Genomic DNA, 142034 nt, shown 5'->3' with positions numbered 1-142034 from the left:
AGATAGACTCAAATTTGAACTCTTGCGTGAGTAGCAATGTAATCCACCGGAATGCATAGAATTGTGGTTTAACCTGTTCAGGAGGTTCGGAGACACATCAATTTAAACAGATTGGAGCTGTACAAGTTGTTGACTGTCGAAGTGAAAAAGTTTAAAGGTTCTCTACCTTTGTTGTAAATTCAAGATGACGCCATAATTGCTCATCATTTACTTTTAGTAAATCGGACAAGCGAGAAAGAGTAGCAAGGATGCCATTTGAACTATTATCAAATTGTTCGCAGAAATGATCCACTGAGTCGCCCAAGATTCGAACAAAACAGGAAAAACTATCTGCTTCTACATTTGCCTAATAGAAAGTATATAAAAGATAAAACAACAGTTCATTTGCTTTGCAGAATATCTTCAAGAACATAAATATGCTCGATGATGCGAGAGGATAACAATTGTCATACAACATGATGAAAATTTAATGGCTATGTCTAATAAATAAGCCATCTATTAAATTATATAATTTATGGTTGTTCAGTGTACTGGATATTTGTCAACATAACGGAGTTGGTTGGTGTTGGTTCACGTCTAAAACAGAAAGAAATTAAACACCAAATTGTCTGGCAGTAAAATTTTCAGGATTCTGCACTGGATGATGAAAACAGAAGAAGCCTTCTGTAGCATGTCAAGCAATTATGAAAGTAAGATATAACACTCAAATTTGAATTTCCAAAACACAAGTAATCCTCCAACCATTAAGTTTGGTTTCCTGTCGAATCTATGTGCACCATGCATATACCCTAGCCAAAGAAAAGCAACGCGAACTGTCACAAATCACATAATAAAGTTATTCCAGGAAAATGCTTACAGCATTTTGCTTGTCAGAGTCAGTACTAAAGACATAGTATATTGGTGCCAAGACCTCGTTCATGCCTTGTACATAACGGATCTCAGGATTTAACTTTGCAAAAAGGAGAAGAATACTCTTCATCGCTTCCTATTGTCAAAGTATCAACAAAAACTTGAGTCAAAGCCCTTATATAATCTATCACTCTACGCTGAAAACTGGAAAAATAATTGAGGATCGTTTGATAAATGTCTAAGCTAAAACTTAAACACCAAATTAACAGTAAATCTGTAGAGTTTTTTTGGGGATGCAGTTAATTACCCTATTTTTGCAACTAAATGAAGACTCCCCTGAGAAGAATGGCAAATCCGGATGTGTACGCTGAAGATCTCGATCTATCTGTTCTACTATCTCTGTATACTAGAAGAAGGACAGATAGTGATAAATATAAACATCATCATCCTGAAGGGATTCTGTCAAAAGTAACTTCATCATCTGAGGAAAAGCTCACTTGAAAATATTGACTCCAAGGGCTAGCTTTACCGAGGCTCAAAGGGTGATCTTCATGAGAAATTTCATGTCGCCTAAGGGGGCCATCAGCATCATTCTCCTCGTTTCGCTTAGTCGAACTTTCCTCATACTCTTTCCACACATGTTCTGACTGTCTTAAATTTAACAACACTATCAGCGAAAACTCAAAAAAGCAAGAGTTGAAGTAGAAATCACATCAGATATAGCCAAGTAATTGTTTCAGATAAATATAACTCCTAACGAGAAAACGTATGAATCAGCAGTATTACCGGATTCTGGAGAAGGTCCTCTTTCAAATTAGCATATTTTTGTCTGTTCTCTTTTAGTTGTTCGTCCCACAGATCACGAGATGAAGGTAAGTAACCCAATAGTAGCTGGTAGTTGAAATCATAACGGACAATCAACTGCTAGTACGCAAAACAATCTAATAATTTTATACCAATGCAAATGGAATATTAATCTAGTATCTTCAATTGGCTCGAAAGTCATAACATAAGATGGATTATATTCCCCCACTATAGTAAGTTTTGTAACCATTAAGCTCTACTTTCTATCATGTCGATTTGGTGTGATATGACTGATAGATCGATAATCAATATCTCGTATATATGTGACAGGAGTTTAACTTTCTAGTCCTTGAAGGGAAGACTCCAATCCCTTGAATGGACAATTATTTCTAGTTTTTGAATTCGCCATAGGATAACCTAGATTCAACAACACAAAACAAGAGGTGTTTTGTAATCTCATACCGACGTGATTGAATAATTACCTGTTATTAAATATTTATGTTTAAAATTTAGAGTAAAAATGTTTTCATTTTTGAAGCAGTTTTTAAAAGATAAATCTATCCATTATCCATTTAACATTCTTAATTCCTTTGATCAGGTCTTTGTTCTTTACATGTTATAAAATTTAGTTTTTCTTTTTGTTGCATGTTGAGGCTTTGAGGAGGCTGTACGATTTGGCTTTTGTTATGTATGCAGCTCTTTGTTAAGAAAAATATATATAGATACACGTACAGAAACAAGGACAAAAAGACTTCAATGTTGTACCTAATTCGTTGCTATTGAAAAATATTTTAGAGCATTTATTTGTTCATTGTTTTGTGAAAGGAGCTCATCATATTTAAAATACCTACGCAATGGGAGTGTTTTTCCTCCTCGAATAAACACTTTGCCCTTTGATCCAAACTTCTCTACACTTTCATCAGTTATATTTTACCTTTCTTTGATAGATTATCATGAACATTATTTGTATTTTAATGCTATATGAAATACCATTACCTGTGTCAGCAGATCTAGATTTCTATTTTTTGTTTAAAATTACCTTCCAAGCTGTAGCACGCAACCCTCCTCCATCAGGAATACCAGCACTGGCAATTCTTTGCAACTTTTCCAAATTAATCTCCCTTTGAGAAAGCTGGATAAAGAAAGGGGGGTAAATGAAGGCACAATAAAGGGCACAAATTAAAGAAAATCCAAACCATTTCCATTTTTCTTCTCCAATCAGGACCAACCTCGTATTCCAGATCCGATCTTTTCTCCTCGTCCGAAATAGATTTCCACACCGAAACCGAATTCGGTCTCTGCCGAATTATTTTGTCCTTGTCATCATCATCCATGGCTTCGTCACCGTCGTCACTTTCTCTGTGAAACCCTAACTCCCCGGGTTGAATCGGCTCGAGCTCCTCCCCGGACTCGAGTTCGAATTCTAATGCTTTGATTTCGTTTCCTTTTTCGTCGAATCCAGCAACCAAGCTTCCAAGCCGGTCGGGAAAGAGCATCCGAACCTTGTCCGGAGCTGGAAGCTTGAGCTTGCCTTTGAGCATGGGGGGTGAGTTAAGACGAAGTTTACAGAGAGTACTCGACCGAGTCGAAACAGTGGTAAAAAGCGCAGTTTGCAAGCGAGAGAGATGAAGAATAGGTTGTTGTTCTCCATGACTCGGATCTCAAACTCAGTTAGTTAGTCCGAAAAAGAATGGTAGTTGTGGGAGCACATAAGTTTGAATATCAGGTAGGCGCGCGCCACACAGTGTTTAGAATTGTGGAATGGGCCTGATGAGAAATGTTTGGGCTTGGAGGCTTTTGGGCTTTGCAGACAGTCCGTTATAAGTGAGTAAATTAAATAGCATTGAGGAGATTGAAAGAAAAGTATGGATAAGCTTTACCTTAAAGGCTCCAACTAATAGATTTATTAAAGTAGTACTTGAATAATACATACATAGCGAGAGACGACATAGTAGTATGTGAGTTATGTATGTTTTTTCTTATTTTGGTGTATAAGCAATTTATTGACTCTTTAAGAAAAGTCGCCTGTGGCCCTTCTACATTTATATAAACTTAATGACATAGCACGCCTTTAAAAACCCGTATCCAACTGCACTAAACTATCAAATTAAATCTTATCATGGCATGCCATTAAACCACTTCATCATCGGAGCAAACTCACAATAATTCACACCATTAAACAACTCCACAAAATATATATTTTTTTTTCTTTTTTTCAACAATGTTTAAAATCTTAAATTATTTATAATATAAGACAAAATATATAAATAAATATAAATGTTTCTTTTTAAAAAAATAAAATAAAATACAACAATTTAGTCCAAACACCGATCCGGTTGAAGGGGAATGTGTCACGGTGGATTGAAATCATTTTCCTATTCTTTACTCAATATCTTGCCAGACCTAGCTATTGTAATATAAATATAAATTTAATTACATTTTGATAACAGTTTTTAATTATTTATTTACATATTTCAATTTTTTTTATTTAGCTTTCATTTCCAAAAATAGTATTGTAATTAGGTTAATGCCTTTTTTATTAAAAGCTAAATTCTAATAAGATAGCCATTAGCAGGTGATAATTTAGGTGCACAAAAGTCGGAATCTTGGAAAGTACCATGTTTGACAAGTCCATCTGTATAAACTTTCCTTTTCAAAATACATGTTGGAAGTAAATAGTCAATTTTGAGCCACCAATAATTGAATTAGGTTTTAAGAGAAGCATTGACATTAATATTTTGTTAAGGAAAATAATATTTGATACTTTAAAGATGACAAATTTTTGACATGGAATATATGTCACGTTTTTATTAATTGACATTTAAGAAAATAAAAAAAATAACCACTTAAAAAATTTGTTTTCTTAAATATCGACCAATGAAAATGTTACACGTGTCAGTGTAAAAAATTTGTCATCTTAAAGATATCAAAATATCATTTTCCTTTTGTTAATTTCTTAAATAAACATATGATAAAAAATCATATTCAAATTTAGTAAAATTCGAGTAATGAAACTAAATACAGGTAAGCAAACATATCAAGGAAACGTATCGACCTTTGTTAGTTATTTCTAGGTATATATTTTTAAAATGTAAGTATCAAAATAGGTGTAATGGCCTTTTTTTTTTAACCAATGAGTTGTTGCTTTGAATGATACTTATATCGGTTTCTTTAAATAAACTCTCTAGTTCAACTATGATAAATAAATAAATAAAAATATTATTAAAAAACATATTTCACTTGAAACATTAAACATGAATGAATTAAGTTAATCCAAAATTAAAGATTATTTTATTGTGACTCAATGTATGCTCGTTATTATATTTATTTGTTTAATTAGCAAGAAGTTGTGAATTTTATAGTTAAGTTTAGGTCTGATCTTATCATTTTATTAATTTTCATAGTGGTTGATATCCTATTCATTTTATGCTAATGTACATTTTATGAGTGAATTATAATATTGTTATTATAATATTTAAATTACTATTAAAAAAGTATCTATGTTAATTAATACAATAAATTTGGACGATAAATGACAAATATTTATGTAAAAATAATTACTAAATATTAGGTTAAATAGGATACACAAGAAAGAAGAAAAGACACATTTAATGTTCACTGGCTTAGAAGTTTTCGTACCTTTTAGTTAAAACAAAATCACCCAAATTCAATTGTTTATACTTTTTAACAACTTGAAAAAATCATTCATTTCATGTGTAATCACTGTAGTGGTTAATTTTATTTGTTCGTAAAACGTTTTTCATTCCAACAATATTTTTAATGTGTTTTTTTTAATAATATGTAATGAAATACGGAATAAAGTGATGAGTGATGTAAATGCTTATAGAGCATGATACAGTGATACTCAATTGGCTGCTCAAAACGGTAAATACGAGAAATGTTTTTTTAATCATTTTTTTTTGACAAATTTTTTAAAATAGTTTATGTGTTACTTTATAATTAAAATGAATAAAATAATGACAAATAATTTATAATTAAAAAATATTAAAAAAAAATTGTTAACGTATTATCGTCTTTCATCCATGAATCTGTATGCACATTGGAACCTTAATCAAAAGCCATAAAACGACATCGATTTTAGAGCCGTCAAAGTATACTTCATGCTATATCTTGTATTAAGTATTTTCAAAGAATGAACCATAAAAATTGGTGGAGGGGCGAAAAATTAACTTGCAATAAGCAAATTTAATAATAATTAATTTCTTTGTGTTGGGACATACTCAACTGCAGAGTCTTTTAAAACACAAGTATTTGAAAAAAGTAATTTAGGAAATCAAGATAAAGTAACACCAAAGGTTGTTTAGTTCTAAAGACAACAAATACAAAATAAATACATTTTTTATTCCTAGGTAGAGTCGATTGGTCTCTCGTGAAATCATTTTTTTATCAAAGGTATTTAAAGTGAGTTAAAGTCTAATTGTATATAATCAATCCTTTACCTTAATTAGTTTAATTATAGTTCAAGCATGCTTAAACCTAATTATTAGTTTGTTTTGTATTAAGTGGTTCTTATTGATTAGTTGTATTGAATGTTTTGTCGTTTGATTTTATTTATTGTGTTTAATCACACCTAATCATAATTTTTTATTTCTTGTTGTTTAGTGATCAATCGATTAATATTGTTACATAAATGTTTGATTGGTCTATATTATACACTTTTAAAAATAATATTTCGCAAAAAAAGTTTTTTATAAATTAGATTGTTGAAATTTAAATGAACGAATAAACTCAAAATTCTATATAATAATAATAAGTTTAAAATCATAATAAATTTATTATAAATTTAAATGATGAAACATGTTAATAAAAATAATCGATAAATGTCAATTATTAGTTTAAGAGGATCCATTAATATTATTTTAATACTTAATCACATGATTTATCTTTATCTATTTATCTCAATGGATAGATCTATAGGAATACTTTTTAAAATTTAAAAACAAATTAAATAATTAATTTTTTATGTTTTATTATTTTAATAAATATTAGAATTTAATCTATTAATACTTATAAATTTAAATTTAAATTTATGATGACATAATTTAATATGTAAAAAAATATTTTTATTTATTTAATTAGATATATAAATTAATTAGTTAGTTAACAAATTTAAAATATATACATAATTAAATGTATATTTCTAACATCTATATCTATATCTATCTATATATATATATATATATATATATATATNATATATATATATATATATATATATATATATATATATATATATGGTTGAATATGATGAAAATATGTATATAGTAAAGTACCGCATCGTTTAAGATAAGTTAAGGAGTGAATATTGGTAACTATATAATGAACTTTATATTTATATTTATAGTATTTGTTGTCATACTTGAATTTATATTTAACTTTTTTCTTATACTTTTATAGTAGAGTGTCGTAAGATTTAGATAAATTCTTGTTTTTGAGAATGTGAGTATATTTGAGATCAAAAGATTATAGAGTGATCTATATGTTATACTAATATATTTATAAACAAGCAAATACTTTCTGCAGAGATACTTATACATTTATAAACATATTATAGACACTTGGAAAAATAATAGTATTAAATACTAGAATGGTATTAAGAATGGAAAAAATATTAAACAAAACAAATTTGACAACATTAAAAGAAATTTTAAAAATAAAATCATTATCAAATGAAATTTATTTTAAACGTGATTTTATTAAATAAAATGAAATTAGTTTGATTTTGTATATTTAATTTCACTTAGCAAATTTAATTTTTTGTTAATCGACAACTCAAAAGAAGTTATTTTGCAAGATGTATTTGGTTTTAAAGATACAAGAGAAGTTTTAAATTTTGCTTCACTGGATTTTGTGATATATTAAGAGTACTAGGGGGCACTAAAAAAAGACAGCAGGTAAAAGAAAAAAAAATGAAAGAACTAGATCAACAAACAGTGATTTGGTAGGCTAAAATACTGGAGGGTTCAATATTTTTTTTAACTAAAATATTTATATCAGGGGCTTCCCCTTGCAAAGATGCCCCTACATAGTCTATGTGCAACATTTATCCACTTCAAACCTCTTTAGGAAAATGTTATAGTTTTCATAATTTCATTTTTATCCAAAGAAACATTATTTACTCACTTCAATTTTATTCTTTACTGAAATACGTAAATTTTGTTATAATGTCATGTGGTAGGCACTGTTTTTATTACATTAACTCCATGAGCTAAAAAGAGATAAAAATATAGCATGACATATGCTTTGGTTACTCTGAAATGGAATGATTTTAATAATAACCATGTTTATGAATTTACTAATCAATCCAAAACAGTTTTATTTGAATGACAATTTTTTAAATTAATTTGTATTTTTTTATTGTAAGATTATCACACATAGCAGCATAATTGGCCTCCACGCATTGATTACTTAACCCCCAAAACTTTTCAATCTCAACCCACACCTTACGTAGACACATTTATGGCAGTAGTTTTTCCTTTAATGCAATTCGCCCATTTCTCCCTTCACTTCTTCAAACAATGTTAATAGATTAGCCTTGTTTTTGTAAAATAGATCAAGTACATCAGTTCCACCATGCTTAAAACGTTCCATAAATTTAAACATTTCATATAAAAACTCACTCAAATACTAATATTATTAAAATAAATATTTTAATTTCATCTATTAAACTTTCCTAACTTTCTCTACATATTAAAGAAATTGAGCATTATATAAAGCATTGTCATGTCGTCGTGTATGTTTCAATTTCATTAAACAATAATGCTTCATTTGAAAGGATCCTTACAATTAGCCTTGATTTATTTGTGTCGTGTACTTTGAAAAGAAATTTATTTTGAGAATAAAATAAGAAATTAGGCTAATAATAATAAATGAACGATACGAAAATACAAAAGATTATTAGAAGGGTCACATGTGTGCATTTAAGTCATAATTACACTAGATCACGTCCATTCCCATAAAGTGATGTGAGCATGATAGATATATCATCATATAGGCCGCACTCTTCTTTTTTCTTTACCGTGTTTAATTATGTAGTATTAGGGATGCAAGTGATGTAGCATTCAAATTAGTGTCACTTTTAATTAACTCAATTAATTTGTATAGAGTTGAGTTAGATTGAATTTGTTACTTCCATTCAACAATTTAATTCAATCTAACTCAATTATAACTAAGTTAAATTAGTTCAAACAATATTACGTGTAATACAAACATAAACTGTGATCTATTGAAATAACAAGAAATTAAAAACAACAATAATAACTTTATATTGTAATTTACCAATAAAAATATTATACTTAGTATGAAAATTTACTAATTAATACCATTTATAAAATACTATTTATATTTATATTGTTAAGGCTCAACTATTTAATCTTTCACAATAATATAAGAATGCTAAAGAATTTTTTTTTATTGAATTTTTTTAATACTATTATAAGAAAATTATTAAATAATGATCAATTTTAGTGATAAAAATATCTTTAGAAACTAATTTCCTAATTAGAGATCAATTTAAAGACTAATTACTTTGACAGTGAGAACCTTAATAGTTAATGTTTCAAAGATTAATTTATATTAGAAATTATTTTAGATACCAATTTAAAAATTAATTATAATTTTTTGAAACTACTTTAATTGTCAATAATTTATAATTTAAAATCTAAATTAATGAGTATAGTGATTAATTATTTTATATCACTAAAATTTGTCTTTATTTAAACATTTTTTTAGTAATAGCTGAAACTATTATACTTAATTATGATATGATGTTAAAAACATTCACATATTTATGTACTTGTCTCGTACTAATACTAATAGGAATATATTTCAACAAAATCAAACGATAAGTTAACATAGTTAAAAAAAAAAATTGTTGTAACACAACTAACCTTATTTTTATCAATAAAATCAATCATTAATGATAATCACGTTATTGCACTTAATTGATTATTTAAAAAAAAAAATCAAAACACAAGTTTCAATGATTTAAACTGATAATATTTAAAAAATTCTTGCACGCACACTCTATTTATGCAATATATGAACATAATATATCTAAAACAATATCGACTATAGTTGTTTGAGTAGAGTATTTTTGGATTGTGCTACATTACGTGGTCTTTGAGAAAGGCAATTAAGTTTGTTAAATTAAAATAAAGTAAGAAGTAAGTAGTGAAATAATATTTAATTTTATATTTATGATTTAATTGAATATGATTGATGGGATTTGAAATGAATAAATAGGAGTATAGGAAAATAAATGAAAGTGATTGTGAATTGAATTGGACAGAGTGGTGATTGGATGCAAGCTTGTTCCAGGAGTGGGTGGTATTAGGAAGATGAGGGTGAAGCATAAGGGGATGAATCGTTGGATCGGTTTTCCATATGTGTTGTGTGGTAGCATAGGCCCGTGACCACCTGCACCCGACCCAAGTTCACCACCACTCATCACTCCCCAATAATAGCAACACCTTCTGTCGTCACTCTTTACGCTCTTACTTCCTCCACGTCTCCTTCTTTTCTAGCTAATTCATGCACAGTACAATACCCCCTATCAACCTTATCATAAACTGTTCAAAAATAAAACCCACATTTATAACCCAATTATACAAAAGCTGATTGAATTTATTTCGAATTACCAAAGGTGCATTTTGATTTACATAACTCCAGTGAATGTCACCTTTAACACTTGGGTAACTTCGTACTGTTTAGGCCGGAAGTACAGTGTGCACACACCATGTGCCATAGAAAGAGAAAACATGAAGAAATTAAGTAGCTAGTCCAGCGACTTCACGAGTCACAACCAAGTCAAGCACAAACATTTATTGAAGGGTGACTGCTTGAGGAAAAGATTTAGGTAAAGATGTTTAATTGTTGTACTAGAGCGGTTTAGTTAGCCGACACCAGTGTGCCTTTCTTTTCCTTCAAAACTTCCTTCCTTCCACTCCTTTTCTCCCTTTATATCTACTGCTATTCTGTTACTTCTGTACTTCGCCATCACTCTTTCTCACTCCCACCCCCAACAACACCATCATGGTACAAACAAAGAAGTTCAGAGGTGTCAGGCAGCGCCATTGGGGTTCTTGGGTATCCGAAATTCGCCACCCACTTCTGTAAGTTCATTCCCTCCACATTTTTTTTTCCCTTAATCATAACCTTCATGCGCTAACAAAACACTCTTATCTTTTATTTTCTTCATCAAACAGTAAGAGAAGGGTGTGGCTGGGGACGTTTGAAACGGCAGAAGAAGCTGCCAGAGCCTATGATCAAGCTGCTATTCTTATGAGTGGGAGAAATGCTAAAACAAATTTCCCAATAACTCAAACCCCTGAAGGTGATCCAAAGAGCATTACCAGTGAGGACACCCCCTCCTCCACCTCCAAGGATCTGGAAGAAATCCTGCATGCAAAGCTTCGAAAATGTGGTAAGGTACCTTCACCTTCTATGACCTGCTTGAGGCTTGACACAGAGAACTCCCACATCGGAGTGTGGCAAAAGCGTGCTGGGAGACGTTCGGATTCAAATTGGGTCATGACGGTTCAGCTGGGAAAGAAGAGTACGGACAATGAGACTCGTCAAGCTGATAGTAGCACTTCTCTTTCTCTACCTTCTTCCGATAACCACCACCACCACCACCGTGAGTCTCCATCGGGTGTGACAGGTCATCAGCATCATGAAGAAGTGGTGAGAGGAGAGATTGATGAAGAAGAGAGAATCGCCCTTCAGATGATAGAGGAACTCCTCAACGACAGAAACTGCCCTAGTCCTTCATTCAGCAACATTCAAGAAAGGGATGGTGGCGATGATGACACCTTTTTTCTTTAAGCATCTTTCCCCCACGGTGTTAAGGTATCACATGCATGTTTGGTCTTCATCTTCAACGAGGTTGTCATTATTTGGGAAAAAAATGAAAACAAAAGTGGTATAGTTATAGGCTATATATAACGCATATCATATCTATCATAATTTATATCATATCTATTTTCATGTGTCATATTTATTATAAGTGTAGATATATATACACACATATTCATATACATGCATGCATAGGGAAATATACACATAAACATAAGAAAATAAAACAAATATATGTATACTGGATTAATATTTTCAGAGTGCATATATAAAGCCCTCCATCGTCTGCTGCTTGTTTGAAATGTTCATTATTTATTTCCCATATAATAATAAATATCTTTTTAGTTCTCCTTATCTTAGCTTTGCTTCATTATCATCTCATAATTTCCAAGCTTAATTTTTGTTCTTGACTCCAACAATAATCATTTAATCTTGAATATGTAATTTTCTTAATAATTTTTAAAATGCAATGCATTCTTTAAGAGTAGATATATAGTGTAAGCAAAACTGACACTTTGCTTTCCATTTTTTAATGTTTAAATTTGTTCCTCTAATTTTTATTTCATTCTCAATTAATCTTTCAAATGTTGAACTAATTACATTTTGAAAGTTATCTAAGTAACTGCTAAGTATACATTTTTTTAGTATTATTAATTTATTAAAATTAAATCTTTTAAATCAATCAATACATTTTAAATTTTATTTTTGTTGAAGGGCTAACCAAGGAATTAGCTTTACTTGGGATGTATTTCACAGAATTTAACTTAAAAGTTAAGCGAATAGTTTAATATTTACAAGTTTGTTGGTTGAATTGAAAAAATATTTGATAAAATTAACTAATAAATTAATTGATATATACACACACGCCACTTTATATATCTAATTTTATCTATGATCACGTCACAACTATATATATATGTGCAAGCAAACAAACCTCAACAGTCAACAGGTGTTCTCACAAATTAAAGTTCTAGCGATGATGTGTGATAACTGCCAAAATTTATGCTTTTTCTTTATAACTGGTTTTTATTAATATTTTATTCAATAGTTTAATTCATATTTTAATTAAATAACTAATTTAATATTTTATTATCATTTGAAACAAGTGCAAAAAGTGAGTTGTGAAGATAATTTTTTCATTTAGAACATATGAAAATGATAATAGAAAGAAACTTAGGCGTACTATACAAATTTATTTCATGATTGATAATTTGTCTAAGTCAGATTAAGAATTAGAATGGTAAAGAAAATTAATTAAAAGTTAAGTAAAGTTGCATTATTATTTTGAATTTTAATTCACTTATAAAATATTCACGTATTTTTGTATATTATGATAAATTTCAACATTTGACATTTATTCTTCTTAATTAGATCTCGTTATATCTACGAACAATATATTTAAATTATCCTATAAGAAAAATTTATGATTTTAGCTTCTTTTTTTTTATATATATTTCCTTATAACTTATAGGAATATATAGCTTCCATCTTGTCACTTCTTATTCATTGTGACAACCAATAAAGGAAACCAAATTTGCATCCGTTTTTATCTTAAAAAAGAAATTGACATTTTATTTCAGTTAAATTAATAACCGAGGTTGAAACCTTTCTATATTAATTATAATTTTGATCGATAAAAAAATATAGTTTTTTTTTTATATTAGTTCAAATTCCTGATATAGAAATATAAATAATATATCGATTTCATGATCGAGTTAGACTTCATAAAATAACTTATGTAAAAAGCTTTTATAGGAGTAGTTTTGTTTTGTACATCTTGCTATTAAAAAATAATTAAATTAAATTGGTTTATAACCCTTTTATATTCTAATAACAGTTTTTATACTTTATTTGCAACCTTTTACATTATCCTTGATTTTTTTATATATACTTATATTTATCTATGCATGTGATTTTTTTATTTTAAAAGCCACAAGTGGGTCAATGGAGACTGCTTAATTTTAATATATATTTTTTGCAATATATTTAGTATTAGTATTAATTATTAATTAGCCTTTACTTTTCTTGTTTTTAATCCAAATTTAATTCATATTCTTTTATTTTGGAATGAGACTATAAGTGCTACAATGTCTAAATATTTTAAACTTTTGAAAATAACTATAAAAAATGTCTCTCATTTGACTCCACCTCACACGCAAGTGTATATATATATATATATTACTTTTTGTTTCGTCCGAGTCCGAGATTTTTACACATAAATTAATGATAATAATAAATATGTATTTTTTAATACACTTTTACTAAAATAACCTTATCTTATGATCAAATACATTATTTTACTCTAATGATTAATTAATTAATTAATTATTGATGTCATGATAACAAATTAAATAATAATAATAATGTATTGTAAACTGAGAATATAAATTATTTATAATGAATAACGAACCTTGACATGTAGAAAATTTGAGACAGAAGTAGTAATGAATGATTTAATTTGTATTTTTTTTTCTCAAAAATACCCTTTAAATAATTTCATTTCACTTCTTAAACTGTATCCAAACACGAAATAATTTTTATATGAATTTTGTTTAAAAAAAATATATATATCAATTTGAAATCAAATTTCAGTGGATTATTAGACAGAAAAACATATTTGAGCATCAAAATATTCATATTTTGTATTTTGTTTCCTTCATTTGCTTTATTTAATTATGTATTTTAGTACTTTGTTATTTAAAAAAGTTTGCTAACAAAACAAAATAAATTCATCTTTCATTTACTAAAAAGACCTAAATTCTTTCGGTTTCTCTCTTTTTCCTCTTTTTGTTTCATTTTCCTTCATAAAACTACTTTGTATTATATTTTTGTATTTCTTATCACATTCTAATATGAAATAAAAGAAAGATAAATTAATGATTTTTTACTTTTGTGAAATAAGAATTACAGAAGAAAGTCGATAATTGAAATAATAACGTAATACATTGGAGATAAAATAAATAACAGAACATTTTCAAAACTGATTGCTGATATTAATGTAATGACTTCATTTTGTTTATCTTTATGCTATTTTGGTTCTTTCAAGCCTAATTGAATTAACTTAAAGTAATATATGTTCCTTTTTGAAACACAGAAATAGTTAAAAAGTTTGTATAAATAGAATTAACAAAAGAGAAATGAAGAAGAATGCTAAAATTTTATTAAAGAAAAAATGTTTCAGACACACTTAAAAATAGCTTTAATAATATTAATTAAATTTTGATACTAGCACGACAAATAGATGTTGAAATGTTGATAAATATATAAAGAATGGGTTATTTAAGGAAAAACAATAGATGCATGAAAGTAAATTTGATTTATAATATGGAAAATGAAAATTGAAAATGTATTAAAGTTTGGTTTTGCATGAGAAGGCAATAATGAGTTAGGAAAAGGATAAGTAGATGAGCTAAAACTGAGACTGTAGTTACTTATAATTGCTGTCTTTCTCTCTTTGGTTTGTTGGCACATGACAATAATTTAACTCATTAAATAAGCTTTGAAATTACTACCATAGCCATCGTACCTTCCGTTACTTTTATGTCGACATATTCACGTGCTAACGTTATAACCTTTGAATTATTGAGATTTAATTAACACGCAAAACCTATATCTATAACAATGCTTATTGTAAGGTCTTGCATTTATATTCTCTTTTAACTAAGATAATAATTTTTCATGTACAATTCCACCACCCTTTCCACTTCTACAATATATGTTTGTAACACCAATATTAGGTTAGTGGAATTTCACTTTCCAATTAAACTAAATAATTAATTTCAGTAGTTGTTCATCATCAGAAAATAAACGAAACGTTAATGTCAATATATATACATTTCCAAATAAGAGAACTGAGACGATATTAAAAATAAACAAGGAGAACAACAATCTTCAAGTTATATACTTTAATTTATAACACAATGACATGTTATTAGGAAAGTCAACAATTTTACTACAAAAAAATTTGTTGATCAATTGAAAATGATTTATTAAATATGTTGTTGAGAAAAATTGTAGTGAAGCAGGGCGTTAAGAGTAATTATGAAGAGTTTTTTTAGATATTTATTATTTTGTTTCAAAAGTTAAAACTAGTAATTTACAATTACTGATAATAATGTTAGTTAGCGTACAAATAGAAAAACTGCACATGATATGTTAATTTAACATAATCTAATATGGATATTTCTTAAAGGATATAAGTTTTAAATATAAGATTATATGTAAGACCTTTATTACATTCTAACTGCTTTAAAAAGTAAAAGATAATAATAATTTGAATAGAAATGAAATAAGTTGTTTTGTTCACTTTAACATAAACTTCATTCTGTTTTTATTTTATTTTACTACGTGTGAAATGTAAATTTTTTAAAAATAATTAAATATATTTTTCAATGCGTTTATTAATAACATTTTGATTATTATATTTCTAAAAAATATATTGATGATTTGTTAAAAAGATATAATATTGATAAAACACAAGCCCAACATCACCTTCTATAAATTGGTTATCAAGATAAACATTATGTTTTACATATACATAACATCAATAAAATATAAATTAAATTTAAATAAAAGATTGACATTATTTCTAACTTAAAATCTTAAGATAATGAAGTAATGGACTGTATGTGCATAACTTTTTTTTTATGTACTTAATGTGAAATTTATACTTAATGTGAAACTTATATTTACTTGTTGAATTACAATAGATATAAACATACTTTTATCTCAACTTTTATATATCGGTTCTTTTTATGAAGGATTTTTATTGTTAAAATTTTGATTTGTATAAAAAAGCATCTCATATAAAAGTATATTTTACTTTGTAATTTCTTAAGAGTGAGTTAAAACATCCTAATCTTTATCTCTTCAATAGTAATTTATTAAAAATATAAAACTTTAAGTTAAGAAAAGTCAACATCATTTATTTAACTTGACTTATTAGGAAATGTGAAAAGAATTAATGATTTAGGAAATGAATATTTTATTGGATTAAACTTTGTGTTAGATATTTGTTAATGAAATTATTTTTTTTTATTTTGCTTTAATTTGATAAATATTGTAGAAAAAAAAACAATATTGAGATATATTTATTTTAATTTGTAATACTAATTGGACCTGTTAAAGATATTATTGTTGAATCCTAAAAAAAAATGTTATAAATGATGATTATTGTCTTTTAAAGATTACTTAGTATCCATACACTTGAACCCAACAAATAAATATATATAGTTTGTATTATAACAAAAACTTATGACAATGATAATATATATATATATATATATATATATTGTACTATAAATATTGTCCTATATGTATGGATCGAAATAATATGATTGATAGTCTAAGTTTGGAAGAAATTAATAGATCATTGTTATAATAAGCTAATTATCTAATTAATCTAAATAGATTAGTAATCAAATTTAAAAAAATTTAGATTGTGATTAAGTCAATCTTAATCAAAAATCCATAAAAAACATTACAAATACATGATTAATTATTGAGACATTTTACTACACATTTTTATAACCTTATTTGTTAAACTTATGACTTTAGTATTGAAACACTTTTATAAATACCCTCAATTGATTGAAATATGACTTACTTAAACGTGAAAAGAAAAACATTGGAACAAACAAGTAAAATTTGTTTTAAATGAACATTTGACCCTATATCCAATATATTTATATTTATTATTTTTATAATTTTTATTTTAATATATTCTAAAATTTGAATCAGTTTTATAATTATTAAGTAAAATAAATGAATTTTATCATTATTCACAAAATAAAGATATTTTTTTTAAATAACATCTACTAATTTAAAATCTGCAAGGTCAATGTCCAATAAAAATGTCATCTTTCTTTATTAAAGATATCATTATTTCAAATTGTTATATTATTTTGATTATACTTGTTTGTCCATCTAAGAAAAATAATAAATAATAAAGTTGATAAATGTATGTATATTAGTTAAATACCATAAAATGATATTGGTTTAAAATAGTTCACCAATTAATGATAATTAAATAAATATGACATAGTTAATGTTACTTTTTTTTTAGAAGATGCAATTATAGAATAACCAAAATTAAATAAATAAGATGATGTAATGAACATCTAACTAACAAAATATAGTTATAAAATTTTTAAAAAATATTACATATTAGGACACTTCCATGGGAAAAAATACTTATAAATTTAATAAATAAAAAATAGGACTAGAAATACATAACAAGAATAAATAAATAAATAAGATAATAATGTTTTCATCTCTTATTATAATTAACACACTAAAATGAGACTAAAAATGTTTTTTCAAAATTTTATTATAATCTTTTTTACTTCTCATTCTTTCACACACTTTATGTAGTTAACTTTGTCCACGTAACTCGTTTCCTGCCATCGTCGCCGCTAGTGTTAGTTAAAAATATAATTGAATAAAATTATATGATAATGTCCGTAATACTTTAGAAATTATAAAATATTTTTAGATTTATATATATAAATATATATAAATCATGTGGGTTAACTCATGGAATTGTAATAATTAATCATATATACATAGTGATAGAGGATAATTGTTTTTATTTTATTTGAATAATAAATTATGGAGTCCTTACATGTAGGATTAAAATAACTTGAAGCAAATGTTCTTTTAAGTATTTTTGTATTAGGTTTTACTATTTACAATTTAATTGCTAGACTTATTTTCCTTTATTATTATTTTTTTACTAAAGATAATTTTGTGATACTTAAGAAAAAGTATAAAGGGCAGAGTCTATTCTTTTAGGCTCAATTCTAATTGTTATTGCAAACTATCTACTATTTTGGGTCTTTTCTCTACTAAAGGAACGAATTTTTTTCGTAATTTCATTTTCTTAATATTCTATTGAGACAAATTAATTGTTTTCATAATTTCGGAACATTTTGTTATTTCGGAAGAATTTTGAAAGTACTTTCCAGGATAGAACCAATACGATAGGTAGTTTAGAGAACAATTATACAGAATATTTTCTAACATTATTTTCCATACTTTTTTTTTCGTCTATTTAATTTTTTATTTTTAAGTAAACATAAAATACCTCGCTATTAAGATGTCCAAGATGATAAATAGTTCAACTAATTCGATAAAAATAAAATTATTGATTATGCTATATTTATTAAGTAAACTGTAAATTAGTTTTGTTATGTTATTTTACGACAATGAAGCCTAATTATTATAATATAGTTGTATTTAAAAGCATTAATTGGTTTTCCTGTTTCTAGGTTCAATAAATATATTAAAAAACATAGTTTAATAAAATTCATTAAGTTTTTTATTTTGAAATGGTTCAAATATATATATATATATATATATATATATATATAAAAGTTTGTTAATTTACATTATAAGTTTTTTAGTTGGTATATTTTAAGAAATACTACAAGAAATGCGTGATTTACCGAAGGATTATTACCGAAGGCTTATAAGTCGTCGGTAAATGACGTTTTCCGAAGGTTTTTCCGAGGGCCTTTGGAGTAGAAAGTTACCGAAGGATTTAAACCCTCGGTAATGGGAATGTTAGTTACCGAAGGGCTGTGCCCGTCGGTAAGTAGTTTGATAATATGAAATAACAATTTGGGGGTTCTCACGAATTTCACTTCTTCGAGCCCTACTTTCATTCTTCAGCAGTACTACCTCCCTTTGTTCCCCAACCCACTTGTCTGTNAAAATCTCCTTTGCTTCCAATCAACATTGCTTTCGTTCTTCAGTTAGTGGTGGTGAGTTGAGGGTTTGAGCTCGTCCGGTGGTTTGAGGAGGACGTTGGTATCAGTACGAGAGGTTTGGTAGTGCGTTTCTCTCATCTTCGCTACGAGGGGCTTTCGTTGAAGGCTATTGGTTGCCGGTCCTTGCTGCCTTTTGTGCCACTGTCGACGGAGGGTGTCGTCAAAGGAGGGTGTCGACAATTCCTATGGTGGAGGTGAGTTTTGGGTTGGGGGAATGACTTGTGCCAATAATGAACTTTGGAATGATACACTAATTGATTGCAGTTGCGAATATGGTGATTTGTTTCTGGTTTTGGTTGCTTTTTGTTTGGTATGTTATTTCTTGCTGTTGATGCGGTGCTCAATTGGTTCAGGCTTTGGGTACTGTTATTCGATGATTGAGTTGATGTTGTTGAATTCTGTAAATTTTGTTGTGTGATTGATATTGGATAAATTAAGGTATGATTGTAATTGTTCTACTCAGAATATGTGTTTTGGTGATGTTTTTGGGTTGTAATAACTCTTGGGGGAAGAGTTCCTGGCTTTGGTGCACCTGGTTCTGTGTAGTATAGTCTCCCTAACAGCTTAGTAACAAGGGAAATGCAGAAGAGGTCATAGGCATCAGTGAAGAAACCCATTCCTGCTATCACAATTGCTATGAAGTGGTACCATTGTGTCTTCGCCACATCAAGTGCATTCAACACTCTCAGTTCTCCTCCTGTGAAGCTTTTTGGGTTGTAATAACCACAGGCTATAATATGAAAATAGGAATAGAACTGTACAAATAGAAAACTTATAAATATGAAGAATTGCTCTATTAACTTCAACTTGTTTAAGATTTACTTTCATTGTGTTTGCTTCAGACCTCAAGGTTCATCTTTATGAATATGCATTTGTTGTAGCATATGACCAAAAATAGTTCTGACAATTAAGTGTACTCATTCTGNTGGAGAATGATANACTTGAAATGGGAGCTAGGTAGGTGTAAGATAATTGAATTCTTGTTTCTAATAGCTTTGATATTGTGAGAGTTTTATGAGGCTAACTTGGTTTATTTGCTTTGGTAAATTGAGAGATAGAATTCAGTTTTTAGTCTAACAATTTTNTTNAATGTTATTTGTGCAGAATTAAGAATTTNCTTAATCNAGGAATTGCAAATTGTGAATGTTTAAGTTGGAGTGAAATCAAGAGAGAAAGTTGCTCCCACATTCATTGTAAGCTTTAAATTGATTACTACAGTCCTGTTTTCAAATCTTGGGTTAAGTCAATTTGCAAATTNTGTTTGTGAATGCATATGTATCATTGAATGCTTGCTTATTCTTGTCTTCTCTCTAGTCTTCTCTGTGTTGCATATTCTTCTTATATATAACCTTCACACCTTGTTCCCCACCCTTTCACCGAAATGCCCTCTTGGAAGAAGACCATGGCAGCACCCTTAAAAATATCAAAGTACACCTTCATTACTAAAATGAGTAATTATAAGGATGAAATAGAGTACAAGGACGAACCAACTTGCATATATGTTGGTTATATACTATCTTCAATCCCCCAAGTTACCAAACTAGAAGGAGAAACCAAAGTTATAGTTGTTTTATAGTTTGGAAAGAAAGTTAAGAGAAGAATGGTAACATGATTTATGGTCATGTCCATCAAGTATTGGATAAGCTACCTGATCATGTCATTACATATATATAAAGTGCAGTTGTCCAATCCATTTACTTCTCAAAAGTACTTAAAAGATTCCCTCTTCTTCCTCTTGGATCACATTACGAAATAAAAAGAAAAAATCATAGAAATTGAATATTTGTAGTAATACATCCTTGTAGTTTAAATCATTAGTGTTGCTGAAACAGCGTGAAGTGAACTAGCAGTGTACTGCTCACCTGCCAACTGATTGTTGATAAAAACATGCAAAGCATGCCCAGCAGATAAAACTGTAAGATAGGGATACTTTCCATTCCTCAAAAATTCTTCATTTGGATTGATCACAACACTGCCAAGAAAAGAAACAACATAAGTAATCTGTATCATAAGAAACATTTATCCCATCTCCAATTTTCACATTCATGAGTCTGGCTTCAATTTGCATGTTCTAACAAGTTTAAAACAACCTTTAGGACTTGTTTAAACTGCCAAATAGCATAGAATCACATTAGCACGAAAATTGAAACCTATATGCAAAATTCCCCTTTAAATCACCAAATTTTGCAGTATTTTTGGTTACAGCTGTTGTGATTTGATGAAACGGATATTTTCAGTGTATTCTTACCATTTGTGCAAGTTTATTTTACCATTTCAAAGTTGTATGCACTGTTCATTTGGTCAAATTTGAAGTCATATGCAAAATCACTTCCTAAACCATCAATTTTGCCTTATTTTGGAAGTGAAGTAGTGATTTTCGAGTGCAATGTGATTCTTTACTGTCTTAGTATCCTAACAAGTCTAACTTAGTCTAATAAAGGTAGGAAAGTGGTCAAAAACAAATAATAAGGTCAAACTCGAAATTTGACCCTTAAGTACCTAAAAAGTGAACTTTTAAGGTCAAAAATGGTCAAAAATGGCCATAAGCCCTCGGTAAAAGTAGCGACGACTTATTTACCGAGGGCTTTTTGACCGTCGCCGGGACCTCGGTAATTGGCCTTTAGCGACGGCTTGTGGCCTTTTCCGAGGGATTTTGGCCTTCGGTAATGTCCTTCGTTACTGTAGTGAAAGTGTACAAAATTTTAGGTTATAAAAAAAGAATTGATTATTGAGTCGTATGAGTCAGAAAATTCTCAAATACGGTTCTAAGGAAAGGAATTGATTCATCTATTTCGACCGAGGAGAACAGGTCATTCGACAGGGAGACAAAGTTCAAGAAATAATTTTAAATACAAGGATATTTTAATAATTTTAAAATTTAATTTAAAATAAAAAAAGCAGTTATTTCTCATTCTGATTGGTCCACATGAGTAGTTATTATCTTTTATTTTATTTTTTATTTTAAAAAACAACTACCTTTTATTTTTTCTTTTAAAAAACAACTACCTTTTTTAAAAATATACAATAAAAGGTAATAACTTAATAACTACATTTTAATTTTTTATTTTAAATTAAATTTTAAAATTATTAAAATATCCTTGGATTTAAAGTTGTTTCTTTTTGGTCCCAGTTTTGGATAGGAAAATTCGAAATGGTCTCCATTTTTATTTTGTTTTCAATTTAGTCCCAAAGAACGTATTTTGTGTTCAATTAAGTCATTTTCACTAACTCCGTCTAAATTGATAACAACGAGCTGTCCAGATATGCAACTGCATTGTGAGGTGTCATTTTTTTGCTGACTTGGAGTCCTTTTCAGTTGGAATTAGGACTCCAAGTCAGCAAAAAATGACACCTCACAATGCAGTTGCACATCTAGACAGCTCGTCGTTATCAATTTAGACGGAGTTAGTAAAAAGGACTTAATTGAACACGAAATACGTTCTTTGGGACTAAATTGAACACAAAATAAAAATGAGGATCATTTCAAATTTTTCTATCCAAAACTGGGACCAAAAAAAGCTTTTAACCTTTCTTTTTTTAATAAATACTTTTTTGTAACCTAAAATTCGGTGTATTTTGTTAAAATGTACCAACTAAAAAAACTTACGTTAATTAGCAAACTCCATATATATATATATATATATATATATATATATATATAATTTGCACGAGAATAGCTATTATTAAGAAAAAGAAAAGATGGTGCGAAGAGGGAAAAAGGTTGTGCGAGCGTGATTAATATCAACCTGATAAAAAGCAGCGGGCCCGTAATGTTCAGGCCCAAATAATACCGCTGTAAGCAAGCAGACTCTCTTGCACTACACACGAAGGGAATATTATGATTATATTATAAGGAAAATGTGTTTTTAAGAATTTTTTCCAATACATAAGATAACTTCTTATTTATCTGTTTCGAACAAGCGAACTAATAAATTAGTAATACATAATGTTAAAAAATTGTTAAATATCAAGGTTTATATTATAATTCACTTAAAAAGGTAATTTTTTAAAATTATTTTATTACAATAATATATTTAATTAATATTTCTGTTAAAATTGATGTTTCGATGTTTTAAAAGAAGAGGAAAAAAAAATGATAAACTAAAAGAAAGAAATGCATCGTTCGATAAAAGAGTTAAATCTACAAGAGTTTATAAAAAGTTTTTACATATATTTTGGAATCCAATTCAAAGAATCATGTTGTTGGAATATCATCAGCTACAACATTTCAATGTGTTTTAGATTCCTATGTGTATAATTTGAAATTGTCAAATAAATAATTAAAAACATTTAAATTGTCTAAAAATAAATATTTTGTAAAGAAATTAGAATTAACTTACACGAGATAAAATATGGATCATAATATGTTAACAAATTTTTTAACAATGATAGATTGTGTATTACTATTTTATTGGTCTGTATATTTAAAACAGATCACAATTATCACGTAAATAATTGTAAAAAAACTGTTAAAAAAAATTATTAAAAAAACATTTTTCATGAAGCATAATGTTTATTTTATGTTCTATCTAATAGATTGAATATTAATCCAACTTAGTACATTGCATATTAACAAGTTTAATAGTTTATTGATCTATTAAATTTGATAGTATTTTTTAATATATATATATATATATATGTGTGTGTGTGATGGGTATTTTTAGCAATAGGTCAAAGAACAATAATATTAAGTTTTGTAAAACAATGGTTTATAAACAATTAGTTGTAAAGATATGTAGATTTTAAATTATAAAATAATTCTCGTAACTAAAAATCATGAGTTTATCTATATTTTTACTAAATTTATTTATAACATGTATGATTTTTCGTATCTTTTTTCTATTTTTTATTTTTTAATTTTAATAAAATATTTATATAATGAGTGTAATGTTTAGATGAGTCTATTTAAAAATATTTTTTAAGTCTTGACTCATTAATACCTCCAATGAAATGAATTGAGAAAATTGTTGGTTGGATTAAAATAATACTGTATATTTACATCTTTCAAACCGTATAAATATTATAATTCTTTATCTTATAATTTTCAAAAAAATTTAATAAATTAAATTTAACATTTTTCACATATAACAAAAAAAAAACATCTAAGTGACTAGACTACTAAAAAGAGAACAGTTCTCCTTACACCTCACCAGCTTCGTCCTGCACCTCCCATCTTTTTCATATTTTCAATTCGAACCTTGATAGAATATTTCGATTTAAAAAAAAAAAAAAACTAATCCATGCATTGAAAAAGCAAATACCAGAGTCCTACTCCACTACCGCATTTCAAATCTTATAAACCCTACACCCCCTTCTTCTTTCTTCTTCTTTGCATAATTTTAAATCTGAAACTCCCATATTTTTCCCCATACTTCTGTTTCTCCTAAGTAGGTGTCCTCTTCCCTCATTTTTCTCTCACCATTTAATTTCCTCTATCCTGAGTTCGTGTTCGGTGTTCGGTGGTGGTTGTTTCATATATCAATTTTTTCTAGATTAGTTATTTTCCCTATATCTTGTTCATGGATGTGTGAATAATGAATTATTTGATCTGTGCTCGTAGCTTGTATAAATTGTGTATGAAAACTGTATATGAACTGTGTGTATAGAAATTAAGTGGGTGTATGAATTGGGATGTATGATCTGTGTGCATGGAAATTTTGCGAGATGCAAGGTTAACTCCTCCTGCACTAAGAAGTGCAGATATGGTAGCGACGCAGCTGGATCAGCGGCTGGTGGTAACCGCAAGTCGACCAGCGATTGGTTTTGGGGGTTATCCGCATTTCGTACTGCGGTTAAAGGGAATGTCGTTCGTGCTGCGGCTAGAGGAGAAGAAGTGCAAAAAATTTGCAAAGGCAAAATCTTTTAATATTTTTATTATTTATTGTGATAAACTGCAGTTATACATATATAAATGAAAATTATATCAATATTTTTATTAATTACTAACGTAAAAGGTTTTTTCTAATTCTATATATGAACTTTAACTAAGAAAAAAAGAACGAAAACTTCATTCATATGCCTGAAATGAAATGTTTTACAGTTAACTCTGCAACACAAATCCTGCCTCTTCTCTACAAAAAACGTGCTTCTCTGCAAAAAAATGTGCTGCGGCTAGCCATTCTTCTTCTCCCTGCAAAAAATATTAAAAGATCCTACCTCTGATCATCCATAATAACATATTAAATGATAAATCATACACATAATACATATAATATATAATACAAAACATGTTAACAGACCACAACATAAACGGGGAATCTCAAAACCGCAACTCATAGTGCGGTTGGCAGCAGTCGCAACACGAAGTGCGGCTGTGTCGAAATGCCTTTCTTAAGGTGGCAGCCATAACCGTTCCTCCAAGTGCGGTTATTTGGATTCTGAGACTAACCTCTTTTGTGCTCTGTCTTCTTCCTGTCGCACTCTATCTTCTTCCACTTCAATGTAGCACCACCACCAAAAAGATCACCACCAACACCGATCACCACTAGCACTGATGACCAACACCAATATATCATTGTATAATCTATCGGCTCAAACCAATGAAACATTCACTGAAGAAAATGCTACTCAAGTGATGAGAAAAGAGGTGAGGGGGTGTATGTTAGGATTTATAGTTAGAGACAAAATTAAATAATTAAATACGTTTTGATTTTATTAAATGAAGGAAAAAATGGTAAAATTGGAGGTGTAGAAAGAAGAAAGTGAGGTGCAGAGAGAAACACTCTTAAAAAGATGACTCTTGATTTCACAAAATTAAATGGAAGCTAATAGGTCAACTTGTCATACAACCACTTGACTTTTCTCCCAAGGTGCTATCCCACGGTTTTTCTTATAGTTTTTTTTTTCCAACAAATACTCATCTTATACTAAAAAGAAAAATTATATAAGTGAAAAAGATATTGAGAATATATTTTAAAAAAATTTACCCATCAAGCAAATGCAAGAAAAAATTTTTATTTATCTTTAGTTCAAGCAGTATATATTTATTTTGTATTAAAATATAAGTCGTTCTTCATATGAGAAAAAAAATAAAAATTAATAATAATTTGAATTTATAAAAGTTAGGAATGAAAAAAAGAAGAAGAGAGGTTAGAGTGGGATGAGATTAATTAATATAAAAGAATAAGAGATAAGATAGAGAAAAAGGTGGAGTCACAGCTTTAATTGAAGCCTTCCATTGGAGAATAAAGGTTCTTAGAAAGGAATATGCTAAAGTTTTTTTTACCTCCACTCACGTTATATTTATATACATATAAAGGGATTTTAAAATTGTTTATATTGTATATATTATTCTATTACGAAATGTTTGTAAATAGATTTACATTTTCTTCCACACTTTGTTGTATAATATTAAAAATATTAAAATTTATAAATTTAATAGATTCTTATCTTAAATGTTATCGTTGTTAAAGCTTTTAGAAGTAATAAACTACATTAAAATAATATCTTGGTAGCACCTTTATATATAATTTTTTGGTTTAATTATTCTAAGAGTCTCTATTTTCGGTGACTTTTCAATTAGGTTCCTCATTTTATTTTTTCTCAATTGGGTCTCTATTTTTGAAAAATTGAAGCAATTAGGTCATTGTCGTTAGTTCCGTACTAACACCGTTAAAAAGGGTGACACGTTTCAGCTCGTGATTTTTTTGAATTTTTTAAATATATTTTTAATTATTTTTATTTTTTATTTTTATTTTTTTTTCTTTTAAAAATAAATTTTGCCATGTGTCAAGTTGACATTGTGCCACATAGCAATGATAGTGTAAGGTGGCACTGACAGTGCCACGTGTCACTGTCAAACCATGTGTCATTGCGTTTGTTTCATTTTGGTCCCTGTATTTTTATTTTGTTCCAATTTGGTCCTTGTATTTTTATTTTGTCTCAATTTAGTCTTAATTTTTTTAAAAAATTTAAAAAAATTGTTCCTTCCCAAATAAAATACGGTACATTTTCCAAATTTTTGTCTTTAAATTTGTTTTTGTTAAGCAAATTTTTAGTAATGATGTATTTCAAATCAAAATATTTAACTCTAAAAACTTTTTATGAATTGTTGAGGAAGTATTGAGACTATACTTGTGTAGANTACCTTCACAAAAATATTTATTATTGAGATGTTAACTTTTATAAGTTACTCATTCATAGGTTAAATGATTTCTTTACTACTATATAATAAAAATGTGTCATATGTTAGTTTGTAATTTTTTTATTTTTCTAATAAAAAAATTAATTTGTATAAATTTCTTTGTAAAGATTTATATACAAATAAAATTTTGTTTGAACTTGGAGAGAAACAAAATTGTTTAGTTTTTTTAAAAAAAATAGGACTAAATTAAGACAAAATAAGAGTACAGGGACTAAATTGAGACAAATTAAAAATATAAGGACCAAATTGAGACAAATCTAATGACACGTGGTCTGATAGTGACACGTGGCACTATCAGTGCCACCTCACATTGTCATTGCCATGTGGCTCAACGTCAACTTGACACGTGACAATTTTTTTTTTAAATAAATAACAAGATTAAAAATATATTTAAAAAAATTCAAAAAAATCACGAGCTGACACGTGTCACCCTTTTTAACGGTGTTAGTACGGAACTTACGACAGTGACCTAATTGCTTCAATTTTTCAAAAATAGTGACTCAATTGAGAAAAAGAAAAAATGAAGAACCTAATTGAAATAAATCACCGAAAATAGGGACTATCAGAATGATTAAACCTAATTTTTTTATTAAGTTTATGATTTTTTTAAAATTTATTTTTGTTAATTCGTTATTTTTAAAGTTTACGATAATATTTGCTTCCTCCAAACTTAAATATAATTATAAAAATATAAACTTTAATTAATTCACTTACGCTTTTATAATTCCTAAATTTCAAAGTGTTTTTTAAGCCTTTCGATTTAGAAAAAAAAATTCTTTTAAAAAATATTAATATTGATTTTTTTTACATGACTAACACAAGCTTAATTTGAGAAAAGTAAATTTAATATTATTTGTATATTATTTTTATTTTTCTCTTCTCCTTCTTTGTAATAGTAAATTGAGTAATTATTACTATGATCATAATTATGTAATCCATTTTCCCACTTTCCGTAAAATGGTCACTCGAGTAAAAAATGTGATGCATTTTATTTTTAAAAGCAAGTACAGACTCCAAGAATATCCATTCAACTATGCGGACTTTCTCAGGAAGCCAATAGATAAGGGACACGTGGCCATAAAGTTGGATGCAAGAAAGAAAAGCACGGATACCTTCATTTTATAGCAGAAACTAGTATACTTTTTAAAATACTGACAAAAAATACAAAATATTTCTATTATTATATAAAGAAATGCGTTTTACTAATTATTCAAACGTTTTAAAATATTTTTCGATTTATTTATTTATTTTATAATGGATTTAGATATGAAAGCAAATCCACGCAAGAAAAAACTTGGACAACTAAAAATATAGATAATAATATTTAGATAATATTTTTTTATAATATTTAAATATCATTATTAATTCATGGTGATATTTATAATTATTATTATTAATTATAAAATAATTTTAAATTAAAAATAAAATAATATATAAATAATATTAAAATGTTGTAAAAAAATATTGTTCAAATATTGTTATTCGAAAAATATCCATGCGGTCAGTTCCGAAGGATATTCCAAATGGGTTGGAATTATACCATTCGTCATTAATTATTAAAACAGAAGGTCCACTCTCTCTTCTGTTCTCTCTGCTCTCACCAAATGTCTTCTTTCATTTAGTATTTCAATAAAATAATTTTAATTTACTACTTTTCTTTTTTCTTTTTTCTTTATCTAGGACTATTTCATTTCACATACTAATATACTGTCAGAGCATCTTTTGGCTTCTTGTAGTCATATTTGATGGAACTATTCTTATATTTATTATTGGATTCATCTATTCTTTTAATTGAGATGTCTAAGTTTTTAACGTTATGAAACATGATAAGATTTTGTATTGATAAATATATAATTAAATTGTAGTATATAAATGGATATAAATTTTATTTTATTAAGTTGATTTTGAAATACTAATTTAACTTTAAACTTTATTTTTATAATAGAAGTTAGAGTTTGTCAAATATTTATCTAATGAGATTAATATGTCGTTTTATTCATTATAAAGTTTTTCTTTATTTCATATTTCTATACAAGGAATTCACTGTAAATTCTACTCAATTGAAAAGTATGATCAAAATATAGTATATTATGATATTTTTTTATCAAGATTATACCTCCAACAATTTAAAATGTTCCTTATCAACTTATTACTATTATATATAAACAACAAATCCTTAGTTGAAATCCATAATCCTTATGAAAATAACATGATATTGGATTTTGTTAAGAATGATAACATATTGATTTTTTTTTTAAAATTCATTCAAAATTGAATTTAAATCCAATAAAATAAATTAGATTTGAAATTGAGGTCCATTTTATCTAGATCGTATTCATTTGAATTTTTTTAATATAAATTAAATTTTATTAAATATATATTAAATTCACTTGTTTAATTACATTAAATTTAATATGAGTTGATGTGGTTCTTTATTGATATAGATCTAACGTATTGATTGAAAACATATTCAATTTGACTTGGATCAATTTGATCCAAATTATTAATTTCATATGAGTTTGACACAAACAAGAATAGCTCAATTGAGACTCAAGCTAACAAGATTCGAACAAGGCATAAGCTAACTTGGTTCGCCCTTTGTTTAGGTAGCTCGACTTTACTTGGGCTTGGGTTGATTTAACTCAACTTGTGCATGCTTTGGCCTAGTTATGATCAGATTGGGTTTGACATGGTTGATGGATTGGGCTCAACCCAATCTTAATTGGATTAAGAATCAACTTGACTTAATTTGAGCTTGGATTAACTTGACTCGTTATAGACCAACTTCGCTCAACTTGGGTTAGGACTTGGATGGATCGACCTTAGATCTGGTCAACTAACCTTAACTTCAGCCTAGATTTATTTTTGTCAGACTTGGGCTCAAGCTGATTCAAATTGATTTAGATAGAGGTTAGCTCACCTTGATCTAAGTAGGGGCCTACTCACCTTAACCTAGGCTTAGGATGAATCACATCAACCTAAACTTGGATTGACTCAGCTTGACTTAGGTCTAAGTTTACTTGTTTTGACATGGGCCTAACTCAACTTGGTCTAGCTAATGATGTGTCCAACATGTTCTTAATCACTTAACTTAGTTTTGAAGGTGTGAGACCTAACCTGGTCTTAATGGGTGAAGTTTAAACTAGAGCTGTCATTTTTTTTAGCCCAGGCCAGCCCCGACCCTTTACATAATAAGCCCACTTTTTTCTGACCCACGTATGAGGGGGCTTTTCTAAAGCCCCTACCCCTTGTAACCCCCTGAAATGGGTTAGGGTCGGGTTAGCCTCATAGCCCCATTGTTTTATGCTACATTTTCATTTTTCTTGAAACAAACACCATCTGCGAGCAATTGTTTACAACAAAGGTTGCGACATCAACCTTAGATTTCCAGAACTGCAAAACCCTCTGCCCTTCACTTCATCACCCTTACAAGCTCAGAGTCGACGGCAGTATCAACCTCAGAACTTTGGTCGACCCTTCTCTCAATCATTCTTGCTTGTCGATTTCATACCCATTTTGGAGGTACCCACTTTGTCTTCATGTTTATTTGTCTCTCGATGTTTATTTGTCAGTTATTCATTCTTATGGATGTGTCTTAGTGTCACGGGGCAATCAAGCCTAGGATTCTCATTCCTCTTTTTCGTGCGTGCTTTGTGAGGGAGGATCTAATCTGGCTAGTAGTATTAATAACGTGTTTTGGTATTTAGAGAATAATTCGTTGTGGTGGAGTTGTTGATGACGATATGGCAAACATCATAGTTGCTCAACTTTTGTACCTTGATGTTGTTGATCCTAACAAGGTTTGTTCTTTAACATTGAAAACTCATAGTGTATATTCTTAATCTTTCTCCATATAAAGTGTTATGTTGAATGTTTGAGCTGATGTTAAATGATTATAGTTTGGTATTTCTTTGTTCAGCTGTTATTATTGTCCAACATATTATAAGTCGCATTCCAGGAATTGAGCTAGGATGTGAGACTCCCCTACATGTAAAAAGGTGTGGCATCTTCTTGTATTTTAGACAATTTTGATATGATATTTGATTTCATATACTAATATTCTGATGTTCTCTATTTTACGCAGACAAAGAAGACAATGATTGAACTCGGGGATATTTCACAATAATCAAGGCAATTTTTTCATAATTAATTAGGAGGTGATTGTCTTGTAGTGTGTTTGGTCTTCCACCCTTTTATGTTCTATTGTTCAAAAATAATCATGTGATGATGACCAATACTTGTTGCTAGTTGCAGAAGTATTAATTTAGTTTCTTTCTTGACAGTTGATAGGTACTTGTTTTAACAGTACTGGTTATAACGTAAATTTTGAGATGAAATTGAGATGTTTAAATCATTAGATTAGTTTGAAAGATACAACTTTTGTAAAATTGTAGCGTAAATTTTGTAAAAAAGAAAGCCCATGGACTGACCCTGACCCACAGGGTTTTGGGGCTTTTTAGTCCTGGGGGCTTTTTTAATAAAGGGCTTTTTTGGTCCTGTGGGCTTTTTTGGCCCCAACCCACATGGACTAGGGCCAGGGCCTATTATAGGAGCCTATTTGACAGGTCTAGCTTAAACTAACTCTAGCCTAACGACTAAATATTGGTTGATCTTGAGTCAAATGAACTTGGACCCACCCTAACCCAACTAAATGTAGACTCGTCCCAATTTGGCTTGATTTGGACTAAAGTTAATTTGACTTCACTTAGACCTTGGTTGACTTGGACTTTGGTCGATTCATCTTAATCTAGACTCAGACCAACTTGATTCTACCTTAACCAGAATCAACTTGACTTGTTTTTTACTTAGACTAACTTACTTTAACCTTGTAGTCAACTCGATTCTGCCTTACTCGGGTTTGACCCATCCTAACATTTGAAAAGAACATAAAATAAAATAAAACTATCCTTTTGAATAATGGATAACGACATTACTTATAGAAGAGAGAAAATTGTTATAATTTATTTCTCACTCAAACTATAAATGGTTACTTTAACAATTAGTCAAATAACTTGAACATCATTTAAACACTTAAGTGAAAAAACACTAAATCAAACCCATTCCTTATTATATATTAATTAAATTAACAATATAAGACTAAAATACTTATATTATATATATATATATATATATATATATATATATATATATATATATATATGAAAAACTATAAAAAAAAAACATTTCAAAAAGATCCCGTTCAAGTTTTTCAATTCCAAATATTCTTATATCAATTATGTTCCAACAAGAATTTTGAAATTCTCAAATTTGTTTATAACACGAACATCATTTTCAAAACCAATTTTTATACTTTAAAAATCACAATTCAACAATGATTTCAATACACACTCTTCTATTATCACCACATACAGTCTATATCATAATATAATGTTCAATCTTATCAACCTAACACATTTTCAATTTAGTTTGGTTTGTACCTAACCAATCTACTAATTCATTAGTTAGTTTCATAACTCAATTTAGATTTAAATATTGGTTTTTTAAATTGCTCGTAGAAAATAAATCTTAATGGATGAACACTTCAAAAATTTGAGGGACAAAATACGTCACCTTATCTCATTTTAGTTTATTTTTGCTATTGGTTTATAAAAATAACTAACTTGCTAGGGTTAAGAGTATCAACCTAATCCATATTTTTTAAATAATTTTGTTATTTTTTAATTTTGAAACATAATATATAAGTATTAATGAATTAAGTCATATTATCATTACATATCTTTATCATTTATATAATACAATAAAAATTAATATTTTAAACTATTATTTTTATTTGATTTTAAAATGAGCACCAATTCAGTGTCTTGGTTGTCTAACTAAGTACAATAAATTAAAATAAAGTGGCAAAGTTAAAAATATCAATCTATCTCACTAAATAAGTAGTAGATTGGAGGACTCGTCTGCTAAACTTTTGGCTTACCATATCAATCTCACACACTTATACTAATATTTATATTTTTCTTAACGTATTATGAATTACATCCATACTTGAAAACTAAAGAAAATAAAAAATTAGATCCTTACTTTTGTTTAACCGAGTTAAGTTTGTTTTAGGTGTCTTATGGTTAAGAAAAAATAATTCACAAAAGGTACGTGAAGTAATTATAGAAGTAACATAAGGTAAAATTAGAAAATACATGTTTAAGAAAAGTGATAAACATCAGAAATTAAAAATAAAAAAATATTTTAACTTTTTCCTATAAAAATGACTATTTTAAATTTAGTAGTCCTCTTTTAACGTGTTACAACTCCTTCATAACCACAAGCCAAAGTGAATTTTGTTTTCTATCGTAATTTTTTTTGTCAAGAAACTTATTACTTTTTATTTACTTATAATTAATTTTGGAAACATTTAAATTGAATGTATATTTTAATGATTAGAAACTGCAAACAGGTGGAGGGCAGAAGATTAGAGTTATATGAATATAAGTGGAGTTAATCTAACACTTTGTTTAATTAAAAAGAAAGAAAATCGAAATGCAGAGGTTGGTAGGTAGCAGAGGGCGACAAGACATGACAAAAATCACTCCTCTCTCCTTCCTTCCTTCCTATACAGTACAAGATAGAAGTAGTGTGGTAAGTTTGAAGAGAAAGAAAGAAAGGAATAAAACCCCAAATATACTGTTTTTACGGATATTCCAACAATACCCTCGAATATTCCCTCCCTCCAACCGTTATATCTATCACCGCTTTCATCCTCTATTTCCTCTCCTCGCTTCCTTTCTCCTTACCAAAATTAAATTCTTCTTTCCAACGTTTTCCTAACAGAAAGCCATGAAATTCGGAAAGAGTCTCAGCAGCCAGATCGAGAAAACCTTGCCGGAGTGGCGCGACAAGTTCCTCTCCTACAAGGAGCTCAAGAAGAAGCTTAAACAATTTGACCCTCCTGCTGCCGCCGATGACCGCCCCGGAAAACGCCACAAGTCTGATTCTGCACCCACTGCCGCCGACATGTCCAAGGAGGAGACCGACTTCCGTAACTTGCTCGAGAGTGAACTCGACAAATTCAACACCTTCTTCGTTGAGAAGGAGGAAGAATACATTATCAGACTCAAGGTACTCTCCTTGATTCCTCTCTTTCCGTCTCCTCTCCTCTTTGGCTGTTGCGTCGAAGATCTGTTTCTTTTTTGGATTTCTTTGTTTCTTTTTTTTCTATTCAATGCTAAATAGCTAAATACCAAACTTCCAGGATTTTTTTGTTTTTTGTGTTTTAGTTTTTGCCTGGAGGAGCTTGACATTTTTATTGGCTTTGGAACAAATTTTGATATTTTTCGTTAGCATTTGGTTATGTTATTGTGGAGTTTAATATTAATAGTGAAGAAACTTGTAGATTCACAAGCTGTGAACATGGATGGATGACGTTGAGATTAAAAGAAATTTGGGGTTTTGATTAGGCAATATGGTGAAGATTCTTATTGCAGTTTGGCAATGCTAATTTGTCTTGTTTTTCTTCTGCACAATATTCTGTATGACCTTTTAATTTTTATTTGGGCTGGTGCAGGGTGATTTATATGATAAAACAGTTAGATAACCGGAAGCTCTAATATTTGTTATGTTGAAATATACAGGAGTTACAAGATAGGGTGGTCAAAGTTAAGGATTATAGTGAAGAGATGATGAAAATCCGCAAGGAAATTGTGGATTTCCATGGAGAGATGGTCTTGCTGGAAAACTACAGTGCCCTGAACTATACAGGTACTTTTAACTTTCATATGTATTGTTATATTTGCTTATTTTTCTTTCTTGTTATTGAAATCTGGATTCTTTACATTTTAAAACTTTGCCCTAGTTCTTCGTAGCGTTACGGAACTTCTAAGTACTGTGGGAAAAATCAAGTAATAAGATGGAATAGGATTCGTTTCCAATACAAGTTGTCCATTGCTCCGAAAATAGTATTTTTAGACTTATAGGCACTTATATAAGTACATTGGATGGGATGGAATAGGATTCGTTTCCCATACATATCGTCCATTGCTCCTCAAAATTCCTTGGCCAAGTTGGTAGGACAAAGCATATGCTTTTTCTTGGAATAAATAATCTACTTTGAACATGTTCATGTTTCTGAAATTGGACATCTGGCCCTTTTATTTCATACCCCTATAATCAGGCTTACTATTCTTCTATCTACTTGGTAAGGAAGCCAATTCAAGAATAGTATGTCATGTTTTAATTAAATATGATGCTGATTTAATAAATATTCCCGTTGCAAAATGCGCAACGGTCACATCATCTTAAAGCATAAACGATCAGGGAGTTTCACTTTTTTTTTTCTTGCCACTCGAGAGTGATTCTGATTTGAAAATGCCAAAAAGGCACATGGAATATGAACAATATGTGGTTTTCAGACTGATTTTCCGTGATAATATTATCTTTACTCTGCATTTTTTAGCTGGAAACCATTGTCAGCTTTAGATCTAACTAGCTCTAAAGATATGCGCTTCTATGATCAGCCCGCAGTTCGTTATCTTGAGCATAAATTGAAGAATGTGATACTTATGATATTTGTTTCTTTAAATCATTTGTTCCATTCGAGTTATCTAATAGTTGCCTCAATTTTCATTCCACAGGGCTAGTGAAAATACTGAAGAAGTATGACAAGAGAACTGGTGCTCTCATCCGCTTGCCCTTCATTCAGAAGGTCTTGCAACAACCTTTCTTTACCACTGACTTGCTCTACAAGCTTGTAAAGGAGTGTGAAACAATGTTGGACCGTCTTTTCCCTGAGAATGATCCTCCTCCTGTTTCTGGTGAGACAACTCCCCAAGCTGAAGGTTACGATCCTTCAACTTCAACCACTACCAAGAGTGATGGTGGTTTGCTGATTCCCAAGGAATTAGCTGAGATCGAGTACATGGAGAGCCTATATATGAAGAGTACAGTATCAGCTTTGCATGTTTTGCAGGAAATTAGAAGTGGAAGCTCAACTGTTAGCATGTTTTCATTGCCACCGTTGAAGATAAGTGGTTCAGAAGAAACATGGAAGAAAATTCCGGTTCTTGAACAAGCAGCCAAGTAACCTGCTGGGTTACGTTGACAACAAACTAGTGGGATGACTATTTTCTGATCACTTTTTTTTTTTTTAAAAAAAAAAATTGGATGCCTCTGTTATGCATGCCTTAGATACTAACACAGATGTAAGATGCTAAATGTAAAGATGGAATTAATTTTATAGAATTATAGGTTCCATATAATAAAACCTCTGGAATTTAAAGAAGTTATGTTTTGACATTTTGCTAACATTCGTATTCTGTTGTAATGTAATTATATTATATATTCCGTATCTGGTTTATATAAGGATGCATTTGGAGATCAGATTTACTAGAGCCCTGTATTAACCTCTATTTTTTCTACTTGGCAATAGTAGATGACGCTCTAAGCTTCAATCAGAAATGGGCGTTAAAGAAAAACTTAATGGTGCTAGTGGTAGGATTAATGGTAATTTCATGCAATCGTGAATCATTGAGCGTGTTTTAAATTTACTTAGAAAGTTGAAAAAGACGAAGAAGCAAATTAAGTTACTTCGACGTCTACTGTTCTAAATGCGAATTCACATAGAGGTGAATATCTACGTTGAAAAACGTGTATGTAGAAGCTCCCGTTTACACACACACAGAATAATTCTCCCGTCTCTATTCAGAATCCGTGAATAGAACATCTCTTTGATAACCATAGTCTAGTCTGGTTCTTAAAACACGGATTTTTTTCATTAGCGGTTTGGGGATATGATAGGATATTTGTGTTAATGAGATACACGGTATAACCTTCGTGTTTGTGTTATGGGGTTCAGCTGTAGGAGAAGGGTGTATGGTATAACTTCAACGAGAAGAAACTATAAACATAAAGACTCAAAAGAAAGTTATATAAAAGGTTAAAATCGTGTAATGAAACATCCTTTTTTCTTTAAGCTGTGATTTCAAAATAAAATTACATTAAGATGAAAATTTTCCTTAAAAACTACTGTCTCATGAAAGAAAAATTAAAGATAACCAACTACATAATCAAACATTTCTTTATTGGACAAAAGCATCAAACAAACCTATATTTGCTGCCTGAACAGAAATTAACATGGGAAATTACTAGTTCAGCTTGTCTTGTTACCTTAACAGCACCATAAAATAAGCCTAACAAGTGACAGTAAGACAACCGCACGTAACAGAAGACAAACAAATAAACTGAAAAGCATATGATTCTTAACAGAGAAAATTCAAGTAGAATTGGAAGCGGGACAAGGAGGAATTGCTATGTCGGTGACCCCTTCTAACATCAATACGACACTCTTCATAGTTGGGCGAAGAAAAGTTTCATCTTGGATACACCAAAGTGCCACTTTAACCATATTTTCCACGGCAGTTTTGTCATCCACCACTTCCCAAGGAAAAAGCTTATTGAGTTTTCCTGCAACAAAACAGTTATAAGCCCAGGAGCAGAGACTAACCGCCTCAGGTTCAGGGGCATGAACTTCGATGTTTCTTCTGCAACATAAAATTTCCAACAGCATTATTCCGTAGCTATAAACATCAGTCTTGACAGATATTGGGACATTCTTGTTCCATTCAGGGGCCAAGTACCCTCTTGTTCCTCTGGCCCCTGTCATGGTTCTGGTTTGGTCGGGCATGAGAAGTTTTGCAAGCCCAAAATCGGATATTTTGGCAGTCCAGAACTCATCCACCAAGATGTTTTGAGGCTTTATGTCACAGTGAATGATTGGCGCCTCACACTCTTCATGGAGATACATTATCCCTCTAGCAATCTCCACCGCTATTCTTACTCTCTCATCCCACTCTGGACGTCTCTGACTTTCACCCACGAAGATAAGGTTTCCAAGGGAGCCATTGGACATGTATTCATACACCAGAAGCCTTTTAGAACCCTCCGCACAGAAACCCAACAAACGAACTAGATTCCTGTGACGGGTTTTTCCAATGGCTCTCATTTCTGCTTGGAATTCCTTTTCTCCTTCTTCCACTAATTTCTCCAGTCTCTTCACTGCAATCAACCTCTTACCTTTGTCCAACGCCCCCTTGTAAACTGCTCCAAAAGACCCTTTTCCCAGTTCTATCTTGAAATTATTTGTTGCTCTTTTTAGTTCGCTGTATGAAAACCTTCTCAAAGTCACCTCTTCGTTCAGGCCCAAGTTCCCAGTTTCCATCAATCTTTTATACTTCAAAATCCGAATCTTGAACGTGTAGTGGCTGGATACGACAATGGTTGAACATAAAAGCAGCGAAAATACGGATGTAATGACAATAATATGCACTGTGGCTTTATTACTTGTTGCTTTGATTGGTGGTGGTTCAGGAACAGGCACAGGATTGTCGTTTTCCGTCCGATTGCTGAGGCTGTCTCCCACTTTCCACAGTAACACTGAGGTTATGTACTCGCTTAATTGCCGTCTGAGATATCTCAAAGGCAGCCTTTGTTTCATGCAGCTTACACCGTCGTAAAATGCAGCCTCACAATTGCAATCAGCCAAGCAAGCAGCGGAGCATTCTTCTTGTGACATTTCAGCCTTGAAATAAGGAAAATCCACCCACACAATATTCTCCTCCGACTTCATCTCATACGAGGTTGCGCTGTCTTTCTTCCCCCAACAATCTTCTTTCAGAAAGCTCCTTTTGCAGCCCAGAGTGGAGTCGTTTGGATGTATGGAGATAAAACCCGAAAGACAAGAGCATAATGGTTGAGCGTCATCTAATGTACAGTAGCTGTTGAATCCACAAAAACCTCTTACTAAACACATGCTTTTTAAATCCGGCCATTTTGCCAAATTTTGGCTACTACCATTCTTAAAATGCGCATACAGACGAAATATCCCATCATAATTCAGGGTTGCACGATAGATGATCCGGTTTCCATCGTCAGCTAAAGATGAATTACTGATTACACTTAGAATCACCTTAGTCCTCCCATGACTGCTTTCATTCAGAATCCGCAGAGTACCATTTTCGTCGAGAGGGTACTGATATTGGTCACGGCGATTCAAAGCAAAACTAGTATCAGAGGCCCAGTAAGCATCCGTTCCTGTGTCAGTTGTGTCCACTGGATACAGAACAAGATTTCCGTCATCCTGCATCTTGAGACGAAAGCGTCCACTGGAATGGTTGTTCTGTGATGAATTGCACACCAGTTGATGTCCGTTTGGAAGAGATTGACCACCTAACAAAGTATCTGTTGGGTAATCGAAACTCTGCCATATGATGTCGTTTTTACTGTTGTAGAGCACAAAGTTTCCAGAATCGAGCACGGAGGCAGAGGCAGCTTTTGCACTGAAATTAGCTGCAATAACCTTCTCTTCTCGTTGGTCGTCTGTTAGTACGAGTTTACCGTCCATGTTTAGTTGTAGCTTTGCACCTGAGGTTACCGGAGGATCATTCCGTTGCGCAGTCCATACCACTGTCTTGTTCTCCCCGCTAACCAGCCAAATTGCAACGACAAAGTCACCACCTTGTTCTAGTGGATAAAAACCAAATGCAAATTGAGCAGAAGGAGAAAGCCAGAAAGAAGGAGTAGTAGTACTCTGTGCAGCAAGTATGGTTCCGAGTGGTATCTGATGCGTTTCAACTCTTGTCCCCACAGCCACAGACATGAGCAACAGGCAAGTTATTATCACGGCAACGATGTCCATAACATTAGAATTTGATGATTTCAGTCTGAGAAACCAGAAGCCAGATCGCTATTTTCTATTTCACTGCATTTGCCTGGTTCAAATTTAAGCAAATTGGTCTCCCAAGACTTGCTTTTCTTGCTCATTTTATCAAATCAACGTCGTCCTGTCCCTACCAAAAACAGAGAGCATCTTAAGAGAATTAACACTCCAGGACTTCTTATGGTCAAGTCTTTCGGTTACCAAGTAAACAAAAGAACAAAATATAGAAGAAAAATAAAATTCTCTATTTCCTATTAAGTTATGACGATAATGGTCAAGACTATCTGAGAGACGAGGTGAATTTGTGCCATAGTTTTTCTATCATATATAAAATTGTACGAGTGTTAATTATAATATCTCTCAATTAACATTTAACTGACTACGTAATTTTGATTTCTTGAAAAAAAATATTTAATTTTTATAGAGATATTTTTGTTTTACCAACCAAAGCTTGAAAGATATGATATTTTATGAACACTTTTTACAATATTTTTGATAACAGGATATGAATTACCATTTCATTCATCTATTTAAAACCTATTCAGACCCACTACGAAAAGTAAGGTCTTTTATTTCATGAACTTTGAAGGTGGCAACTGGTGAGTAGAGAAGCTGGGTTTTGATATAATTGAACCACAAGAAGAACTCAAGATGAAAATAAAACTACAGTAATACAGACACAGAACAATGGAAGAAGATGTTCCTAGAAATATTTAATGAAGAGGGTGGGCTGGAGAGGGAGGAATTGGAATATCTTTCAATCCTTCTAACATCAAGATTACATTCTTTATCAAGGGGCGAAGAGAAGGAGTGTCTTGCACACACCACAACCCCACCTTCACCATTCTTTCCATTATCTTCCACTCAACACCTTCATCCTCCTTAACAAGCCTGTTTAGTTGCCCTTCTGCAAAACATTTATATACCCAGCTGGAAAGAACTATCTCCTCTGCTGAGGAAACATTCATTTCTATGCTGCGTCTGCGGCACACGATCTCCAGAAGCACCATCCCAAAACTGTAAATGTCAAATTTTACCGACACTGGTGCTTCCTTCTGCCATTCAGGTGCCAAGTACTTGCTTGTCCCATCATCCTCTTTTCTCATTCTTGAATGCTCAGACTTCAGTAGTCTTGCAAATCCAAAATCAGAGATCTTTGCAGTCCACGCTTCATCCATTAGTATATTTCGAGGATTTATATTGCAATGGATGATGCGGACCTCACACTCGTCGTGTAGGTAAAGGATTCCTCTAGCAACATCCAATGCGATTTTTAGTCTGTCTCTCCAGGATATCTGTTTCTCATCATTGAAGAGAAGACTTCCCAGAGATCCGTTTCTTACGTATTCGTAAACAAGGAGACTCCTAGCTCCATCGATGCAAAAACCAATGAGCTTAACCAAATTCCTGTGATGTGTTCGAGCAATAGAAGTAATCTCATTCCGGAATTCCCTCTCCCAGTCACCGGCAGCAACTCTCTCCAATCTCTTTACAGCGATACTTTGGCTGTCGTCACCTGTTTCGCCTCTGTAAACCGCTCCAAATGATCCTCTTCCTATCTCTTCCGTGAAGTTTCCAGTGGATTTGACAAGTTCATCGAAAGAAAACGAACGCAGAGAACATTCTCCAGTAAATCCCAGGTTCTCACTGGCAGACAACGTTGTATACTTATGTACCTTCCGCTTGTAAGTGAAGAAAATGGACACGGAAAATATCAAAGATAAGAATGAAATGGAACCCAAAGTAAAGGCCAGAATCATTATCAGACTGTTCTTGTTATCCGTAACCACCTTGGATTTAGGTTTCGGAAAGAAGTTGCTTGGAATTAGATTTTGGACGGTTCCTGAAGCATTCTTGAAGAGTGCAACGACGGATAAATTCTGAAGCCATCTGCCATATGTTAGCGGGAGTCCGTATTTCTCGCAGTTGCCATTTGAATATAACACTGCCACGCAATCACAATCATCCAGTAAAGACTTTTCGCACTCTTTCTCCTTCATCGGTACGACAGAATATGGAGTATCGAACCAAGACACATGTTCCAACTGAGTAATATTATACAAAATCATTTGGTTTGGGGCTTCTCTGCTTCGGCAACCATCTAGTGCATAGGCCAGTATGCAGTCCTGAGACACGTTACCACTGTTGTTGGAGGGGACGAAACCAGGAAAACACTCACACACCGCATCTCCTGTTACGTTTGAGCAATAACTGTTAAACCCACAAAACCCCTTGATTTGACATTTCTCAATCGAGGTACTCCACAATACTCGGACATTTGTAGAGCCAACGCTGTCCTCAAATTGGTGTTCATATAGTATCAGGTTCCCGTCTGCAGCAAGTGTGGCACGGTAGATTGAACTTGTGTTGTGTGATTTGTTTCTAGGGCTAAAATTTTCGTTCAAACACAAAATCCCAATGCAAAGAGAGCCTGTGGCATCAAGTCCGAGGAGCTCTGAGTCGTCAAAAGTGTTTGAAGCCCAGTAAGCATCAACGAAATATCCTCCGCTGTTCTTTGGATAAGCAACGAGGTTTCCATCTTGATGCATGAGCATATAGAAAGCTCCACTCGAATAGTCTTTTTCGGACACACTGGAAACCAGTTCGGCGCCACTAGTTAAATTCTGACCTCCTAGTAAGGTGTCAGTTGGATAATCAAAGCTTTGCCAAACAACAGTACTGCCATTGCTATAGAGCACAAAGTTTCCAGAATCAAGCATAGATGCTGAAGTTGTATTAACAGTTGGAATGAGAACAAGGCTTTCTCTCCCACTTAAGAAAAGCCGCAGACCAGTGGTGGTGATGTTCAACGTTGAATTTGAGGGGAGTGGGTGGCTATCACGGTTAGCAGTCCACACAATAGTTTTTTGAGGTGGACTGCCACCAAGCAGCCATATACCCACAGCAAAGCCATTACCTTGTGGGTAAAAGCCAAAAGCAAAGTGGCCAGAAGGTGACACCCATGAACTATTATTCCCAAATTCAGCAGAGAGTCCAGACCCTGGCTTTATGACGCTCTTACCTTTTTTTGCAAATAACATGCATAGCAGTGAAAACACAACGGTTACGAAGGCCATAGGATTCGGAAACTCAAACAAAACTCTTCTAGCTTATCAAACTGAAACTAAACATTATTAAAGGGATTACTTAACAATTCTCCGTTAATTTCAAAAGTTGACAGACTTTCGGGCAGCTGGTACGATAGCAATGGAATTCACCTTTCCAGAGCCAGTTATGCACTATCTTCCAATGTCGAGAAGAAATGAAGTTGATGGAAATTGACGGATTTTAGCCGGTTGTGAGAGTGGAATGTCTGAAGTAGTTCACACGTTCAAATTCATTTCTCCACACAATCATGGAATGGAAGAGTGGCACACACGGCAATAAAATAAAGGATCGGATGTTGATATTGTCACAATTCTTTTTAACAATGATAATAAAATGCATGTATATTTGAATTTACATTTAAAAATAAATATTTAAAACATATCAATCCTAAACTATTATTATATATATATATATATATATTAAAAAATTATAAAAAAATTTGTTAAAAATATTTTTTTCTAATAATAAATTCACAACTCTTTTTTATAATATTTTAATATATTTATCTCTAATATTTATTATTATTATTATTATTTTTATTTACTATATAGAATAATTTTGAATCGATCGTAAAATATGTATGAAGTATCGTTATCCTAAAGTTTTCAAATTGTCATTTCTCCTTTATAAATTTCACATCAAAGAGACACTCTTAATAAATATTCATATGAACTAATATATTATTTAATTTTTTTATTTTTTACGCTTCTTTATAAAATTTATATTTTTTATGATATTTTATTATGCTTGTAACGTATTTTATTCTTATAACGTGTGATGAATGTAAAAATACGTATTTTTATCATTATCCATATAAATAAGAACATATAAATAATAAAAAAGTAATTTTTCACTATAATATTTTTTAACATCCATTTAATTTTATTTTCAGTACATTTCATTTTTTTTATGATTTATAAATTTGATACTTATAAAGAAAAAATACCATATTAAATGATTTTTTTAGGATATGATTTAGAAATTTGTTCAAGTGAAAAAAGGTGCTACAAAAAGTGAATAGTAGTTAGAAAGGTACTTTTAAAATTACCGAAGGGTACTGTAGGTATTAAAAGAAAATTTGGAATATTAAAAAACTTGGAGGTAGAGGAGAATCTCCCATGATTTTAGCGTTGAGTTGGGCCGTAGAAGCCCAATTGAAAACTGGGTTTTATTCTACTTCATGTCCAAAAAATGTAGAATTTACGTTAAAGAAGGATTTTGTTATTATAAATGTCTGTCTTGTGATTTATGTTGCTGGTATCAGGAAATAATTGTTAAAAAGATGACGGAGTACAGAATAAGTAAAATGAAGGCACAACGTTTTGTACTGAAAGTTTGCATAGCTTAAATGTAAATACCATATACTTACACTTACAGTTAATTTCATTATCATCACCACCGCAACACACAGTTACTCCCATTTTTGTATTATTATACTATTTTATTTTAATAAATAACAATTTAACATTTATATTAATTTTAATTGTATATTTACAAACTTTATTCAAGCTTACAAATAATATATAATGACAGCAGACATTTAATATTGAACATGCCAACTGAGAAATCTGAATCGAAAACAACAAAACAACAAAACTAGGTTGAAAAACATAACAACGTCACCAGAGAGATTTGATGTATTTATAATTTTTTCCTTATTCATATAGTAAGGAATTTTAGTCTTTAAGATCGTTGTTAACAAGGCAAATCATTTATACAAACACTAACTATATTTTTAATTACTACTTTTTTTGGATTTGTTTTTAATATTTCTTGTTATATACGTTTATCTCTTCATGCTGAAGTGTTACCTGTAATATATGTTGTGAAATTTTGCTTCTCGAAAGTATTGACTGTCGATTAAGAGTGACTTCATGCTCATGTTTTATGTTTTTTTTTTTTTAACCAAAGCATCTTTCTTTAAAACTCAAGAGCTAGACAGCAAAAAACGAATTTCCATTTTTTTTCATGTGTATAAATATGAAGATAAAATTGTTAATTTTACTATTGCCAGATATATGCAATAGTAATGATATTCCATGTTAAAGTTTATTAAATATGACTTTATTTAAAAATAGTTTGTTTCTACCAAATTACAGATTTGTCTACAAAAGTCATAAATTTGGAAGGAAAAGACAGTTTCCTTATTTGTCTTTTATTTTTGGTTTGGCCGACCATGTTTTCTGTTTTACCAATGTCACATAATTTGTAAAAAACGAACATTATTAGTATAACTATATAATGGACATACAAAACTCAACTCAACCATGGAAAAATTAAGAATTAAGACAAAATCGTATTGGTACAACTGCAGAATACATTATTGAATACACATTACAAAAAGACCAACAAAACAAGCAGATCCCTACAACCTTTTTTCTCTCAGTATAGCCATTAGGAAATCTTTAACTCAATCTAGCCCAGCTTTTAATCATCAAATGTGCTCATGAATCCACCACGAAAGCCAGCCCCATTACAAGATCCACACAAAATATCCTTTTTACCTCTGCAAGGAACAAATATGTTGTATAGAATTAGATTGAAGCTAAACCTATGGCCCTGGCAATTATAATCCCAAGTCCTTCCACACATCTGTGATGGTTATTATACAAAGACTCTATTTTGAGACTTGGACTACATATATTAACAGCCTTATATTAATAAAAATCACGGCTTACTGAAAGTAATTGCATGCAATGTCAAGGAATCAAAAGAGAACAATTGAACAAATATACAAGTTCAAGTGGTATGGTTCAGTTACCTGCATAGCCAACACAATCCACCGGCTTTAAATTGTCCGTTGAAGTGATCTTCAGAATTAACGCCAGTACCTTTGCATTGACTGCACGCTATTGCGCCTGCCAGCCAATTCAGCAAAAACATAACAACCGAGTGAGTTTGATACTGATGTTTCTAATCATGGAAAGAGAGAAAATACTTCAAATATCAGCTAGCTCTCCAAGAAATTGGAAACAGGCCTCAAATATGCATGGAAAAAATCCTGACACTTCATCAAGAATTATTGATGAAGACCGGTCTTAATGTATTCTTCTTCCAACCTTAGCCTTAACCTAGCTATCAAACCCAAATACAAAACCAAGACCACTCAAAGTCTACCTTCACATGTTTATCCAAGGCATATAGAAATACCAAGACTAAATAAGATAGGATTTAGCCAAGTGCTAAATAGACAGATTCATCTGTTTGAATCAGTCACCATTTCCACTATTTGCTTGAAAGATGGTTTCTTTTATTGTGAATGTAAATGCTCAATAGAGAAATCATCACGAATAGCTAACTGAAACATGATAAGCGTCAACATACCTCCAGACTAATTGGGTTTCTTACTATGAGGATATCCTACATCCCCACTGAACCTGTATGTCTTTGACAATTTTTGAGGTGATATCATTATTTGGCTAATATCTTTGACTCAGATGGGAAACAATAGTGTTTGGTTTAATAGATTTTAAAGACATCATTACCTTCACTATTGACACAACAACTTTTTAGGGAAGGTGTAAAATTTCTCAATATAACAAGAACTGAAAGATCTAAATGTTAATGAGGTCTAAGGTTTTCCTGTTCTGAATTTTGTATAAAGCAAACCATTGCTGTATGATATCATACAAAGGCTGTGACTAATTTGAACCGTGGTTGAACAAAGAATAAGAAAGGTGAAAAAACTCTTTATAAAAAGAAATTAAATTCTGAGTTTTCACTTACCATTTCCATCACAATCAGAACAAACAATGGTCTTAGATTTTGTTTTTTTAGTGTCATCTTCTGTAGCCTGCATTAAATAGAAATCAGAGAGGGATTCAAAGGATACGCAATTATGAATTGTTAAACACAACAGTAGAAATGTGCAAGCTACATGTGCCATATCCCATTTCTTAGACTCTTTTTCCAAATGTTACTGGACAAAACTTGTCAGCCTATGAACCACACATGATAGCATGATGACACAAAAAAGGAGAAAGAAAACTGAATACAAAGCACCTTATTTGTAAATGGGATGCTGAAATTAAACTAAAATTCTCACCTTAACCTTCAAAGACCGAAAGCTTGGAGCTTTAGAACTCTGACACGCTTCCTTCACCCTAAAAGTCTTTCCGGTAACTGAATAACCAATAAGTGTCCCTATTAAAGTGAAACAAATTCTCATTCAATTGTATAAGCACCGCAAATCCCAAGAAAGAACAATTAAACAGAGAGAGTTATTAATACCAGGTCTGTTTGGGGATTCCAAGGAACAAATAGGAGCAAAAGAAAGAGAGTGCGCCATTCTCAACCACAGGGTCTTAAAATATCAAACTGTGTAGCCAAGTTTGGTCTGAACTCTGAACTGAAATGAAGGAGTGAGCTCAACTAATACAAGTTTGAGCAGATAAGGCCTTCGAATATGTGGGTAAATTTCGTGCTTTCATTACTTTAACGCCCTTGGTCGTGTTGCAATGAATAGTGGGTATTTTGGTAAAATCCTTCTTCGTGTGCATAAAACAAAGACATGGATTTTTTTTGAAACACAAACAAATGGCGAGCACTCTGCTGTCCGTACACCGCTTTCTTCCCTCCCAAAGTAAGCTTAATTGCGTGCAATTTCGTCAGATTCGTCCTTGTTCTTTGTCAGTCTTGTCAAAATTTCCATTCCCTTTTCAATAAAGTGTGGATATTTTCACGAAAATACTGTGGGAAAAATTTATTCTGGTGTTGGTTTATCGTGTTTTCTTTTCGTTATTTTAGAGAGGGAAAATATCGGTTACATGAGTGCTTTCAGAGCTTCATTTCGTGGCCAAGCTCTGTGCAATTCAAGTTTCTGTGGGAGACAAATAGCTAGAAGCCATGGAAAACGTTTTGTTGTTCACTCACTGGTTGCCACTTCACCCTTTCTGTTTTCTCTGTCAATTCATCTATCAGTGCTTATAATTGTGGTTTGCATATATTTGAAGTCTTGATGTGGTAACTATGAATTATAACTTTGACTTTTCTTTGTTGACAGTTTGGAAGGAAGGTGAGGTCCGTGAAGAAAAGAGAGACAGTGATTCCCGAACCAGATTACAGGATTTCAATTGTGCTACTCGGTGGTTACTGATTCTCTCTTTATTTGTATGTGTCTTACAACATAGTTTTAGAATTTCAAGTAAGCATAATGCTTACTGCATAGATTTTATCTGTAACTGAGGATAATGACTTGGTATAATCGTACATATTTGAGCGCATTGTGCATCTTGTTCTTCCCAAATGAACATCTCATAGGCCAGCATACTTTCATATATAATTTGTAGACTTTGCTGAATAATCTATCTAGAACTACATAATTTGGTTGGTAGCCATTTTACTGGGCTAGTTACAATCTCTTAAAGGATTGAATTTCATTCATTTGAAAATTAAGCACCCTTACTGACCGATAATGTTGCCTTAGTTTTGGGTTCTTTGTAACTTGGTGAATTCAAGTCTTTTCAAATGAGTTTAACTAAGACTTTTAACATCTTTTGAACATTATAATTCAGTCTTACTTTCCTTTTGGTACATACGCACTAACATACTAAAATCTTATGTGGCTTAAAATTGTACAATCAGGTATTGCTGGTGGGTTGATTTACACAGATAATCTAGTACCTGCAGTACCTGTTGGTCTCCTTGGATTGCTTCTGTTGTTCCAGGTGATTATTAGTAAAAGACGGTGTATCTAAGAAAGGTGTAGCTTGGCTCACGTACCTCTTTTCCAGAAAGGATATGACATTTCTTTTCTGATGACATTTCTCTTCTCATTTTTCTCTTATTTCTTCAGACTACCAGAGTGAGATTTGTCTTTGAAGATGATGCCCTGGTTTGTTACCTTCTTAGTTCTCCAAAAACTATGTTCTATGTATAGTGTTATTTACTTTCTTGGCACTTAAACTTCATTATTTACTTTCTGAAAAGCCTTTATATTTTGTCTTATTCCTTCTAAAAAGTGTGTTGAAATTCCTTAGTTCGAATTAATCAGAAAAGTCCACTACTTATGTTCATACTGCTAAGGAACATTTAAAATTTAGAATACATACTGCAGTTTTTAGTTAAATTTTTCTGTTCAGTTTTCAAATGTAAGAGCACAAAATGTCATGCCATTATATAATTGAATCCATCTCAGTTTTTTTTTTCTTTATACCCACAAGCAAGTAGACCTTGTAATTGTAAATCATAACAACCAACCCTCTTGGTTTCTGAGAACAATGTTGTTTCAAACATTTATGTCTTAGTTGCAAGTTCAATGCCTCTTTTATATCAAGCATTGCATGAGTTTATTATTGGATTACTCCAACTTGATGCAAAAGGATAAACTACATGACTAAACAATCTGCAGCTTGATCGATTGTAATTTTATGTGGTTTATATTTATTTGCAATTATCATTCAGTTTCAGGTACCATCTTAGTATATGTAACTTCATCGGCATATTATATCTGTCTGCATGACTTCATGTACTTGTATATTCATCATTCCATGCTGTTTTTTATGCTCTCTTTTTAGTTATTCATATTAGTTGTATATAAAATTTCTGGTTTAGGAGGTAAGGATAGGTGAACAGCTCCAGGAATCAGGTGAGAATGTTTTTGTTGGAGGAGAAAACCGCTGGAAGTAAGTACCTGATTTCTTGTATACGCTTACCAGAATTTCCCAAGAGTAGGACAAAAACTAGTATGATATGCTGCAGGTACTCAACATTTGTTAATTGGGAATTCTGGTGGCCGAACTTCCCTATCTTGGTTTACTTCAAGGAGACGCAAACAAAGCCCGAAGGACAAATCCATTTCTTTCCCATTATCTTTGTAAGCAGTTTGGACGCAAGTGTAGCCAATACACATAGGAGATGGCTAAGAAAATAAATTTCATTTGCAGACATTAAGCTTCGGCGTTTCTTTTACTGTTCTTGGTATTTTATTTTTATATGCAGAATGGTAAGGAGCTTTATGAGGTTATGGTGGAAAGAGCTGGCCCTTCAAAAACTAGTGGACCAAAGGAATCCTAAGGATTGAGCTATGTTCTTAGAGCCCCAGGTATAAAATCCTTAAAAACCATTTAGTATCTTCTTCATATGATAATGAGAATTAGAAGATTACTACAGGAGGATTTAGAATTCTTCATTTTACTAACATATAGCATCAAGAGTGGCTCTAAGCTTTGTTCCCGTGTTTTACAGTGGGGTGTCTCGGACACCATTAAAATCGAGGGAGCCCTGGAAAAGAGACATTTTATGTTGAGATTGCTATTTGTTTGTGGTAGTGTGCTGAGATGAGGAAACACTGTTCTCGCTGTTTCAAGTAGCAGGAAAGCTTTATTTAAACAAGTAATTCAGATGTAGTTTCCTCTGCAACAAAAAAAAATATAATTCAATTATTTTGAAGTCTCGTTTCACATGTATATAGTTCATCTTATTCCTTTCGAGATTGACCGGTGATTTTACTTCATTTCGGAAGATGTATAATTTAACAGTACCCTATATTTAATTTGTGTTGGCTTCCACAGATGTAGTTCTCCGAATTGATTATGACATATCAAACGTAAGAAGTTGATACACAAGTAATTTTTATAAATAGATTTCAATAATATAATTGTGGAATACATTAAACGAATGCCTACAAATAAAGGCCGGTATTGAAAATCACGAAGCCTACCCAAGAATCATAATTTAAGGTAATGCATGTCCAATAACACATGCATTTCAGACTTCGTGGACTGATAGAGATTGCGAAGCAGCTTGCAGTTAGCGATGTAGACACCCGGCATAACTCGTTTCTATCAGCATTGGAATTCACTATCATGAATTAGCTGACGTTAGAACTGGCAATAACTTGGCTTTCGATCTAGGGGCTGCAAAACAGAAAACCAATATTACGATCAATCCTTCTTGACGCAGTGTGCATCTGTGCCATGTCGAGTACAATCATGATAACCCACACTCTGGAGGAAGCCTCGAATATTTTCTACAGTGCTATTACTGGCCTGTAACAAGCGCTCATCTTCTTCGTATATGAGATACGGGGCTTGGCTTCCTTTCCTGGAAAGCAACTTTGATGCTCCTTTTAGAACGTGATATTCCCAGCCCTGAACATCTATCTTTAGCAGAAGAACAGGCTTGGATTCCGGAATCACTTCATCAAGAGGAACAGTCTTTACTTGAAAAGCTACCTCTTCATTGGACTTAAATGCCAACTTTGCACCTGTGGCAGAAATAGCACTGTTGTCTAACCTACCAAGCAACTGAAAAAAAAGAAAAGAAATTGAATAATCAGCATTGAAAGACAAGCAGAAGTTGAGATGTAAAATAAATTAATTTCATTTTCTTGTCCTTCTAGTTTTCATGTCCGAAACAACGAGGACTTGGCCTAATGGTATTAACTCTGACCGTAAGATGTTACATATTTTCTCTCCAAATCCATTCCTTTCCATAAAAAATGAAAGTTCCAAATAAAATCATGGATTCAGAGTTGGCAACCATAATGGAAACCAAAAATGAAAAGAGATTTTTGATGTATCGTTTCAAACTGTTACATTTTTTTCCGAGCACAACGCCCAGTCCGTCTTGTGCATTAATTTTATAAGATGCTACAGAAACCCGCCAATAGCTATCGCTAAATGAACATGACAAATATTTGGAGGCCACTTTTCAAGTTGGTTCCTGAGGAGATTTTAGACTTGCAAGTTATGATCATCTTAGTTCACTAAAGCATACAAGCTGACTCTTTAAATTTTGATGGATAAACAGACCATTGTTCCAAATATGCCATGTGCAGGGACTAACCTGCCCTAGTAAAATTTTAAAATTTTGATCAGCAATCTGAGGATAGTGGGTGCACAATTGGAAGTCATCACCTGAACCTAAGACCTTATTTGAATCTCCATCCAACCCAACTAACTGGCTGAAATAATCAGGTTTGTCAAAATCTTAGGGTCAAATCAAATTATCCAAAACAGCTCATTTAAAGAATGTCCTTAAGCTTCAAAACAACTTCAAACAGGAGACTTAACGACCTTTTTTAGTGGGTAAAAGACAGTATTAGAAAAATATAACAAAAACGATAGGTCCTAATGAAGCTAACAGCAGATTTGTCACATAACAATGAAAGGGAAAAGTCATGAGGATGCTGCAAACAGTAAGTTAAAGATCCCCGGATATCCTATTCATCCAACGTGCCACGTTCTTTTGTTGATAAACTACATACTGAAGAATGGTTAACCTCATGCACCACATGATTTAGAGAATATGAACACACTCAACTTATCTCTTTACAAGAGTGCAAATATAGTTCAACACAAACAGCACCATGGGCCTGCCTTACACACCATGTTAGGTACTTCAAGAAAAGCTTACAAAATATACATAACCTCGTTATGTACACCTAACCTATTGCAACATAAACTAAAGAGACTACAACTGAAGTATCACCACTAATTGTTTCCTGTTCTTAAACTAGAAGAAACTCCGAGAACATCTTTATTTTAAATATGGTAATAATAGAGCTAAGAAAGAGATTTGACACTAAATTTAGTGTTAAATATAAGTAAATATATACTATTGTATTGGATCATTGTTGAACCACTTTGGAATTGTTTTCGAGTTTGTATGATTAACACCTCTTATTGGGCATATTATTTGTTAGTAGACTTCTCGCATAGCTTTTAGGACCAGTGGATCTAATTAGTTAGACAAGTCTAATATTCTTAGGGTTATAATATAAGTAGTCATTTGTTGCATTGTGTAAGAAGTTTTGACTCGTTGGTGAATTATTAAACTTTGTGCTTTTGAGAGAAAATCTATAATCTTCCAGGTCACTTTTGATTCTTGTCTTTAAATTTCCTAATTCACAGTGAGAAATAAAAAAAGCGTGGCATTGTTCTCACATCCCCCACTGAATTCCACTTTTCGTTCGTTTTCCTTTATCTTCTATTGTTAAATTGTGATTGAAGCTAATATATCCAATGTAAGGGTTCCACTGGTTTCAGGTCATATTTCATACCGTGGTCATCGTTGCAACTAAGGATTAAAATTCAACAAAGCATAAATGGAAAAGAAGTGTATTCTCAAAACCATTTTCAGAAATTGATTTATAACTAATAGAAATAGTTCTTTATTAATTTATCTATTTCCATCAACAGCAATTTCCTCTACGTTTCTTCTCTCTAAGCACTTCAAATGATTCTTTCCCAGCTAACTAAACTAGTATCCAACTAAAACAAGCCTGCTTCTACAACATAAATTCAATTCAAGCTCGAAAAATAGCGCATAAAAATTAAATTAAAAAAATAAATAAGGCAAGAAATATAACCTTGTAAACGGTAGTGTTACCAAAGCGATCCGACGCAGCGGCCTCGAACACAGTGACCAAATCCGCAACTCGATTGAAGTAAATCCCTTCACAGATCTTCTGCAAATTCTCGAACACGGGCTCAAACGCCAGAACCTGAAACCCCATGGCAGAGGCGGCGAAGGTGGCCATACCCACGTTGGCACCAACGTCGACGACCAACCCATCCTTGCCCTCGCTCTTGGCCTTCTCGAGCAGGTCCTGAATGGTGACGGAGATGTCGGGCTTGCGAAAGGGCTTCCCTTTGAGCATCCGTACGATGTTCTTGTGAGGCTTGTCGGGGAGGGTTCCGAAATCGGAGAGGGAGAAGAGGAAGGGGTAGCGCAAGCCCTCGACGGTGTTGGCGAAGACGGGATGAGCCTGAGGAGAGGCGGAGCAGTCGAAGGGGGGGATTGCTTTGAAGGAGAGGAAGGTGGTACGGGCAATGAGAGCAGAGGTAGAGGTGTGTGAGAAACGCGGGGTGAGGAATGCGAAGAAGAGAAGGAGGAGAGTAGAAGGGAAGAGTAAAAAGAGGAACTTCTGGGATAGGAATCTAGTGTGCTTATCTCTTTTCCATGCATTTGCCATGGAACAAGAGTGTCTGCGTTATCAGAGCTTATCAGAGCTTGGTCTTCTTTCAATGGAAAGAGAAAGCTTTTCTCTATTTCAGATTAGATCTTGCTTCCAGTGCGAGAGGACTCCTTCGAAGTGTTTTTCATTCAACCTATCATTTTTGTTTTCTTTTTATCACTAAATTTGAAAACTGTTTCCTTTTTATTAATCCTTTTCATGTACACATATTTTGCAAAAACAAAAGAACTCAAATGTCCCCAAATAGTAATATAAAAATGGCTTAATACCTCAATTGGTCTTCTAATTTGTCAACTAATCTCATTTTGGTCCTCTATTTTGCAACAGTCTCAATTTAATCATAAATTTTGAAAATATGAACACATTGTATCTCATCCGTTAAGTGGTAGCAGACGGCGTTAAGTATTGTCCACGTGTTGGACACGTGTTGGAATAAGAATGTGGTGAGGTGTTATTTTTTATTTTTACGTGGCAATTGGGATTTAGGGATTTAGGAGTATTAAAAAATCAGACCTCTGATAATTGGGAATTAGGGATTCGAATTTGAGTTTGGGGATTTCTTCAAGTGGTTGCGAGAGGAAGCCAGAGACATTCACGCATTTCATTGTTGGAGAAGACGAGGTCAATCCAGGCTACTGGTGATGCCAATAGAGTTAAGGTATGTCGTTTTCGTTGTCCTTTACCTTTTTCGAGCATGTGCGATATTTGGGATTTTGTGTGTTTGTAAGTCGTGTTCATGATTTGTGGTCCCATTTTGTATGTTGAGTGGTTATATTGTAGTTTAGAGTGTGTGGTCCCATTTTGCATGTTTGAATTCTTTATTCGGTGTAGTGGTCCCCTTCCTTTTAATGATGGGTAAGTGGGATATAGGTTTGTTCCATGTCCCCCTGTCGGTGTCGGTGTTAGTGTATATGCAGTGAGTGAGTGAGTGCCCCACTTAGCTATCACTGAAATACATATAATATTTGTCTCCCCCAATATACAGGTTATAGAAGAAAGTTTCATAATGGATGAGGAACGAATTAAGATTGTGGTCCACCATAGTGGAAAATTTTTGACTGATGATAATGGTGTGTTTAAATTTGATGGAGAGATAGCAGAATGGAGTGTTGATGCAGACTTGTTGAGCTATTTTGGCATAGTTGCCTCAGTCAAAGAATTAGATCATATGGACATAGGGATGGCAACGGGTCGGGTCGGGCACGGATAGTGCCTACCCGCAACCCGACTCGCCGGATAAAAGTGTACCCGCCACCCGACCCGCTACCCGTCGGGTACCCGCTTAAAAAATACTCGCGGGTATTTTAAAAATCCGCGGGTACCCGCGGATAGCTGCAAAAAATAAAAAAAAAATATATGTTTTATATTTTTTAAAACAAAATTTAAATAAAATAACAAAAATATATATATAATATAATATAAATTAAATTAAATATAAATTAAAATTTAATTTTAATTAATTTTAATCTAATAAAATATTATTTTATTTTATTTTTAATTAATTAAAAAAAATATAAATTATTTATTTTATTTATTTTTTGCGGATAGCGGGTACCCGCGGGTCGGATAGTATACTACCCGTACCTTACCTGTTTAGAAGCGGGTATTTTAATACCCGCTACCCGTTACCCGCGGGTAGTAACTACCCGCTGCGGGTTTTACCCGCGGATACCCATGCCCGCGAATTTTTTTGCCATCCCTATATGGACATCAAAGAATTATGGTATGGTTTAGGAGGTCAGTCTGTGCACCCAGATAGGTTAGAGTTATTAACTGATGACAAGGGTGCCATGCATATGTTGAACATTAGTAGGTTAAATGACGAAGTCCATTTATATGTGGTTCATAATATGGTGGAACCACAAATAATAGAATTCATTGATTGGGTTGGTGGTGAAGAGGGTTACGGTGTGGATGTTGAGGTGCATACTGAAGGTGATGGCCAAGAGGGTGGTGAGGTCCAGGTTGAGGGTGTTGAGGTCCAAGTTGAGGGTGGTGAGGTCGAGGATGAGGTCCAGGTTGAGGATGCTGATGTGGATGAGGTTCAGGATGGTGAGGTCCAGGGTGAGGTCCAGGTTGAGGATGCTGATGTGGATGAGGTTCNTGAGGATGCTGATGTGGATGAGGTTCAGGATGGTGAGGTCCAGGGTGAGGTCCAGGTTGAGGATGCTGATGTGGATGAGGTTCAGGATGGTGAGGAGTTACATGAGGTCCAAGTTGAGGTCCAAGGTAACCTCCATCATGTACAGGAACCAGAGGTGCATGAGGTTGATGATTTTGAGGTAGAAGATTTAGGAGAGGATGATGATGTAGAGGACAGTGAGGGTGAGGAGTTACATGAGAATGAGAGTGAGCAGGAAGATCTACATGATGTCACCGTGCAGTGTGACATTGGGTGCTACAAAGGAAATGTTAGAGAACAACATTCCAGTCGAGTGCTTGATTCTTCTAAATCTTTTGACAATGAGAACAATATGGATGGTGTGCGTGGGTTGTCTGACAATGAGTGGCTGTCAGAGGAGCTGATCAGTGATGTTGAGGACAGTGAGGGTGAAGAGGATGGTGGGTCTAGTAAGAAGACAACCTTTCCAACTTTTACTATGCCAATAAGTATGGATGGTTATAAATGGGAGGTAGGAATCTTTTTCGCTGAGAAAAAGGAATTCATGGATGGTATTCGGACTTGTGCACTTAGTAATGGAAGAAACATGAAATTTATAAAGAATGACAAGAAAAGGATTATTGTGAAGTGCTTGGGTGGAAAAGGAAAATGTAATTGGTATGCCTATTGTGCTTTTAGGATTGATGTCAATGCATGACAACTTAGAAAAGTTGTTGATAGTCACATCTGTAGTAGGGATTTCAATGTGAAGTTGATGACTTCTAAGTGGTTGAGTGAAAGGATGGAGAAATCTGTGAGAGAGAACCCAACTATGAAGGTGATGGATATTAGAGATAAATTGACTAGGAAATGGAATGTAGGGATATCAAGAAATATGGCTTTTAGGGCAAGAGCCATGGCAAAAGATAAAATTGAAGGATCATTCCATGAACAATATAGAAGACTTTATGATTATGGGCATGAGCTCCTGAAAACAAATCCAGGTTCAACAGTTCAAATTAAAGTGGATAACATTAATGGTGAGGTGATTTTTCAAAGATTTTATGCATGCTTGAAGGCATGCAAGGATANCTTTGTGAGTTGTAGACCTATTGTTGGCTTGGATGGATGTTTTCTGAAAACCAAGTATGGAGGGGAGTTATTAACAGCAATTGGAAGAGATGGAAACGAGCAAATGTTGCCCATAGCATATGTTGTGGTTGAGGTTGAAAACAAAGAAAGTTAGACCTGGTTCTTGGAGCTGCTAATTGAGGACCTTGGTGGGAAAGATGTGTGTGCAGGAATTACATTTATGTCAGACCAACAAAAGGTCAATGAACTTGGTTCTTGTACATTTAAATTAATATCTTCATTACACAATATGTAACTCAATATTTTGAACATGGCAGGGTCTTTTGGCATCTTTTCAAGATCTTNTACCANGGGTTGAGCAAANGTTTTGTGTTAGGCATCTCTATTCAAATTTTAGAAAAACATTTCCAGGAAAAGACCTTAAACGTCTCATGTGGAGGGCAGCAGTAGCCACACATCCACAACAATGGGAAGCTGAGATGAGGAATATTAAAGCCATCAATGATGAGGCTTTTAAATACTTGCTTTCAATTCCACCTAGGTATGTTTCTGAATTGTTAATTTTATTTGTTATAGTCATAGTTCAATTTTGTATACTTCAGAACTTTAATAGTTTTTATTTCTTAATTTTATGACAGGTATTGGTCATGATCTAGATTCACCCCTAGATCACAATGTGACACTCTTGTCAACAACATGTATGAAGCCTTTAATAGTATGCTAGTAGATAGTAGGTCTAAGCCTATTATTAGCATGTTAGAAGACATTAGGGTATACATTATGAAGAGATGGGCTGCCAACAAGACAAAGATGACACAGTATCATGCTTCAATCTGCCCTAAGGTTTGGAATAGATTTCAAAAGGAGTCTTCCTTAGGAAGATATTGGTTACCAAGGTTAGTTTTATAAATTGTCTCACTACATAATATTAGCCATTTATCTTGATTTGTTCTAAGTTCTTTGATGTAAATTCTGTGTTACATATAGGTGGTCAAGAGAGAAATTATTTGAAGTCATGCATATTTCAGAATTTGGCCACCAATTTGTTGTCAATGTGGACACCATGGACTGCACATGTAGAAAATGGGCAATTACTAGCATTCCTTGTGCGCATGCCATAACATCAATGAAGTTTTTGAACATCAATGCAGAAGATTACATAACCCACTGGTTTAGAAAGTCCACTTATGAAGAGACTTACAACAACATAATTTACCCTATCAATGGTCAACATATCTGGGAGGTAACACCCTATTCAGATATATTACCTCCAAAGAATAAGACAATGCCAGGAAGGCCCAAAAAGAAACGAAGATTGGAGGACTGGGAGTTGAAGAAGAATGATAGTGAGTTAAGAAAGGGTGGGCAGAGAAAAAAATGTGGTATATGTAAGGAGCTTGGTCACAACAAGAAAGGTTGTCCACAAAGACCTACTGCCCAATCTGCTTCTGAACAAACACAAGGCACCCAAGGTCCACCAACAGATGTTCCACTTACCCAAGAATCCATTCTGATTGCAACTGCAAGTGGTCCTCCTCAACAACCAGACCCCACTGTGAATGATAAGTGATGACTGCTATTAGGATGAAACTATTGTTGAATGATGAATGATGTAACTGATGTTGACCTTATTTAAATTTTGAACTCTAATATTTTGGATGTAATCATGTTATGATTTTGGATGTAATGATATTAGGATATCATTTTGGATGTAATCATATTCAGATATATCATTTTGGATGTAATTTGTCAGATATATTGGATATTAGTTTGGATATGAATTGGATATCAGTTTCGATATTGATTAAAGAACATTTGTGTTCACCATGTCATTTTGGTAGCTATGAAGATTGATAACAATTCTCATAAATTGGCTTACAATTGCTGTTAAACAGCAACTGTACCACTCATATTTTGATTAAATAATATTTAGCCTTTGGTTGAAGCTTGTACAAGTCAGTTTTCATAAATAAAAGTTGCTCCAAAACAAAAATTTTAATTTAAGTTCAGTTTCATTCCTCTGATAAAAATTGCTGGCTAAATTGACTTAAAGTTGGTGTTAAAGACCAATTGTACCACTGATATTTTGATTCCATACAATTTAGCCTTTGTTGGTACCTTGTATAAGTTATATTTCATAAAGAAAACTTGCTCCAAACATCAAATTTTGATTTACAACACTTTTCTGTAAATTGGCTATTCAAATCACCATTTTATTTTTGATATCAGCCATCAAGGATACAACTTAAGCAATCAAAAGCTTCATACCACATTACTCAAATGAAAAACCACTGAAATACAAACATCTCCACTAATACAACTTTCACCCAACTTTCAGCAACAGTGACACTAAAATTACATTGAAAATAAAGTTCACAAACATCATCCCCACTAAGATTTTAAACCACTTTTCCAACCTAAGTAAGGTTTTCTCCATAGAAGCCATTCTCATCTTTTCAAGATAACTTTCTTCCATACTCATCGAACCCACTTCTTTAGCTCGTGCAGTAGCACTCCTTTCTTCTACCACTCCTTGATTTCCTTCTTCCAAGCACTACTCAAAGAAGTTGCACCCAACCAATTCGGCATTTCCACCCTGTTCAAGAACAACACAAAGAGCTTCGTCAAAACCCAAAATTTAGGGCAACCCCAAAGAATAATGGTTATGGAAAACTCACCTTGAAGTTAGGACACCCCCAAAATTTTTTCCCCTTGTTCTTAGGTGTTCTGGCAATTCGAAACACTGCATTCTGACCACAGAAGCATGTTGGTTTTGCACTCAACCTCTTCACACTGCCAGTACTGTGTTGCATGGACGAACCCAAACATTTACAAGAGGTTGATGAACGAGACATATCCTTAGGAGCACCTCAAGAACACAATGCTTCACTACAACTCTTCTTACCCAAGATGAATGAAATACCTCTTCTTCCCCAACTCCACAATTAAGTAAGAATGAGAGGGGATTCCCTTAAAACTTAGGGCTTGCCCTTAAATCTTAGGGCTTCGTCATCCACCAAAGGCATTCCATTTTATTTCACATTGACACGTGGTAAAAACTAAAATTACAACTCATCAACACTTAACGCCGTCTGCTACCATTTAACGGATGTGATACAATGTGTTCATATTTTCAAAATTTGTGACTAAATTGAGACTGTTGCAAAATAGAGGACCAAAATGAGATTAGTTGACAAATTAGAGGACCAATTAAGGTATTAAACCTATAAAAATCAGTCCTAAAATATTCAGGGAGTTCTCTTTTTGTTTCTCATATTTGACATTATTATTTAGTTCCCGTATTTTGCAAAAAAAAAAAAAAATATTTTGAATGTTGTTGAACTGAATAATTTTTAAAAGCAAATAAAACTATATTAGATTAGGTTCTTGACCATAAAAATACAAAATCAAAATGAGTTAGTTATTCTTATTAATTACGATATTTCTAAAGGGTGTTGGCACATGCCGACTAAAACAAAAAATATTTATAAATTTCAGAAGAAAAAACTTACTCTAAGTTTAAAGCATGTAAAAAACTATTCTTAGAGATATTTAACTTCAAATATAATTATCTATTTAGGTACTTTATTACTTTGCTTTAAATTTGTTAACAACGATAGTAAATGATATTTTGATGTTAACTCAAACTTGGAATTTACTATATTCAACCCAATGGAGAATTGAATAGTTTGTATGAAGTCTTAAAACTCAATTTTCATGACTGTCATATATTGGTTTAGAATATTTTTCTTTTCGATTTCACAATAATACCTTTGTCATCTTGTTTATGTATCATGTCATTTTGAGATAAATTTGAAGAATTCAACAATAAAGAAAAAAAGAGAATTGTTCTAAGGCTTATTATGTACTCTTTTTGTGCGTTACTATTTCGATCTATCGTGAAGTCAAGATTATTTTATTTCCTTTCCCAATTGTTACAAAGAAGAGTGTAATTTTAATTAATACAAGTTCATGCACAGAAAATGTTTGTTTCTCAACAAAAAATGTAGTTTCTTAGTATTTTTGAACTGGTTGAGTTCCATGCAGGGGAATTCTTTGCTCAAAAAACGTGTATAAGGAATTCTTTTATCAACAAGGTGAATTTAGAAGAAACTAATGTGTTTAATAGTTCATCAATTCATGAGGTAATAGATAGAAAATGGTATTGAATGTAACTCAAGAAAAGGATGAGATAAGCAAAAAAAACAGAACAAGTGGCAGCTACTTGAGCGTGTTCTTGTAAAAAGATTAGTTGGGAAAGTACTTTTCACGGGTTTGTGCCACTTCCAACCTACCAGTAGCAAGCATTCTGCCCATGCATTACATAACTGAATCTCTTATTTACTATAAAGACATTCTGCAGAGCACGACAATTGCGTAGATGATGATGACTCGTCATTGCTATTCATGAAATTCAATAAATCATGTGAATCAAATCAATGGATACATATTACCTACAAAAGTGTGGTCACGTTAGAATTTGTGTAAAAATAGAAATTGAAGGTAACACGTACTATTGAAGAAATGGTCCCTTCCGTTTTCTGCTATATCTTTTCATATTTCGTGTTTGTCTCGGAACATCCTCGGGTGTCAACTGAACATCATAATGGTTTGCCTGTTGCCGCTGAGTGATGGATAAACAGCAGTGAGCATAAAAGGTGTTTAAAACTGGGAGTCAAGAACACTGCTTAGTGTGAAAATCTTCTGCTGACAATAAACCATTGATAAGACGTTTGAGTCTTTCTGCTCCAGGGCCAGGCTTAAGTTCGGTGATATTTTTTATGGCAGAATATGGTTTGGTGGTGTTTGAATTTGTCCGGTCAAACCACTTGCCAGGGACATAACCATGTTCGTTTCGTCCCAGGAGTTCAGTATCAATCTTATCCAAGAGTTGTTCGTTGCAGCCAAATTTCCGAGCAAATGGAGCGTTGCTCTCCACCATTTCCTCGTAGTTATTGATTGTTAGGAAGTGTGGATGTTGTTTTGGAGGGTTATCCCATGATATGAAATGGAGGTCATGATTTACAGTAGTGTTCCGGAACTCATCAGCATTGCAGATGACTGTGTGAAAATAACCTTCGGGGGAGGATAGAAAGTTGGCATAATACATCAAGACTATTCTAGGCAAGTTATCCCATCCCCATAACAAATACTCGACAAATTGGCGAGAGAGCATCATCCAAGCAGAACCTGAGCAAAATCAAGTACCATGACAAAACCCAGAAAGCATAGTTAAATACTACTACTAGGTCTTTCAACTTAAGGAAAACTATTTAAAAAATTTCAGATGATAAAGTGTGGTATGTCATAGATTCAAGTAAACTAGGTAATATTGTGCGGATGTTTGACTGCAAATGGCTTCATTTTGAAACAAACTTAAAAGGGTCATGCTAGCTAACAAAGGACCTGATGACATTGGTTAAGGTGCATTTAATACACTTTGTTAATTACTTATAAAAGTAATTATTAAATGATTTTTGTATTTTCAATAAAATTAACAGTTACTTGCTTCTGCTGTTCCATTTACCAATGTCCTTACGGTACATGTTAGCAATTGTCAACATAAAATAGAGGGAAAGGACACCAGAATAAGCGTATGCAATTAGACCTCTCGTATGAATGAAATAAATTTACGGGTAAGTGACACACCTCTCATGATAATTGCCACATCTATATTAGGAATACCAATGGCAATCAGTAGTACATCTATATGAGATATTTGAGTTCAAGACGGGTGTGAAAAACTGTGGCCAACAAGAGAAAAGTAAAAGAATGGAGAAAGGTGAAAAGGTGTCGTAGTTCGGGGTAATCATATACTAAAACCAAAGGCTCTACCTCCCCCTCTCTCTATCTCCATCATTACTGTTTGACTTCAATTTTCAATTTTTTTTCCGTAAAATCTTCAATTTATTCTACGGTAGCATGTCTTATAATACTGAAACATTCTACATATGTAAAAAAGCAAACTAATAAACGTGGAATGAGAAAATTAACAAAATAAAGATTTAAGCAAGATAAGTCATCCGATACCATACCTGTAAACAGCTTATATGCTGTGGGAACATTTCTTTTCTCTGTCACCCAAAATAAATCAGATTTATTGACACTATAAAGTGCTGGATCAATTATAACAGGCTTGGCTCTCTGATCTCTATTGAAAAAAGGAAACAGCAAAGTCTTAACGAAATTGCACGTTACTTTTGAAGGAAATAAAGAAAACCATGCAATATAACACAGGATGAAAGGATTAGCAACTTACTCTTTCCAGCCAATATCACTGGTGTGCTCAATAAAGTTAAGGTGTCTCGGAGTTGATGACAGCGTATGCAACAGATCTGTTGAGAAAAATAGATGAACTGAGTGATCGTGAAAACAGGGAAACATATAATTCACAGTTCACATTCTTTACTAAGTTTCAACAAATTAACAGATTTAAGCATTTAACAAACAAACCATCAAAAAATCCATAACGGAAATTTATCTTAACAAACATTGGCAGTGTTTTTTTCAAAAAACATAAAGAAGCATCAAAGCAGAAACGTAGTTACAAACAATTTTACTCTTATCTGAAACCCGGCATTCTTCCTCCCCCACCACCCCAGGCCACAAGAAGAGAGAGAGGAACAAGCCTGTCAGCTGACAAAAACAAACAACTCATGGATGAGCAAATCGACAAATAGAACACTTTGGACTAATATTGGGACCAGATCAGATCAACTTAAAATTCAGCAAGTCTCTATACTTATCTCAAAATCAGCAGCAACAGGTTCTCACATCACATATAAGAAATGCATTCCAAAACAAACCAGCATTTTAATCCATTAACACAAAATCAAAACCTGGGAAACAGCCAAGACATAAATAAATGCCCGGCCCGGTTTGAAAGATCACGAATCAACAAAATCTCCGTAACACAGACACTGAATCCAACCAAAAGCAGTGCCTAGTTTTGCTCGTCGAAGATACAAAAAGAAAAGTTAAGGAGAGGGTGGCGTACCATCTTGGGTTACCAAGGGGTAATCAGAAGCGCTTAGATTGATGAACCAATCCCAGAGTCCACCTTCCTTGAACAAAATGGCCGCAGCGTGAAGGGTATTAGTGACCATAGTAGGTCCCCTGTAGGTGACCAAGTTAGCCTTAACAACCATCTTAACATTGCCCAATTTGGCAAAGAGAGGCTCGTTCTTGACGAAGTTGGCAAGCTCCAATCTTTCCTGCGTAGAAGCCTCGAGGTCCAAGTGCACAGCGTACTGATTCCTGGGATGATAAAGGGCCTTGAGGGTCCTTTTCAGAGTCTCGCCATCACCCACTGACCCCGAGATCAGGTAGGCGATCCTGGGAACGGATTCGCTGGATGACGTGGAAGACACCCTGAGCTTTGACTCGACGAAACGAGGCTCTTCCACTCTGCCACGTGTACGGTATAGGGAGAGCAAAGAGGAAGAATCGGTGGAGACGAAGATGGAAAAGAGTATGAGTAAGGTTAACAAAAGTAGAGATGATACAAGTGGCAGGAACCATTTCTTCCTCTGTTGTTTGTTGGTCTCCATAGATAAACAACGTTTTCAGGTACAGATGGCCCAAGTGCCAACCTTTCCTTGCTGGGGTTTCTTCAGTGTTTCTGTTGCAAGGACATTGAAGAAAGAAAGAGAGAAAGAGATAAATAGGGCGAGTAATACTAAAATACCTTGGTTTATCATTAATAGCAATAGTCTAATAATAATATTAGTCATCCTTATGATTTAGGGTACCTTTGTACTTCCCATGATACAACAGTCAAATAAATTCTGGGTCGCTTTCCTTTCTTCTCCCTTCCCTTTTGTTCTTTCTGTTTATTCACACACACCCAAAACTATTGCTAAAATTCTATTTTCCTTTTTTTTCATTTTAAAAAAATATAAAAAATTATATTTTCCCCTTTTATTTATTTATTTGTCCAAACAAAATAGAAGTGTTAGACCAATTGAATTATACTAGATTATTTTTCAATTTTATTAAGATGAAAAAGCATGTAGCATAAATCATTTAAATATAATTTTTAAAATAGTCATTGCAAGAGTTCATGATTTCTTGCTATATATAAATTCATTAGATAAAGATATAAAAAAAATTGCATCTGTAAATGTGATCTGATTAAATTTACTGATCATATCCTAATTATGCCTATTATAACTATATATAAATATAGATATATCATGTTATATACCATGAACATGAACGTACTTATGAAATTATATTTAAATATTATCTTATATAATTTAGTTAAGGTGAAAGTATTTTAGACTATCTGTGAAGAAGTCTTATTTTTATTAACCCAAATTTATTTACCAAATACAATGACTTAAGTTTCAAATAAAAATAGTAGTTTAGAAGTCTCTGTTTTAAGTTATTAGAATATATTTGGTGATCCATATAGCTAACAACTTACATTATTTTGAGTTTGGTATTATTTTGCAATAATGAGAAAGATTAAAATAAAAAGATAAAGGTATTTTTTAAAAAAGAGAATATACAGGTGTCATGATTGTAGAGGGGTAAATAGGTGAAAGTGTTAAAGATGTGAAAAGGGATATATGGGATGCAAATTTGAACGGAAGAAAATCAGGACAAAACATGACATGACGGCAAAACTAAACAAGTGTCGGCAGAAGACACAGCAATCAATGCATGAGCACCAAACACAGCACAACCCAAAGGTGATTATTGTGTTCTTTACCCAATCATGTTTTGCTTTTTACACCAACTCGCTGTTTGGTAAAAGGGCATACATAGCGTAATACACTCTTTCCTGTTATCTTCAATGCTCTGCTGTTTGCTTAATATACCATAATTTATAATAATTAATAAACAATTTACATCTTTTCTAAAATTATAATTTTTTCTTTTTTTTTCATAAAGGTCTGCTCCTTACAAAATTGTGTCTAATCTAATTATATTAACTGACACTAATGCTTCACTTAAACTTTTATTTAAAAGGGAAATTTTAACATTTCAAGGGATTATCATCACTAAATTACTCTATTATTTAGGTGTATTTATTGATTTCAAGTGTTATTTATGACAAAATAGGTTACTCGGATTAATCACCAACTTATCCAAGATAACTCTAGTTTAACTATTGGCTTATCATTTTTAAACTAAAATTTTTGTTCTAATTCATTGAAGAGTAAGTTAACAATGGAAAATGGAAAACTCTATCATTTTTATAATAAAGTTAATTTAAATGGAAAATTTTAATTAAAGAAGCCAGATATATTAATAATTTAACTTAAATTTTATTTGAATACTAATTTTCTAATATTAGAGAACCAACTTTATAAACTAAGTTAACAACGTTGGCAAATATATATTTTAAGTTTTTTAAATAATAACACTTTTAAAAAATACATGATAAAACTTTTGACCTAAATTTATTTATTTAAAAAAAATGGATGGTTAATAATTACCAAAAAAAAATAAAAATTAATAAAATAGAGTGACATAACGAAAAGATACTAAATCACTCACTAATTTATGCATACATGGATTGGCATATGTAAGTTAGAAAAAATCTTGGTGTACCTCTTCTCTAATAAACAAATTATGAGGACCTCGTCATTCACAAATCCAATTCGCATATTTCGACACATATTAACTTTAGCATGAACTTATGATTTAAAATATGATCGGTGTTGCAGATATTCAAGCTCAACCAAAACAAAAATCATGAGTTGACAAGTTTTATAAAAACAAGAAATCACAACCATGAGTCTATGTGGATTCATTCCAAACAACAACAGAAAAAAGACAAACATTATCTTTACTTTGTTCATATGGTCTTTCTTAAACTAAAAGTATTGTTTATATTTTATTCTGATTTCTTTTTATATTTTTATGTGTATTTTAGAAACACTCAATTCTAAAGTATAAGTTATCACGTATATATATTTTGAAATGGTACAAAAAGTCTACTCATCAAAATAAATTTTAAATCTATATCCATGCATATTTTTTTTTTTATAATTAGGTACATTACCCTTTCTTCCCTTGGTCATATGAACACTTTTTCAAATTTTGACTTGGTAAGTTTAATTTTGAAAAAAAAAACTAAATAAGTTTTACTGAAATAAGAAAATTTATATAATTTAAAATAAGTTTTAGAAATATTATTTGAAAAATTAAAATAATGGCTTGAAAACATGAAATATTTGAATTTGTGAGTATATTTATTTATTAATAAAAACAATTTATTAGAATCACTTCTAAGAATCTATTTTAAAATAATATTTTTTTTATATTGATCAAATTTAATCTTAATCAATTTTTTTTAATTATATTTTATTCACTAGGTAAATCTAATTTTTTTATTCTTTGATGAGTCATTATGAAATAATAGATATTGATGTATATGTATTCTAATCCCATTAATATCATTATATTTATATAATTTATCGGATTTTTTTCATTATTATTACAAAAAGTGATTGATTTTAAGAAAATGTAAAAAAATAAATAAAAGTAATTAATTTAAAAATGTTATGATTTAAAAAAGAGAAACAAAGAATTCAATATAAAAGTTTGTTTGATCTTGTTAATGGTTAAAAGAATAAAGGTTAAATACTTTTTTTTTGTCCTAGTTTTGGTTATGAATGTAGTCCTAAAGAATGTAATTGTGTTCAATTTAGTCCTTTTTCTGTTCAATATAGTCCTAAAGAACTTAATTTGTGTTCAATTTAGTCCTTTTTACAAATTCCGTGAACCACAAACAAAGATTAAATTGAAAATAAATTATGTTCTTTAGGACCACATTGAACCAAAAAATAAAATAGAGACCATTTCGAATATTCGTAACCAAAACTGGGACCAAAAGAGGCATTTAATCAAGAATAAACGATTGTTAAGGAGAAAAAGACAAATGAATGATAATGATAGAATCCATATTGAATAATGGAACAGTGAATTAAAAAACACCTTGAATGTTTCAATGAGCAGCCAAAGAAGGCACCAAACTTCTTACAACAAAACAGGGATTAAAAAAAGGTGTAGGCAGGCTGCTCACTAATTTTTTTTGTTTGGCACAAATAAGGCTTCGTTTGGTTCAAAAGTCATAAACGCGCTTTTATTCCAAATTCAAGGTTCAACCACTCATCCAATTTGAAATCTCATGAAAAAAAAATAAAAAAAATCGATTCACACATTACACGCTTAACCGGATTTTAGAATCTGGTTCATACATTATACACAATCGGATCTCTAAATCCAGTCGTTCTTGCATGATTTCGAAATTCGGTTATTAAAAAAATGACGTGTTTTGAACCTTTTAGTGAAATCATCCCCCAATATCACCTCAGGCAATGAAAAATTGTGCAAAGATGGATGTGAAGAAGACGAAGATGGAAGTGCAACAGTGTGGATGGGAGAAGGGATCGGGGAACAAGATAAAGATGGAGGTGCATAAATGTGATTGGTGCAGGACTAAAATGGGATTAAATATTTTATGATGGTGTAAAAAGAAGAAAGGGAGGTGCAGGACGAAGTAACCCATTATCTGTTGTTAGTCTTTCAAGTGGGCTCTCTTCTCGGTTCAAACGGGGTGTTGTGCCCACCACCTCCCAACTGGGACTTGTATCTCCCCACTATTTTAATTTATTTGAAAAATATTTTATATCTCTTTACTATTTTTTTTTATTCCAAAAATATCCTATACTTTTCCACTATTCTTAACAATTTTTCTCTTTCTCTCTCTCCATTAATGGAGCATTTACATGGCTCATTAATGGAGCATTTACATGACTCAAATTTGAACTTTGTGATATACTTTCTTAAATAAGTTTGATTCAATCTTATTTTTGTTGTTGGAATATATTTTTTTCTTTTCAAATTATTTAATAAATGGTAAAATTTAGAACAAAATTTTACCATTTATTAAGTAATTTGAAAAGAAAAAAATATATTAAACAACAAAAATAAGATTGAATCAAACTTATTTAAGAAAATATATTACAAGTTGAAATTTAAGTCATGTAAATGCTTCATCAATAAGGCATGTAAATGCTCCATTAATGTAGAGAGATAGAGAAAAATGGTTAAGAATAGTGGAGAGGTGTAGGACATTTTTGGAATAAAAGAAAATATTGGAGAGATATAAATATTTTTGAAATAAATTAAAATAATGAGAAGGTACAGGTCCCACTTGAAAAAGTGCGCACATTCAAGTGTGTTTCAAATTTGATGATAGACAGTAGACATTTCTCCCAACATCTTTGTTACTGAAGTCCAGTATGATTAGAATTAACTTTTACGATTGTACCCTTTTAGACATAAAACAAGTTTTTTTATCAAGTTTTTTTTTTCGGGTAAATTTCATATGCTTCCTAGTGAAGAAATGAGTTTGAGATTAAATATGGTTTTTCTGTCTTATTACTTTTTAATGACATGTTTCATTAAAGTCCATTAATTTGATATAATTTTTTTATATTGATCTAGCATAAATCAGCGTAGACTAAAATCGCTTAAGGAAAGTGTTATGACTTGGAGTTTATTAAGATAAAATTGTGAGTATATATAACTGTATTTAAAGTTTGATGTCATAGTTTTATCAATAAAAAAATTGTTTCAAAGTGTTAAAAAATAAAAATATATTTAAAGTATTTTTAGTCTCGATTTTTAAGTTATGTAAACAAATTTATCTAATCGGAATAATATGATTATATTGACAGTGATAGGAATGATGCAGGAGAGATGCGAAAGAAATGGCTGAAAATGAATTTGCGTCCAATAATGGAAATGTGGGTTAAGACTTAAGACTAGTAAGAAACTTGAGACCATCCCTTGTTTAAGCATGTTTTAAATTCTAACCCCTAAAAATATGTTCTTTTTCAATTCGACTTTTGAGTAATTAATGAACAACTCAATTCCTTGGAATCCGCAAATGTCAAATCCTATATTTTAGACTGTACAACAGTTGAATTAGATTAAAGTTGACAGAGGAAAGGCCAATCATAATATTGTGAAATGCATATCCGTTTCTCTGTTGACATGACGAAAAGGAAAAAAAGATTCCAGATAAAACATACCAGATAAGGTTTACGTTAATAATCAGTGATTTATAAACAACCTCTGTTAGGATATTTCTATTAATGAATAGATTGGTATATTCTCAAAAATTGCTTCTGGCTAACCACGTAATATTATTATATTTTTAGGGAAACAAAATTCAACAATATACTGTCATTCAAAACAACTGTCATAGTGTCATGAAATTCAGGTTTATATACAAAAAGAGTTTGGAATAGATCAAATATTAGTTTTAAATAAATTACTTTCAATATTGATCTACATTTGACGATTTTTTAATATTGAATAAAAATGATGTAGTTTGATTTGGTGTGATTCTCTTCAATGACAAGGCATTGTATACTAATATATGTTATACATATATCATGTTGTGTTGATTCTTTAAATTATAAAAAAACTTACGTAAAATCGATGCAAAATAAATATACCACAATTTATAGTAGAAAGAACAAACAAAATTAAATTACATTGTTCTTTTTATATTTTATAATATTTATCTTGAATAACATTATATATATATATATATATATATATATATATATATATTGTTAAAAATTGAACTACCAATATATTAAATAATTAAGAACAAAAAAATTGAGCAACAAATAAAAATAAAAATTCATAGCTACTTTATTTTATTTTATTTTTTTATTAAAGGTAGTATCATGAATTATTGGTGGTGTAAATATTTTTAATTTATATATTTCTTTAAAAATTCTCATTAGTAGTATTAAAATAATGTTAGTATTCAATAACATTGTTTATAAAAATCATAAAGATGAATCGACCTTATGTATTTTTATGATTTTGATTGTTTTAAGTGAGGTGAAAATGTTGTTGTGAACATGTACAAGGAGGAAATTATTTGTGGTAGTAACTTTAATGTATGTATTGATGTATGAGATTCAGTAAGGTGGTATCCTATCTTGATACTTTAATAATCATTCATACTAAAATAAAGTATAATGATTTATGTGAAGGAAGTTATATGAGGTCATAGTCAATGTTTGGTCTTAGGCGTGAAAGGGATTAACTTTGTGTGTAGTAAAGTGATAATCTCGTTGGCTGTGTGGCTCTGTAGAACACAGAGTTCACCACAAGTGTACACCTCTAATGAATTTAATGTCAATGGTATGCATCCAGATAATTGAGTTTAATATCAATTGCTTATGTGCATATATGTAATTTATTGTATTTTAACCATGATTAGTTTGTATTTGATATATGATTTAATTGTTTTAGGATAACTCTTTTGTACACAAATTGATCATGTTTTGTGTATTTTGTATTTCTTGTGTGTTTTGTTTATCCCTTTTGCGATGATCACTTTACAGTGTAAACAAATGAAGAGTTAGATGACGATATTCTCATAATGAAAGGAAGACAAAGTAGTTTCTTAGGCGGAGTTTATTTTTTGCTTACAGTTTGATATGTATATGTATATTATTATTATGGTTATTATTTTGATTAACTCTATTAATATTATATATGTTTTTAGCTATTTGTTTTGCTTTATCCATTTTATAATGTTTTATTTAATAATTTTATACTATTAAATTTATAAATGAAAAGGAAAGAAGGTAATAAATATTTTTTTATAAAATAATTATTATATAAAACTAAAAAAAATTATGCCTATAAAATAATTGCTTCATTTTTAATTTTCTTATATATACCTTCTGTAGTTTTTTAATATTATAGTTGTCCTTTTCTTAAAAAAGAATTATAACATTTTCGCTTTCAGTTAATGGTGTGGAATATTTGGAATTTAATTATTAAGACTTTGGAAGATAGAAACGAAGCAACACCACAAATGAGAAATTTATGCAAGAGCCGACTATGAACTTGGGGAAAAGTGGTGGGTCATGTGGGTTTATATCACACTCTCTAATAAAAAGAAACCAAGGGACAACCACATCGCAATTCACCTAATTTTTTTTAATTATTTTTTGTTTTGTGTAATTAATTTTGTGTTTATACAATTGAATACTCAAATTCATTACTACTAATATATTAATCCTTTTTAATTGAAATTGATTGTATTGATAAATTTATAGCTTTAAGTTGTAGTATTATCATTTATGAATGAGTTATGCTTGATTACACTTATATACTTCCATTTATAAATTTAGATTTGTTTTTGTTTTAATTCTTTAAAGTATAATATTTTCTTATTTACTTACAGTAAACCATAAATTTCAATCCTTGCAAGACCTTATGTTTATTAAAAATAAATTTCAAATAAATAAAAGATAAAAAGTTTATAAATAGGTGTTTCTATAAAAATCCATTCTTACCAATTTTAATTCTTGTCATCTCATTTCATTTTAGATGATAACATATATTTTGTTTTATTGTTAGAGCATAATGACATGGAGTTAATAAGGTAATGACCAATTCTAGCTAATCCGAATAAGTGGTGAATTATCTTGAAAAGATTTTATCACTTTTTTTTCCCTCTTTGGATGACTTTTAAAGAAGATGTGAAATATTGATTTAGATATGTGAAGATATGTTTGGATGAGATATAATTAGATATGTTAATATTTATCATATATGTCAAGATAACATGTTATAAATTGGAATCCACATAATATTTTGGATCCTTTAACATATTATACATATTGTTGTAATTAAATGGCCTTTTTATGTATTTACGTGGAGTTTATTTTTGGAAAGAAAACGTGAAAGCTTAATTTTATGAAAATATGGCATCATATGACTTAAACTATGGATATTTGTTCAAATAATGTTAGTATTACCAAGTGAACCTTGTAACTCTTTAAGTGTTAGTGGGATAAGAAATTAAACTCACTACTTCTCTCACCCTCTTCTTTCTAATTTTACCATAAGTCAATTGTTCATTATCTCTCGAGTAATATACCAATTATGATAATATAATTAAGCAATTATATATGATAATATAATTAAGAGTAGTGATATGTTTACACTACCGAATAAAATATATATATATATATATATACATCTAACAATTCAAAATAATAATATTTAATTATATTTATTTTATTTTTCAACCTAAAATTCTACCATACATTATTGTATTATTAGTTGTCAAGTGAGAGTATTTTTTCAGGGGTGACAAAACATTATTTGTCTATAATTAATTATTAAATTAAGTAGAGATGTCTATAATTTCAATTAAATTATACATAGCCAAAAAAAGGTCAACCAATTATATTACTGTTGACAAGAAGCCTGGTAGATAAAAAGTGTAAACAGGGAGTTGAAAGAAGAAACTATGTTACATGCTTATACATACTAAGAACCCAACCCAAACATTATTATTTGTATGGTGTGACGATGAAAAACCCAAAATCAGCCCATTCTTCGGATGCATGCATTTAACAGGATATCTACAATTCCACAAAACTATGATAACAGCAATGCCTATAATACCAAATCCTAAAAGCTATTCTTCAGCACTTTTCCTCAGCATTAATTGCTCCCATTTGCATGCCTGCTTGTTTAGGTTTCTTAGGCTTGAACCAAACTGCACAAACTGCAAATGCTATAAAATTAATCAAACTGAGTATAGTGAGCAGTCCATAGAACAAGTCAAGCCTGCCCTTGTTTATGTTGTCTGCAAGCCACCCCTGACCATCTCTTGTCCCAGTAACTTTCTTCACAACTGACACAAGGAAACTGCTCACGAAGAAACCCAGAGACAAAGTTGTGAGAAAGAGACCCGTGCTCATGGTTTTCATTCCTTTGGGAGACCGTGTTATGAAGAAATCAAGCTGGCCCGTGTATATGAATGCTTCCCCAGAACCCACCAAGAAGAACTGTGGGATCAGAAGGAAAACGCTTATAGGAAGTGTTGCATGGTTCCCACCTACACTTTTTGCCACTGATAACCGTTTCCTCTCGCACACAGAAGCAACCGCCATTCCAAAAACGGAAAATACCAGTCCAATCGCAATCCTTTGTAGGTCGGTGAAACCTGGGACAAAATGGAAGAAAAACGATATTTTTCTAAATAAGTTGTTTCAATGGGCTTCACATGCACCTTTCTGCTAGTGCAATGTATATAATAATATCATGATTAACATGACAACAGAATTTCATATTATGTTATAATACCATCATTATTTTATAATGTCAATAATTAAGGAATCTGGGGAGAAGGTTTACTTAGGGCAAGCCCTTGTATTTAATGTAGTACTTTTTAAGTAACTGAATCTAATAATGTGTATCCCGTCTTGTATACCTGGTTTGCCTCTCCACTTTTTCCAAAGGGGCATGATGATTCGGTCATAAACAGCTAGAGTGATTAGTATTGCAGCCACAAAAAACACTGTGAGAGAGCCTGCAGGGATTTGGAAACTCCCCATATTTCTTTCCATGGTGGAGGCTTGCTCAACTGAAAAGGTTATCATCTGTGCGTAAGTGGTCCAAAATATGATGGTTGTCGCCCACACCGGCAAAAGTCTCACCATCATTTTCACCTCCTCTACCCTTGTTAGCGAGCATAGTTTCCATGGGTTTGGTGCTGAACCAGATGCATTTGTCTCAAAGTCACCTTCTGTCACAATGGCTGCTTTCTCCAAGAAACTGCATAATTAAAAACATCAAAGAAAGAAGAGTATAAGGAAATTATCTAGACCTCACAAGTTAATTAAAGGCCTGTAAAGAATTGGCTAGCTCCCACAAGGGTAGGCAAAGATAATAAGCTTAATTACCGGAACTGGTCGGTGTGCTCTATTCTTGAGGCTTCAGGAGTGTCTTCATACAAAGAATCAACATTGTATGGGAGTTGCATCTTCCTTTTCTTTATTGATGCAACAATAACTTGGAAAATTTGGACAATGGGGCTTCCCAAACTCTTTTTGTATCTGTATCTTTTAGTTCCTGACATGAACACCATAATGGCTACGATCATAGAAACTGAACATATTCCATACGCCACACTGCGACTCACTTCATCTTGCAAGTAGACGAGTACTGTGACGGCTGCCAGAGTTCCAAAACTAATGAAGAAGAAAAACCTGTTGAAGAAATATGCCATTTGGGATTTCTCCTTCTCATCTTTCTCATCAAATTGGTCAGAGCCAAATCCTGAAACACTAGATTTTAGGCCACCAGTTCCTAGTGCTATAAGGTACAGGGACAAGTATAAGATGCCCATTTGGAATCCGTTGGCTTGTTTGCAACTGTCACTGTTAGCATGGCAAGATGGTGGACGTAGCTGTGGAAGTTTTGTTGAGATTGCTAATGTAGCTGTTCCCTGAAATAACCATTCCCTCAAAGTTAAACTAGGGAGAACATATACATAAAGCCAAAGCTTTCCACTTTATATAAATGAGTGTACATGTGTCATTAAGATTTGACTTTTATGAGAGAAGTAGTGACTAGTAATTAATGTAACTAACCAGTGTCTGTATTGCAGCAAAGATTCCAATTGTCTTGTATCTGCCAAGGAAGGAATCTGCCAGAAAACCTCCCAGCAAACACAAGAGAAACGATGTCCCCATGAAGTCCGTAACAGTATTGGCCGCAGTTGAGCTTGGCAGATGCATGACTGAGATCATGTAAGTTACCAAGTTTACTGCAATTCCCATGGTGGAGAGCCTCTCCACGATTTCAATCCCTGAAAGAATATTTAGAATTAACTTCTACTGTTGTAACTTAATCATTTATTATGTGGAAGTTATTATTGGCTTAATCAGAAAAGGTTGCAGAGAAGCAAGCGTTTAAAGCATGTGTCATAAAATAAAAAGTAAAATAGCTGTGTTCGTAAGTAGAGGCTGTAAGTGAAAAGTGACACCTAATCTATTGTGAAAGCCGAATATGAATGAATAAAGTATGGTCAACTTTTAGAAAGTAGAGTGAAAAGGAGGAGACGAATGGAATATTGATGGATTCATTCCCATCATAAAGATGGTATAAAATAATATGCTTTTTTTTTTTTTCCTTAGAGGCCAAACAGAAGGTGACATATTCTCAATCATTACCCCTAAAAGCATGAGATATAAAAATTCCAGTGTTACGGAAGGTTAATCTGTAAAATCATTTATGCTATGGTAACACCATAAAACTTTTTAGGAGCCTTATCTCCTTCAGGCTACGAGGAGGCGTGTTGGAATTGGAAACAATAACACCCATGTAAAAGACTTTACTTATAATGTCTTAATCTTTTTGGGGAAATGTTTTGTAATATTAAACCGGGATAACAAAATATCTACATCACTTTTGGGATGTATATTTCAAATTTGTATATGCTGAAAGATTTCCGTAAGTGAGAATCTTTTTGTTGAAAGACAAGGAAAATGCTGAGAGTATATATCCCATTTTTGTTGGGAAGGTGGAGAGAAAATAAAATAAAAACAGAGAAAGTGATGGATGTAACAAATGAAAATGATGTGTAATGAAACGAAGAAAAAAAAAAGTGAATGAAGATAATATTTTAAATATTTAAATCCGTTCAAGTTCAAACTAATTATAAATTATGTTAAATAAGCTTTTAAATGAATCACCCTATTAACTTATATGCGAATTTCCAACTTGTGACAATAAAACAAAAGAAAAGGTTTGAAAACGTGAGCATCCAAAAATTGAGTTCCATAGTTATCAGGTACATGAGATGAAGAGGAGTAATGGAGATAAGGCTATCTCTACAAACCTAAAATAAGAGCTGCAGGTATCCAACCCCCAGTTTTGGATCTGTCTGCAGGGAAGCCTTTATAATCCACAGCTCCAGCAACAATCAAACTCATTTTTTCCTCCTGAAATAAAATAAAAATATTTTTTTAAAAAAGCATATAGCATTTCAGGCAACAGATCTCAAAGAGCACTGACCATTTTTTCTGAAGCTTATAGGAAGAAACTAGAAAAGACTTAAAGTGGTAGAAAGGTGGGAAGCTTTGCTCTTCTAAAGCTCAACTCACAAGTAGGTTTGGGGTGAGAGTTTCCCCATTTATAGGCAAGGTGGAGTCAGCAAATACCAATGAGAATCTAAAAGCGACGTTCTGCCACTATTCATTTGAGACAGATCATTGCTTGGTTTTTTTCATAAAGTTAAGAAGGATTAGGTTTGAGGCAATTAGTGGAAAGTTTAAGGCTAGCCAGACTGATAAGATATTTATTAAGAATGTTATCCTCAGGTAAATATGAAGGTAACAATGTTGATTGACCAGGAAGAATTGGGGGAACATCATGTGGAATCTAGAACATGCAACCATATATAATATTTCAATATATTTTCTTTCTTTTTTTATGGTTCAATACATTGATTTGAGTTTATGAAGGCTGTGAGCCACTCCACCTTGGCCAACTCTTGGAAGTGGTTTTGGTACCCCACATTTGAAAAGGATCTCTCTCTGCCTTTGGTTTTTGTGTGTAGGAAGATATGGACAGAATATGCAGATAGCCGCAGAAGGTGTGAATGAATTGAAAATAAAACCTTATGATGAAATGATGTGTTTAATTTGCATTAATCATTGTGACTTTAACTTAAACAGCAGATCTTACCAACCGTCAATTTTCCTACAGGACGCAAATTACTACTATGAATGATAAACGTTTGTAAATTGACAAGCATATACACTGTCTCGAGTTCTTTTTCTCCTGCACCCCACCAACTCCTTCTTTTGGATTAACATTTTCAGGGTTCTGCCTACTGACTTTCTAGTAGGACTTGTGAAGTTGCAGTGTTTTATTTGGAAAAAATTCTGAAATGCCCGGATTAATTTCAGATCTGTATATATAGTAATTTATCCCTATCAACAGTGATGGATCTCAGATCTGAGTAGTCTTTTAAAAAATAATTATTAACTATCATGATAAACATTAAAATTCAAATAAAATATAAAATCCTATTCATCTACATCTACAGTTTTTCTTAAGAGTCGAATAAGGAATCTTTTAAGTAAATTCTTAAGTTATTTTGAATTTACAAAACTCATTCTATTAGATTGACCCTAGTGTTATAATTCTTTAAGAGTTTAGTTATGAGTCATTAATACTAAATTTATCCAGTACCCATTAAAATAAAGCAACAAAAAAAAAATATCAAAACTGTTGGTTGATCTTAATAAGCATTTATAATTTAGTATTTAATAAGTTAAATTAATGGTTTTTAACTATCAACTAACTTTCAATTATTTTTTTCAACAGGTTTTTTTCAAACATAATCTATGAGACTTTCTGAATGTTTTCTTACATTAAATACCGTAGGACTTGATACGTGATATAAGTGAGTTAATCAGTATCAGTCTTAAAATGTTTTGAATTTAAGTCCACGTTAATGTTAAAAAGAGATATAAAATTTTTACGGTGTTGAAAGAAGTGAGACATAGGTTCACTCCAAATACACTTATCCTTCAAACATCCACCCCAGTTCCGCTGGAGGACACCTTGGATACATCAAAACAATTCATATTAATCATCATCACCAACCCTTGTTTTCTGCTAAACACAGTGTTCTCGTAAAACTGTCACACGTGTTCATTCATGTAAATGAGTTTTGCCGTCAGTTGTTATGTTGTCTTACCCACCCATGATATATATGTTGCTTTGGTTAATGAACTTCCACTCTTCTAACAACCACTTTGTTCGCTTGGTGCCACGGGGGTTGGAAAATTATCATTTGATTATCATCTGATTTTCTCTGTCTCAATCATAATACTGGGGATTGAGAAAGAGATCGATATAATACGCAAAAGCGGTGTAGCTTTGTGTATTCAAATACTCAATGAGTTAAACAATATGAAAATGAGTGTTGACTCAAATAATTGATACTGGGTGGGTCCTCAAAGTTGACAAAGAAAGAAAGAATCATTCCTATCTCTAAAACCTCTAAAACCGTTGCATGCGGAACATCGACCTTAGCTAAAGAATGAACATCACCCATAGCCATGTGACCGATGTTTCACGTGCAAGCCACTACCACACGTACCAACATAATTCTGCCCTTGCCGTCCAACCATTAGACCAACATGCAACATGGAAAAATCGCAATCCACTGTATCATTTCCAGAGTGGCCAATCAAACACGCAATCTCTTCGTGGATCCACCACTAAACCATGTGTCATCACCAAAAATGCAACACACTCTTTAAATTGTTTTTACTCAAACCAGGAAGATTAGCTTTAAATTCTTCTTATATATACAAGACCTGGCTGCCACCATTTCTAACATGAAACATTAAATAACAACTGTTTTCTCATATATTATTTAATATTTTATTTTTTATTTATTGATATGTTTGAATTTTTCACAACGGGAATGTGTCTATTAAAAAGTAACTGAAAGTTTATCATCTTTTAATATTTTGAATTAATATCATTATTTCTCATACAAGTTTATTTATCAGTCATTAATTTAGGTATTCTTGCTATCAATCTTGTTCATTACTTTTATCACGCAATCCCAACCACTTCATAGCATTTCTTATCATGGCATATCATGATTCACGACCTTGCATATCGCAGTATGGATTATTTTTATTATTATTCTCTTACTAACGACTTTATTTTAATTTTTGTTTTTTTTTTTTAAATTTTGTTTCCTATTATGTGGGTTCTCCCTCTTTTGCAAGACTCTCTTTCTCTTGGCGCCACTTTCCAGTATGTTCTTAAATCCGCCACTACAGGTAAAGTCCACCCACTTGTGACCTTATTTGCCAACTAAGCCACTCCTGTTCTTGTGGGTTCTGTCTATCATTGTGTTTTCACATAATTCAATATGCAGAGTACTCTGTCTCCTAGGTTTCAAACTCATAATTCCCAACCTCTATTTCCTACAGCTAAGATCGTTGCCAGGTCAAACAGTTCATTATCTATTTTCACTCTTTTCTTCTGTTCTTTTCAGTAATCTATTCATTCATTTTTTTTCAGAACATGTAAACATTTAAGTGCTGATTATTAAAAGAATGGCTTTAACTTTTCCCAAGTTTGTTAAGGACTATGATATTACAGAAAAGATTCACCTTTTTCTTCTTAATTATCAAACCCGTTTAATAAAGTGATTCTTCTATTCCATCAGACTCTCCGTTTTCCTATTAAATGTTCAATCCTCATGATTTTCAACAACTTTTCTGTTTTATTTATCTTCTTCTTTTGACGCAACAAAAATAAAAGCACCATTTCAGAATTTCCATAAAAAAACTGCAAGAGCATATCCCTTCAAATCTTTATTGTCCAACATGCCTGCATTTATTGCTGTAATGGACAACATTTTTTTCCAATCACTTCAGGTTGGAATATGCTTGGATACTATTATCATAAAACCAAAAAAGGCATAAGTGGCAGGAAAGTGTTGTAACCAAACCCAGAAGCTGACAAATTTTGAGGATGATACGAACGAGGATTGATTGATTAAATAGCTCTTTTATGCAACTACTGTCAGGTGTAAACAATATCAATGGTTTTGCGTTTTCACATCCCAAGCTGTGATTTTGAAAAGGCTTACAACTTCCAATCAATGAGGGCCACAGTGTTCGATGTTTTGATTAGCTTCTGATTAGTGGGAAGTAAAGAAATTGTTTTCTGATGTGATTAATGCGGAAACAACTGATGATAATGCAGAACATGTGTAACTGAGGATGTGCCAAAAAACCTGCAACTTCACTCCGTAAAAGGAGCTTAGTTCCTTCTATTCAAAAATATTTTCTATTATCCTTTTGGATATTGTTCTCGAAAGTAAAAAAATTCGTATTTTTAAAACCAAAAAAAAAATGAAAATCAAAGTGTTGATAAGGTGAAAAAGAAAAAAGGAAAATAGGTACGACAGAGAGGAAGAAAAATAGGTAGGAATCAAAGAATTTTACTTGTTTTGAAAGCTATAAAAGTATTAAATATTTTTTTTTTATTTTTAGAATGTTAAAAGTGTTTATTTCATTTAATATTTCTTATAAAGATTACTTTAAAGAAAAATATTACTTAACATTGCTCAATTAAATATCATTTGTTGCAAGTCATTACCATTTAGGTGATAACTGGTGAAGTGTGCACTAATTGCCCATCATTAGTATAATACAACAATATTTTATTCCCACTAATGAGGAGTCCTTAAAAATGTACATGAAAAGTTCTTATTATAATTTTTAAATTTCAATATTTTAAAAAAAATAAAAAAAATATTTTTCTTTGTTATTTATTTATAAATTTAATTATTAAGAATAAAAGGTTAGTGTTAACATGAAATTTAAACTAAACTATTAATATATTATATATCTTTTACTTAATTTCTCTACTTAATTCAATTTTAAAAAATAAATAGTACTTTTTTTAAAATTTTACATAAAATAAAACAATTTTTATAATTTATTTATTTTGATTTATATGTAAATTAAATTTAACGAGAAAAAAATTGATTAAAAAAAAGTTATATCAATTAATAAATGATATAAAAACTAAATTAAATATAAGATATATTAATACTTACGTATAAATATCTTATAAAAAATTACTCAGAACTCATCCATTCAATTTTAACATATTAAATTAAATATCTTATTAAATCAAATTTAATTTAAAATCTTATGAATTGAGTATGTAGCACTTCATACCAAATTTGAAAGAACTCAATCTCTTACATATTCACCAATTTTATGTTATATTTGAGTTCAACTAAAATTATTAAATAATATTAATAATATAACATAATTTAATTTAATATATTAACTAAATATATATTTTTAAATATTAAATATTCTCAACTACTAATTTTAGAAATATTCGCAATGCGATTTGATTATTTTTTTTTTTAAATACATCAAATTAAATATAAATAGTATACGAAATTGAAGGTCGTTCGATTTAAAGGAAAAATCAAATCAAACCAATCTATACGATTTGATTTTGATTAAATTTTTAGATTTTTAATTTATAATTCTATTTTTGTATTCAATATTTACTCTTTATTTTTTATCTTCTAAATTAAAATGTAATAGTAAAATCATGTTAAGTATATTAAATAACAAACTAATTAATCATAAGATGAAATATTTGATGACATTTGTAAGACCCGCTATCAAATTTGTGGATGTTTTGGTTTAGCATTAAAAAATTATCATGTTTTAAATGTTTTATGGATCATTAAAATTCTGAGAATTATTTCATATATTTTTCTATCTTAGGACAACTTTTTAGCTTGAAAGACAATTGACTACTAATAAAGATAACTTGTTAATTACGGGTAATTAGTATATAAAGTTACATGGATTTGAAAGTTTAGAGTTGTCACTTCTTATTATAACCTATCTTTAATAAAATATATATTTGTATTAGCTGTATTTTGATGTTTTAAAATTGACAGAACATCTAAAAAGTAGATAAATAACGATTTACTTGATTTGTGCTAGAGATTGATGAGTTTGTTTTGAAGTTATATGTTTTAGTGTAGATTCTATTCTAGTGTTTTTTTTTTTTTTACGAAATTAAGCTAAATTTTGATTGCAAGACGTAAATGTGGTTTTTATTATCATTTTAGGTCGTAACGATTAGAATTGAAAAAATTGGACAATTGAAGTTATTACTTTAGATTTTGAATAATTTGAGATTTTCTTTCTTTTTTAGTGATAGTTAGTTTGGTACAACGATTCTCAACTTTGAGAATAACTTAGAATTTAATTAATTAATTTTGATCAATAAAGATTGATTTCATTTAATGAATTTCAATCTAAGAGTAAATGGGTAATTATAATAATTAGATTTACTGAACGAGTGAACAATTTGCTGGCGAAAATGACTCTCATCTGAGTACAAATGATATAAAGCATAAGTTTTGTATGTATTTTGCAAGTATCTTTTTCAATGTTATTTTTGGAGTATTAGCAAATTAATAACATGAATTGTACATCATCATATATTATTGCTATGATGGGGATAAATAATTATTTAAGTGGAATTATTGAGAGTGTTCATATATGAATATTTACCTGAGATAAAATATTGAGATATAAATTCAAATTTAGAGAGTCTCAAAAAATATGTAATTCAATTAATTAAATCTACCCGAGAAGTTTAAAATTCATTTAGTAAAATCGCTTTGATCCAAATATAAGTACTAATATAAGAAACATATTTTTTTTATTTGTTTTTCTTCTATACATTATAATCTTTCTTTGAATATTAATGAATAAAAAATTAATTGTACATTGTTCCGTATAATTTCTTTAATGATTGTATAAATTGGATAGATAATCACTTTAAAGTATAATTCAACTGTTTGTATCAATAATTACCGATGAATTGAGATATGATGTAACTTGTAAGTATAAAATTAAATAGACAAAAATATTATATAATGAAAAACTAATGGAAATTGATATATTAAATCAAGTATGATATAGTCAATTATACTTTAACAATAATTGTAAAAATTACTAAAATGATTCAAATTGAAATGAAACATATAATAACTAAATTGTTTAAAAAATAAATTAAATTTAAACTCTTCCCTAATATCAGTTTTAAATTATAGGTTGGGAAAGTTTACTAAGGTCCTAAAATATTCTGTATTAAAATATATTTTATGTTGTGAATTAATGCACAAAAAAGTTATAATTAGAAGTTTTGTTATTGTCATAATCACACTACTAGTTCATGACTTCATGTTGAACCTATATTTGACAGCTTATGCTAAAACCTCCAACATGTTTTTACTATGTGTAATTTTGAATTGTGAAAAATAAATTTATTTAAATTAGAGTTAACTTTTCATTTGGTTATACTACACCAACATATCAATTAACACACTATCCAATATCGAAGCCATCTCTGCCACTAAAATGCGTGGCTCGTGACAATTGAAGTGTGAAAAGTAATTATTTTTTTGAAATAAAGCAATATAAATTTTATTTAGACACATGGTAGTATTTATTTATTTAATATATAATTTTGAAGACACGTGGTAGGTAATGCATTATTTAAGTGACGTGTAATATCGTAATCCATTATTGGTAAAAGTTGAGCAATAATTTGTTGACTTTTCTCTCAAAATGAAAAACCAACGTCCCACCTTAAACAATAGACCTCAACTTACGATAAAGAGAAAAAGAAATGAATTTAAATTACTTTGAAATAACATAATAATATTTTTAATAAAAAAATTACAGTTTTAGATTCACGAACCTGAAGAAACAGGAAGCGGATTTATTTTGGTTGGTCGAAATATAAAGCAAGTTGAAAGAATGATTGAGGTGGTTTTGTTTAAAGTTAATAAAATGGTAGAGACAAAGAAAAAAAGGGATTGGCGGTGGCTTTTAGTTGAACTTTGAAGGAACAATAATAATAAAATGGCCGACAGTGCCATTAATAATACTGTGTTTTAGAAGCCTCACCTGGATTTGTTTCATTTCAAATCTGAAAGACGTTGAAAATTCCGAAATTTCAAAATCACTGCCTGTTTTTTTAATATAAATTTCTACTTTGTTCAAGGTGAAAATTATAGAAGAATAACTATGATTTTTCCGAAGTCTGCATGTATTATCAAAATCGTTGTATTATTTTATATTATCAAAATCTCTTTTTGTTGTTTGTGGAAATTCTTGTTGGAGGAGATTCGGTACACACATAGATCTCCATAGTAAGACATTATCTGCTTTGGGTTAAGTAATTACGGATTTGTTTTTGGTACCACGTCAAAAGATCTCTTATAAACCCTTGACCAATCCTTCTTCTACTCAATGTGGGACTTTGTTTGCACTCCAACAATCTGTCTACGATAGAATTTACCTTTTTTCCTGTAATGTATGAAAATAATATACAAAATCAATAAAAGTATTTTGATTTTCTAACCTGTTTCGAATTTTTTTCTTTGCTTTCATGCTTTTTTCCGTTATCATGAATGTCTTTTTTGTTGTAACTTTTCTTCTCTCCTACCATTTCTAATATTGTATTAAAGTAGGTTCATTGTCTACTTTGTCTATATTGTACCACAACCCTCAGCCTTGTCTCTATTATACCAAAACTCTACAAATCAAAGTGTCTTACATGTTTTCTTTCATTCTTGGTATGATGGAGGACATAGATGAGTATGTAAATCCTTCTATGCCCTTTTACTTACATCATTGGAAAAATTCAGGCTTCATCCTCATCTTTCAGGTTCTAAAAGAAACCAATTATTCTTCTTGAAACAAAAACATGTGGAAAGCTCTTCTCTGTAAGAAAAAGATCAAATTCATAGATGGTGAAATCAAAAAACTTGAAAAAAATGATCCCTTATCTGATGTTTGGAAAAGATGCAACATGATGGTTTTATCTTGGATTATCAAAACACTTTCTTCACAAATTGCAAAAAGTGTCATATGTCGAAGTGTTAAAGAACTCTGAGATGTACTAAAAGAAAGGTTCTCAAAATGTGACTACTTCAAGATTTTTTACTAACTTCAAGACATTCAGTCAATTAAATAAGGAGAAAGGAACGTAAGTCAATTCTTTACTCATTTAAAGATTATTTGGAAAGAATTAGAGTTTCTTATACCTATATATGTTGTACTTGTAGTGTTCTTTGTAGTTGTGATTTGTCCAAAATCTCTTTCAAATAAAAAGAAATAAAACATGTTTTTTGTTTCTTAAAAGACCTAAATGATACCTATAACATTATGAGAACACAAATCCTGTTGATGGATTATCTTTCCAAGATCAATTGTGTCTTCTCCCCCATCATGCAATAAGGAAGACAATAAAAACAATAATAGAATACTAAGACCAAAAATCTGGCCAACACTACTGATAAACAAAATCATTGGAAATCAGAACAAACTTGGAGGTTTATGGGTCATGATGCTAGATCACGGGGCCAAGGAAGAAGGAGAAGAAGAAATCTCAATTATGGGAAACAATGCTCCTACTGCCACAAGATGAACCACATTGTGAATGAATTCTACTCTAAACATGGTTATCCACCATGGTACAAGAAGAATAACAACAACAATAAGGAAAAAAGAAGGCACAGTGACTAAAACTCCGCCAACGTTTGCAAGAGTGATTCTGCCACTACAGAAACACAACTCACCCAACAGGCAAGCACTAATGTTGCCTTCAATTCCTTTACTCCAGAACATATACAAAAGTTATTTAAAATGATAGAGAAAGTTAATAATTCTTCACATAACATAAGTCAAATACAATTGAACACAACAGAAGACAAACAAGGTATATTTTCTTAGATTATAGACACCAGGGTCACTGATCATGTGACCCATGAGAAAAAACACTGTCACTTTTAAGAAAATCAAACTCATATTTGTTAAATTGTCAAATAATTCTATTGTCACTGCCCAACATGTAGGAACCATTCAATTTTCAAAAGATTTTATTATCTTTAGTGTCTTATACATTTCTAATTTATCTTTTAACCTAATATTTATTCAAAGCTTAACTAGGGACATAAACTGCAGCCTAACTTTTTTCTTTAAGATGTGTCAATAATACTACCTTGAAGATGATTGGACGTGTTAATGTCTACAAAGGCCTCTATTATTTGAAATCTTTTCTCATTGTTTACCTAGATTTAATTCCTAAATCACTTTTTTTCTTATGAACATGTTGATGTTAATATGTGGTATTATAGACTAGGTCACCCTTTACACAAAATTATAGAACAAATTTTAAAAACTTCCCTTATGTACAAATACCTTCTGATAATGCCTTTGATATATGTCATTATTCTAAACAAAAGATATTTTCTTTTCCTAAAAGTGGTTCTTTGTCTATTGGTTGTTTTGAAATGATACACTATGATATATGGAGTCCTATTTTCATTCCTTCAGTTCTTGGTCATAGATATTTTTTTACTATGGTTGATGACTATAATAGACATACTTGAACTTTTCAAATGCAGAATAAAGTTCAAAGCGTAGATTTAATGTATAATATTTTTATAAGAATTAAAAACAATTTAATAAAACTATTACAAGGTTTTTTTAAAATTTGTTATAGTATCAAAGTTATAACAGAATATTAATATAAATACCATCAAAAAAGAAATTTTAGTAAAGGCAACAACCATCTAAATGCACTATTAAAACCTTTACTAAAAAAAATATATTAAAAAAAGGTAAAAATCATTCCATCTTAATAGATACAAGAATAGAGTTGGGCAAAAAATATTGAATTATATTGTACTATAGTTAATTGTACTATATTATACTAAAAAGAACTGAATCATTCTTACTATAACTTAAATATATTGTTTTATGGTTCAGTTTTTAACAACTGAACTTAATAAATTTTCGCTTCTTACGTTAAAAAATCACTTCATCCTAAAATAATTGTAGTTTTTTTTTTTCATTTTTTCTCTTATGTAATAATTTACAAGTAAATTTATTAAAAAAAATGGTCTACTTTGTTACAAAAGTGAAAAATTTTGAGTTAATTTATCTTTAAATTTAATTTGTTATATGTTAATTCAAATAAATTAAATTTAGCTATTTGATTGTTAACATTCTCTTTTTACACATTCGATGAAGTTCATATAAATTGTACTAAATATATTAATTTTATTTTTCATTCTATTCATATACTTTTTAAACTGGTAGGGCCGCATTAACTTTATCCAGAAATATTTATGGAAGAAAAATAAAAAAAAAGTTTTTTTTTCTATAAACTACATGTAATTTATACCTTAAAAATCAATGAGATGAAATTTTACAAACAAATTTATACATAAACTAATTAATTTGTGAGTGTTTTTTTTCTTTCTAATAAGAGTATTTTCCTCTAAACAAAGTAAAAATAGTATAGTAGTAAAAATTAGTGCAGTTTACAATTCAGTTAGTAGTTTAGTTTATATTATAGTTTAGTACAATTTACAATTCAGTTAGTAGTTTAGTTCAGTTTATATTGTTGTTTAGTATAATTTACAATTCAGTTAGTAGTTCAATTCAGTTTATATTGTAGTTTAATACAATTTAAATTATATCGTACAAATTAGTATATTACAGTTCAGTTTGTCTTAACTATTTTACAATTCAGTTATAAAAATTAGTTTTTAGTTCAGTATAGTTTTTAGCAGTACAATTCCATTTGTTCATCCCTATACAAAAATTATAAATTATAAATCAATTATAGATAATACTATAATTCTCACTTTTTCCATTAATTATCTTAAACTCTTACTTTCATCTCAAATACACAAAAGTTTAGGTAAAGACAACCATTATTATTCATATTATTTTGTAATAAATTGATATATACATTTGGAATGAATTTGATAATCATTTATAAGTTTAATAATATGAATACAAAATATTCATTGCACAAATTTATATAAAAAAAATTATTTTATACCTGTGTTTGAATCACAAGTTGTATTAAAAGATAACTTGATAGTTTTACCTTTTGTTTTAATTTTATAAATAATATTACCTATTATCTAGTTTCAAACTAACTTACAAAAGTAGGTTAATAAAAAAACTACTACAAAAGTCCTAAAAAAACAACAACAATATAAATGAAATATTTTTAAAACAAAAGAAACCAAGCATCATACTAGCCTCTGATAGTTATATTAAAAACAAAGAATTGACTATTACTTGACTTCTAAAATCCAAATATATGTCATTTTCCTCTTGGAACGAAAATTATCATACCATAAAAATGATAAAATTCTTATAAAATGATAAAAAAAAATGCAAGTGTGAAAAACCATAAAACAAAGCACCTAAAAAAACAGAAAAAAAAAACAAAAAGTTTCTTATACATTGACTCCTTCTGAAATCTAAAGGAAGGTTTTATTCAACTTTAGACAAAAATATCATATCGTAATTATGAGAAAATGTTTATAAAATGATAAAGCTAACATGTACATTTGTGTGAAAAAAAAAAGCATGAGGAAAAAAACATACATCAAATCTCGTGAGCGGCAGGATTCGAACCTGCGCGGGCAGAGCCCACATGATTTCTAGTCATGCCCGATAACCACTCCGGCACGCCCACCTGATGATATAATTTGATGATTTGCAAATTAATATTATATGTAACACAATAAGAGAAATTGTTGTATTTAAATCAATTTAGAATAAATATATATACCTAAACCATTCTTATGATAGTATAGGTGAGAATTTAAAATTTACTTATCTAAGTAAATAATTTGATATGTCACAATAATAAAAGGGAAAAAAATACATCAAATTACATCAGGTAATTTTTTTTATCAAATATTATAGCATTTAATATATTTTAATTACATAATATTATTTTAGACCTATTGGATTAAAAAAACCACATTATTTATATTTACAAAAATTTATGTTCATATAATTTTTGTATATCTTATTTATATAAATCAAAATAAACATAATACATATTTTTTTACATATACATTAAACTTAACTTTAATAGAACTTAACAACTATTGAAAAAAAAAAGAGAGAGAATAAGATTCACTTCTTCTGTTTTAAATAAGGTTATTGGTGATATAACATTTTGTATGCGTTTCAGAAATTATTTTATCTCTTTTTAAAATATCATACTGTTTGCATTGAAATTGGAATTGTTCAAAATTTAAAACTATAATTTTTAAATACAAAGATATCTAGTTTATAATCACTAGACTATGATAAGAACAATGTACAATGTCTCACGAACAACCAACATATTCATGAAATTAATCAATAAACAATGACTTCATAATCTTCATATTAATATAAGCAAATAACTATAAAATTACTGTAGATTGCAAACATTACCAGGTGACAAATTTGTAAGTCACAATTAAATTATTACACTATTAATTAAAACAAAATAGTTAACTTTTGGTCTAATATTGTGATTCTGTCATATAATAATTAGTTTGTTCTATTGTAGTTTGTTGAATTAAAAATAATAAATCATGCATAAAAATTCTCTGATAAGAATGCCCATAAAATTGCATTGTATCAATTTAAAACATCACTCGTACCAATTATCACAAAAATAGCATTAGCAAATAACTTGTTAAGATAGGAAGAAAATCAACTACGTTAACACATAAAGCCTATTGGGTAAACATAGCATAGCTCATCCGGTCAAAGCCTCAGAAGGAGCAATTGCCACAACTCAAGAAGCCCATCATACGGATTGTGAATTTTTTAGATCAAAAGCTTCTCTATAGCATCCTGCAAACCAAAAAAAATAAAAATACTCAGAAGCCAATTTCAATAAACTATATATATATATATATATATATATATATATATATATATATATATATATATATACACACATATATATATATATATATTTGTGTGTGGCAATAAATAATATAAGTGACATTTGGTATGCACAGGGGAAATCTAAGAAAGTAACGAAATGCATATACGCATACCTTTAGTTGCTGGATTTGAGATTTCAATTGACTTCCTTCATTGGTTGTAACAGAACAAGAAATCACTGGCCTAGTGACCCCACAAGCACGTCCAAGTGCTTGTTTTGATGGGACAAACACATAGGGAACGTTCTGAAAAATTGAAATGAGTAATACACAAAAATCAGATCAGCATCCAATTAAAACAAATCAGCAGGAATGGTTAAAAAAACCCTAGTATTTTTCAATTAGTCACACTTGGCAAGAAAGATTTACAATACTACTTGGCTTTCACTAATATCACAATATGCAGACCATTCATCATTATGGATGTGCCTCATGATCGCTAATGGCTAAGCTAACACAAATTGAGGTTCAAAACTTCCTTAGCAGTAAATGAAACATCTCAAAAACAAGGTTGTCAAACAATTGTAGATGCAATTGTAAACAATATCAAACAATAAATAGTATGTTACTGCATATAAGGAAAATAAAATACCTTGTCTTCAGCAAGTAGAGGAAGATGGAGAAGAATCTCAAGGGGCTCAGTATCAGCAGCCATTACAACAAACTCAGAGATACCTCTGTTAAGAGTCTTGGTGGCTGCAAATCCAATAGAAAAATTACATTATTCATTTATCATACACAGTGAGGAGTAATAAAAAAAAAAGTTAACATTAAGCAAATACAATTAGCTAGTTACCTTCATTTGCACCTTTTTTGAGCTGCTTATAGTTTGCAGCTTGCTGAACAAGATCTAGTATGGTTATTGTGAGCTGGGCATCAGCCAAAGGGTAAGCTTTGGGGTTCACTGGTTCTCCTGTCTGCGTTTTGCACCAACACAAACACAATAAGGAAATTCAGCAATTGATTAAACAATTCAAACTGTGAATAGAATCAGAAAATAAAAAATGCAGGAAAGAAGAAGAACAAGAAGATGATACCATTGCTAATTGAACGGAGGCAGGAGGGCGTTAGGGTTTTTGGTTTGAACAGAAAGAGGAACATCGAACATTGGGCTTTTATCTCGATTGAAGTCGTGGTTGCAGATCCTTCTTTGACTTCAAGGCCCAGCAACATACAGGATTTAAAATCTTTTTCTAATATTTGCTTAGAAATAAAAAATATTGTTCTAATTTTAATATTTTATATAAAATATAAAATATAAAATATTGTTGCTTAGAATCCTTATTTTATATATGGTTGTAACTTTTACATAGAAATAAAAATATAATTAAAGATGAGATATAAATAAGTTATTTTTATTTATTAAATAAGATGATAAATTTGTATTATAAAATTTACCCATAATTATAAATAGAATTAAGAAAGTTGAAATTATAAAAGCAACAATAATCAGAAAAAAATAATTCATTACCATATATATGTAATTGACAACTTCAATGATAAAATTTAACAATTTTTGTTGAATTGATGGAATACTTATTTTTTAGTAGATTAAAACAAACATGTTTAAATGTAATATTTTATATTATATCATTTAATACAATTTTTTGTAACAAAATAGTATAAGATTATTAAAAAAACTGTTATAAAATTGATAAAATAAAATAGAAATATGCATATATTGTTATATTTTGTTTACTTTAAAAATATAATTAAATATAAAATATAAATATAATATATATATATATATATATATAGGGTTTGCTAATTTACGTAAGGGAGTTTTTTAGTTGGTACATTTTAACATAGTGTACCAAGTTTTAGGTTACAAAAATGTTTCTGTTAAAAAAGAAAATCAACTTTAAATCTAAAGGTATTTTAATAATTTTAAAATTTAATTTAAAATAAAAAAAATAAAAGGTAGTTATGAAAAATCCTTACGAGAAGTTATTAGTTTTTATTATATATTTTTTAAAAGGTATTTGTTTTTTAAAATAAAAAATAAAATAAAAGGTAGTTGTTTTTTTAATCCGGGTTTTATAAATTCATACGAGTTTTATAAACCCTGACGGTTCTATAAACGCAGACGAGTTTTATAAAGTCATGAAAATAAAAATTGCACAAGATACATTTTAAGTCATGAAAAATATGTTGTCTATCAATTTTTAAAAAACAACGTACTATAAAAATTATATCTATTTATAAATATTATAATTAAAAATATTTCTTAGTAGTGAAAAATAATTAACTTTCTTTTTATTTTTTATTTTAAAAAACAATTAATGAATAACTATCTTTTTTTTATTTTTTATTTAAATTAAATTTTAAAATTACTAAAGTATCCCTATATTTAAAGTGTGTTTTTTTTAAATAAGGATATTTTTGTAATCTAAAATTTGGTACACTTTGCTAAAATGTACCAACTGAAAAATCACTTTAAGTAAATTAGCAAAACCTATATATATATATATATATATATATATATATATATATATATATATATATATATATATATAATTCTGTAAAAGTTAAAATTGATTAAACCTTTTTTTTTATCTAAATCCAACTGTTTGGTTAAAATTTTAAATTAAAAATTATGAATCGAACAAAATTGTCTATTGTATTTAAATATAATATTGCAGATTTAAAGTTTATCATCTAACTCAACATAAATAAATGTCTCTTTTAGACTATTTTATGATTTTGATGATATTTTATTTATAAGTTATTTTTATTTATTAAATAGGATGATACTGTATTATAAAATTTACCTATAATTATAAATAGAATTAAGAAAGTTAAAATTATAAAAGCAACAATGATCAAGCAAAAATAATTCATTACCATATATGTAATTGACAACTTTAATGATAAAATATTTAACATTTTTTTCTTGATTGATGGAATATTTATGTTTTGGTAAATTAAAACAAGGTTTAAACCATTTTTTAGTCCCTAAGTTAAGTTCTAATATTCAGTTTAGTCTCCTCCACTTTTAAAAATGTCAACCTTTAGTCATCCATATGATATGAAAAATGTATCAAATCAGTCTTATTCGTTAACAAATCACAAATTTTTCATTAAGTAATTTGTTGTTCATAATACCTTTCGTTAAGTGCTGTCATGAGAATTGATTTGATACATTTTTCATATGGGACTAAAGGTTGACATTTTTAAAAGCGGAGACTAAACTGAACATCAGAAGTTAACTTAGGGACAAAAAAAGAATTTAAACCTTAAAACAAATTAATTGTGATGTTTTATATTATATCATTAATAATTTGTGATACAATCTTTTATAATAAAATAGTGTAAAATTAAATAAGATATTATAAAATTGATAAAAAAAAATAAGTAAAAATATGTATAATATTAATATAATTATTCAAAATAACAACCATTATAATAAAATATATAAATACACTAAATAAAAGTTAACAAAAGTTTTTCAAAATGATCAAACTAACAGGATAATTATTAATAGTATAAGAAACTATTAAAATAACTTTTCATTTAGAGCCATAGGATTATGGTTATTATAAAAACTCTATTTGTTTGTGAAAATCAATATTAAAAACTAAGTATAATTAAAACTATAACTTTGAATTCTTGGAAGATTGAGTGTTGTTGTTTTTTATCAACAGGGGTGATGAAAAAAAAGAAAATTTTCAAAAAGAATAAGACTTATATTGCTTGAGAGAAAAATGGTTCAAGCTCATCAAACTCAAACGACTAATTAGAAGAATCAGATATCTTCTCAATGATTGATAATTGATTTTCAGATGATTTAAAAATTTATGTAAAATGAAATAATAATCGACCATATCTGTAGGCTGAAAATTTTCGAAAAATAGTTGTTGAGAGTGACTAATTTTGTGTTGATTTCATCAAATAAGTTCTTTGGTAGTAATTGGCTATACAAAATCGATTATTATATCAAGCTACTGCACAGTTATAATTTATAATTCCCTATTCTTAACACCCTAAAAATTCCCACATCTATCTCATAATTAGAGTTTTTAATTTTTTTCTATTTTCGTCTCTCCTAAAACGTCCATTTTGCAACAACCTTGTATTTCAATTGCAGAATCATCCAGAATAAGGTTTTCTACTAGAAGAATGAGTACTCAAATAGCTACTAGAGAAGATGCAAAATGTCTCCATTAATAAATGGATTTCTGATAACGAAAGGAGGGTTGGGTTAATATCTTTCTAGAAAGAAAGGAAGTTGATTGTGCCCAAAATTATTGGCACAGTCTGGTTTAATGCATATGGCTTCAATTTTCTTTAATTGCTAGATAACCAAGGGCTCAAATTTTCCATGGAGATGCAAGGAACCTATTACCCTGACTTGATAGCAGTATTTTATTACAACTTTAATGCCGTGTTCGTTTCAACAAAACTACTGTTACCGTGGATTGGCGAAGACAGATTGTCAATTTATTTTATGTTCGTTTTAAAGAATTAGCGTGGAATGGAAAGTGAAAAATGGCGGGATAAACCACTTTTTCAATCTTCGTTTGAGTGTTTCTTTTTTCACCTGACAGATATCATTTTACACCTTCCAATTTTTTTATTATTCCAATAGTAATCCTGTCAAAATCTTTATTGAGTCATTTAACAATTAAAATACTCACCCCTTACTTTTCTGTCGCATTTCACATCTTGAAACCCTACACCCACCCCCTTTGTTCTCTCTTCTCACGTAGTATATTATATTTGTATGTGCTAGAATGCATTTTTAGATTGGATGAAATGAAAGTGAAAGCCTTAACTGCAGTGGTTAAAGGACATAGATGCTAGATTAAATACATTTCTGGATTGATTGGACGAAGACAGTGATTAAGAGCACGCCGACGTAGAATAGCAGCTGCAAATGCGGCAGACCGTAACCACAAATGAAAATGCGATTCATACCACACCGCATTAGGAAGTGCGGTTCACACAGCACCGCAGTTGGAAATGCGGCTCATTTAGGCCGCAGCTCGTATTGCGGTCAAAGAAAAAAAATGGAAGATAATATTGTGGGATTAAACCAAGAAAGAAGAAGCACTAATACTAATACTACAGTGATGGTGATGCGCTCTGACGCTTGACCCTTGTCTTCTTCAATTCTCACATTACTGCTTTCTGTTTCTTTTTCCATATTTAGATGTAATTAATTTCATTATAAAAATCATAATAAGGAAAGGAAAGACAAGTATCGTAGGTGTAGATAAATAAATATAAAAACATTAAACAAATAATAAAAACTTAATAAAACACGAAGAAAGAAATAAAGAGTTAGAAAATGAGATGGGATGTATGGAGGAGTTATAGTATAATAGTAAAAGATTAAGAGTTGATGATGATTAAAAAATTGTTAAACCACTTTTTCAAATTTTATTAAATGAAGAACATAACTATTATCTGGGAGGTGCAGGATGAGAAAGATGAAGTGTAGGAAAGACTACTCTCATTAAATAATTATTAAATGAAGAGTAAAATGGTAAAATTAGAGGTGCAGGAAGAAGGAGGTGAGGTGCAGAGAGGAACACTCTTTTCGTTTATATGCGTAGATTTGAGAATATTTACATGAAATGTCCACATTGTCCTTTTGCAACTTTTGTAATTGTGTTGCTGATTTCTATTTATTTGAATATAAAGATTGAAGATAAAAGGAGTTGGAAACAAATGATGCATACATAATAAAATAAGGGTTAAATATGTTTTTAGTCCCTATACTTTAGGGCAATTTTGGTTTTAGTCCATTTTTAAATTAAGGTACAATTTAGTCCTTCAACTTTAGCAAACTCTGTTTTTAGTCTTTTTTACCAATTTTTTTAAACTAAATTATAATTTTTTTACTTTTTAAAAATTAATTTTAATTTTTTTTTACTTTTTACTTTTAATAAACATTTTTACAATTAAATATAACATTAACAAATATCATTCTTTAATTTCTATCAATTAAACAAATTTTTTAAAATAGTCACATCAATCAAATCATACATTAATTCTCATAAACTTTACTTCTAAATTCACTCTTAATTACCTTCAAATTCACTTAAATAAACAAAAAAAAAAATCATTCTCAAATTCACTCAATTACTCTTTTCCAAATCTTCTTTCTCAATCACCCCAAATAAACACACCCTAAATACGTGGATGGAGTAACATTTAACAAAGTAAAAGGAGTAGAAATGATTCTTGACAATAATATTTGAGAAAATGTTGCAAAGTTTCCCAAAGAATATGCTGTAAATGTGCTAACTAGATTCAACAAATTGTTGGCTCTTCTTCCTATGGAAGAAAATATTGCTAATATGTGTAGAAGGATGGAAGAAATATGCGTTCTTCGAGGTTCTAAACACAAAAAGTGTTTAATCTAATTAAAAATTTAGACACTAGAGTTTCTCACTTACAAAATAAATTTGACAATTATTTTGTTTTGATGATAATAATAATCCAAGTGATAACTTTTAAAATTTAAATTAATAAAAAATTACCGTTCGTTTTCCCTATTATTTTGTTTTGAATTTCATTAAGTTATCTGATATAGAGAGAATTATCTATAAGGTTTAGTCTTATTTTTATAATGATAGAATAGGGAGAGAAAAATTTTGAACCTTAAAACTATTTAATGTTTTTTTCTTTTGTAATTGTGTATTTGCAGGTTATTACAAGAAAATTTAAAACAATTTTTTATCATCATAAAAAGTGAGAGATTATTTGCAAAAGAAGATGATAAAAGTCATTCTTCAAGAGTAAATTTTGATGATAATAAAAACAAGTAATAACTTAAAGTGATGACAAAAAATATTAGAAAACTTACATTTTTGTTTATATATTTGATCAAACATATGTAATAAATCATATATTAATGATAAATTATTTATAGAACTTAGCTTAGATCATCACAAAATAACATGTATAAAAGCATTAATGATAAATTCATCAAACTCAAAATATTATAAAATAAAATAACTATAGAAATTAAATATGTTCATCAAAGTTATATATATATATATATATCTAAATCTCCTTTAATAAACTTTATATCTTAAAATACATAATCACCAAATTAACTTCTCAACAAGAATTTTCTATTGGGAATATTTTATTAAAACAATCGTATATTTACCCAAAAATTAAAAGAACAATCAATTTCAAACAAAATATCATCTTTGCATAAAAATCAAAATCTTATTAGTAAGTCACCTTCACATCCATATCACTGTCCTGAGGTTTTATAAAATATCATAAATAAAGTTTTTTGTATTCTCTTATTCAAAATAAATTTTCAACTTAAACAAGATAATCATTCAAAAACTAGAAACAAAAAATAAATTATCAATCATTACAAATTTTCATTATGAACTTAACCAAATTAAGAGTATATCTCAACTAATTCCACAAATAGTAATGACAAATTTATATAAATAAAAAAAAAAGACGATAGATGTTAGAAAAGAAGAAAAAATAAAATATTGTTCTGAACAATTATATATATCAATTGTACTCTCTCTTTATCATGGAATAAGAAATACAATATTTCATTCAAAAAAAAGAATTCTTTCTTCTTTTCTAACATGTTATCAGAATAATATAAAAAAGAATATAAATATAAAAATATATGAACTTAAATGCACAAATATAAATAGAAAATAAAATAATTCCAATAATAAAAGAATATGGATGAAAAATTTAGAGACAAGGTTGTGATAAATAAAAGAATTGATTGAGTGCATTAAAGATTATATGTGGGTTTTTTTTGTTTTTTTAATGATATATTTATGGTTTATTAAATAACACTTTCTAATTATCCAGTAAATTTATCTAAAGATAATAAATAAACTCTTTTTTTAGTGTTACCTTAATGCGTCTTTCAATATGATAATTTTTTTAAATTAATTAGATATAAGAATGAATAATATATATATTTTTTTAATTTGGACAGAAAAACATGTTTAATCCTTAAATAAATAAACAGCAACTGTATAAAAAAAAAACATTAGACGTGCAATATTTGCTTAAGCCGTGTAATAATTATTGGTGTTTTGTAGAAAAAATAAATTTTCATCGTCTCAAAATATAGAAATAAGATAGGTTGTTGAAAATACTAGTGATAATTTTGTTAGAGGAGCATGCTTACAAACCCCCCCCCCCCCAAAACCCTATAATTTGATTGTTTCTGTATTTTCTTGATTCTGGCCCCTGCAACACAATATATCACAAACCCTTAAACCCTTACCCACCTGCGCCGCATAGGTTTGATATTGTTTTCATTGGTTGAAGTCGAAGGTGATGGAGATGGAGATTGAGGGTGAGAAACAGCACAAGTTCGATGTGGACCTTGGTCATCTCACGGCTTTTGACTCCAATCAAACCTTCCCCTCTCAACCACCTCTTTCCAGGTACCGTTTTTCTTCTTCTTCTTCTTCTTCAGGGTATTTTTTTTGTTATTTCCGATTTTGACACTGCCTTGCTTACATTAATTGAACACAGGGAGGACCTCGTCAAACAGTGTTTACTGAAAGGCACTCACTTGGTTCAAACTATCGCAGATGCCCTCTTCACCTTACCATCAACCGAAGATGTAGATGGCCCCCTAGTCAACTTGCCGCCGCCACTAACTAAATTGCCAAGAGAAAAACACGTAATCCCACACTCTTATTCTTCTTTTAAATCCAAAGGTTATAAAATCTTGTAATTGTTACTTTTTACTCTGATGCTCATAACCTTAATCCTTATTTCTATTGTATTGCAACTTCCCAAGGGCTAAATAAAAGCATTTTCTTTCGTATACGTGTCTGCTTTGCAATCAACTATGAAATTGTACTGATTCCATCGTCGGTTCTTTGCTTTTAGTATTTTTATTATGTCTAATTTATCAAAATACTGGCTCATAAATTTTTTGTGATGCTTTCAGCTGCCAAAACCTAAGCCTCCTACTAAATGGGAAGTTTTTGCCAAAAAGAAAGGTTCGTCTATTCATGCTCTGCTCAAGTGACATACAAATAATCTTAATGATGTTTATGTAGTAGTCTGTGTTAGGCTTAGTGCTATCTAATTTTTGCTGGTTTAACCGATGAATTTTATCCTGTTATTTTGCAGGCATACAGAATCGGAAGAAAGACAAGATTGTGTACGATGAACAATCAGGAACCTGGAAACGCAGATATGGATATGATCGTGCAAATGATGAAGATGCTGTACCTATCATTGAGGCAAAAGAAACTGATGGTAAAGAATCTAGCATCCCTTTCCTCGTGAACTGCTACTGTACTTCTTTAATGGTCATGAATAAGGTGTAGATTGCGTTATCACTTTTGGGCACAAACAGATCCACTACAATGTGTCCAGAATATGATAAAATTTTAACATAGGATTTTCATGGCAGACCTACATAAGGTTTGTGTACTCGAAACTGTTCTATTGAGAAAACATCTGAACCAGACCACCATTGACCCTTTAGAAGGTCCAGATTGTAAAATCTAAACATTTAGATATATCAGGGCATGCTCAATGTTTAATCAAAACATATAGTTGACATTGTGGGTTACCAAAGCATTAAACCAGGCATCTATTTGATGGAATACCCATCGGTTAAGATTTCAAAATTTTGAAGATTTTACTTTCCTACCATATTTTGGCACATTGTTATTTTTGGTTATGACAGTTCTTTCATGTGATAATCTGGAAGTTATATGCCTATATTTCAAATCACATGTGATGTTTATTTAGACTGCTGATGTTTTATGCTATTATTTTGTTGACTTTAACATTTTTATCTTTTCATGAATACAAATTTATAATTCACATTTTACTGGGATTCCTTTCGTACACTAATCAGAGCTATATGTATGGCATATCAATAATGATATTGTAACATTTTTCAGATCCAGAAGAGGATCCTTTTGCCAAAAGAAAAGAAAATAAGAAGAAAAGAATTGAAAAACAAGATAAAAATCGACTACAGAACTTGAAAGAAGCTGCTAAGTTTGGTGCCTTACCAAGGTTTGTAACATAACGTTGTCCAATTAACTTTGAAGATTTTGTTCGTAGCATGGGAATTCTATTTTCTTACTGTTCATTATAGCATACATCATTGGCTTGTAGTTGTGTGCATAATTTATTTCATAGATCACGGACCTTGGCCTTTTATTCAACCATTTGAGTCAATGTATCTCACCTTAGGCAGTATGGCCCACTTTCTTTTCTCATTCACAAAGTTTATACTGAAGTTTCTGATGCCAAACTTAACAAAATCCAAATGATAGAAGCAATTTATTTTTTATGCTACTATCATGAATCAACTAGTGATGCTTTATTTTTCTTTATTTGTTAGGCAATTATTTGCATCGGGAGGTGGTTAACTCCTTCCTTTTACTTATAAGCACCTGTGCCTAAGAAGAACCTCCTTTGTACCTTTTATTTCAATATACACCAGTTGCTTAATTTTTTCAGTGGGACCATGTCATTTTTTATTTTGAAATTTTTTTAAAACTTAAATAATTTGTACTTTTGGTAATATCTCATTTTTAGCAGCACAATACTACTAAAATAAGACATGTTTATAGTTAATAATCAAGAACAGGTAATTCGTAGTATATAGTTTTAGTACATTTATCCAAAAAGACATAACTATAATAACATAATATATACCTATAGGACTACTACTCTACAACCATCTACAACTATTTCCTAATATCTCAACCTGCTGCTTCCTTGTCCTTTTATATAGCTTAAACTTTTTATTATTAAAATATTATCGTGTTATCTTTTTATAAAAACCACCATTGCTTTTAAGCCATTTTATACGTTAACACTTTCCATTTTCATAACCGTGTTCAATATTTTCTATGGATAAAATGAGATTATTAGTGAGACCCATTTAAAATTTTTTGAGGTACTGGAATAGAGAGTGTGGTTGCTGAAATAGAAGAAGGTAAACCTAGATAATATGTAGTCGACCCAAAAGATGATGGCCTTACATGCTCCAATGCCTGAATTACATTTACTTGTTCTATATGATATTCTTAATAGAAAATCTTATCCGCTATGGTGGCATCTCAACTTCATATGTCTCACTTTCATGGCATGTGGTAATTTCCCCAGCTTTAGGGGCAATTGAGTGATCTAGTGGCAACTGTCCTGCCTAAATAACGTGTCAACTTTTGACTTGTTTGTCGTAGAGCTTTGACCTGGTGTTTCTTGTTTTCTTTAGTATATATCTTCATTCTTTCTTTATTGTGATGAAATCTGAACAAATTATTATGCAGCCATGTTCAGTTGGCAGCCACAGCTTTGCCTATAACCGGAACTCAGGCAGCACCAAAGAAAGTTACAAAGGATGAACTAGGTAATGTAGCAGGAATTGCAGCAACTGCAACAGCCAGTGGTGGGAAATTTGACAAGAAATTGCCTGGTGAAAAGCCTGCAAAACATAAAGGAAAATATCGTAAGGTTGTGCACTGTACACTCTCAGATAACTGTTTGTCTTAGCCATGTAACTTGTTATATGTAGAAGCACCCATTATTAACTATTGACTTAACTTCCGTTTTGTTTTCATCTAGTTCCTGCCAGTGGTGGAAGGAACTGGGATAGGATCACAAGAGAGGGAGCAAACTGAAAAAATATTGAACAAGATCATCTCCAGGAATTCTCATAACATATTGAATGTTGAAAAGGTACAGTAAAAAGTCTTTCAGTGAAATGGATTTCAAATTTTACCAATTTTATTAATATCTTTTTTTGTCAAAATCGTGCTCTCTGAATTCTAGGCCGTCACAATGCACACCGTGAAGAAAGAAAAGAAGCGAAGGATGGAGAAAGCGAAGGCTTCACCAGCTGACAAGAAATTGAAAACCGAGAAAAAGTCTTTTAAAAAGGGAAATTTCAAGAAAGGCAAGGCGAAAGGGAAATAGTTTAGATTTTATTAAAACAAGTTTTGTAGAGTTATTGGAAACTCTTGTTCACTGGTTTCAAGTTTTGTAGACTAATGTCATCAATTGATATTCTCTTTATTTACCATCTATATAAAATTAAATTACATCTTTTGATTCACAAAAATGTTTTAATTTATCAAATAAACGAATAAATACATTGTGCGCGGCATACATATTCGCTCCGTATCTTTTCTGCTTAGAATTCCCGAGCAAGAGTCCCCGGAGACAGAGAACTATCAGTGGATATTTAAAGTTCTTGAAAATAACACAGTTTCTCAAACGTCATATTTCATTTGCTTTTGGGGCTTAAGACCAAAGGGCACTTGCGTGCATAAAGTAGTGTGTGCTGCGCATGCGACCAAATATATTTTTGCAGATTCCTTTAGGACAAATATAAAGTGTTTTGTCTTCTAATTACATAAGTTTTATCCAACTTGTGTGGCCAATGACCACCTTAATCCGACAGGAGAAAATAATTGGATAATTCAGTTTATTCAACAAGAAATAATCAGAATTTGCTTCAGTCGTGTCACTAAGACGAGTTAAGCATATCTTTGCAAATTACACCTCTCTTACCTTCTTTATCTTTGTTGCCGATTCATAGATATAGACTGAATTTATAGCTTCTATTAGACAAAATTCTCCACCCAATGAAAATTCACCTCCTTTATTCGATATCTTGTGTGGCTTGGTGTTCATTGTTCTTGTTGAATTGAATAACTCGTTCTCAGCTAACTTGGTGTAAAATCTCTTACATTCGCATATTCTTGCATGCCATTTGTTCTTAATCATCTCTTTCCTTATAATACTTTCAAAGCTAATATTTTAAAGAGAGAAGCAGTTTATTGAAAACTAAGGATTCATGGGTAGAGGTAGGTTGCAAGTGCAAAGTGTTGAATTTGGTAACAAAGATCTAACAATATGTAGTTCCGGAATCAAGTTTGAATGGGATAGTCTTGAGGGTAAAGTTCGTCCCACTAGCTTCTTTGCAAGCGTTGGTCAAGCAGGATTTGGTTTTGGGATTTCACCAAATCCTCCTGCTGCCACTACCACAGAAAGTGGCACCAAACCATCCTTGGTCTATTCTTCTTCGAAATATGTTTTAATGCCTGAAGCTGGTCTTCGAAGCTCGGGTTCTCAAGGGTTATTGAGTGGCGAGGCAGTTGAAGTTGATGAAGAAGGCCGTGGTATGAAGAAGGAAAAGAAGAAGAAGGCGTTTAAATTGAAATTTAAGATTGGGAATCCATCATTGAGGAGGTTGATGAGTGGGGCAATTGCTGGTGCAGTGTCAAGAACAGCTGTGGCACCGTTGGAGACCATAAGGACCCATTTGATGGTGGGGAGCTGTGGACGCAATTCACTTCAAGTTTTTCAATCTATTATGGAGACAGATGGATGGAAGGGCTTGTTCAGAGGCAATTTCGTGAACATCATCCGAGTTGCGCCTAGCAAGGCCATCGAGGTGAGTAAACATGATGTTTTTTAGTACTGTACATCATCATAGATGTAAGTTTTTTTGGATGTTTCATGTCGATAACTTCTTTATCTCACATTTCCATTATTTGGAAATTGTTTTCATGGACATCATACACAAGATGTCATAACTTTAACTTCTGAAATAATGAGAGTTCCGTAGACCCTGTTGCTTCGGAATTGTCCTTTTTCTTTTCTTCAAATATTTGATTAATATACAAATTTATCTGAGGGGTTGGTATTTTACATATTGTACTTCGATGTTGGCTGACTCACATATCAATACAACTTGCGAAACTAGGAGTCAATCAGTACATTTTGTAATCTAAATTCGTTACACACATGAGATATTGACATGTTGTGGAACATGCAGTTATTTGCATATGACACAGTGAAAAAGCAACTATCTCCAAAACCTGGGGAACAGCCAAAGATTCCATTTCCTCCATCATCAATTGCAGGTGCTGTTGCTGGTGTTAGCTCTACCCTATGCATGTACCCTCTTGAACTACTCAAAACTCGTCTTACAGTCCAGGTATGCACTCAAAGCTCTCTGATTTATGCTCCAAGTGATGTAAATTTATGTGAGTACTCCAAAAATTGCAGAGAGGAGTGTACAAGAACTTAGTGGATGCATTTGTGAGAATCATTGGAGAGGAAGGTCCTGCAGAACTGTACAGGGGCCTCAGTCCTAGTCTAATCGGTGTGATCCCTTATGCTGCAACAAACTATTTCGCTTATGACACATTTAGAAAAGCGTACAAAAAAGCTTTTGGTAAGGAGGAGATAGGGAATGTGATGACTCTTGTAATTGGATCAGCTGCTGGTGCATTTTCAAGCAGTGCAACATTTCCACTTGAGGTGGCTCGTAAGCATATGCAAGCAGGGGCTCTGAATGGAAGACAGTATAGTAACATGCTTCACGCTCTAATTAGTATAGTTGAAAAGGAAGGAGCTGCAGGTCTTTATAGAGGTCTGGGACCAAGCTGCTTAAAATTGGTTCCTGCTGCTGGCATTTCTTTCATGTGCTATGAAGCTTGCAAGAGAATACTTGTTGAAAATGAACAAGATTGAAAGAGTTTGGAATTGGGAAATAATTTGTTTTGCAGATTTTGCTTTTCCCTGCATACCACTTTCATCATTTCAACCACCCTGTTTCCTTAAACCATCTTAGGAAAAAAGTTATTATTAATTTTTATACTTTATTTTTTTATCGAATAATCATTCAACCATTAAATTGAAATTAAAAACTCATTAAAACTTTTTGTAATCTTATTTTATTTTAATAGATAATAAATTATTTTTAAAATATAGAGTTTATTGACGCATAATATCTAAATTTTGTAAAATCTTATGCAAATATTTTTGAAAATAACATTAAATTATTTAAAAAATAGATTGGTTAATTCTTAAAAAAATATTAAATGATAGAAGTATGAATACTTTGACATCTAAAGTTAATTGAATTTTTTTCCCCAGTGCCGATTCTTTTATGACATTCATAATACAGTGAAATAGTGTATTTTTCAAAATACACAATATAATTGCAATGCAACAACAACAATAAATTATTTAAGGATTTTAATGCTAATGCAAAGTGTACAAAGTGCCACTAATTTGTTAATAAATAAAGAAAAAGGTATGGGATTCACTTTCTTTCTTCTTTCTGTCTTAAATTGATGTAAAAAAGGATTGTAAATGTAGTTTGAAATGGTTAAATAAGAAAGACATATTTACTTGTATTGTCATGGATCATTATATACACTCACTGGATATGCTTCGTTCAATTATTTGTTGCCTGCAAATTATTTGAAGTTGAGTTGGACTATTTTTTATATATTTTATTAAAGTAAAATTTTACATCAATGGTTAAAAAATATTTGAAATGTTTATATTTTTCAATACATATAATTATAAAGAAGTGTTTTCTCATAAAAATTTTCATATACATCTTTACATACAATTTTTGCTAATAATTTTTTATGTTGTAAAATTTATAATTTTTTTACTTATATATATATATATATATATATATATATATATATATTATTTTTTAATACTTTTTAAAATTATAAATTATCACCTAACTTTTCATTCTCTCTTTTCTTTCATTGTCTTCCCTCTCTTTCCAAAATTCTCTCTCTTCTTTCTAAATTTTCACTTTCAATTATTATTCCTTTTAAGACTTCAACACAACTCATACTAATTTTGTGTTTCTAAGAAAATGTACTATTAGTGAGGAAGGAAAAAATTATTTATGTTATTCACTTCATCTGATTTCCATGGATTTATAGAGATTTAAGGGATGAAGATTAAAAATAATCTCCACTAAAATGAAATGATTTGAGGGATGAAAACCAAAATTACAAAATAATCTTTGTTATAATAATAATAATAAATATATTGTTTTACTAAGAAAATATATTTTAAATTAAGGATATTTTAATTATTTTAAAATTTAATTTAAAAAAATAAATAAAAGGTAGTTAATTTAAAATATTTTTTAGTAGAGATTTTTTTTTAATTTAAAATTTGATACACTATATCAAAATATACTAATTAAAAAAAAATCATAAATTAACAAACCTCTTTATGTATTGACTTATATTTGATCGCTTTATTTTTAAACACAAGTTTCTGTATTAAACACTAAAAACTATTTTTAAAAAGTAGTTAAAATGGGAAAACTGGACTAAAACCAACTTGTTCTAATCAAGCAGACATAATTTCAAAGTGAAAAGGCTGCAGACTGTTTGCTGGTAATTCAGTCTTCATAGTAACATTTAACCTAACAATTTCTATAATAACTATAGCTTGTTTGCTGGTAATAATATTTATTATAAACTAAATCTCTCCGTAATAACATCTAGCGCAACCGATTTAAATACGGGATAAAAAAATATTGTTTTTTTATATTGGAAGAGACAGCAGATATTACTAATATTTCTTAAATTTTTTGGCTTATATCAAAATATTAAAATTATTTCCAATTACCTCAATAAACATTATTCCGTTTTTAACTCTCCAAATTTATACAAATATAAACAAAAAATAAAAAGGGAATTAGAAGTCATTACCAATATTTTTGTATTGGATTTTAAATGAAACACAACTTTAATAGTAATAATAAAAAACATCTTATTCTAGTTTTCAAATTGAAGTGTCCTGATAATTTAAGAAAAAACATTTGTCATCACTAGTTTCATCTTTTAAATTCAATTCTTCCCTCTACAAATAATAGCAATTAGACCAAGAAACTATTAACTTCAAACTATTAAGCACTGTCTAATTACTCATACAATTAAAAATTATATACAGCAAAATGACGAATTAAATGTTGAGAACATCATGAAGTTAAATAGTAGGGATTTGACTGATATAAAAAAATGTATTTTGACCAAATAAATTGTATTTAGTGACAATAGTAAACAAGTTATAAAAAAGTCAATCAACATTTAATAATCTGATTAAATAATCCCTGAGTTGTAAATAAACAAAACAAATTACATCCATAATAATATGTTGTATTAGGACTAGAGGGTACACAAAAAAGTGTTGCATAATCTGGAACCATCAAAGTGGCTACCAACTTCTTCACTAATATAACTATAGTATGGAGATTATATATTTGATGCTCAAATGTCAACCCTCTAAAGCAAAAAAACATTCCACTACCAACTATACAAGTCTAGTCCCATCCAGTGGGAACAATAGATGCATAACCACTAGGCCCCTCTTCACCAACCGTTACACCTCCACACGGTTCAACAGAGTTACCATCACCTTCATCGTAACTGCAACTTATATTCAAATTCTCAAAAGAGGTTTCTACAGGGTAGTTTTGCATGTCGTACGAGGTATCAACGTATGAGGTTGTACTAAAAGATTCTACACCATTATCTGCATTGCCATGAGAACCGTAGCAGTTGTAGCTTTGCACCTCAGGTTCAGTGGGATTTCGAAAATCACGACCACCATAGCTACCACTGCTGTAACGCTGTGATCCATAACCACGACCACGCCCACCTGAGGAGGAACACTCTGCAAACTGGTTGAGCCAAGAAGGAACTTCTTGGTTTGCCTCCTGCAACAATCCAACAAGAGCCTTTGCCATTGGACTGTTCTTGTCGCTGAAGAAAGCAGTGGCTAAACCAGATTTACCTGCACGGCCTGTTCGTCCAATTCTGTGTACATAGTCATCTATGTCTCTAGGCAAGTCAAAGTTTATGACATGAGCCACATGCGGGATATCCAATCCCCTCGAAGCAACATCGGTTGCAACCAAAATAGGAGTATGTCCAGATTTAAAAGACCTTAAAGCCCGTTCCCTTTCCTATACAACGAAACAAGAATCACTCAAAGCTCAAGAGCTGAAAACTGTAAAGAACAGAACAAATTACACTAATATGCCTGGAAGAGTGTTTAGACTAAACATGACCTCTCTATTTTTTTTTTTTTAAAAAAAAGGAAAAGGATGTTCCGTGTTTCTTGGGTAAGAAAACAAGCTGAGTATTAATGAAGCGAATTAGGAATTAAGAGCCAAAAGGTTAAGGTATTGAAGGTTAGAGTAATTTATTGCAATAAACCCAAAACCCCTTGCAAAATGGCCAAAAAAATAGGACAGACCTCAAGCACCAAAAAATAAAATAGAAGGCAGAATAGCGAACCAATTGAACTTTGTCTCCGTGTATGGCAATAGCTGGAAAGCCACTTTTCGATAACCAGCTTTCTAAAGCATCTGCTCCTCTTTTTGTTTCAACAAATACAAGAGTCAAAGCATGCTGCGTTGCAGGAAACAGACAATTAAATCAATTATCCAAAAAAACAGCACTTGCAAACCAATTGTCAAACGAGCATACACACTTATTACCTTCCCATTGGTCCCATGCACCTTTTGGCTACGAAGATGAGCAACAAGTTTGTCTCTTTTGTCTGTATCCTGTACAAGCTCAATCTTCTGCACAATCAGTTCAGTACTCGATCCAACTCTCCCAACAGACAGGAATATGTAGTCCGACAAAAAGTCCGAAGCTAGCTTCTGCGTCATGAATGAAATGCTACATCAAAAGAACTTCACAAGAAACGATAATAAAAAATGAAGCATGAAAAAACGCACCACTGGGAATATAAACAAATATTAAAGCAGGGCAACCCAATACTTTTCATACCTGTATATCATTAGGGAACGTTGCACTAAACAACAATGTCTGTCTGATACCTGGCGGTGGCATGTGCATTTTCTCCACAATCTTGCGTATTTGATGCTCGAAACCCATATCCAGCATACGATCAGCTTCGTCTAATGCAAGGTACTTAATCCTCGCCAACGAAACCCTTTCTCTTTCAATAATATCCACCAAGCGCCCAGGAGTGGCAACTAATATGTCAACCCCCTTCTCCAGAAGGCGCAGCTTTTACCATTTTTAAACAATGAAATGCACAATCAATAACTGAATCTTCGTTTAAAAACACAAGACACCAACTTTGTACAGAGGTACATGCATGTCAAAAAACACACCTGCTGAATGATAGGAGACCCACCATAGGCAACAACAACCTTAACTCCAGTTTGAAATGCAAATTTGTTCGCTTCATCGCGTATCTAACAAAAAAAAAAAAAAGAACTTTAATTTAAAATATAGGACAAAATGAAAATAGAATAGTTGTGCAGTGTTTACTATTCATCCATGTTTTAAATAACAAAACCTAATATCGTAGAACAACGGCCAGCAAAATAAAGAAACCTGGCAAGATAACTCCCTCGTAGGAGACAAAATAAGCGCAGTGGGGTACGCAACAGCGACACCACGAGATACAGGCGCAAACCCAGAAGAGGAGCGACCCTTCAAAATCCCAGATATGATGGGAAAGCAAAACGCCGCCGTTTTCCCCGACCCGGTCTGTGCACACGCCATGAGGTCACGGCCCGCGGTAGCTATGGGAATCGCGTGACGCTGAACGGGCGTGGGTTTCACGTACTTGCATCGCTTGATATTCCTCTTCAACCCTTCGTCCAAGTCCGTATCGTCGAAGACGTTCACCGGCGGGGGCACGTCCTTCCCACTCGCCTCCACCGGGACAGACTCGTACGCGTCAAAGTTAATAGCGTCGCCATTTTCTTGTTCCTCCACGGGGAAGCGTGAGTTCCGGTGAGAAGGGTCACGGGGGCGAGAGAATCCACGGCCGGCGCTGGCGCCGCGTTGCCAGGGTCCAGGACGGGGAGCGGCAGCACGGGAAAATCCGTTGTGTGCAGGATCATCAGAAGGTGGAATGTAGTTAGAGTTGTGATGCGGAGGCACATAGGGGGAAGCATAAGACCAGGGCATGGTAAAGGGTTGTTTAAAGAATGAAAGGGAGGAAGAAGAGGAGGAGTTTTGGTTTGGTAGTAGCAGTAGAGAGTAGAGAGTAGTAGTAAGAATAATAATGGAAGGGTTTGAATGGGTGCTTATATAGCAGAGTGGGTCTGAAAACGACGGGTGAAGTGCAGAAGAGAAAGACATTGAAGAAGAGGGAGAAAGAGGAGTGGGCCCAGTTGGATGACGTGGGAAGGAGGCATCGTGCAGAATCCTGGGTCACGTGAAATATCTTTTTAGTGGTGGGACCAGGTGGGCACGTGTCGAAAGGGGATTTGATGAAAAGCTGTTAGAACATGGGGTGGGTATTTGCAGGGTCTGAACATGAAATAAATGTTGGCGTGGTGGGAGATGGGATGTAGCACAACCCCCAACCAACCACAACCGGAACGCATGACTATTATTCGTAACGATATGTGGGCGTTTGATTTGGAGCTAGTTAGTATGTACTACTACTACTACTACACTACTACTACACTACTACTGCTTTTTCATATTCCTTTATTCCTCTTTCCCAAACCCATCCTCTTCAATCTCTCCTTTTGCTTCCTTCTTTTCTGCTATCTATTTCAGACCCATATCCCTCTACATTTTCTAATTTCATACTTCATTCCTTTTTTTAAACTTCTCTCATTCAATTAAATCAAATAATACTACATAATAATACCAAAACTCTCTAAATTTTTATTTTAACCCAAAAGCTCATGTTATCCATAAATACTAATAATATCTATTATTTATATTGCATTCAATGTCATTCATATCATAATAAATAAATTACTCCTTTCATCTATGTTGATCTAAATTCCTTAGGTTAGATGTTAGGATCCTGAAATTTGAATGAGTATTTATGGACTTTTATCTTCAGTTAACTAGGTTCGAGTTCTATTATGAGATAATTTAATTTAATTTTTATTATGACAAAATTCGGTTTAATATCTATCCTAAGATAACTAGATTCAATTTCTAATTTAAATTAACTGAATCTATTCTTCAATTTATTCCAACACTTAACCAAAATTTATTTTGATACCTCAAACATTTTTAACAAATTTAATACATTATTTAATATTACAATAAAATTTCAAATCTAAAAATAATATAATTTCATCATTATTCAAACCACTCAAATTGTATAAAAATTCAATTCAATGATTAACAATAAGTTTTTACATTCTCTAAACAATTTCTAATTATTCACAATAGTTTTATTCAATATTTAACTATAAATCTTAAAAGAATTTTTATAATCTTTAAACATTCACTTTCAATTCTATACCAAAATTCTAAATTAACCTAAATAAAGTATTTCAGCCATGGTGAACACTTTTCTTCTAAACTAAGTAAATCTAGAGGTTGACCAAAATAAATAAACCACTTTTAAGAGTTTTAAAGACCTAGAAAATACCAAAACACAATAAAATATCAAAATCAAAGGATTATTTTGATTAAACATGGTATCCTTATCTCTCAAAACTTTGAGAACCTAGAAGTTTATGAACCAAAAGTTATGATTGGTTAGAAATGATGTTTTATTTCTTTACTTGTAGTACGAGATAAAAAATGAAAATTAACTTCATAATATCTTATATAGTATAAAATGAAACTTTAACTCTTATTTTCATTTTGCAAAGAAACATATCTACTAAACTAAAATTAGATCTCACAATATTTACTTCTTAAAATAAGTATATATGTATACATGAACATGTTTGTTTAATTAAAAAATAGAAATATTATATATTCGACAAAATAAACTATAGTTTATAACGCTTTTGTCATGTTATTTCAAATAAAAAAATTTAATTGTAACATTTCAAATTAATTATACAAGAAAATATACTTATGTATAAATACCTATAAATTTTAGTTATATAATTTACTCAACAAAAAGTTTATATTACTAAAAAAAGACTTATACATGAAGTTATAAATATTACAAGCCATTTATCTTTCGTCCATAATGGTTACTTGAACTTATAAGATTATAGTTTCATGTAATCATCTCAACCAAATAAAAACATATTAAATTAAATTCATGTAATTTATTTTGAATAATTGTTAATTTCAAAATTTCAACTTTAGTTTATTTAGGTTGTTTGAACTTTGGTATGTAGTTTGCGTATGTAGTAGTTGTTAGAGTAACAATCATAGTTAAAATAAAGAAAAATTGATTAATATCACCTTGATCAAGTCATGACTTTGGTTTGAGTGTTTCTTGAAAGACAAATAATTGTTTAAAGTGATAGTTCCAGGAGTGGAAAATATAGGGTCTGAGTAACAAGATTTCTTGTTCCTGTTAACTGAATATCCAAAATGTCACAAAAATATAAATTCTTTTTTAATGAAGCCATGGTGGAAGTGGTGATGAGGAAGGTCACTTTCGGTTGTGGGAGGTTGCGAAGGAACAAAGAAGGATTATAGGATTTTTAACGAAGGATAAAACGAGGATATTAAAATTTATAACAATTGGAGGTGTAGGAAGAAATGGCCTTAAGTCTTGGGCCAATTTATGTCCATCTGCCTAAACAAATTAGACTATTTCTTTTTGCATTCTGTCATATTTTATCCGACACCCAAATTATTGCCGAAATTTATTTTTTGGAATATTATAAATAATTTTTTTTTTCAAAAAAAATCAACCCTTATGGAAAAAGAAGAAGTAAACTTTTGATAAGGTGTAAGAAAATATTTGACGGGTGTAGAAATGAACAGCCAACAAATTATTTATTCGTTCTTTTACTTTCAAATATAGTTTTTAGTTACTCTTTTAGTTACCTTGACATTCATAATTTATTTTTTAATATTTTTCTTACGACTAATTTAATTTCTCACTACATTTTATTTTACTACTAGTTTTTTTAATATTTTTTATTTTATATCGATCATTTTAACTATTTATAATATTATTAATATTTAGTTTCCATTTATATATAAAATTTTTAATATTAAAATAACCGGTTTTTATTATTTAAAACACATTATCAATTTTAATATATAATTTTATAAGTTTTTACATTAAGTTACGCTTTCGCGTCATTGTTCAACTACTTTTGACCAATATTACATTAGCTTATTTAACTTGACACGAAAAAAATATGATATATATTTTTTTTTCAAACATTAAATAAAAATTTAAAAATATTTCTAATAATTTAGCAAAGGCAAAATATAAAATATGTTTTCAGAGTCTACAACTCAAGAAATTTTTTAAGAGATTAAATGAAAACGCTAAAATATTTTAAAGAGAAAAAACTTAAACCATTTATCTTTTACATTCATACATTAATTAACCTCTCATTTATGTTAAACGAATCTTATTACCATACCTATCCATTATTTTGAGTGAGTATTTATTTATTTATTTTACTTTTTTTCGAAGTTAATTTCCTCTGTTACGTACCATAGAGTCCTACTGAATAAAATATATTTTTTTAGACATTTTGAACTGCCCTTTCCCAGATTTGTTTATTTTATTCAGTAGGACATTTAAAGTAAATGCGATTTAGAACTCTCATTTTTTAGAGAAGAGTTTTTTCAAGTTGAAATTTTTTAGACATTTTGGTCTCATAAACTTATTTTGTTGTTTTATTTTTTAATGCAGTTACTCAAATTTGAATCAACTTTTCATTCTTTCAGGCATTACATCCAACCTGACAGACAATCTAAGGTTCGTAATCATGGACAAAAAAGTAGGAGGAATTGTTATTTATTTATTTATTGAAATAATTGTTTCTATATTAGCAATAGCCTAAAAAATGGGCACAAAAGAATCTATCAATTATGGAGACGTTACAATCAGGGTAGCTACTGGGATATATTTGCTCCTATTATAATGAAACCTTTTATACCATTTATTTAAAATTTGGTTAATTTAAGTTGAGAGCAGAGTAAACGATAAACGCGCAATTTCGGCTAAACTTGATACGTGTAATCTGGGTTTGGTTCATTCGTCTCTTTTCTCTTTACAGCATGTGGCCTCAGAAATCACATAAAAGTCTAGTTCACACCACCCTACACGCAAAATACCATTGTTTTAATTTAAGTAATACAACTTGTGTAGCCTTAAATTGATTGCTGGAGCTAAGGTTTCAGACTTTGAAAATATATAGCATATTTCATGTTCAGATTGCATTTTATGACATGGTTAGGTCTCCCCCCACAAACTATACTTCTAAACTAAAAACCATGTTCAAACACTACCTAACAATACTTTGCCAAACAACACAATCAACGTTTGCACTCTCCATGCAGGGTTTCAGGGGTGCAAACTTTAATTCAAAAAGGCTAGTAGTGTTTCATCACAGTACAAAACTTAGAGGCAACCCTAAATTCTTTTCAACCTTGACTCCACTTGTGCTCATATATAAACACGTTATGCAAGGAGTTTTTGGTCAGTTGGGTGTCCCTACAGAAAATGAGGGTGAAAAATTCATAGATGTGTTTTTATATGAAATTATATTTAAAAACTAATTCTTGAATTTTTCACCCTCAATTTCATAAGAACACCAAACTCACTCTAAGCATTATTCATCTCTCCCTCCAACACGCCAGTCATACATTGGTTGCAGCAACACAGAAGACAAGCTAATGATAAACCACGTTATCTGGTAAGCAACCAACTCAAATTTTTCAAAATGTAGCAGCTGTGTATCAATATCTGTAACTCTATTTGATTAGTGAAACATCTCATCAATGTTTCACCTCTTGTGATGAGCATGATGTCAGGGGTTCGAGATGAAACAAATAGACAGCACCATGGTGTTCTGCCAAGATTTGACCCAGCTTCTCGCGAGCATATACCAGAAGATGAGATACTTTAACCGGTTACCAAAGCGCATTGTGATTGTTTAGAACTATACAGCCTTTAAGCTTGAAGAACCTGACAGTGAACTATGTGACTTTTGAGTCGGTTTCTCCCGGCAAGGCTAGACCACAGATTTGTTACCAATGTCTTGAACTGCCCTTTCCCAGCAATAGTTTCCCATAACTGTTCGGCGGAAGATCCTTTCAAATCTTCAAATTTTGAAACATCAACCAGAGAAATGCTCATATTATTTCTGATGATACAGAGTTTCCCATTCAGGGGAACAAGAGCCGCAGCTTCCAAAGCCCGAGAGCTGCCCAAATGCATTTTACTGTCAATATGCTTGCTCCATGAATCAGTGACCTCATCATAAACCCTAACTTTGCAGCCATCCTTGCAGTCCAAGGCATAGAGCTTTCCATTTAGGGTAGTGCTAGGGTTCCTCCAGCCAGAAACCATTCCATCATAAATCGGGTACCAGCTATCATTCTCTGGCTGGTAGACCTCACTCAGAACCTGCTGGTGAGGACCAAGTCCCTTGAGGAACCACTTCCCATCGTAGACAACTCCTATGAAAGGCACCATTGCAGTGCTCATATCTGAAATAAACGACCATCTATTCTTGTTGGGATCATACATTTCAGCTGATCTCAAGGATCGGTGCACACCCTCATTCTCCCCACCAGCCACGTAGAGGCAATTGTTTATGACACAGGAACCAAAAAAATGCCGCCTTCGAAGCATATCCGGGGCACGGTGCCATTTATTTGTCCTAGCACTGTAAAATATGACGCGTCTCATGGATCCCTTTAGTGGGTCCTTTCCACCAAACAAGTACAGGTGACAGCCATTGAGAACAGCACAGCCAAAACCAAGAGCTCCTGAATATTCCCTTGGAACAGGTGGCAGGGGCTGCCACAGTTGGTACACAGGATCAAATGCATGCCATGAGATTTTCCCGTCTCTGTCCCTCTTAATAACATATATCCACTCTTCTGCAATTCCAAGACTCTTGCGGAGAGAATAAAAGAAGTTACCAACCAAAAGACGATACCATCTTTTGCAGACTAGCCGAAGTTTGCGATGCTCAACACGGGGGACACGAATTAGGCAAGCAATAGCTAGATCATCAGGTAGTCCTGGAAGTAACGGGGATTGATTGCGGCTTCTGTCACCACGTGCTGGCTTGTTTCTAGTTGGGTGAATAGATGGTTTAATATCAGGCCGAAGACAAAGCTTTGTTCCAGGGACATACTTCTTTGCTCCAGCAACAGTTTTCAGGCCCGTATCCACTCTGCATAGACACGCAGTTGTATCGACCTGCATAAACACATTTGAAACAGAAAAATTCTTTATCTACACTTAAAATGGAAGCATATTTTCCTTTTCTTGCTGTAGTACGATAAATTATGAATTCATACATGAGAAATTGATGTCTCTCAGCCTATAATACAGATAATACTCCAGATGCAGCAGAGATAGCACCTTGTTTACTAATGAGTAATAGCTTAAGCATTAATCGGTGAGAGCTATCTTTCAGGCCTAGGTAAATTCATATGTTAACGTAAGCCAATCACCAGTTTATAAATCATGAGAAATAATTCACAAAAAGCTTTATGGTATTTTGATGAATATTGAACTGCAAGATTTGACACAATTTGACAAGGCATTTGAAGGTCTTATGTAATCAAACCTTCATAGAGTCCAGGGTAATTTCAAATCTTATTAAGCCTCAGAAATATTTGGCCCGTGTTATAAAGCAAGTTAATCCATTATTTTTGCATCCAACAATCCCCACATTTCTGAATGTACAGCACGCTTAACTATTTAGGAAAAAACACAAGTGGTGTCACATTACTGAAAACTTAGCAGTGAGATTATACAAAATATTATCCCCATCTAAATACCCGGATTACAGCATTTAAATATAAGAGTTTCTCATCTATCATGGCCCAAAAGCTTGCAGCAACATTTCATCGATTCAAAGAAAATTACACACAGAAATTTCGCAGAGGTTATAATGCAACATATAGAAGATCGAAGGGTAAAGAAGGAAATGTTCTGTAAGCAATGGCATGCAATAGAACAAGACCAGAGCTCCTTCAAACCACCCGAATCATCAAGCAACGATTCCACAAGTCTTCCCTTCATTCCACAACACCCCAGAAAGAGGTCTTTCTTGAAGCTTCCATTTTTGGCCAACACTTCTAGAGCTCTTTTGAAACAACATATTAGGTCAAGGCAAACATCAGCAATTAGATCAGTAACATGGACACAGAAAAACCAAACCCAAACGGTCTAAATAGCAAGAGTTACGATACTTTCCAAAGAAATGATCTGACAAAAATGGGGAACTCAAACCAACCTAGCATTGGTTTACCTCATAACCTAAACATGAAAATGACATACAAACTAGAAAAAAGAGAGAGGGATAAGAAAAAGCGTATAAATCAATTACCAAAGGAGGCTGAATAACTCTGTCCATCTTACTGGGCTTCAAATTCACCTCTTCCGACAAAGATAACTCCACAACCAACACCACTAAAAATCGAGTCTTTGTCCCTCAAACTCCATACCGAACACGAAATTCGAGAGAATCCAGTCCCATAATCCCCTTCTACTTCCCTCCCAGTTCAATTTAACTTGCAAGAAAATTGAAACTTCAAAGCGAAATTTGAAGCACGTTCTCTCACAACAACGAGTCAAGTGTAGCGGAACCAAATCAATCTCAAAAGATGATCAAGGAGAGCCATGTGGAATACGAGAAGCTCCACATCGAAAATTGCCAAGAATCTAGTAAAATCAAATGCCCTAAATCTTATCTGGTGAGTTTAAAGAAGGGAAAACCTAAATGCGAGACAGCGCGAAATTGGGGGCAAAGGGGAAGCACTGAAAGAGGAAAAGAGACCCCTTTGGTTCTTACCATCAAACTTCAGTGGAGTTTAGGGCCCATCTCCTCAACGGCACAACCTACCAAGCATAAGAGTGTGATCAGCAAGAGAACTAGAAGAAGGGAAGGTAAGACTTTAGAGAGAGATAAAGAGCAAATTGAAATTGATTTTTTTGAAAAAAGGAAGCAAAGCAAACCATTAAAGCAGGAGAGAAGAAATGATGACACCTTGGTGGTTGCCCATTGGAGAATTGGAGAAAAGAGGAACATTTGACAACTTGGGTTGGAAGATAGCTATTGTTTTGTTTGTTTGTTTCTTTGGAGACTAGGGGGGTTTTGGTTTGCGAATGGGAAAGTCAAAACTCCAAATCAAATACAATACAATACAAATACCACAACCACTCCTTGTTACTGTGGAGTTGAAGATTGAACTATGCAAACACTACAAAGGCAGACAAAGATTCAGAACAAAATAACTAGGGTCCACCTCTGCAGAAAAAATGAAAAAAGAATAATTGTCCACCAACTATATATTTAATAATGTAATGTAAGATATGTTGCAGGGTGCATGTTTTGTTTGTTTGACCCACCACACTGCATCTGCATCATCATCACACACACATCGTGTAACTATTCCCACTCCACCAAGGGTAATTTGGTAGTTCTGCTGGCTGGGAAGGTGGTGGGTGTCCTATCATCCTTTGCATATGATTAGAAACGGGCCCTGCTAGAGGGTTTACCGCTGAGTTACCAACTACTTACTTCCATTTCTCCTTTTTTTTTTTTCCTCCTTCCTGCACTCAAAATTATTCTTATTCTGATTGGATTATCATAACCAGCCTACCTATAAATGCTTTCGCAGTTTTACTTATCTTTTTCTAGATGTATAATTACTACATCTCCTTTTTAGTTAGTTTCAGTACCAGTAATAATTATGTTTAATTCATCTTACATTGTGCAAAAGAATAAGTTAATTAAAAAAATACAAGATATTATGCTCCAAAATCACCTAGTAATGTTTTTTTTTAAAGAGACTCAACAAACACCTAAGCTGAGAGGATAAAAATCTAAAAAAGCATGTACGGTTCAAGTAGTGTTAAATTGTTTTATATCTTACAATCGAGGATTAGATTTTTCAAATAAAAACAATGAACTTTTTTTAAGAGATGCTTATGAATGGAACTGAATCATTCATACTTTTATGTTAATGAGCGTGGTTCGTGATCATGCATGTTGTGTTTCACTCATTAGAAACTTGGCAGAGGCAATCGGTGGGGTCAAGAAGGGGACTGTGGTCTCCTCTTTTTTATTTAATTTTTATCATCACCAATAAATAATGGCATTGTAGATGAAGTTACGCGCTATATGTTGATTATCTTATCAGTCTCTCATGCTTATTGAATAAACGTGAAGAAAAAGGTGCATGCACTTTAAAAAATCTTCAGAGCTCCTATTTGTTGAAGTAGTTTACCTTTAGCTTGCAAGCTTTTCCAAAAATCTGCTACAGCTCTAAGTATGGTCTAAGAAATGGCATATGAGTGCAGTACAGTATCTTATTTGCAAAGATACGTTTCTGGAGTGAGCCATGCTTTTCCATATCAGTGGGATTTCATTCCTCATATAAGTCCTTACCATGAAACACCTTTCCAGCTGGACACTCCTATCACATGTTAGAGCTCTTCTAGGCTTTAGCAACTTAGGAGTATAATCTTTCAACCTCCATGACCATTAAGCAGACAATGTCCTTTTTATATTCCCATTTGAAGCAATAATTCCAATTACATGACGTAACTAAAATGGTCCCACTCAACTCTATTTCTTTCTGCCAAAAACTTTCCACACTCCTCAAAAGTTTAAGACAGATCGGCTAATGGAATATGGTATTGATTAAACCCCACTTTCGGTAACAATTTCTTCATCATGATGTTGTGTGAGGCACAACATACTTGAGAGTAGTTAATTAAAATCGCAGTTGATCTCTACCTGAACTCTATGGCTCTACAAATGAATGATGTGAGCAAATATATCACCTAGAAGATATTGCTTAGCTCGGTTAATTGAAAAATTATGACCTTTTTTTGCATTCAACAATGGCGGGTCCAATCAAGGAAACGTAACCACTATAAGAAACATTACATATACACTGGAATTGTCCGTTTCATTTGAACATACTAGTGGTGTTAGAAATCAAACAAGATGGCCAACGCAAGGCCATGTGCATCCTTCAAAAAGCTGAATAACTCAACCCTATCGTTGTCAAGAACGTTACTATCTATATTTCCCTTCTCAAATATACAAAGATTTGCCACAAAACAAAGCAGGGTGCAGAGTTGGTAGTCACCATCATTTTTAGCTAATGCTCTCATCCCATTTCGCAAAAAGCAGAGTTCTTTTTCGGTGCCTCCCTATCATAAACAGTTTCAATTTTTTTTTTATGTAACTTTGACAATTCAGTGTATACCAATAATGGTATTCACAAAAATGTGTTGAGCACTAAGGATGAGAAGGATCAATGGAGCCACTTTTCCTTTTTGAAGAAGGAGATATTGATGTGGAGAGATGTCATTCTCAACCTCGGGGACAAGACATGTTGAGGTCCTTGTGTTGTGGGAGGCGCACAGTTCATGCTTATTTCTCTGTGGCTCAACCTCAACCGTTAAATTCTAAGGTATATGTAGATTGATTTTGGTTATTTATTTCAGACTAAATTCAAATAAAAAGCAATTTTAAATAAGTTTAATATTTTTGTACTACAGTAATTTTACAATCAACCAATAAAAAGTATAATATCTATTGTTTTTTAGATAGTTGTTTCTAAAACAATACATAATATATCCATTTGTGAGATCATGATGCAAAACTTTTTTTTACTACCAATATACATTTAATTTTAACAATTATATTTATTTATTTAATAGTAAGAAATAGATTTTAAATACAGGTCAATCTTATAAATTAAGATTTTCATTCATCTATATATTATAAACTTTTTTTCTTTTTGGATATAAATTTTTTAAAACATCTTTTTATGCTTAGGCATTTCAAACATAAGACTATTTCAATATGTTTTGTTAATGTTTGATTTCATATTTGAAATATATATATATCTCAAGATAAAAAAAAATACGTGAGACATTTCATATCGATTAAAAATAAAAATAAGAGAAGTTTATAATATATATAAATAAGTGAAAACATGATATTATAAATAGATTTTGTAAATAGATTTTGTAGCGTTAAGTTAACCTTTATATGAATATTTTTCTAAAATTTGACTTATTAATTAATATTTTTAATTAAATAAATTGAAGCAATTATTATAATTACATGATTATTTTATTATAATTAATAATTAAAATTTAATATATATATTAATAATTTAAGTTATAATATTATTATACATTTATATCCTTTAAATTATGATTTTTAATGTTTATAATAAAATGGAGTGACGAGTTAACCTGTTTTACCCTGGTAATTTGACATATATCAAAGTGGATTAAAACCCAATTTGACACAGTTCCTGTGTATATTCGTGGGAACACTTTGACATTGAAATATGTTCGAAAATCTAAGAAGACATTCCTCTCCTCCCATCGACTGAACATTTTCCCACCCAATTATTATTATTATTTTATGAATTTTATCATCATAATTTTAAATATTCACACATTTTAACCATCTTTATTAGATAAGAAAGTGCTAATTTATTTCTATAAAATGACATCATTTTATGATATATATAATATCGAAAACCATAGTCGCTTTCCCACTAATATATAGTGGTCAAACTTACAGCAATTGAAAATTACAGTAGTAAAATGTGGAGAAAAAAAGGTGATAAAATGTGCCAAAATTAAAAACTAAATGATAAAATATGAGAACAAAAATATAAAACATACGATTAAGTGTAAAAATTATGGAAAATTATATTCGGCTTTCCTGTTGAAGGGAAATTCTTTTGGGTCAGCTTTAGTACATACACCCCTCATTCATTCACTGTTTGTTTATTTATTTAGTTGCTGGGAATCCCAGTGTCTTCAGCATGCAGTCAAAAAAACTGGCACTGCCCAAACCAATTTAATGGCATAACCATACAAAGAGACCTCAAACGTGGGAGAACACTTTCATGCCATGTACTATTTGATCATTTATTCTTGAATAATTGAAAGTCAAACTACATATAATTTCAAAAAAAAATCTGAAAAACAAGTAAAAGGAAAAGAAAATGAAACAATCAAATAAAAAACCTTCCATTTCAAAAGGGAAAATGTAGAAGAATATAAAAACCTTAGTACCGACGTGTAAAACAGTGTATACACACTTTGATTTGATTCAATTTTAAAAGGAAAAAGAAATTGAACTAATTTTAATAATTTTGTTTTACCAATAATACATATATGTCAGAAAGTATGCATAATCTAAGAAAAAAAATCCCCTAAATTCAAAACTTCAATTGAACTTATTAGTCACACCAACAACCATATAAAGCAACCCCTTTTAGGAAAGAGTAAAGTAACCTAAGTACAAAAAACATTTTTTTTAAGAAAATGGCCAATGATTTTCAATTTTACTTCTATGGGGGGACAGAGGCAGGATATTCCCCATCTTAAAGTGACATCATAAAGCATGTGCATAGATCACTCAAATATGGTAAATTTTCATTAGCAAGAAGATGTTAAAGCTACTCACAATGAACTGGTAAGATGACAATGTTACCTATGAGAGGCAACACGTGAAACTTTTAAAAACTTTTGAGAGCTTATACGAACTCTTGTACTGCCACCGAGAAAACGTGTAAAAATGCTGCTATGATATCATAAACCGAAGGTAACCAACTGATAGAACTGAACACTTTACCAACAAGTCCTATATCTGTACCTGCAGTAACTAAGACCAGCCGCATTACCATCACTCTAACCTAATGAAACAGTATGGATGAAAAGAATATTAGCTCACTGTTAGCGCCGGTTTAGGAACGCATAACATGTAATACATCATGCTAGTCGGAGACAAAACTTCAAACCACATAGCAACCCATCACTCATTGACATGTGTTAGAAACTCTTATCATCTAAGTCAGTACTATTCCTCGCTTCAATCATGAGGCTTAATCTGTACGGAGTTCGTCATAGTATTCAGGCCGCAGTGTCCCAATAATGAGGTAAGGGATTACTACCATGCATGCCATAAATAGTGTAAACTGCAGAGCATATGGCAATGAGGTGATTAGCACAATTTTACCATTTTGGCGGTATATAATAAAACAAGAATATAAATAGCACTAAAAACATAAAAACAATGAAAAACGAAACTACTGATATACCAGAAGAGGAAGTGTCAAAAAACTCCATATTGGCCACAAAGCAAAGGAGAACCTGTAGAAGCAAGGGATAGAGTCAATAAAATAAGAAAACGCCTTAACATAAAATACAATTGAGATATAACATGGAAGATCTGGCAGTGCCTTACAAGCAAAAGGAGATTATTCCAAATACCGTGACGAATGGCAACACAGACAAGGTTGTTATTTCCCATTTTTTAAATCCCCATTTTTCATCAAATCTTCGAGCACTCCATGCCAAGAAAGTTGTATAAATGAAAATTATTGTATTCAAACCAATACCTATCATCCCAAGATACAAAGGCAGTCTGCAATAAAATGAAAATTGTGAAAGTTATGATAATGATACATAGTGGTAGAATCTAATCTATCAGAATCACAACCATTTAATATTCCGTTTCCTTTCATTATTTCAAATTTATACATCTTCAAACATATAAAACCACACTCATGTTATACATCATCAAAATAGGTTTTATTTCCTATAACTCGAGAGGGGGTAGATCCAATGAAATAGTATAATAAAGGTCATTTCATGTCCAAATGTCCGTTAGGGTGTTGTTTAGCTTAATATATCCATGGCAGATATATGCATGTCAACGGCTGGGAGTCGATAAGATTTAAAGAGTCATGTCACATTACAGGATCATGGCATGGGTTACAAAGTACGGACTATTTTTTTGTTCAGGATTGATGATTTAATCTTTGCTTCAAATTAATTAGGACAACAATCAATGAGTTGTTTGAAAGCCAAAGTTGAAGAAATAACAATGTAATCAAGATATGAATATCCTAATTGGAAAGAAATCACATACTAGAGTTTCTCCAAGTAAAAATGCACATAAATATCATCCCCTCTCCACCATTCAAGAAATAAAAGAAAAGGCTAACCTGTTTTTTATTTTATAAATGAAGGGCATATGCTGGTAAAATAAATTTTGCTTTCCCTATCATTCCCACAGTCTACATCTTCTAAACTCTACGACTTCACAATTGTCCCAATGACACATTTTGGCCTAAGCATGGCCACGGAAATTAAGTAACAAATCACACTTGAAGATACAAAGTATTGACCAATATCTTACTTTCCTAGGTCCTCATCAATTGTTCATGGCTCATAATGTTGTCAACTTGACAATGATAGTAGGCAATCAAGAAGCACTTCAACTAATGACAGGTAGGGAAAAGTTTACGAGTTAGGCAGAACTCCATATAATTCATATATTCAACATGTTCCTGAACTAAGTCAAAGAATTGCAGCTATTTGTTGCTATCATGGTTGGTATAATAATCTTCCATGAATAACGCATACGTTAGCCACTTAGAAACAATGAACTCTACGATTGTCGAAATACCAGTGGGTGTTTATGACTATAATTCAAACCAATATGCATAAAAGACTGCAATTTGAATGTCGTTACCTTCTAATTCGACTGTCATGGCACAAAAGATGTATCATATTGGATTTTTGATCGCCAAAGTACAGAATAAAAGCCGCCGAAGCAAGCCAAAGAAAATTTTCCAGCATCTCAATCCACGTCTTTGGTGAAGGACTAGGGGCCAAAAAGTGACGGTGCCTCGAACATGCATCATCTTCTAGGTCATCACCACTGCTTGAATACCCCTGGCTATGCCTCTGCCTCATAAATCCACCACCCCCTCGCGGTGTTCCACCAGACATTGCAAATAAATTGCACAAACACCACCTCCCAACTAGTACCAACACAAACCACCACAACCTACCTAGATCCTCACCCTCCTATTCGCTAGACCAATCATCCAATTATGCAATATAAAATATAATTTTCCACAAAATCAACAATCAAAGCACCTCTGATCTAATTTAATCACTCCATGAACCAATGATACACTTCCCAAATCCCAATTACGTGCCACCAAGCAATCCCTTCTTGACGAATATCATGACCTACAAATTCACAAAATACAACAGCAACCACAGCAACCGGGGCATAGAAATCATCGTCGCATACAAAAATCTCAACCTAGGAATGATCACACCGATGGAAGGAAAGGGCGTCTAACAATGACCCTCGCCAACCTCGAAAACCCGACTCAGCAACGAAATCTCACCCACCAACAATAATAAAGAAAAAAGGAAAAAAGCGAATTGGGAATTGAATAATCTAGCAGAGCCGAAGAGGAGTAACTGAAAATTGGCGGAAACCCAGTAGACGCAGGAGGGCAATAACACTGAATCTTGAAGAAAGAGACGATCTCGATTTGATTAGAGGTACCTAAAAACAGAAACTGCGATTGGGTTGCAGGGATGAGTGGAAAGAAGGAGGGTTTGGCAGTCGTTTCGTGTGGGCGCAGGCACATGCGTGAGCGTTTTTTCTCCTGATAGAGTAGGAAATAGGAAAGACAAAGAAGACAAAGGAATAAGAGTTACGGTACTGTTCCAAGTTCCTCCATAAAAATAATAAGGATTTGTTGATGTAAGTAAGGGAGATTCCTTTCGTGTTTCTATTTATTCAGGAACCCTTCGAATCTTCCTCCAACTCTTTTTTATTTCAAAATCATTTCAATTAAACAAAACAAAAACACGTGGAAGCTTGATTCAAACTCCACTTCTCTTTTCTGAAAAAAAAAAATAGTATTCATTACTCCATTATCTCATCAGTATGGTATGAACAGATTCTCAGTAAATTTGGATTTAACAATTTATATTTGATATATTTTATCTTATTAACGAACTCTCACGTTATCTTATTTTCCAGAAAGATAATGATATTTAGACAATATTTTTTTGACAACATTTGAACATTGATTACGTGTGTGGATTAAAAATTATTCCATAATCAATAATAATAATCATAAATATTATTGTAGATTAATTTTTGACCAATCACACAAATTGACACGTAATCAATGTTCAAATGTTGTGAAAAAAATGTTGTCTAAATATTATTATCCCTTCCCGAACTATCTTCAAAGTGCACTTCTCTTTTACAACATTGATAAATTTAATTATTAAAAACAAGCCTATGAAAACTTTTTTTACAGGTTTTTTGGGATGAAGTTGGAATGTATTTCCAAAAGAGAATTCTTTCAATAAATAAATACTTCCTTCAAATAATACTAAAAATTAATATTTTCCCAATTAGAAAAGAATTCAAATTCTTGAGACTTTCCATTAGAAGATGTAGACAATAATATTGTGATCAGAGGCTTAAAATCAAATAAGAAAGGAAAATTTATAATCTAAGAGGTATTATTTTTCTTCTAATATTTGGTTAAATGGAAGGGGGGGAAATATTTTACCAGACGACAAATAATTTGTTTAATCAGTTTTATGTCTAATAGTTTTATATTTCAAAATATAGAATTATTTTTATCAATATACTTAGATTTTTATCTAACCTATTAAACCATCTTAAGACAAATTTATAATATCTGGGTTTTGACAATTGGAAAGGAAAAAGGTAATGTAATCTTGAAACTTGTTATGCCATAAAAATAGCAACATTAGATTCTAAGGTTTTGGAAAGTAACTAGTGATTTGATCATTGTCCAGCTCTGAATGTCTAGATTGTTGACACGTGTCTTCCTCTCATTATCCTGTTGTCATTAAGTTAGAGCTCTTGTAGCAATGTGAATTTTATGAAAGTTTTGAAAACCATTGACATTGCCACACTTTCCAATCTTACCAATAAGTTCCTTTTGTGATAGTTTAAAGATTTCTTAATGTTGAAATATGGTCAAAGAAAATGAAAATTCCTCCAAAAATATTCTACCTCATCGACAATATATTAAAAGTTTTTAAGATAATTTAATTTTTTTTTCTTTTATTTTTCAAAATCAAAATCATAACCGAATTTTTTATATAACGATTTGAAGCATAATAATAATAGGATATTTTTTAGAAAATAAAATCAGAGGGAGAAGTTAATCAATTCAATTTAAACTTTTTTACTCAAACTGTTATTATGATTACGTTGCAAGGCGAAACTGGAATTAAGAGAACCTTCAATTTTATAAATATTTAGATGGTTTTTAATACTATTTTGATTTGACGAGTCTCATACATATTTAATTAAAAATTTAAATAAAAACTATTCCCTTTCAATCTAAAAATTCAACAAATTTTATACACAACGTGAATACCATAAAAAGAAAAGAAAAACTTAACAAATAGTTTATTAGTCCTTCACGAACTCAGAAATCATCATACTTACGAAATTATTCCTCTTAATAACTTGGATTAATTCAAGCCCTAAAAATATTTTATTACTCACACTTTTAAATATAATCGGATAAAATCTTGTAAGATATTTCTAAACTTAGTAGGCCATGAATATGAATTAAAATTATACCTGGATTATCAATTTCAACATTCAAACCATATTATACCTTAATTAGTAAATTATATATATTTTTTTTTATGATTGAGAAGTAGAAAAAATGCGTCCCACTTGAAGCATGAAAGTTTTTAGGTAGTACACCTGAGATCTAATTATGTACAACTAATATTATTTCATTGCCGATATTAATTAAAAATTGATTTAATTATATTTTGTAACAAATTATTTTACATTAAAAAAATTATATAATAAAAATATTAAGAAACACAGCGTCAATAAGCGAAAGATCACCTATAGATTTGTATTTTAATAAATAAATAAATAAAATTGTGGGCTTATTTCGCTAAAAAAAAAAGAAATAATTAGTTGACGTCCTTTGACTTTTCATTTTCTGAAATTTCTTGCGTCAATCACTCATTTTTTATCGCATTCTTCTCAGTTCTATATTTTCTTGCGTGAAAAAAAGTTGAATTATATTTTTAATTCCTGAAATTTGAATAATTTTGATTTTGGTGTCTTGAATTTTTGTCTTTCAAAATTAAAAGAATTATTTTAATCTCTAAATTAGAGTAAATCTTTTTATGATTTAAGATATACTGTACGGTTTAAGGTTTAACTTTGACTATAATCCTTCGAAATTGATGTTTAGGAAATAAATAAATATTTTTAAGACAAAAAAATAAAATTAGCCCCGAAATTTGAAGACCAAACATAGTGGAACCTAAAAAATATCTCATCCAAATCCTTACCATGTATAATTTGATAGATTTGAATTATTGAGCGTGGTATTTTTTATTTTTGAGTATATATAATAATATGATTAAGATTTAATTTAATTTTAGTAAAAGTATTTTTACTTTTTTAACTCTGAATTAAAAGTAATAATTATGAAATAATAGAAAGAACTTTCACTTGTTAAGAATCGGATAGAAAAAAAAAAAAAAAAGTTGAACGGCAACAAGCGTTTTTGTAAGGAGGAAAAATCGTTGTTGAAAGGTTTATGTTGACAGTTATCTGCTTTTGAATTGCAAGTTTCTCAATACTTATCCGTAGTTTGAGCAATGACATGTTTTTGTCCGCTACAAAAAGTAATAGACTAGGTCACTACGACACACACAAACTAACGTGTCGGTAAAACAAGATAAGTGTTACTTGCTGTCTCGACCTGATTCATCAACAAGAAATCTACGTGTAACCAAATCCTTGTCTGAATCCAATCCCAACTTCAAACATGAAGCTTCTAAAACATGCAGGAAAAAATATTTGCATATTCCTAACAACCCACTATAAATAGCAGCACGCATAACATTGCCCAACCTCGTTTTTCTCTGTCTTCACAACAATATTCTTCGATACGCTTGAAGCTAATTTCTGCACCGCCATATACCTCTCAGAAGAACCACTTTCACATCTTCTTTCTTCTTAACTTTTGTGCTGATTGATAGAACTCGAAAGGGACAGAAGGAATGTCGAACCCTCTGCAACTCAAGTCATTGAATCATATCTCACTTCTGTGTGCATCACTGGAGAAGTCCGTTGAGTTTTACGTAAACGTTCTCGGGTTTTCTCCTGTTAAAAGACCTAGTTCGTTTGATTTCAATGGTGCATGGTAAGCTTAATCATTTGTATTACTGTGAGCATATATCATTACAAAATTTCATAGATAGAAACTCTGATTAATTCAATATGCTCTTAACTAAAGTCAAAGCATATGAAACAGAAAGTTGCGTAGAAATTGACTATACTAATTAATTGCCTTTTTGTTTGATATCGATCCTGGTAGGTTATTCAATTATGGCATTGGAATACACCTTCTCCAATCAGAAGACCCACGAGGCATGCCTAAAACTACTCCCATTAATCCTAAGGACAACCACATTTCTTTCCAAGTATTTTTCTCTCTCTTCCTGTGCCATTTCAACTTTGATGCTAGTCTTTAATACATATAAATATACTTAACGAAGGAATTATGCATTGTTGCAGTGTGAAAGTATAGCAGCTGTGGAGAAAAGACTGCAGCAAATGGAGATAGAGTACGTGAAGAGCAGAGTAGAGGAAAGCGGAATCTACGTTGATCAGCTCTTCTTCCATGACCCAGATGGCATGATGATCGAAATCTGCAACTGTGATAACATCCCTATGGTGCCTTTATCAGAGGACAAACTATGGTCATGCTCTCGCTTCAATTGCAATATTCCAAACCGCCAGCGCCAGATTCAGCAAATGATCCCTATGTAGTACTAAGTTACTTGCAATGACATGTCTGCCTGTACAAAATTATCGCTTGTAAATTATGTTGTACGTTAGTAATTGTAATAAAACTTTCTTCATGAAAGTAAAAATATTTCTTCAACGTTTTTGTCGTTTATCAAGCTGTTATAGTACCTGCAACGCCATCACCTACCTTCAGTGGTAGATCTGGACTGCGCGTGAACTGATAACCCATTTACTCCTAGCAGTCTAAGATCACAGTTTCTGATAGATTGTGAACTCCTTGATAAAATTATACGTACAGATTTATACTTTACAAGAATTTTTCTGCCTAATGCCCGAGTTCCAGTATCATGAATTGAACGTCTAAATTTATTCATTTTCTTCAAGGAATTTTAAAAAAATTGCTTCCAGATGTAACATGTTCCGACAATAATTTCGACAGCTTAACTAACAACTTTTTTTACGCACTGACAAAATTTATACGTTTTTACGTTAACTGAGTCAGAAACTCGCAAAAATTAAATGTATAAATTTATAACCTTTTTTTGGAGACTATTACAAAAACGAGCAAGTTAGATATAAAATATGATTTCCAATAATAATTTGCTACAACAGATCTACCGAGTCTTGTATTAATTAGAAAGGAAGAAAAAACATGAGTATATTTTATACTAAGTGTTTTTTTTTTTAAATCTTTTGAAAATAGAGTTTAACAATGAATTTAGACCAAATTTAAAATTATAAAAAAGGAGAAGAAAATAGGAAGAGAAGAGTACGAGAAAACAGTTTTATTTATACCAAGTGTTTATTAAATCTATTGTAAACTAAGTTCAGGAATATGTTTAGACGAAATCTTAAATTAAGTTTCAGCAGGATCAGGTGAAATTAAATATGTTTTTAATAAGCACTAAAATGTTTTAAGAAGATTTTTCAGTTTAATAAAATTTGAAATCTGCAACATTTACCCTTGATCAAATCTAGTTTGGGGTTTGTCCGAAGCGAGGTTGATTAAACCTTCATTAGTGTCTGAGCCCGATGTTTGCAGAGAGAAATAAACTATAATTTAGGGAAATTATAATAGAGAAGGTTACTGCACACAAGGTGTATATTTTTAAGGAATTATGGTGTATGAAGAAATGGGTTTAAATAACAACTGGTGTAGTTCTTGAACAGCAAAACAAAAATAGACAGAGAAATATATCTGTTTTTTTTTTTTTTTTTTTTCTCAATAATTGAATGAATAAGGAAAGTTCCTTATTTTAAAGATGAGGTAGAATTTCTGAAATAAAAGTTCTGGAAGATGTATTGAAGAATGTTTGGCAACTGGGAAGGTCTCTGTATTTGAAAATAAATGAATTGGTTATGCCAGTCATGTTGAAGCATATTCAATATTAAAAGAAAAAAAAGTTTGAAGATGGGTAGGAATATAAAAGGCAAAAGAAAAGAAAAATTTGATTGAGGAAATATTTAGTTTTTACCTTTGCAAAAGGAATTGAAAGCTGAAATGGGTGAAATTTAATAGTTGAATGAAGGAAGGGTTTGAGGTAGATAGAGGAAAGTGAAGAAGAAGGAGCTCCCTTCAGTCCAAAACAGCATGAAGTTGATGCAGAGGGTGTTTTGGGCTGCAAGAGAACTCCTATTTCTGCATCTTTCACAGATGAACAAACAGGAATGAATGAGAGTGTAGGTAAGAAGGAAAAGAAGGTCCTTTATAAGCACTTTTTCTTCGATTCAATTAATGGTCAAAATAATTCAGTTCAATTAAATTTGGTGCATCTAGAAAACAGAAATTAGGTACTCATTTATAACTGAACCTACCGTTACTAGCCACAGAGTACCTCTTTTTTTCTTTTACAACTCCTGCTTTACTTGTCCCTCAAGGGACCATAGGCATAGCTGTAAAATCATGCTTCGTTTCATCACTTCATCCTCTTTCCCTACCAAATTAACTATGTAAACTAAACTATTTTCTCTAATTCATTACCAAAACCATCATAAAATATTACATACATTAGGAATCAAATCCAAAATTAAAATATAAAGACGAGTTAAGACTAATATTTATATATTTATATAATAAAAAAAAGTCATTCTTTTACATTATGAAAATTAACACCAACATAGAAATTTTTGTCAACATTAAATTATAAGCGTTATTTGTTCAGAATATTATTATTTTGATGCGAGATCCTTAAAATTAGGGAAACGGTAAGAAACTCTTGTTGGAAACGTTTGCAATAATAATAGGTCGGTTATTCTTTCTGTGTTCCTTTGACCTTTGAGATAGTAAGTTTCCTTCTACCTCCGCTTCTATTCTGGTTCACAAAATTTGTATCTTCATAAAAGTTAATATTTTTTGTTCAACAAATTATTTATCTCGTGTTTGGTAGGTATAAAAATAAATTAATACGATAAAATTGTACTAGCAATAAAAAAAATATAACAAGTGTTTTGCTTGAAAAATATGAAGAGAAAAAAATATTTTTTTACCACTTTTAAAATAATTTTTTTTTGTTAAATACTTATTTTTTCAAAATAATTCATTTAAAAAAACTTACCTAAATAAATCAATTCTTACTTTAGTTTTTAAACTACAATTATTTACTGTTCACGTTGAGAATTCATGTTAAGAATTTGACACTCTAAAAACGGAATTCTCAACGCACCTACTTCGTACTGAAAACCGAACGAAATTTAATTCCTGAAAGGTTGATTTTTTTCGTCTTATTTTTCTATTGTTTGTTAAAAATTTGGAAAAGAAAACTTAGTGACAGTATTCACTATTAAAATTCGGAATGTGTGAAGAGTAAACGAGTTTACTTAGAAATCAGATAGATTTATTTCGATGATCTACTTTTTGAAATGGATATATTTTTCTAAACAACGATACCACTAATTGACTAAGAATCCCGTTTTGTATCCCTCCCTAATTTTTTTTTTCTATTGGATCTCCACTGAAAAAGAATATGGTACATCTAATAGGACGTAACTTTTTTTTTGTGTGTTCGATAATCATAAGTTATATAGAGGTGAAAAAACATTAAAATATTACTTTTAATGATAAATTAAACATAAAAAATAAACATTTTCAACATCACATATATTAAAAACTAAAAACTTTTGATGAATGATTAAGGATGAGATTTGCGTTCATACGGTGATGGCACGATGCTTTTATTAAGCACAAAATAGGGAATGCATTTACGTCTGAAAGAAAAAGTAGTTTTAAGTTAAGCAACTTAATGTATTTTTAAAAAGTAGAATTGCTTAATTGTATGAATAATGTGAATGAAATTGCATATAAAGGAAATTATTGTTGGTTTCCAATGTTTGCTCCACACTAGCCTCTAGAATGAAGGAACAATGATGTCTTAATTCGCATGTTGAGGCTAATTGTTTTGTTTGATGATCCCAATTTAATAGTTTAGTTAGATGTCATTTCTTATTCAGTTATAGACTATAGGTACGCATTTCAAACCTATTTTTTCTTTATTTGTTATCATAGAATCATAAAAGGAAGGCTTTCCCACTTCATATCGCATTCGTGTTATATAGCGCTGCTCTTTAACGTAGAGAATTGTTTAATCGTATTTCTGTTTGCGTTTCGTTTTAGAATTGCTACTTTTTTTATTTTATTAAAGATTCAATAAAAAGGACTTTCCCACTTTATTTGTGCGTAAAATATTCGTATCATGTAACGTGCTCTTTCACGTAATTTATCAGTTGCAGTATAACTTTATCTTTTAGCTTTCTAAATTGCAACGTATATTTATAACAAATTTATCGTAGCTCCCGATCATTATTTTGTCTATGTTATTTACCCAAAGTTGTCTCATTTGAAAACTTTAATACTGGTAGCTTATGTGTCCAAATTTCACTCGAAATATATATAATGAACTAGAAGGGTAAACTAGTTAGAAAGAGAGGTCATTGAAATAAACCATAAAAAAAATGCCTTTTTTTTCTTACAAAGGAAAAAAATAAAAGATTAGAACACTACTAGCGGGAAACAAAAAAAAAAAAGGATAATTTTCAATACATAACGTGTGTATAAGTTAAAAGAAAAAGTTAGATATATAAGTAAAAAAGAGTGAATCACTTAATTCAATTCAATTTTTAAAGGTTAAATAGATCCATTGGTATCTATTTTTGCTGGTTTTTTTTAATTAGGTCTCCATTTTTTAAAAATAATCAATTTGGTCCCTAAATTTGAAAACTTTAACCAATTAAGGACACGTTAATTTTTCTAAACGACGTTAAAAATGGTCTTACTGGCAATCCTAGCTATTATGCTGTGGAATTAAAATATTTGTTTGCTGAAGAAGCCCGTGGTTTCATTTGCTCTAACCCAAAACAGAGAGACTCTTCTCTAGAGCGAGGAAGAATGGTGTCTGCCGCACACCCATACCAGCCTCTGCCGAATCAACCACGCCGGTCACCACAAGCCGAGAACCAGGGCGTCGCCGACTCCACCGCTCACCGTCGAGACCATCGCCGGCCGCCGATCCAGATCTTCCTTTCTTTCCTCTTCGCATGCGAGGGAGAAACCCCTTCTTCACCCTGTGACGTCGCCGCCGCTGCGAGCCACCACCATTCACCGGTCCAGAGGTGGCCGTTACTGTCGTTCACCTCTTTTCTCGTCGGAGACGCGAGTCACTTGTTGATGGGTTTTTTGGTTGTTTGATATTTTATTTACTGAGATTGGAAATGATGAGTGTGTGTTGTGTGAGTATGGTTTGGTGAGGCAGAAGATGAAGGCATGGGGATTGAAGAGGGATTCAGCTGGTGATGTTAACAAAAGAAGATTGAAAGTGGAATGAATCCTTGAACAATCGATTTTCTGATTTGTGTAATCTTCTCCGTTGTTTATGGTTGCTGTAACTGATTCAACTGATTCAGGGTGTTTGGGATGATTCCTTTTTTTGCAGAGAAAGGGCATGTGGTAAAAATCAAGGTTGATGGGGGTGTGCATGAGGGATATAGGTTTGCAGGTTTGGGTGCAGAGGGTGTTAGTTTCAGTTTGCAGGTTTGGGGACGACGACGAAGGAGAACTCTCCCCAATTCTTTTACCATGAAACCACTGAAACCATGTCCTTCTTCCATTGTATGCATAAACAAATATTTTAACTCCACGTGTTAAACCACGTGTTAAAGATATTATCTGCCACCTGTACAATTACTGTTGACAGCACACACCATTTTTAATGCCGTCTAGGAAAATTAATGGAATGTCCTTGATTGGTTAAAGTTTTCAAATTTAGGGACTAAACTGATCATTTTAAAAAAACGGAGACCTAATTGAAGAAAACCAACAAAAATAGGGATCAATGGATCTATTTAACCATTTTTAAATTGGTTTTCACCCATCCCATAATTACTCTAGGCTAAGCACGCTTAACCATGGAGTTCTTATGACTTAGGCTACCGAAAAGCAAATGCATTTGTTTATATGAGTAGCCAAATCAATTCCTTTAAGTTATCCTTTAACCATATAGTCACATACCTATATCGTCTTTGGATCCCTCTCATTCCGGTGTATGTTCGATTCGTCCATGTGTCCCTTCCACTGGAAGCCTGTCAGGAGCCACTCCTTTTCCGTGCCTCTTACACCAACGATCACTATCCACCCTCGTCAGTGTCCAAGTGTCACAAGTTATATCATATATAAATTAATCCGAAATGATTTTTGTATTTATGAAGAAAAGAAAAGATAAAAGAAGAGAATGTTAAATTTAAGTTGAGTATAAAAATTTATTGGATGTGAAAACGATGAGTTTTTGTTAACCAAATATACATATGTATGAAAGGAAGGGTCAAATATATACTTGGGTTCTACAGTTTTTCCAATTAGAGATGGATAGAAAGAAAGGACAGGATAATCTGCACATACATTGATGGGAAAAGGGTGGGTGCAGAAGCATGATTATACGATGATTTTGTGTTTGGCACCTATAGAACGTACAGTAAAGAAAAATATGTGTGGGTAGAGATTTTGTGTCAACAACGAACAACAAATAACGTTGTACGATGAAGGCTTTATTGTTATTGTCATGGGAGAGGGGTAGGGCAGTGTCAAACGTGGAAACAGTGTATGAGGCTTATTGCTCTCGTCATCAACAGTGATTGTTTGAGCTGGTTTTGGAGGGGCTTCAATCAGGGATTCCATAGTGTTGGTGGGGCTCATTCAACCACTTAGGTAGGTATACATAAGCATGCACATGAACCAAAGCCATGTTTTTGCGTCTCCTCTCCAGCCAAAACCATCTTCCAAACTAAACTATCTGCTACCATTTCTAACCAAATTATTCCCAAGTTAAGAAACTACAATCCAAAACCACCCATCAATATCTTCAACAACCACTCTATGCCTAAAAAACAACAAAATAAACGACCATTTCATTACAAGAGTTGGATACCATCCTAAAAACTTAATTCTAAGACTAATTCAACTTTATAAAATTTATTAGTATCTTCGCACCCATTAAAAAATAATCTTATTATCGCTTTGATCTCTCCAACTAAAATTCTAGAGCACTCCCTGATCTTATCTCGAGGAGACAGATTTTTGGCCACCATAGAGATTGATTTTGACAAGCCACCATACAAGAAGTGATGTGTTTGTTTTGTGGTTATTCACTGTTTCCGCATTTGATCTTCCTGTAATACGATGGAGATTTTGTATTGTCTGCATTAACAGTGCAGGGGTGTATGGATATTTTGAGAAGGAAAGATAGTGGGTTTTACATTATAGATCTCACCATTGTACCATCATAACATTCTAGTTTAGTGATTGGATTGGATTAGGTGAACAACGGAAATTATCGACGTGTCTTCAGCTTACTCATTTTTTGCATATAATATTTAGCATGTTTTTGTGATCATATGACAACTTCTTGAAATCTTCTGCGCTTGTATAAGATAAGTAATTTTTTCAATTGAACGAACTTCGTAATTAGTAAAATATTTTATGTGAAAAATGGATAATCGATATAAAGTAAAGAAAGTAAAATCAGGCTATGAAAATATGAAAAGTAAAATTTATTTTTTCAAAGTCTGTAAAAATAGTTTTTGGGAGACCAGAAACCTATACTATTTTTATTAAATACAAGGATTAGATTATTAAAGAGCAACTAAATCTAAAACTTATCATTTTTTTAGTGAATAAAAGAATTTTCACAAGCGAATAAAGCATATTTTAAAACAACTAAAATTTGTGACGTTAGATTTTCATACTTTTCCAGTGCATTTTTTTTTACATTATTAATGAATTAAAAGCAATACGGATAAATATTTTAAAATAATTATCACATAGGTTAACAATTTTATCATACTATAATTGGACTGTGGAATAAAAATCTTCCCACCACTCGGTAAGGAAAACATAAAATATTAAACAGCTAAATCTACTTACAGCACATCTATGCGTAAACAGGGTAAAAATACTATTTAATTAAACATAGAGACAACAAAATTGAATAGAAAATGAAGATAGAGAAGAATTTGGATTCTTTTTTAATGTAGCTATTACGTTGACTGCACAATTTGACCACTCGTTTTGGTTGTAACTAACAGTCATTTTGATGTTGTGATTATCTTAATTATTTATAGAGGGGGTCGATGATTAGATGGTTAGACAAGTTGTAAATGGGGATACGTGTTGCAGCAGTGTTCACACATTTGGTTTTGGAGGGAGTTTAGGTGCATGTATATATATAATTTAATAGAGAGGATTGGAGGAAGACGAAAAGGAAGGGCCAAAAATGACAACATAAACATATGGTGTGGTAGAGTGTACCAGAAATTACGAAACTCATAGATATGTTAAAGCACAAGTGACCTGGTCGTTATTGATGGTTGGCTTAACCGTCAAAGCATGTCCACCCAATAAGTTTAAAGTGTTGGTGCATGTTGATGATGAGGGAGGGGTAGGTTTTGAGACTACAGAGACAGTGACCATTTTATGGGGGTTACCAAAGAGAGAGGGTGAGAAGGGTGGGGGTCCATCCATGCTTCCATGTTTACCAGCAACTCACTGCCAGACAAATATGCCCCAGAGACTAATCATTAGCCCCACACCACAATGCTCATTATTATTTTTCATTTTAAACCACAAGATCAAATCTTGGGTAAAACTATTATCTCTCTATATATAACATTGCCTTTCCTTCACCACATGGGTTTGCCTTCCTAACATGTCACCTTCTTCCCAATGACCATTATTATAATAATTGCTCTTCCAACTGCTCCTGATTCCAAATACATAGTTACATACCCTGCCAAACATTTTATATATATATTTGTTACGTATCTCGATGTTTCATTAGTCCCAGTTGGATCTAGTCCAATTATTATTCGTCTAGTCTTAGAGGAGTGTATCAGAAATGGCTAACCAGGAAAAGCAACACAAGAGAGGCTTCATGTACATCTACAAAGGTGGCATAGGAAATCAGAGGAAGAAAGAGTTGGAGCAGGACAAGAAATCCAATTCACGCAGTTGGTTGCATAAGATTTCGAGAACTCGAGTTTTTAATGGTAATGGTAACAGAGACGTGGACATCGGAGGTGGAGGGGAAGAATTTGTGGAAGCGAGGAAATCAACTTCTTGTTTAGAGTTAGGATCACCTGCGGGAGGATTTGTCGAGGGGAGAAAATCAGTATCTTTCGTAGAGACAGCCGCATCACCCGCAGCAAGAGGAATCACGATTGAAGAGGGAAGAAAATCAGTGTCCCACATAGAGAAACACTTTTCGGTGGCCGAAATGGTTGAGGCACGAAAGTCCGTGTCCCACATCGAAACATTCTCCTCTGTGGCTGCCTATCTTCATGTAAAGGTTTTGGTCTCGGACATGCCGTCCTTCATGCAACTGCACGCGTTTCGTTGTGCCAGAAGGACATTCGATAGCTTGGAGAAGTTTAGCGCAAAACACATAGCTCATAACGTAAAGAAGGTACGCGTTATAATTTTACCCTCCCATTTCAGTTCATCACCATTCCTTAATCAAACACATTATCTTCCTTTTATGTACAAGTAGATTTAGAAATGGTTAAATGGGGACATGCTTTAACCTTTTAATCTTATAATTTCAAATCTCTTTTAATTCATTTGAATTTAATTGGGGAAATTAAAAGAAAAATATTATGTGGACTAAAATATTAAAGTAATGTGCACGGATTAAAATAGATATTACTTTTAAAAATAAAAATGAAAAAGAAATATTTTGTACAAATTATATAAACTAAATAAACATTTAGAATATGTTTACAAATGTGGCGCCCATATACCTTAGTATTGTTATTGAATAGAGTTTGAGGCAAAAACCTGAGAAGTGATTACAAGCATAGTCTTTTTGGGACTATGGTTGTTGGATGATTGAGAAGTGTTGAAGTTGAATGAACCCCACAAAAGAATTAATGGCGAAAACCGACTAGACGAATCATTTTGTGTCTCTCTTACTTTCTTGTTTATTGGATAGAAATAGAGTATTTGAAACTGGTCCTGGTCCAATAGCAAGCACCTGTGACAAATAGGCTAAAGTGAAGATAAAATCCTAATTACAAAGTTCCCCAACACTCCATGTGTCAAACCCTCGTACCCCTAATATTATACCTAATCATGAATTATTTTTCTCTAAAAAAGGTGCATTTTTCAATTAATGACTCATTACGGAGCCTAACCCATGTGCAAATAGAGTTAGGCTTGGCTTATTCGTATATTATTTGGTCAGCAAGATCTATAAAATATAGTGCTTCCATAATCTACTTTTTTTAACTGGTGATAAATTTGTTTATTTATTTATTTACAATTTATTCCTGGTATGTTCATGTGCAGGAATTTGACAAAGGGTATGGTCCTGTCTGGCATTGCATTGTAGGCTCAAATTTTGGTTCATTCGTCACACATTCAACTGGCTGCTTTCTTTATTTTTCGATGGAAAATTTATATATTCTACTGTTCAAGACCAAAGTTAAGAAAGCTCTTGATTAAGGTACATATAATTTATACATATATGATTTAATTAGCAACTACCAAAACTTTGTATTCAATATATTCAAATCAGATGCCTTGTCTGTAAATGAAAATTTACATGCAATCAAGTTTTATTCTTACAAATATATTCTTGTCTCTTGCCTTTTGTTTTTAAGAAATTTGCCAAATTAGTGAACCTTTTGAATTTGGAATCTCACACAACTGGGTTTCATTTTCTAGTTAACAGGAGAATGTAACCCCCAACTCATTCCACAATAAATATTTTTGGAAGTAAACCATTTTTTTCTTAACCTTATCTGTCATTTTAGTGTTTTTTTTTTTCAAATATTTAAGTATTTTATGTAATAATATATTTAATGTTATATACCATAATTATTTATTGCATAAAAAAAAAAGTATACCTACCTTAGCACTATGAATCGCATGGATTAAAAAATAAAAGAAGATGACAGACCGTTAAATTTATGAAATGTTATGGTCCCTACAGCTCATAATTGAACTGAATGATGTCCAGTTTTAGATCAAACAGTATTCAGTTTTAAAAAATCATTATTGGAGTATCATACAGTACATTATTTTTTTAACACTGACCAGACATAGCATCAGGTTATTTTTAGATTTAAAAATCATAATTAACTGGACAAACTCAATAATTTAAATATAAAAGAACTGTTGTTCAGTAATAATTAATTACAATTATTTTGATTTTTAAAATTTCACATAATATAACCAAATAAATACTGCTGTTCCCTACTTGTAAGACATAGTATTTAAAACTGAATACGAAATCAAATCAAATACTTTATACTATTTAATTTCAACATAATACCTATAATGTTTATTTACAAATTAGAATAAAAAAATCGATATTATATTAGACTTATATCAACCAATTATCATTGGTTAAATTTTTTAAGCAAAATATCTTTTTGAACCTATGATTGTTTTGTCTTATATTCATCCTTTTTAAAATAAATTTAACCTATTTTATGCTCAAACAGATTTTGAAAATTGACTAAACTCATTTTATGACCAATTCTATGTTGGAAGAAAAGGTCCAATTCAATTATAACAGTTATTATTATATTGTTTGCCATGAATGATTACTTGTAAAGGTGTGTATTCTTGTATTGGACTTGACTTCTCATACATAAGGGTAAGGGAAAAAATATATAATAACAATAACTAATAAAAATAAAAATAATAATTAATAAAACAACCAGTTGAGATGGTTATTAATTCAAAATATTATTATAAATAGTTATTTAATTGTTACGATAGAAAATTATTTATTTGCCATTCAAAGTACTGCATCATCAATTGCCAAATTCAGGAGACATAATTTATTAACAATAACGTATCCTTCTCTAACTGTACTTATAATAAATGATAATAAATGTTCAAATTACTTTATTCAATAAAAAATAATGTCTGGGAAATAATAATGATATTTTACACTCATTTAATTCATGTTATAAAAATAAAATAACTATTAAATTGTGAATTTTAATATTTTTAAAAAATAAAAAATAAAAAAGAATAATGTTAAATAAATATAAAAAATTCGTATGTATCAAAATATTTTTTGTTATGAAAAAACTGGAAGAATATATATATAATCAAGAAATAAACTTTTTAATAAAGTAAATTATATAAAGATTTTCACATTATGAGTAATTTTCACATCATAAAGATTCAAATATTACAAAATTATAAAAAAAAAAAAGGAAAAAGAAGAAGTTGGATCCCCTAAAGAATAACTTTTCTCAACTTTTATGCTACTTGAGAAAAAAAAAATAAAATAAATGAATAAAAATAAAATAAAAGTTAAAAATGAAAAGAAAATTGAAGAGAGAATATGAAAATAATAAAATTAGCTTCAGGATCTTCTCCGCACCAACTTTCTCAACAGTTTGATACATATAGCCCCTCACCACCTACAATTCATTTGGATTGGGTCAAGTTTTCAGTCACCCACATGTGACTATAGAATATAATATTTTATTAAATCTAATTAATTTATTTATTTTCATTGAAAAAATGCATTTATCCATAATATACATTCACTTTTATTTTAATAAAATATATTTCTAATTTTTTTTTCTTTATAGCTATTCATATACTAAAATAACACATAAATATAACAATATATTAATAAATTAAATCAT

The 142034-nt window shown here is 31.3% G+C and overlaps 18 protein-coding genes and 1 non-coding gene across 28 annotated transcripts in view; 7 read left to right on the top strand and 12 right to left on the bottom strand.

Annotated features, from left to right (window-relative positions):
- Positions 1-3367, bottom strand: part of LOC106767716 (TBC domain-containing protein C1952.17c) — a 4498-nt gene extending 1131 nt beyond the window's left edge. The window contains exons 1-8 of the mRNA XM_014652656.2: positions 2883-3367; positions 2693-2785; positions 1636-1740; positions 1347-1496; positions 1157-1255; positions 857-985; positions 167-346; positions 1-73 (exon numbers count right to left, since the gene is read on the bottom strand). The exon at positions 1-73 is cut by the window's left edge and continues 44 nt beyond it. Coding sequence (XP_014508142.1) covers positions 1-73; positions 167-346; positions 857-985; positions 1157-1255; positions 1347-1496; positions 1636-1740; positions 2693-2785; positions 2883-3194 — 1141 coding nt within the window. The 5' untranslated portion in view covers positions 3195-3367. The remainder of the gene's footprint in view (positions 74-166; positions 347-856; positions 986-1156; positions 1256-1346; positions 1497-1635; positions 1741-2692; positions 2786-2882) is intronic.
- Positions 3368-10399: 7032 nt separating this feature from the next.
- Positions 10400-11653, top strand: LOC106767997 (ethylene-responsive transcription factor WIN1-like). Its single transcript, XM_014652962.2, has 2 exons — positions 10400-10787; positions 10881-11653. The coding sequence occupies exons 1-2, from the start codon at positions 10708-10710 to the stop codon at positions 11497-11499; spliced, it is 699 nt and encodes a 232-aa protein (XP_014508448.1). The 5' UTR covers positions 10400-10707; the 3' UTR covers positions 11500-11653.
- A 22414-nt stretch (positions 11654-34067) lies between these two features.
- On the top strand, positions 34068-36732 carry LOC106766822 (SPX domain-containing protein 1-like). The gene is made up of 3 exons (XM_014651585.2): positions 34068-34515; positions 35028-35154; positions 36027-36732. The coding sequence occupies exons 1-3, from the start codon at positions 34234-34236 to the stop codon at positions 36473-36475; spliced, it is 858 nt and encodes a 285-aa protein (XP_014507071.1). The 5' UTR covers positions 34068-34233; the 3' UTR covers positions 36476-36732.
- A 233-nt stretch (positions 36733-36965) lies between these two features.
- LOC106766471 (G-type lectin S-receptor-like serine/threonine-protein kinase LECRK1) lies at positions 36966-40621 on the bottom strand. Its single transcript, XM_014651198.2, has one exon. The coding sequence runs from the start codon at positions 40082-40084 to the stop codon at positions 37664-37666; it is 2421 nt and encodes an 806-aa protein (XP_014506684.1). The 5' UTR covers positions 40085-40621; the 3' UTR covers positions 36966-37663.
- Positions 40622-40782: 161 nt separating this feature from the next.
- Positions 40783-43426, bottom strand: LOC106766470 (G-type lectin S-receptor-like serine/threonine-protein kinase LECRK3). Its single transcript, XM_014651196.2, has one exon. It carries the CDS (start codon positions 43180-43182, stop codon positions 40819-40821), a length of 2364 nt encoding a protein of 787 aa, XP_014506682.1. The 5' UTR covers positions 43183-43426; the 3' UTR covers positions 40783-40818.
- Positions 43427-45469: 2043 nt separating this feature from the next.
- On the bottom strand, positions 45470-47605 carry LOC106766945 (chaperone protein DnaJ). Its single transcript, XM_014651740.2, has 5 exons — positions 47444-47605; positions 47259-47356; positions 46940-47006; positions 45975-46071; positions 45470-45719 (listed from the first exon to the last, which is right to left on the bottom strand). Exons 1-5 carry the CDS (start codon positions 47499-47501, stop codon positions 45641-45643), a joined length of 399 nt encoding a protein of 132 aa, XP_014507226.1. The 5' UTR covers positions 47502-47605; the 3' UTR covers positions 45470-45640.
- Positions 47606-47701: 96 nt separating this feature from the next.
- Positions 47702-50602, top strand: LOC106768976. Its single transcript, XM_014654399.2, has 9 exons — positions 47702-47795; positions 47960-48087; positions 48216-48297; positions 48797-48879; positions 49008-49046; positions 49766-49836; positions 49913-50027; positions 50153-50255; positions 50399-50602. The coding sequence occupies exons 1-8, from the start codon at positions 47750-47752 to the stop codon at positions 50225-50227; spliced, it is 639 nt and encodes a 212-aa protein (XP_014509885.1). The 5' UTR covers positions 47702-47749; the 3' UTR covers positions 50228-50255; positions 50399-50602.
- A 165-nt stretch (positions 50603-50767) lies between these two features.
- On the bottom strand, positions 50768-54273 carry LOC106768975. 2 transcript variants are annotated; one of them, XM_022783783.1, is made up of 3 exons: positions 53526-54273; positions 51157-51459; positions 50768-51069 (listed from the first exon to the last, which is right to left on the bottom strand). In XM_022783783.1, exons 1-3 carry the CDS (start codon positions 54129-54131, stop codon positions 51034-51036), a joined length of 945 nt encoding a protein of 314 aa, XP_022639504.1. In that variant the 5' UTR covers positions 54132-54273; the 3' UTR covers positions 50768-51033. The 2 variants fall into 2 exon arrangements, with proteins under 2 accessions (XP_022639504.1, XP_014509884.1); XM_014654398.2 differs by having other exon boundaries at positions 50768-51459.
- A 7179-nt stretch (positions 54274-61452) lies between these two features.
- On the bottom strand, positions 61453-65126 carry LOC106769500 (beta-glucuronosyltransferase GlcAT14B). Of its 3 annotated transcripts, none has more exons than XR_002668755.1 (5): positions 64325-65019; positions 63587-63662; positions 63363-63478; positions 61842-62517; positions 61453-61728 (listed from the first exon to the last, which is right to left on the bottom strand). XR_002668755.1 is itself a non-coding variant. In XM_022783781.1 (5 exons), the coding sequence occupies exons 2-5, from the start codon at positions 64875-64877 to the stop codon at positions 62003-62005; spliced, it is 1260 nt and encodes a 419-aa protein (XP_022639502.1). In that variant the 5' UTR covers positions 64878-64948; positions 65079-65126; the 3' UTR covers positions 61453-62002. The 3 variants fall into 3 exon arrangements, 2 of the variants coding, with proteins under 2 accessions (XP_022639502.1, XP_014510627.1); XM_022783781.1 differs by adding an exon at positions 65079-65126 and having other exon boundaries at positions 61453-62517; positions 64325-64948; XM_014655141.2 differs by having other exon boundaries at positions 61453-62517.
- Positions 65127-73554: 8428 nt separating this feature from the next.
- LOC106769207 (protein NRT1/ PTR FAMILY 6.2) lies at positions 73555-77320 on the bottom strand. The gene is made up of 6 exons (XM_014654722.2): positions 77200-77320; positions 77024-77126; positions 75774-75991; positions 75084-75628; positions 74612-74955; positions 73555-74344 (listed from the first exon to the last, which is right to left on the bottom strand). Exons 1-6 carry the CDS (start codon positions 77200-77202, stop codon positions 73821-73823), a joined length of 1737 nt encoding a protein of 578 aa, XP_014510208.1. The 5' UTR covers positions 77203-77320; the 3' UTR covers positions 73555-73820.
- An 11884-nt stretch (positions 77321-89204) lies between these two features.
- Positions 89205-89286, bottom strand: TRNAS-AGA. Its single transcript has one exon. It is a non-coding gene; the product is annotated as a tRNA-Ser (tRNA).
- Positions 89287-90175: 889 nt separating this feature from the next.
- LOC106767391 (NHP2-like protein 1) lies at positions 90176-91718 on the bottom strand. The gene is made up of 5 exons (XM_014652272.2): positions 91582-91718; positions 91341-91461; positions 91137-91240; positions 90659-90790; positions 90176-90449 (listed from the first exon to the last, which is right to left on the bottom strand). Exons 1-5 carry the CDS (start codon positions 91582-91584, stop codon positions 90423-90425), a joined length of 387 nt encoding a protein of 128 aa, XP_014507758.1. The 5' UTR covers positions 91585-91718; the 3' UTR covers positions 90176-90422.
- A 6987-nt stretch (positions 91719-98705) lies between these two features.
- On the top strand, positions 98706-102581 carry LOC106767096 (ribosome biogenesis regulatory protein homolog). Its single transcript, XM_014651920.2, has 8 exons — positions 98706-98940; positions 99032-99182; positions 99456-99507; positions 99641-99769; positions 100426-100543; positions 101809-101992; positions 102104-102217; positions 102311-102581. The coding sequence occupies exons 1-8, from the start codon at positions 98831-98833 to the stop codon at positions 102452-102454; spliced, it is 1002 nt and encodes a 333-aa protein (XP_014507406.1). The 5' UTR covers positions 98706-98830; the 3' UTR covers positions 102455-102581.
- Positions 102582-102735: 154 nt separating this feature from the next.
- Positions 102736-105096, top strand: LOC106767923 (adenine nucleotide transporter BT1, chloroplastic/mitochondrial). Its single transcript, XM_014652890.2, has 3 exons — positions 102736-103937; positions 104322-104483; positions 104555-105096. The coding sequence occupies exons 1-3, from the start codon at positions 103338-103340 to the stop codon at positions 105020-105022; spliced, it is 1230 nt and encodes a 409-aa protein (XP_014508376.1). The 5' UTR covers positions 102736-103337; the 3' UTR covers positions 105023-105096.
- Positions 105097-107430: 2334 nt separating this feature from the next.
- On the bottom strand, positions 107431-110729 carry LOC106766468 (DEAD-box ATP-dependent RNA helicase 52C). Its single transcript, XM_014651194.2, has 6 exons — positions 109693-110729; positions 109467-109550; positions 109117-109359; positions 108819-108986; positions 108616-108729; positions 107431-108281 (listed from the first exon to the last, which is right to left on the bottom strand). Exons 1-6 carry the CDS (start codon positions 110446-110448, stop codon positions 107637-107639), a joined length of 2010 nt encoding a protein of 669 aa, XP_014506680.2. The 5' UTR covers positions 110449-110729; the 3' UTR covers positions 107431-107636.
- Positions 110730-114341: 3612 nt separating this feature from the next.
- On the bottom strand, positions 114342-118418 carry LOC106768661 (F-box/kelch-repeat protein At1g55270). Of its 6 annotated transcripts, XM_014653920.2 has the most exons (4): positions 118196-118416; positions 118032-118078; positions 117567-117901; positions 114342-116428 (listed from the first exon to the last, which is right to left on the bottom strand). In XM_014653920.2, the coding sequence occupies exons 3-4, from the start codon at positions 117591-117593 to the stop codon at positions 115169-115171; spliced, it is 1287 nt and encodes a 428-aa protein (XP_014509406.1). In that variant the 5' UTR covers positions 117594-117901; positions 118032-118078; positions 118196-118416; the 3' UTR covers positions 114342-115168. The 6 variants fall into 6 exon arrangements, with proteins under 6 accessions (XP_014509406.1, XP_022639499.1, XP_014509404.1 ...); XM_022783778.1 differs by lacking the exon at positions 117567-117901 and having other exon boundaries at positions 118196-118418; XM_014653918.2 differs by having other exon boundaries at positions 117567-118078.
- A 4218-nt stretch (positions 118419-122636) lies between these two features.
- On the bottom strand, positions 122637-125813 carry LOC106769309. 2 transcript variants are annotated; one of them, XM_014654878.2, is made up of 4 exons: positions 124764-125811; positions 123471-123650; positions 123325-123376; positions 122637-123201 (listed from the first exon to the last, which is right to left on the bottom strand). In XM_014654878.2, the coding sequence occupies exons 1-4, from the start codon at positions 125021-125023 to the stop codon at positions 123109-123111; spliced, it is 585 nt and encodes a 194-aa protein (XP_014510364.1). In that variant the 5' UTR covers positions 125024-125811; the 3' UTR covers positions 122637-123108. The 2 variants fall into 2 exon arrangements, with proteins under 2 accessions (XP_014510364.1, XP_022639500.1); XM_022783779.1 differs by having other exon boundaries at positions 123119-123201; positions 123497-123650; positions 124764-125813.
- A 3160-nt stretch (positions 125814-128973) lies between these two features.
- Positions 128974-130048, top strand: LOC106769310. Its single transcript, XM_014654879.2, has 3 exons — positions 128974-129273; positions 129448-129553; positions 129648-130048. The coding sequence occupies exons 1-3, from the start codon at positions 129131-129133 to the stop codon at positions 129900-129902; spliced, it is 504 nt and encodes a 167-aa protein (XP_014510365.1). The 5' UTR covers positions 128974-129130; the 3' UTR covers positions 129903-130048.
- A 7548-nt stretch (positions 130049-137596) lies between these two features.
- LOC106767915 lies at positions 137597-139989 on the top strand. The gene is made up of 2 exons (XM_014652882.2): positions 137597-138826; positions 139708-139989. The coding sequence occupies exons 1-2, from the start codon at positions 138260-138262 to the stop codon at positions 139861-139863; spliced, it is 723 nt and encodes a 240-aa protein (XP_014508368.1). The 5' UTR covers positions 137597-138259; the 3' UTR covers positions 139864-139989.
- The last annotated feature ends 2045 nt before the right edge of the window (positions 139990-142034 follow it).

This window comes from Vigna radiata, chromosome 7 (genome assembly GCF_000741045.1).
Source record: "Vigna radiata var. radiata cultivar VC1973A chromosome 7, Vradiata_ver6, whole genome shotgun sequence".
NCBI classification, from domain to species: domain Eukaryota; kingdom Viridiplantae; phylum Streptophyta; class Magnoliopsida; order Fabales; family Fabaceae; genus Vigna; species Vigna radiata.
The sequence above is the reverse complement of the archived record's forward strand: the minus strand, read 5'-3'. Positions and strand labels throughout refer to the sequence as shown.

Excerpts from the sequence above, each read along its gene's own strand:
- LOC106767997 (XM_014652962.2), top strand. The coding sequence starts at position 10,708 with ATGGTACAAACAAAGAAGTTCAGAGGTGTCAGGCAGCGCCATTGGGGT. Across the intron at positions 10,788-10,880 it reads GAAATTCGCCACCCACTTCT|TAAGAGAAGGGTGTGGCTGG; the intron begins GTAAGTTCATTC and ends TTCATCAAACAG.
- LOC106766822 (XM_014651585.2), top strand. The coding sequence starts at position 34,234 with ATGAAATTCGGAAAGAGTCTCAGCAGCCAGATCGAGAAAACCTTGCCG. Across the intron at positions 34,516-35,027 it reads AATACATTATCAGACTCAAG|GAGTTACAAGATAGGGTGGT; the intron begins GTACTCTCCTTG and ends TGAAATATACAG. Across the intron at positions 35,155-36,026 it reads CAGTGCCCTGAACTATACAG|GGCTAGTGAAAATACTGAAG; the intron begins GTACTTTTAACT and ends TTCATTCCACAG.
- LOC106766471 (XM_014651198.2), bottom strand. The coding sequence starts at position 40,084 with ATGGACATCGTTGCCGTGATAATAACTTGCCTGTTGCTCATGTCTGTG.
- LOC106766470 (XM_014651196.2), bottom strand. The coding sequence starts at position 43,182 with ATGGCCTTCGTAACCGTTGTGTTTTCACTGCTATGCATGTTATTTGCA.
- LOC106766945 (XM_014651740.2), bottom strand. The coding sequence starts at position 47,501 with ATGGCGCACTCTCTTTCTTTTGCTCCTATTTGTTCCTTGGAATCCCCA. Across the intron at positions 47,357-47,443 it reads GGAATCCCCAAACAGACCTG|GGACACTTATTGGTTATTCA; the intron begins GTATTAATAACT and ends TCACTTTAATAG. Across the intron at positions 45,720-45,974 it reads GGATTGTGTTGGCTATGCAG|AGGTAAAAAGGATATTTTGT; the intron begins GTAACTGAACCA and ends TGTTCCTTGCAG.
- LOC106768976 (XM_014654399.2), top strand. The coding sequence starts at position 47,750 with ATGGCGAGCACTCTGCTGTCCGTACACCGCTTTCTTCCCTCCCAAA. Across the intron at positions 47,796-47,959 it reads CCGCTTTCTTCCCTCCCAAA|AGAGGGAAAATATCGGTTAC; the intron begins GTAAGCTTAATT and ends TCGTTATTTTAG. Across the intron at positions 49,837-49,912 it reads GGAGGAGAAAACCGCTGGAA|GTACTCAACATTTGTTAATT; the intron begins GTAAGTACCTGA and ends GATATGCTGCAG.
- LOC106768975 (XM_014654398.2), bottom strand. The coding sequence starts at position 54,131 with ATGGCAAATGCATGGAAAAGAGATAAGCACACTAGATTCCTATCCCAG. Across the intron at positions 51,460-53,525 it reads GTAACACTACCGTTTACAAG|TTGCTTGGTAGGTTAGACAA; the intron begins GTTATATTTCTT and ends CTTTTTTTTCAG.
- LOC106769500 (XM_022783781.1), bottom strand. The coding sequence starts at position 64,877 with ATGGAGACCAACAAACAACAGAGGAAGAAATGGTTCCTGCCACTTGTA. Across the intron at positions 63,663-64,324 it reads CCCCTTGGTAACCCAAGATG|ATCTGTTGCATACGCTGTCA; the intron begins GTACGCCACCCT and ends TTTTCTCAACAG. Across the intron at positions 63,479-63,586 it reads AGTGATATTGGCTGGAAAGA|AGATCAGAGAGCCAAGCCTG; the intron begins GTAAGTTGCTAA and ends TTTTTTCAATAG.
- LOC106769207 (XM_014654722.2), bottom strand. Across the intron at positions 75,629-75,773 it reads TTGCTGCAATACAGACACTG|GGAACAGCTACATTAGCAAT; the intron begins GTTAGTTACATT and ends TGGTTATTTCAG. Across the intron at positions 74,956-75,083 it reads GAGCACACCGACCAGTTCCG|TTTCTTGGAGAAAGCAGCCA; the intron begins GTAATTAAGCTT and ends TTAATTATGCAG.
- LOC106767391 (XM_014652272.2), bottom strand. Across the intron at positions 91,241-91,340 it reads CAAAAAAGGTGCAAATGAAG|CCACCAAGACTCTTAACAGA; the intron begins GTAACTAGCTAA and ends TTGGATTTGCAG. Across the intron at positions 90,791-91,136 it reads CTCTACTTGCTGAAGACAAG|AACGTTCCCTATGTGTTTGT; the intron begins GTATTTTATTTT and ends TCAATTTTTCAG.
- LOC106767096 (XM_014651920.2), top strand. The coding sequence starts at position 98,831 with ATGGAGATGGAGATTGAGGGTGAGAAACAGCACAAGTTCGATGTGGAC. Across the intron at positions 100,544-101,808 it reads AAGTTTGGTGCCTTACCAAG|CCATGTTCAGTTGGCAGCCA; the intron begins GTTTGTAACATA and ends ATTATTATGCAG. Across the intron at positions 102,218-102,310 it reads ACATATTGAATGTTGAAAAG|GCCGTCACAATGCACACCGT; the intron begins GTACAGTAAAAA and ends TCTGAATTCTAG.
- LOC106767923 (XM_014652890.2), top strand. The coding sequence starts at position 103,338 with ATGGGTAGAGGTAGGTTGCAAGTGCAAAGTGTTGAATTTGGTAACAAA. Across the intron at positions 103,938-104,321 it reads CGCCTAGCAAGGCCATCGAG|TTATTTGCATATGACACAGT; the intron begins GTGAGTAAACAT and ends TGGAACATGCAG. Across the intron at positions 104,484-104,554 it reads AAACTCGTCTTACAGTCCAG|AGAGGAGTGTACAAGAACTT; the intron begins GTATGCACTCAA and ends CAAAAATTGCAG.
- LOC106766468 (XM_014651194.2), bottom strand. The coding sequence starts at position 110,448 with ATGTCTTTCTCTTCTGCACTTCACCCGTCGTTTTCAGACCCACTCTGC. Across the intron at positions 109,360-109,466 it reads GGTCTCCTATCATTCAGCAG|CTGCGCCTTCTGGAGAAGGG; the intron begins GTGTGTTTTTTG and ends AAATGGTAAAAG. Across the intron at positions 108,730-108,818 it reads TGCATGGGACCAATGGGAAG|CATGCTTTGACTCTTGTATT; the intron begins GTAATAAGTGTG and ends CCTGCAACGCAG.
- LOC106768661 (XM_014653918.2), bottom strand. The coding sequence starts at position 117,593 with ATGGACAGAGTTATTCAGCCTCCTTTG. Across the intron at positions 116,429-117,566 it reads GAGTTATTCAGCCTCCTTTG|GTCGATACAACTGCGTGTCT; the intron begins GTAATTGATTTA and ends GTGTTTATGCAG.
- LOC106769309 (XM_014654878.2), bottom strand. The coding sequence starts at position 125,023 with ATGTCTGGTGGAACACCGCGAGGGGGTGGTGGATTTATGAGGCAGAGG. Across the intron at positions 123,377-123,470 it reads GGAATAATCTCCTTTTGCTT|GTTCTCCTTTGCTTTGTGGC; the intron begins GTAAGGCACTGC and ends TTGCTTCTACAG. Across the intron at positions 123,202-123,324 it reads TTTTGACACTTCCTCTTCTG|TTTACACTATTTATGGCATG; the intron begins GTATATCAGTAG and ends TATGCTCTGCAG.
- LOC106769310 (XM_014654879.2), top strand. The coding sequence starts at position 129,131 with ATGTCGAACCCTCTGCAACTCAAGTCATTGAATCATATCTCACTTCTG. Across the intron at positions 129,274-129,447 it reads TTTGATTTCAATGGTGCATG|GTTATTCAATTATGGCATTG; the intron begins GTAAGCTTAATC and ends CGATCCTGGTAG. Across the intron at positions 129,554-129,647 it reads ACAACCACATTTCTTTCCAA|TGTGAAAGTATAGCAGCTGT; the intron begins GTATTTTTCTCT and ends GCATTGTTGCAG.
- LOC106767915 (XM_014652882.2), top strand. The coding sequence starts at position 138,260 with ATGGCTAACCAGGAAAAGCAACACAAGAGAGGCTTCATGTACATCTAC. Across the intron at positions 138,827-139,707 it reads TAGCTCATAACGTAAAGAAG|GAATTTGACAAAGGGTATGG; the intron begins GTACGCGTTATA and ends GTTCATGTGCAG.